The sequence below is a fragment of the Eleginops maclovinus genome, chromosome 3, assembly GCF_036324505.1.
Source record: "Eleginops maclovinus isolate JMC-PN-2008 ecotype Puerto Natales chromosome 3, JC_Emac_rtc_rv5, whole genome shotgun sequence".
NCBI classification, from domain to species: domain Eukaryota; kingdom Metazoa; phylum Chordata; class Actinopteri; order Perciformes; family Eleginopidae; genus Eleginops; species Eleginops maclovinus.
Window position 1 is genome coordinate 18,469,700 of NC_086351.1, and position 113,384 is coordinate 18,583,083.

General features: G+C 41.0%; 11 protein-coding genes, 1 non-coding gene and 1 pseudogene across 22 annotated transcripts; 8 read left to right on the forward strand and 5 right to left on the reverse strand.

The window, feature by feature from the left end:
* Window positions 1–8,770: 8,770 nt before the first annotated feature.
* On the forward strand, window positions 8,771–28,487 carry LOC134861657 (proline-rich protein 2-like). The gene is made up of 3 exons (XM_063879039.1): window positions 8,771–9,181; window positions 9,760–9,969; window positions 27,718–28,487. Exons 1-3 carry the CDS (start codon window positions 8,930–8,932, stop codon window positions 27,865–27,867), a joined length of 612 nt encoding a protein of 203 aa, XP_063735109.1. The 5' UTR covers window positions 8,771–8,929; the 3' UTR covers window positions 27,868–28,487.
* Window positions 24,100–26,835, forward strand: LOC134861656 (nicotinamide riboside kinase 2-like; annotated as a pseudogene).
* A 4,284-nt stretch (window positions 28,488–32,771) lies between the features above and the next one.
* sdha (succinate dehydrogenase complex, subunit A, flavoprotein (Fp)) lies at window positions 32,772–40,253 on the reverse strand. Its single transcript, XM_063878698.1, has 15 exons — window positions 40,133–40,253; window positions 39,388–39,471; window positions 38,993–39,154; window positions 38,635–38,778; window positions 38,315–38,479; window positions 38,076–38,224; window positions 37,821–37,945; window positions 36,755–36,923; window positions 35,403–35,598; window positions 35,152–35,323; window positions 34,392–34,510; window positions 34,164–34,275; window positions 33,951–34,081; window positions 33,676–33,789; window positions 32,772–33,560 (listed from the first exon to the last, which is right to left on the reverse strand). The coding sequence occupies exons 1-15, from the start codon at window positions 40,193–40,195 to the stop codon at window positions 33,474–33,476; spliced, it is 1,992 nt and encodes a 663-aa protein (XP_063734768.1). The 5' UTR covers window positions 40,196–40,253; the 3' UTR covers window positions 32,772–33,473.
* Window positions 40,254–40,258: 5 nt separating this feature from the next.
* Window positions 40,259–43,535, forward strand: LOC134861474 (coiled-coil domain-containing protein 127-like). 5 transcript variants are annotated; one of them, XM_063878703.1, is made up of 4 exons: window positions 40,259–40,279; window positions 40,933–41,070; window positions 41,658–41,902; window positions 41,992–43,535. In XM_063878703.1, exons 2-4 carry the CDS (start codon window positions 40,941–40,943, stop codon window positions 42,436–42,438), a joined length of 822 nt encoding a protein of 273 aa, XP_063734773.1. In that variant the 5' UTR covers window positions 40,259–40,279; window positions 40,933–40,940; the 3' UTR covers window positions 42,439–43,535. The 5 variants fall into 5 exon arrangements, with proteins under 5 accessions (XP_063734773.1, XP_063734771.1, XP_063734769.1 ...); XM_063878701.1 differs by lacking the exon at window positions 40,259–40,279 and adding an exon at window positions 40,367–40,538 and having other exon boundaries at window positions 40,936–41,070; XM_063878699.1 differs by lacking the exon at window positions 40,259–40,279 and adding an exon at window positions 40,369–40,538.
* A 355-nt stretch (window positions 43,536–43,890) lies between these two features.
* zmp:0000000930 (telethonin) lies at window positions 43,891–45,860 on the reverse strand. Its single transcript, XM_063878704.1, has 2 exons — window positions 45,565–45,860; window positions 43,891–44,604 (listed from the first exon to the last, which is right to left on the reverse strand). The coding sequence occupies exons 1-2, from the start codon at window positions 45,696–45,698 to the stop codon at window positions 44,265–44,267; spliced, it is 474 nt and encodes a 157-aa protein (XP_063734774.1). The 5' UTR covers window positions 45,699–45,860; the 3' UTR covers window positions 43,891–44,264.
* Window positions 45,861–47,411: 1,551 nt separating this feature from the next.
* On the reverse strand, window positions 47,412–49,252 carry mrpl32 (mitochondrial ribosomal protein L32). The gene is made up of 3 exons (XM_063879186.1): window positions 49,043–49,252; window positions 48,693–48,889; window positions 47,412–48,062 (listed from the first exon to the last, which is right to left on the reverse strand). Exons 1-3 carry the CDS (start codon window positions 49,137–49,139, stop codon window positions 47,811–47,813), a joined length of 546 nt encoding a protein of 181 aa, XP_063735256.1. The 5' UTR covers window positions 49,140–49,252; the 3' UTR covers window positions 47,412–47,810.
* Window positions 49,253–50,002: 750 nt separating this feature from the next.
* Window positions 50,003–54,253, forward strand: psma2a (proteasome 20S subunit alpha 2a). Its single transcript, XM_063879185.1, has 8 exons — window positions 50,003–50,119; window positions 50,659–50,735; window positions 51,285–51,417; window positions 51,832–51,954; window positions 52,071–52,152; window positions 52,297–52,370; window positions 53,115–53,172; window positions 53,261–54,253. The coding sequence occupies exons 1-8, from the start codon at window positions 50,079–50,081 to the stop codon at window positions 53,375–53,377; spliced, it is 705 nt and encodes a 234-aa protein (XP_063735255.1). The 5' UTR covers window positions 50,003–50,078; the 3' UTR covers window positions 53,378–54,253.
* Window positions 54,254–55,307: 1,054 nt separating this feature from the next.
* Window positions 55,308–73,918, forward strand: LOC134862165 (ATPase family AAA domain-containing protein 2-like). Of its 3 annotated transcripts, none has more exons than XM_063879909.1 (30): window positions 55,308–55,663; window positions 56,593–56,747; window positions 57,163–57,218; window positions 57,354–57,525; window positions 57,725–57,812; window positions 57,959–58,040; window positions 58,162–58,335; window positions 58,628–58,745; window positions 58,972–58,986; window positions 59,504–59,605; window positions 60,006–60,114; window positions 60,285–60,400; window positions 60,570–60,744; window positions 60,828–60,916; window positions 61,373–61,532; window positions 61,660–61,750; window positions 62,027–62,204; window positions 62,333–62,469; window positions 62,637–62,748; window positions 63,854–64,040; window positions 64,608–64,793; window positions 64,973–65,108; window positions 65,782–65,978; window positions 66,101–66,260; window positions 66,383–66,505; window positions 70,691–70,864; window positions 71,082–71,801; window positions 71,918–72,051; window positions 72,295–72,423; window positions 73,370–73,918. In XM_063879909.1, the coding sequence occupies exons 1-30, from the start codon at window positions 55,433–55,435 to the stop codon at window positions 73,400–73,402; spliced, it is 4,539 nt and encodes a 1,512-aa protein (XP_063735979.1). In that variant the 5' UTR covers window positions 55,308–55,432; the 3' UTR covers window positions 73,403–73,918. The 3 variants fall into 3 exon arrangements, with proteins under 3 accessions (XP_063735979.1, XP_063735978.1, XP_063735980.1); XM_063879908.1 differs by having other exon boundaries at window positions 55,309–55,663; window positions 57,956–58,040; XM_063879910.1 differs by lacking the exon at window positions 58,972–58,986 and having other exon boundaries at window positions 55,309–55,663; window positions 57,956–58,040.
* On the forward strand, window positions 64,091–64,225 carry LOC134862472 (small nucleolar RNA SNORA5). The gene has a single exon (XR_010165517.1). It is a non-coding gene; the product is annotated as a small nucleolar RNA SNORA5 (small nucleolar RNA).
* A 448-nt stretch (window positions 73,919–74,366) lies between the features above and the next one.
* On the forward strand, window positions 74,367–86,645 carry LOC134862028 (zinc fingers and homeoboxes protein 1-like). 4 transcript variants are annotated; one of them, XM_063879683.1, is made up of 8 exons: window positions 74,367–74,814; window positions 75,871–76,200; window positions 76,438–76,901; window positions 77,657–77,869; window positions 78,159–78,374; window positions 78,670–78,834; window positions 79,060–80,274; window positions 81,230–86,645. In XM_063879683.1, the coding sequence occupies exons 2-8, from the start codon at window positions 75,984–75,986 to the stop codon at window positions 81,506–81,508; spliced, it is 2,769 nt and encodes a 922-aa protein (XP_063735753.1). In that variant the 5' UTR covers window positions 74,367–74,814; window positions 75,871–75,983; the 3' UTR covers window positions 81,509–86,645. The 4 variants fall into 4 exon arrangements, with proteins under 4 accessions (XP_063735753.1, XP_063735755.1, XP_063735754.1 ...); XM_063879685.1 differs by having other exon boundaries at window positions 79,063–80,274; XM_063879684.1 differs by having other exon boundaries at window positions 74,367–74,737.
* A 1,188-nt stretch (window positions 86,646–87,833) lies between these two features.
* zgc:101716 (uncharacterized protein LOC492784 homolog) lies at window positions 87,834–93,955 on the forward strand. The gene is made up of 8 exons (XM_063880407.1): window positions 87,834–88,049; window positions 90,081–90,182; window positions 91,090–91,233; window positions 92,016–92,066; window positions 92,533–92,677; window positions 92,879–93,017; window positions 93,271–93,403; window positions 93,521–93,955. The coding sequence occupies exons 1-8, from the start codon at window positions 87,945–87,947 to the stop codon at window positions 93,692–93,694; spliced, it is 993 nt and encodes a 330-aa protein (XP_063736477.1). The 5' UTR covers window positions 87,834–87,944; the 3' UTR covers window positions 93,695–93,955.
* On the reverse strand, window positions 92,862–98,682 carry LOC134862458 (protein FAM83A-like). 2 transcript variants are annotated; one of them, XM_063880406.1, is made up of 6 exons: window positions 98,315–98,682; window positions 98,094–98,222; window positions 97,355–97,509; window positions 97,000–97,167; window positions 96,264–96,385; window positions 92,862–95,800 (listed from the first exon to the last, which is right to left on the reverse strand). In XM_063880406.1, the coding sequence occupies exons 1-6, from the start codon at window positions 98,643–98,645 to the stop codon at window positions 94,513–94,515; spliced, it is 2,193 nt and encodes a 730-aa protein (XP_063736476.1). In that variant the 5' UTR covers window positions 98,646–98,682; the 3' UTR covers window positions 92,862–94,512. The 2 variants fall into 2 exon arrangements, with proteins under 2 accessions (XP_063736476.1, XP_063736475.1); XM_063880405.1 differs by having other exon boundaries at window positions 96,264–96,388.
* Window positions 98,683–101,663: 2,981 nt separating this feature from the next.
* tbc1d31 (TBC1 domain family, member 31) lies at window positions 101,664–111,651 on the reverse strand. The gene is made up of 23 exons (XM_063878227.1): window positions 111,246–111,651; window positions 110,451–110,591; window positions 109,975–110,090; window positions 109,665–109,843; window positions 109,279–109,430; window positions 108,478–108,637; window positions 108,196–108,396; window positions 107,931–108,104; window positions 107,720–107,799; window positions 107,462–107,608; window positions 106,678–106,811; window positions 106,435–106,568; window positions 106,169–106,348; window positions 105,847–106,079; window positions 105,659–105,731; window positions 105,454–105,533; window positions 105,241–105,376; window positions 105,046–105,138; window positions 104,185–104,313; window positions 103,801–103,995; window positions 103,590–103,659; window positions 103,295–103,489; window positions 101,664–102,273 (listed from the first exon to the last, which is right to left on the reverse strand). Exons 1-23 carry the CDS (start codon window positions 111,314–111,316, stop codon window positions 102,119–102,121), a joined length of 3,228 nt encoding a protein of 1,075 aa, XP_063734297.1. The 5' UTR covers window positions 111,317–111,651; the 3' UTR covers window positions 101,664–102,118.
* Window positions 111,652–113,384: the final 1,733 nt, after the last annotated feature.

Genomic DNA, 113,384 nt, shown 5'->3' on the forward strand with positions numbered 1-113,384 from the left:
GTGTGCATCTGTGTGCGTAATGTGTGTGGCACGACATCCAATCAAATTAGATCCACGTTGTTTTGATCTGACAGCATCCAACCAATCAAAGTACTGGACAACCAATGAGGCGGAACAAACTATAAGGCGCCAAGTAGTCAAAAATGATACCACGGGTAGTTTCGTTTGGATGTAAAAACTTAGAGTTGGTCAACAAAAAAAGAACTGCTGTCTGTAAAACATGCGGGACGAAGATAACAGACGGAGACGCGACAACTTCCAACTTCGTTCAAAAAAGAACGGTAAGTTTTGAATGAAAGCCAACACTAGCTTATCGGCTAATTGCTAGCTAGCTACATATCAATGACACTGTAAACGTCACCTTGGCTTACGAACACGCTAAACGGTATCTCCTGTGGGTTCATTAATGGATAAGTTCACTATTTTGCACTTTGAGCCCCCTTTCTGGGTTGTGTTGGATGTTGACGATTGGTCTAGTCTTTAGCTTTTGGCTAATTTGGAATCACCCCCTGCTTCAGAATGGTTGGCTACAGGCATTCATAACGTTGTCCTTAAAACAACCCTAAACATTCGTTTTCAAGGATGAGCAACTCACCGAGTGCTAAGTGGTGTTTGTAGTTGTTTTAAAAAAATATATCGGCGAAATATTTGGTTCCATCCGTGTTATTTGCTATTGTGGAACTAGCTATGTTTTCAGATACCTCACTGAGTAGGCTATCAACTTCCGCTTGATATTTGGAATACAAAAGGGCAAATTAAACACGACAGAAACTGTATTTCGCTAAGACACTCATTTTGGAGCATCGCCACTAACCAGTGACCAGTCGCTGAATTGCACATCTTTGAAAACGAACGTTTAAGGTTGATTTAAGGACCGCTTTATGAATGCTTGTACATGAAGCATGGGGGACCAATCGTTAAAATGTCGGTGTCAAACACACTATTTCATCCTAGACAAACCAGAAATGGGGCTCAAAGTGCAAAATAGTGAACTTATCCATACTCATATTGTAAAAGGATAGTTTAGGATTTTTTGAAGCGAGATTGTATGTACTTAGCAGCTAGTCAGTAGATCATACACAGTAGACTGCTGCCAGCAGCAAAACTAAAGTAAGCCTAATCAAATCAAGGTCAGTTTAATGTACTTTATATTATAAATATGTGTACCATTTGAGCTTGCTGCCAGACGATTCCTTTTCCCATAGGAAAACTAAGTATATGTCACTCTCTCCAGCACACCAGATTCCATTGACAAAAGCAGCTATTTTACCTGCATCACACAGAAATTGCTAGTCTACTGCTGCCTCATTGAGGTCGTTTGTGCTTTAGGCAAATCACAACAAAGCTGAACTATCAACGAAGACATAGAATAGCACAATTAAACTTAATCATTGAGCCAGCAGTAGACCAGCAATTTCTGTGTGATGCAGGTAAAATTGCTGTTTTTGCCAATGGAATAAAGTGTGCTGGAGAGAGTGAATTAACAAGCATACTTCAGTTTCCTGTCGGAAAGGGCTGCTTGATGGCAAGGTAAAGCAGGAAAAACATAAATTAATATAGTAAGTGTACACTGAAAATGGAAATGTATTTTATCAATGTTATGTTAAAACAAACACAATCTTACGGTATACAATACAATTCATAATAATACAAAAATAAATATTAACACAATGTTAGCATTGCTATACGAGGAGATAGTTTCAAATTCAATTTCTGTGGCTATAAGGGACTTTCTGACATCTGTTTTATATGCTTACCTGTTACAGATTTGAAGAATACCAGATGAGTAGAAGCATCATAGATGAACCACAACAGCCTTCAATCTCACAATTCTTGGACAGTCCTGTAGCGCATTACAGCATGAGTCATCCACAGCAGAAGGCTATCACCAGCGCAATACTGTTCGATTTGATTATTGATTTCAACCTTCCCCTGTCCATTGTGGAACACAATAGTTTTCGGCACTTTCTGACAGTAAGTACAGCCCAGTGTGTCGCAGAACGTCGACATCAAAAACAGGGAGCCTCGCTGGGGAGAGACGTTCAAGATTAAAAACTCAATTGAGAAACACTGAGCATGTTTCAGTCACTGTGGACATTTGCTCTGACCAAAAGATGACGGGATTCCTTGGTGTCACTGTCCACTGGATAGAGAAAGAGACAGCTAAAGAGAGGATACAGCTAAATACAAATCTCTTGGCCTGCAATCGCTTCAAAGGCTCACACTCAGCTGAATGAATCTGTGGCCAATTTGAGTCAATATGCGATGAATACAACATCAAAGATAAATTGGACTACATTGTTAGTGACAGTGCTGCTAACATGCGAAAGGCATTCACTGTGTGCTTCCCCAGTGAACAACAGGATGATGACGGAGATCATCTTGATGACCCTGGACTCTGGTGTGACTTAACCCTGGAAGAACAGCAAACGGTAGATGCTGCTATGGCAAAGAAACAGCGCCTGCAGTGTTTTGCGCATACTCTTCAGCTGGTGGTGGGGGACAGTTTGAAAGAAACAAAAGTGGCATGTCCTTCTCTTTCCAAGTTATCAAAACTTAGCTCATTGCTGCACACAAGCACAACATTCAAAGATGTGTTTGATAGTGAATTTGGGGAACAGAAAGGCATCCCTGCTGCAGTCAACACAAGATGGAACTCAACACTGAGGCAAGTAAAGGCAGTTCTCCAGTGTGATCATCTAAAGCTCTGTGCCATTCTAGAAAAGGCTGGGCATAAGGAGTTGTAATTCACAACACGAGAGTGGAATCTGTTGAAGGAGTTGGTGGACATCTTGAAGCCGTTTGGAGAAGCAACTGATTTGACACAGGGAGAGAAGGTCGTCACAATCAGTGCAGTTGTTCCATCCGTCTTGTCCCTCAATCATCACCTTGAGAAGCTGAAGCCTCAAGTTTGTTTCCTGAGCGGCCTGGTCGGAAGTCTCCAGGCATCCCTGAACAAAAGATTTCTTGGGATCTTCATCAATGTGAAAATGGCTGGGACTCAAGATGGGAACACTGCCCCCTTTTCAGACCCAGTCCTCAAAGCAGCCACCTTGGATCCAGCCTTTTCTCTGCTGTGGGTGGAGCACCATGTACTGGTCAATCGTGACATCAAGGCAGAGGTGGCACAACAAGTTAAAGGTAAATATTATTGACTTCAATGCAACTTTTTTTCTCGTAGTCTGATCTTATTGACAGCATCAATAATAGCATTTTTCAGTCTTAACACTGCATCACCAACACCAATGGTAATAAGGGCTCTTTTGTTTCTGCTGTTAAATGTTTTTCCAGAATTGATCCTGCAAGATGCTGCAGAGACTGAGCAACCTGTGCCTCGGGTTGATGAAGAAGAGCAAGAGGACCTTGGACAAGGAGAAGGGCTGTTTGCTGCATACCATAAGAGGCAGAAGAAGGATGTTGGGACCACTCCAGCACTACAGCTAAGTCACTACCTCGACACAGCCGAAGGACAGAACGCCCTTTTGTTCTGGGCACTGAACATCAAGTCTCTTCCTTCACTCTTCCGAGTGGCCACCAGAGTCTTGGCAGTGCCTGAGTTTTCAGCCATGGTGGCATCATACTACGTCCCCATCGTGCACAAATGACTGACAGACTTTTGGCCAATTTGATCTTTTGCAAATGCAATGCAGCACAGGGCCCTGACATAGAAAAGCACAACTCTGTTAATTGTCATGTTCATCATGACACTTCACATCTAGTCCTCTTCCAGACACACACACACACACACACACGCACACACTTTTTGGTGAGTGAGGATATCTTGTATAAAGTGGTGACATGTTTATCGTGGTGGAGAGGTTTGTGTGCCCCGATGAACCTGGGGGCTGTGTTGTCTGGAACCTTGTGTTCCTGGTAGGGTCTCCCATGGCAAATTGGTCTCAGGTAAGGGGCCAGACTAAGATTGGTTCAAAAAACACTCCATGAATAACACACTTGGAAGCGAGGATACCCGGCCCGGAGGAAGCCCGGGGTCCCCTTCTGGAGCCAGGCCCAGAAGGAGGACTCGTCAGCGAGCGTCTGGTGGCCGGGCTTGCCACGGAGCCCGGCCGGGCACAGCCCAAAAAAACAACGTGGGCAACTCCTCCGCTTCTCCGTCCCGCGGGCCCACCACCTACGGGAAACAACGATGGGGTCGGGTGCGCTGCCAGAAGGGTGGCAGTGAAAGCAGAGGGTCTTGACGGACCAGACTCAGGCAACAGAAGCTGGCTTTGGGGACGTGGAACGTCGCCTTTCTGGGGGGGAAGGAGCCGGAGCTTGTGCGGGAGGTGGAGCGTTACCAGTTGGATCTGGTGGGGCTCACTTCTACACACAGCGTCGGCTCTGGAACCTTACTTCTGGATAGGGGTTGGACTCTATTCTTCTCCGGAGTTGCCCAAGGTGTGAGGCGCCGAGCGGGTGTGGGGATACTCACAAACCCCCGGTTGAGTGCTGCTTTGTTTGAGTTTACCCCAGTGGACGAGAGGGTCGCCTCCCTACGCCTGCGGGTCATGGGGGGGAAAACTCTGACTGTTATGTGTGCTTATGCACCAAACACGGTTCAGAGTATTCGGCCTTCTTGGAGACCTTGAAAGAAGTCCTGTATGGGGCTCCTGAAGGGGACTCCTTAGTCTTGCTGGGAGACTTCAACGCACACGTGGGCAATGATGGAGACACTTGGAGGGGCGTGATTGGGAGGAACGGCCCCCCCCTGATCTGAACCGGAGTGGTGGTTTGCTACTGGACTTCTGTGCTAGTGGATTGGCCATAACAAACACCATGTTCGAACATAAGGATGCTCATAAGTGTACGTGGTACCAGAGCACCCTAGGCAGAAGGTCCATGATCGATTTTGTTATCGTATCATCGGACCTGAGGCCGCATGTTTTTGACACTCGGGTGAAGAGAGGGGTGGAGTTGTCAACTGATCACCATCTGGTGGTGAGTTGGGTCGAGTGGCGAGGGAAGCCTCTGGACAGACCTGGTAAGCCCAAACGTGTAGTGCGGGTGAACTGGGAACGTCTGGAGGAATCCCAAATCCAGGAGGCCTTCAACTCACACCTCCGGCGGAGCTTTTCAGGCATCCCTGTGGAGGCTGGGGACATTGAACCAGAGTGGGCGGTGTTCCAAGCCTCTATTGCCGAAGCTGCGGTGGGGAGCTGTGGTCTCAAGGTCTTAGGTGCCTCAAGGGGCGGTAACCCTCGAACCTCGTGGTGGACACCGGTGGTCAGGGAAGCCGTCCGACTGAAGAAGGAGGCCTTCCAGGATATGTTATCCCTGGGTACCCCTGACGCAGTTGCAAGGTATTGACAAGCCCGAAGGGCAGCAGCCTCAGCCGTGGCCGAGGCAAAGCAGCGGGTGTGGGAGAAGTTCGGAGAATCCATGAAGAAGGACTTTCGGTCGGCACCAAAGTTGTTCTGGAAAACCGTCCGACACCTCAGGAGGAGGAAGCAGGGAACCATCCAAGCTGTGTACAGCAAGGATGGGACGCTGTTGACCTCAACTGATAGTGTGTTAGGGCGGTGGAAGGAACACTTTGAGGAACTCCTGAATCTGACAACTCCGCCCTCTATGTTAGAGGAGGAGCTGGAGTATGAAGGGGGATCAATTCCAATCTCACGGGGGGAAGTCACTGAGGTAGTTAAACAGCTCCACAGTGGCAAAGCCCCGGGGGTGGATGAGATCCGCCCAGAAATGCTGAAGGCTCTGGGTGTTGAGGGACTGTCATGGTTGACACGTCTCATCAACATTGCGTGGAAGTCGGAAACAGTACCGAAGGAGTGGCAGACCGGTGTGGTGGTTGCTCTTTTTAAAAAGGGGGATCAGAGGGTGTGTGCCAATTACAGAGGCATCACACTACTCAGCCTCCCCGGGAAAGTTTACTCTAAGGTGCTGGAAAGGAGGGTCCGGCCGATTGTCGAACCTCAGATTGAAGAGGAACAATGCGGTTTTCTTCCTGGTCGTGGAATGACAGACCAGCTTTTCACTCTAGCAAGGATCCTGGAGGGGGCCTGGGAGTACGCTCATCCGGTCTACATGTGCTTTGTGGATTTGGAGAAGGCGTATGACCGGGTTCCCAGGGAGGTACTGTGGGAGGTACTGCGGGAGTATGGGGTGAGGGGGTCTCTACTCAGGGCCATCCAATCTCTGTACTCTCAAAGCGAGAGCTGTGTCCGGGTCCTCGGCAGCACGTCGGACCGATTTCCGGTGAGGGTTGGCCTCCGCCAGGGCTGCGCTTTGTCACCAATCCTGTTTGTGATATTCATGGACAGGATTTCGAGGCGTAGTCGTGGGGGAGGGGGTCTGCAGTTCGGTCGGCTAAGGATTGCACCACTGCTTTTTGCAGATGATGTGGTCCTAATGGCTTCATCGGTCTGTGACCTTCAGCACGCACTGGATCGGTTCGCGGCCGAGTGTGAAGCGGCTGGGTTGAGGATCAGCACCTCCAAATCTGAGGCCATGGTTCTCAGCAGGAAACCGATGGACTGTCCCCTTCAGGTAGGGAATGAAGCCTTACCCCAAGTGAAGGAGTTCAAGTATCTCGGGGTCTTGTTCTCGAGTGAGGGAACAATGGAGCGTGAGATGGGCCGGAGAATCGGAGCAGCGGGAGCGGTACTGCAGTCGCTTTACCGCACCGTTGTGACGAAAAGAGAGCTGAGCCAGAAGGCAAAACTCTCTGTCTACCGGGCCATCTTCGTTCCTACCCTCACCTATGGTCATGAAGGATGGGTCATGACCGAAAGAACGAGATCGCGGATACAAGCGGCCGAAATGGGATTTCTCCGCAGGGTGGCTGGCATCTCCCTTAGGGATAAGGTGAGAAGTTCAGTCATCCGGGAGGGACTCGGAGTAGAACCGCTGCTCCTTCGCGTTGAAAGGAGCCAGTTGAAGTGGTTCGGGCACCTAGTGAGGATGCCACCTGGGCGCCTCCCTAGGGAGGTGTTCCGGGCACGTCCAGCTGGGAAGAGACTGAGGGGTAGACCTAGGACCAGGTGGAGGGATTATATCTCTTCGCTGGCCTGGGAGCGCCTTGGAATCCCCCAGTCAGAGCTGGTTGATGTGGCCAGGGAAAGGAAAGTTTGGGGCTCTCTGCTGGAGCTGTTACCTCCGCGACCCTGACGGAAAAGCGGGAGAAGATGGATGGATGGATGGATGTTTGAAAAGGTTAAGGTTACACTTAGGTTTTGAAATGAGTTAAAAAGACTGAAAATATTTTTTATAAAGTGGTAACACATTTGGAAAAGATACATTCAACTGTTTTTGTGATCCTCCAAATACCTGTTTGAGGGTGAAGACACGTTTTTTAGTTCAAGGCTAGATTTAAGGTGAAGCGTGTTTTGCAAAAATTAGGATCTTTTGAGACAGTCATAGTGCAATAAGCAATGGAAATACAATGTCAGCACTTTCTCTGGAAATTACATCTGCCTTTTTTTTATTTGAAATGTGTTTGAACAATGTTCTTGGTTTGATAAATATATACAGATCTTAAAAGCATACGTGATTTGTGTAAATATTATTTCTCCGTTGTTAAAACTCAAGGGGGGGGGGGCTGGATCCTGTTGGCCCCTTGTCGTCACATGGGTGTTTCCCGGTCTCTTCTATTGGCTGAAGTCGTCGGAGGCGGGTTGTCTTATGACGTAACCATCGCCAGCTGTTGACTTAGTCATGAAGCTTCCACCTACCATATTTTTATCGTAGGTGGAATTATTAGTAAATAATCATTAGTTTATGTTATACGGTCAGGAAATGCGCACTAATCGGTAATCTTGTGAGCGAGTAACAGTGGCGGGCAAGCGTCTTTAATGCTGTAAATCCTTTCCTTTCCCTTCATTCACTCGCGATCTTTACATCTCTGCGTCAAAATCAGTAGGCTAAGTTGTAATCATGGCAATGCCAGTGGTAAATATTGTAATTGTTTAAAGTGTTATTGGCGACAGTAGTTTGTTTATACACCAGCTACGTTGCGTACAATTCATGCAAAATACGTATCCATACGTTGCAAAAACGTTTGAATAATCGCACAGGTCTTTCAGCTTAATGCATGTTTTGCATTTACATTATATGAATAACGTAATACGGCACAACATATTTGTGAAAACTTTAAACTAACTTCACTTACATTTGAATGTGTACTGCCTGGATTCCGCCGTTTCAAATACACTGCGCAGCGTGAACGTAGAGGATTGTGGGTATACCTGCTCACTGAGGATCCATTGATGCATCCTTGAAAATTCTCAAAATTCTCAGAATTCTCAAAAACAGGGAGTTTTTGAGTGTTCTCGACATTGGAACAGTGCTTGGCGGCGCTCTATGATGTGCGTCCTTAAAAGGACGGCAGTTGAGCATGCTATCCTGCAATTCTTCTGAGGTTTATTAGTTATTAAACACGTGATAGTATTGTTGCAGCATCAATGAGTGAGAGAGGCAGGGGCGGTGTGTTAAGTATCTAACTCCAAGCGTCCTTCTCCCTCTACTCAATACTAGCTACATGCTGTCTGAGACTAAAACCAACATCCGGTTACAAAATAAAGTTTCAAAATAAAACGGTTTTCAAAATAAGACTGTTGTAGTTACACATAATATTTATTATATATTATAGTTTGTCCTAGAGAGAGAGATCCATGCTGAATTCATAAGGGTTGACCAATTTCACTTAATCTCAAATCTTCACTAATAAGCCTAATAATAACACATCTCGTCGACAGGGCTTTTATTTTGAAAGTAAATACCCAGATTCCTCTAGCATTCTGCGGGACTTCACCGTAAAGTTAACCCGTCCATCAAACCCCCCACTCTGGAACGATTGGTTTTGTAGTTGCAGGGGTGGAGTAAAGGAAACGAGACAGCAGTGAAAAGTTTCCCTTAAACTCTACAACGGAAAAAGTCCAGCGGTAAGACACCTTTCTGTACTGAGAGCCCAAGAGTTTCTATTATGGACCCCAGTAAGTCTGCCGGCGCGCCTCCAGCGGGATGGTCTGATGAGAAGTCCTCCATGGGCCATGCGCCTCCTCCGCCCTACCAGGACCAACCGTACCCGGGATACCCGCAACCCGGCCCAGGGTACCCGCAACCCGGCCCGGGGTACCCGCAACCCGGCCCAGGGTACCCGCAACCCGGCCCGGGACAGCCGCAACCCGGCCAGGGACACCCGCAACCCGGCCAGGGATACCCTCCACATCCGCAGGTATAGTCAGCCCAACACCGGGATAATTCCTAAGCCTGTTATACAAGGAATATATTTGTTGAAAACTTCAGTAAATGCTCTGTAGTTTCACATTTTTCAATTACCTTAATGTTAATCAGTTTTTCTTGATAAGTACTTGCTGTAAATACATGAATTACGTTTTAAATAAGAGTTTGATATAGTGAGGATACTATTTCAATGAAATGGATGATCAGTATGCCCTTTTTATTATTCTGTATATTGGGGATAGAAATATCTATGTGGAATTAACATAAAGTCTCGTTTTTTTTACACTTATAGAGAAATCAGCAGGAAAAGCTGATGGTAAACAGGATAAGACCACTAAAATATTTTTATATCAAGTCAAAGTTTTTAAAAAAAAATGTCATTGTAAAATGTCATGCGAGTATTTCATCATTGTAGGCTGTGATCCAGATCCTTTAGTTTCATTTATGGTGAAGCCTCCACCTTTTCTGTAAATGAGTTAGCCACTCCCAAACGTGTTTTCACTGTACTTAAAGTAAGTCTGAAGTGTATTTCTAGTGTGGTCTGAACTGTATTTCCTGTGTGGCCTGCAGGGCTACGGGTCCCCACCGCAGTATGGGGGTGCAGTTGGACAGCAGCCATACCCCATGGGTCAGCAGGCCACTGTCACTGTCCAGCCCACAGTGTATGTGACCCAGGTCCCGCTGGCGTACCCTATCAACGACTACTTGTGCTACTCCATCTTCACCATGCTGTGCTGCTGCCTGCCGCTTGGAATCGCTGCCCTCATCTACTCCATCTCAGTAAGTTGGATTCACTTTTATTATCTCATGGAATGTAGCAAAATGGCCCCAAACCAAATTCCTAATAATAAATTGCTCTGTTAAAACAAAGTCAAAGTCCACTTTATTGTCAAAGTTTCCACATATGTTATACATACATAACATTTAAATACCGTTTCTGGCAGTCCCACAGTGCAAATATAAACAAGAACATATAACATAAAAAGATAAGAGCGTAGAAAAAAAAAAGAAGAAAGGTGGGTGGGTAAAAAGGGGGTATACAAAAAAAACGAAGTAATATATATATATATATATATATATATATAGTAATATACATATAAACAATCCTGTTTCTGCAGCTATCCAAGGATTGTCTGTCTAATCATTTCACTGGGTCAAAATAAAATAATTTGAGGAGCAACCGGTCAACTAACAAGTGTTTACTTTGACATTTCCACAGATATTTTCTTTCTTCTAAGTGAAAGTAAAGAAAATGTGCACTTTTTGACAAGCAATACACGATACAGCAGTTTTTAGGTATGATCAAACTCAATTTACAACACCTGGCCATATCAAACTCATTGAAATGTGGGTTGGTGGATGTGTGAGCAGACAAACTAAGAAGTTTGGGGAAGTGAATGAGAGTTACTGGAAGGGGTAGTACTCTGTAAGGAAGAGAACAGTGGGAGTGAGTGAGAGACAGAACAGGAAGGATGTTGCCAACAACAGGCCTACAACAGAGAAGATGTTTTGTGGTCCTGAATTTTGTATTAGGTGAGCGAAGCACCCTGGCCTGGGTTACCAGTATATTTTGCTTAATCTCATTTTTCTCAACATTGTTTGACATCCTCTAAGGTTTGTCTGGCAATCATCAACGTATCAAGTTTACTTCCTAGTTACAGTTGATGGAAGTTGATTGTGTAACAGTGTATTGTGCAACTCGAGTCCAGATTAAATGAGCCTGCCTTCAATAAACCTGGAAAGTAGTTGAATACATGAGACATTTTGTAAAAAGTGAAACATCACCACACTTGGATAGATTCCCCAGTTTTGAGACTATCGTGACTTTTGAGTGTGTCACATTGAAGTGGTTATGCATGTGGAAGGCACATGTCTTTCTGAAGAAAGGTTTTGTGATAGTTTCCATATGGTCTGTGTTTAATCTTCCTCCAAAAAAGCAAAACAACTAGTGTCTAAGAAGTAGGCTATTTGGCCCCATAACATTGAAGTGCATTCACTGAGAGTTGACTTTTTGGCCATTTTCTTTATGTGCTGTCAAATGTCTCTTTTTTTAAATGCAATACAATTCTCATGTGGTTTGACATGTGATGATGGAATTTTAAATATTAGCCAGAGTTTAAGTATTTTACCAACTCATTTAATGTTGCCAGTTCAGTGTACTATACTGTGTTAAGCCTGCATTTGTGTTGTGCCAGGGTGAGTACTGGATGCCTGCAAACAACGGTGGCATACTTATCTAGTAGAAGTTGTTAAACTCTATTTTTTGAAAGCAACACACATTCTCCCATGTTGTTACTATGACTGTCTTTGGGTCAGTAATGCTTATTTGTTATTCCTTCATTCTTCATTTTTAATTGAGCAATCTGTGTTTATTATCCGCAGCACTAAATGTAGTTTCCTGTCATTATGGCCAGTAGGTCATTTGACTGGTACCACTTTGGCTTTAAGAGATGGACTACTGAGACTGTAATTCAGAGCATTACATGAGTCTTTCAGCCAGCAACCCTTAGTGGCCCCTGCTTTCAATACTATTCCAGTAATGATCAGATTGTGTGTGTGTCCTAAAGAGCAGAACTGAACTGACTATGAAGCAATGAAAGGTAAACCAAACACGGTAAACCCCTCTTTGTTTGTGCTCATGGATATTGTTAAAACACTTACAGTTTGACTGAATGAACACAGACTTTAACAAGTTCTTTATTTATTTTTGACTTGTATTTCAAGATTGTTCACGATATTGCAGGAAATGATCATTTTTGTTGAAGTATATTTAAATGATTTTAATTTTTTTCTCTTCTTGGTATTAACGTTGGTAATGGACTCTTCTTTCATGCATTACATAAAAACAACTTCAAATACCTCAACTGTGCTGAAGCCTTTTTAATCTTTATTCGCTGGCAAGATCAAGCATGATCCTGAAACGGTTAAAGAAACAGAACTCAAGTTTTGTTAATCATTCAGCTTAAGCTCACAAACCTCATGGAAACCCCCAGTATGACTTTGTGTGGCTGTGTGCCAGATTCTCAAACTGCTCTCCAATCCTGCAGAGTTTATGCTTTTACATTTATCAAAAACTGAATATTACAACCAACATTTGCTAAACATAGTCATGGCCTGAATCCAAAGTCTTGGTATAGTTTATTTTTTACAACAAAAACTTCAGATCCTAAAATGTATAAAATGATATATTCCTTTGCAAGGGTCCATCAGAGCAACCAATTTCCATTTGTGAACTGTGACAAGAACATCACCAATTCAAACTTTATCAATGTATCTGTTAAGAACACAGCTGCAACTGCTTGCAGCTTCCATGCGGCGTTCCACTCTTTATACAAGCGCTCCGGTTGATGAGACTTGTTAAATGTACCTGTTGTGTAAATCTACTTGAGGATTAACCCGGAAGGGTGTCGGTATAAGTGTTGAGTGCCCTTGTTCTTTGGGCCCAATAAAAAGGAGGATTAGTTCTTTGACTTTTTTTATTTGTTGTTTACATTTTACACCACATTTTTAAGATGGGGGCTAAACATTCAAATTCAACCGTTGTGTTGTAGCAATTTAGATGTTTGGAGAATGTGTTTATTTAGTATTACCAATTGTCCGCAGTATGTGGACACACCTTTACACAAATACATTGACTTGCATGATGATAATCTCAAGTAAAAGTGTTTATGATTGCAGTTTTACCACTGCAATTAGTTGTAAACAGAAGGACAATTTGGCAACCATTGGAATCATGTTGACTATCAGTACAGACTCGCATGTGACTTGAGTATAGGTTTTAAAGTAGTGTTTCCTTTTGGTAAGACTCTGCCTACTGTTTCTCTACGCTCTGTTGAGTTATCCTTTGTGTTTCTGCATCTGGCAAACAGACACTCACTCACTCTCTCTGATCAGAATGAGCTCACTGCTAGGTAAACACACATGGGCCATGCCATTAAGTGTTAGGGAACACTGCAAGAGCAGAAATGCCAACCTACTGCCACCTGAATGTTAGTTTGCCCCCTTTAGAAATAGCTACATGGTAACCTGTATTTGAGGAGGGAAGAATCACGCTTATGAAGTTAGTTGTGTTTCCCAAAAATGAAATGTTTTTCTGGTTTGTTATTCCTTAATGAAGTGGAGTAATATGTTCAGTTTACCCTCACAAATTTCTTAGTATGCGGGAATGCCTGAAAATATAAATACTAAGAGTTATAAAGTAACCATAGTAATGCCACATGATGGTGGTACCTCACTGTTATTGGCATCCTGAGGACATTTGAAAATGTGTTTAGGAAACAGTACACTCACTATCAACACAACCAGCGGATCACCCTATTTTGGGTGAAGAACTGGAATAAATACAGGGAAGTCTCAATGAACTTCCCTTGAAAATGTGACAAAGGGTAGGGTGAAGAAAACAGTTTCTCATTGAGATGGGGGGGGCGGGGTTGGCTGCTTCTCACCTCACATGATCTCTCTAAGTCCTCATTGAAGGAAGTTCAGTGACTTCTCAAACAAAACGGTTTGGCTTCATTTCAATTTCTTTTTAAAGATTTCCTGCTGAGATAAGTAATATTTGCACTGATTTCCTGCGTGTATTTTGTGTAGACTTAAATACTGTCAAGAAAATGAGTAACTTAGTACTGTTGAACTCAGACTTTAGTTCTTAACACAGCAGCTACTGGAATGTCCGGACAAGAGACTCTTTTGTAAGGATCCGACATCAGCATTTAGCGAGTCTAGCTCCAAGCCACTCTTCACATCTGTGACGGCATTACCAACATTCCTTTTTCCCAAGGGTGACCTTTCCCCTCACAGTTTAGCTTTTGACAGTGAATGAACATCCAGATTAAAAAAAAGCCATGGTCTGTAATCTGCAGTAAACCAGTTTAGCAAGTGCAACCATAGTGAAATCAAGTTTAGGAAAAGTGTTTATACATTTGATAATTTACATGCAAATAACATTACTGACATGAAAATATTCTTCTTCCATGTTATTGGATTATTACATCCATTTAAAAATAATCACTTATTAAACACATCCTGCATTATCTGTAGACCAAATAGAAATTATCTACCAAGTATGACACTTTCATTTCTAACAGATGTAGAAATAACTTGACATCCTTGGGTAAAAACATGTTGTTGCGCTGTGGCTGTATTTCAGTGGTCTGTAACCACATATTTGCAGCTTGAGATCATTTCCCCTATCCTCCTATAAACATCCTATTTCAGAAGAGGGTTTTTTTATCTCGACAACTCTCCGAATGAGTGTAAATATTATAATGCTTAGGAATGCAGTTCCTTTCTACAGCACTGCACTCTGTTATGCTGCCAGTTGTGGGGATTCAGGTCCCACTGTTAAACCACTGAGCTGCAGACAGTAACATGTAGACAAACGTTCATACCTGCTAGCCAAGATGGCTGAGGGCATTTGGGGCTCGGCAGGATGGCAGTTAGTGTGAGTGAGTAAAGTGTCTGCTAAAGAAAAGTCTCCTTACTGTTTTTTTTTAAAACTTTTTTTAAATTTATTTTTATTTCAACAATTACAGTTTCAGGGAACATTGTACATACATATTTAAACAATCCTTAAATCAGTGTTCTTATTGTTCAATGGCAATGGTGGTGTCCTTTTCTCGTCCTCTATAATCCGTCCATTTTTTGCATTTGTTCTCAAATTGTGCCTCTTGTAGTCTCAGTTTGTGTGTGATTTTCTCCATCTTCTTCCACGGTGCACATCCACTGCTCCTCAGTCGGTGGGTCTACTTTGTACCACATTCTTGTAATCATTTTCTTACTGGCTGATAGCAGCACTTTAACAAGATACTCATCCTCTCTTTGTATTATGTCTTGTGTCAAATTCCCCAAGTAGAGTACTTCACATGTTTTTGGTATCCCATATCCTATTATTTTTTGTAAATCCCTCCATAGTTTATCCAAGTATCCTTTTAACTTTTGGCAGGACCAGAATATGTGTGTATGGTCAGCATCCATGTGACCACATGCTCTCCAGCATGGTTGTTGAATTGACACCACTCCTTTCCTAATCTTTGGAGTTATAAAAATCTGACCATATTCTTCCAGTCAAATTCCCTCCAGATCCTGGAGCTAGTGGACGTGCACTGCGTTTTACAAATATTAAACCACTCTTCCTCAGTCATTTGTTCTTTCAATTCCTTTTCCCATTTTTCTTTGATATAAAGAGAGGAAGACTTTCTGCATGACATCAAACTTCTATATAGGACTGAGATTACTCTGCATTTTTTACCTTCATAAGCTCTCCGAAATACCTCAACAACTTCATTATCAGTGTCAGTTTTTATCTCCTTCTCAAAATAATCCTTTATTTGCAGGTAGCGATATTGTTCGTATTGATCTAATCCAAATCTACCCCTCAACTTCTCAAAACTCTGCAGCTTACCCCGTTCAACCATTGTACATATTGCTGTGATCCCTTTTCTCGCCCATTGTTTAAACCCTTTATCATTTATCCCGGGTATAAACCTATCATCAAACACAAACCAACTCAAAATCTTTATTTCTTTCTCCAGTTTATACTTTTCAACAACAGTATTCCATATTTCAAGTGTAGTTTTGGTTATGGCGTCTAATTGGTTACCTAATTTTCCCAGTAGGCCTTTATTTGATATCAAGTTTCGTACTTCGGCGTCCATCTGCCCTATTTCTATACTTTTCCATCTTGAGAAATACTCATTGTTGCACCAATATATCAAGGGTCTGATTTGTGCGGCATAGAAATACTCTTCGAGGCTTGGCAAAGCCAAACCTCCTTTGTCTTTAGGGAGCTGCAGAGTTTTGTACCTGGTCCTAGGTTTCTTTCCTCCCCATATAAACCTTGATATCCACCTATCCCATTCCATAAACTGCTTTGGTGGGATCGTTACTGGCAGAGACTAAAACAAGTATAAGAGTCTCGGTAGGACATTTATCTTAATTATCTCTATTCTCGAGCTGAAGTCCAAAATAATAGCTGACCATCTCTCCAAGTCTCTCCTAATTTCTTGATTTATTTTAGTGTAATTTGCATCATATAGCTTGTCTATTCCTTTCGTGATATTTACTCCCAAGTATTTTATTGATTTAGCATTCCAATTGAGTTTATATGTATCCTTTATCTCTTGGGACGGGGAGTAGATTATTGACAAGATCTGTGTTTTTGTGACATTAATTTTGTAACCCGAATATTTTCCATAATTCTCTAGTAACCTGATGAGGTTTGGGAAGCTTTCGTTGGGTTGCTTTAGAAATATCAATATATCGTCCGCGAATAATCCTATTTTATGTTCCTCCCCTCCCATTTTCACCCCTTGAACTCTTTCCTCCTGCCTAATCATTTGGGCTAATGGTCCGATAAATAACGAGAATAGACTTGGAGAGAGGCTGCACCCCTGTCTTGTCCCCCTTTCCAGACTGAAACGTTTTGTCAAGCTACCACTTATTTTGATCCTTGCCATAGGGTCCTGATATAAGGACTTAATGCAATTCACAGATTCCTCATTGAATCCAAATTTTTCCAATACCTTATGCAGAAATACCCAATTCACACTGTCGAAAGCCTTTTCGGCGTCTATGCTTACCAAAATTGCACTTTCCCCCTTGCTCTGTATATTTTCTAGAACATGTAAGCTCCTTCTTATATTATCTTGTGTTTGCCTCTCTTTAATAAAACCGGTCTGGTCTTCGTCAATCAAATCCTGCATAAATGTCTCTAATCTCTCAGCTATAATTGAGGTGTAAAGTTTATAATCCACATTTAAAAGCGATATGGGTCTGTAGTTGCAGCAGTATTCTTTGTCTTTACCTTCCTTTGGAATAATAGAGATAATGGCTTCTTTCCATGAGGGAGGGATCTTGCCTGACCTGAGACTATAATTAAATGAGTAAATGAATAGTGGGTATAATCCCGATCAAGTGGATGAAGTTCTCTCCATACATCCTGCACATCCAGTTCTAACATCATTGTATTCATATATCTATTATTTTGTTTTTTGTTTCTCTTCATACTTGTAGTGTCTAACCCGTAATTCAATACCACATTAAAATCCCGAACCGCACACTAATGTCCCTTCTGTTCCCAGATTTATAAGATCAAAAACGTTTTCATAAAATGCTTTTCCACTTTCCTGAGGTGCATACACATTGAGCAGTGTCACCAATTGGTTTTCTAGTTTCCCTTTTATCATGATATATCTTCCCTTCTTATCACCAACTTCTTTGATCAGTTCGAACTTTACTGTGTTAGAAATCGGTATCACCACACCCCTCTTGTGATTCTGCCCAAAGGAACTGGAAAATGAATTCCTGTAGCCCAGCTTTTTAAACTTTACATGCTCTTCCTGTGATAGGTGAGTTTGTTGAAGAAAAATAACCTGCATTTTCTCTCTTCTAAACTTAGATAAAGCTTTATTTCTTTGTTTGATATTGTTTAAGCCGTTGATGTTCAGCGACACCACCATTATGTCATCATGTTGCATTGTTTGTATCCCTTGAAATAATTCCTAGCCCCTCCACTGTAATGTTGTCAACCATGTTTTCCCCATGAACAAAATATGAACGAACACAAAAACTGAACTTCCCCGCAAAAAAGGGCCTCATTCCCCATAGGCCCTGTCTCCCTGTTGGTGGGAGTGGGGGATAACTTTTTCTGAACAAAAGGCCCCGTCTCCAGCCCTCTTTTCCGCATGTCCCGCGCTGCGTCTTCGGCGTTATTATAGATCTTGGGCCCATCTGACCAGTGGATCCTTATCCTACTCAGAGGTGTCTGAAAACGTATCCGTTTATCTTTTAGAACCTTTTTAATTTCGGAGTAGGATTTACGTTTCTTCATCACCTCGGTGGGGTAGTCGTGGTCAAAAAATATCTGTCTCCCTTCGACTGTTATTTTCTCTTTCCAGGCTTTAGCCAAAATGCTCTCTTTGGTCTCATACTTAAGAAAGTTGACCACAATTGACCTCGGAGATGCTCCCGGTGGCGGTTTCTTTCCGAGACTTCTGTGCGCGCGTTGGATATGGAGCTTGGTTCCCTCCGGTAACGCGAGCTCTCGGCGGAGGAGTTCCTCCACCAGTTCTATCACAGACTCATTGTCCCGTTCAACCACATTGTAAATTCTCAAATTACAGCGTCTCCCGTGTCCTTCCACTTCGGTCAGCTTCTCTTGAAGTTTGGTGTTTTAGTAGAGTGAGGATGGCTTCCTTCGCCTCGATGTTCCACTCCTCCAACTCCGCCACTCGCACCTGTGCCTCGGTTATATCCTTTCGCTGCTCTTGTATTTCCGCAACGTTTTGTGCCAATTTTCGGTTAGTTTCTTCCTTAAAGCCGGCAAACTCTCGCCTCACCTCCTCTTTAAATTCATCTTTGAATGTCGTGAGGTCCTGTTTCATCTCCTTTTTGAGGTCACGTATCTCTTTCGTAATGGCGGCCAGTCCCTCGAGTACCAACCGGGCCTGACTGGAGTCGTCGTTTTCCCCGCTTGCCGCCTCGTCTTCAAACTCGTGTTCTTCTTGGTCTTTGAACATCGTTTTTTTCTTTGAACTTCTCTGCCCTCGTCCCCTACTCATTGCGTGTCGGTTTGAAATTCGTGTTCTCGATATTTTCATAACTTGGGGGCATTCTTGTCTGATCGACTCAGGAGCTCTGCTTTATGCTGCCATCTTGCTCCGCGCCGTCCCGGAAGTCCGTCTCCTTACTATTTTAAAGATTAATTTTACTATTTAACATGTATTTCAAATATAAATCTATGAATTCTGTGTACATTATTTCATTGTAACACAGCCACTAAGTTCTTTAGATGTCCTATTGTGAGGCAGGAAACAACTAAAACAACTTATTTCATGACCACTTTGTTTTAGTCCATTCTAATTAATTAATCTAGCCATTGTTGGATGGTGATATAAGCTGTAACAGATCATTGACAAATAATTACATGTTGTGCACTGATAAATGTAAATCCTTTATTCAACATCAAATTAACTTATGAAACGTATATAATTCATTCGGACCTGGATATACAGCATACAGTTGGTTTTTCAGAGTTTTTAGGCAACAACCTGCTGTGCTTCGAAAGGAGAGGAGCTTCAGATTTGGGTGGTAAGTCTGTGTAATTTGATCCTCTGTTGGTATAAAAATATTGCGTACAGATTCAAATGGTAAAGGAGTAATCCTCTAATCCTAGTTGAATAACTGCGTTTGCCTTCCTTTCATGGAACCTTTTAAAATACATATATACACAGTGTTTCACCAATGCTGATTATGTCGTGTGGTGCATTTGTTTCTCTTGTCTGGGTCTCACCAGAGAACGAGACTTAATGAGGTTTTTAAAAGATCTCATTTAGGTTTGGGTTTTGAGGCTGAATTACAGGACCTTTTGAAGTTGAAAATCACACGTAGCTCACTTCAATGAGGCAGGCGTCATTGATACCAGCTGCAAGCCTGTTAAGCGCACTTGAGCAACAGTTGCCACATGATCTGAAAAAACACTGAGAACACGGAGGCTATGTCCCTGCATCTGTAACTGTGTTTAGTACAAAAAATAGGTACACGTGTGTAAACTGGAGCTGCAGAGATCAATGTCGCAGAGTGGAATGCGTTCCCCCTGTTGACTTGGCCATCAGCCAATCAGATGAAGGCTCATGGCTAAATTTGGGATTCTACTGAAGGTTTGGGGTGGGGGTTGTGTCATAAAATGTGGAAGACAAAAAAAACACAGAGCTGCATGTCAGAAATTCCACAATGTGGAATGTACATGCTTCTTCCATGGTGACATTGGTTTGATCTCTGTGTGGGAGAAAGGTTTTGCTGGCTTTGGTGTCTGTTCCATCCTCTCATTCATAAGCTTATTTCAGTTCTGCAATTTTCTCACAAATATCAGCCCCCTTCTCTTCCAATCCCGTCCTTCTTCACAGTGACTCGGATCTGCTCCCATGCAAAGAAATTCACAGACAGGAAGGCCCATTCATGCTGACAGCACATCCTGCAGGACTACTGCAGCTACAATATAACTCTTGTACTTGACATTTAAGGAGTTACTGTAATCTAGTTGTAAATGTAATGTAGGATGCAGTAGGCATTGTTTTTTATTTCTTAACTAGACATGTGGATAGAAGATGAATACCTCCTTTGTGTCTCCTCCGAAGCTGTTTATATGCTGTTTTGTGACTGCTAAGCTCTTTTTGGGGCCGTTCATATTCCTTTTTTGACTTGTTTTTCTCTCTGTTTTGTTGAAAAAACAAGCTCCATTTTGATGCTTTTGACTTTGTTGTGGCTACTTATTTACATGCAAAGAGCATGCAAATAACATGTCTCAATCATGTATGTGTAACATTAATGCAAACACAGATGTTTATATTGAAGATTAAATATGAATTGTGCCGTAAAAATATTCTCGCTCCGCCATATCTCCTCTTATGTCTGTGTTGCTAAAGCTGACCACCAGACCCATACACTCCGTTAGTTCAAAGACCTGCGTTTATTCTGCCGTGCTCTAATTCGATGACTATCTAGGGCGGTGGTGGTGAAGTCTATAGGGGCTTGGCCTGGGAACTGGAAGGTCACCAGTTCAAGTCCCCGAAAGACCAAGTGCCACCGTGGTGTCCCTGAGCAAGACACTGGTTACCTACACTGCTCCCCGGGCGCCGTACATAATGGCAGCCCACTGCTCCTAACACTAGGATGGGTCAAATGCAGAGACCTGTCCAGCAGTGGCTCAGTCAGTAGGGGCTTGGACTGGGAATCGTAGGGTCGCCGGTTCAAGTCCCCGAACAGACTTGGAAAGTGGACTGCTACTTGGAGAGGTCCCAGTTCACCTCCTAGGCCCTGCTGTGGTGCCCTTGAGCAAGGCACCGGACACCTCCAATCCCCCCTCCCCATTGCTCCCCGGGCGCTGCACAATAGCTGCCCACTGCTCCTAGTACTAGGATGGGTTAAATGCAGAGGACTAATTTCACTGTGTGTGCTCTGCTGTGTGCATGTATGTGACTAATAAAGAGGGTTTCATCCTCCGATTCTATCTCACATTCACACACATTACTTTTCTTGTCTTTACATCAGCTTACATTTAATATATGTTTTGGCCCCTCAAGTACTTTTAATATAATATACATCCACATTGACAATAACGCTGATTTCTCCTGGGAGGGCCTACATTCAGGAGGGGCTGGCCTGGCCACCCAGGATCTCGTCCTTGACGCCGGGGCTGCTGCTACAATGCAATCAAGTCTAATTTAGCTAATCAAATGATAACAGCCCACATCCTCTAGGCATAGGAAAAACGTTAGATTTATTAACAAAATGAATCTGATTTAATATTTGTTCGTTTAGTTTCTACACTTGTACCAGGAATCCTGTTCCGTGTTGTGTTCCCAAAACTTTGTTGAAAATGTTCTTTCTTTAGTGTAATTTTTGCACCTATGGGAAAACACCTTTTATTGATTTAAAATCAATTCTAGATTGAACATACTAGATATTGCAACAAATGAATCCTTTTTGTATGATTTTTTAAATTGACGTATATAACATATAATCAGTGGGAAGGAAGCTTTGATGGGTCCTAACAACATGTTGAAAGAATAATTTACCACAGTGTATACAAAACATGAGCATATATGTTTTATTACAATGATAAGTGGATAACCCATTACTTCAATAAACCCTATAGTGGTGTGGCACAACTGGGCATGTCTCCAAACAACAGCTTTCCTTGATTTAGGTTTTGGGAAGAAGTTGCTCTTGTTTGCACACATTGATTGAGCTTTCTGAAGTTGTTAAAACAGCTAAATGTATACTTTTACTTAACGGGAAGCAACAGGGACTCTAAGTAGATGGGCCTTCGATGATGAGATTACTAATAACAATGAACTTTTCTGAATTACAGTCATTTTAAAACAGTGTAACAGTTCTATACTATACTACTAAGTTAGAACAGAAAATCAAATTAGAATAAAACTTACTTTTTGTTTTTGTGAGCTTGACCTTTGGGGAAATGTGTGTGAAACTATACTATGAAGCTATAGACAGAAGACAGCTAGCTTAGCTGAGCATAGACACTTGAAGCAGAGGTGAACAGACAGTGTGGCAGTTGAGCATTAAAGTTGTTCATGTTGCCATAAAACATGTTTGATCGAGTTGTATGTTTATACAGTTACTGATGAAAAGATATAGAAATAAGGCAATGCAAACGTGACTAGAAACTTTTAGGTGGTCTTTCTACATTTTACTGCTCACACAGTCGCAATGTTAAACACAAAATCAAACACACTCGTGCGCTAAGACTAAGAGATTATCCTTTTTTTAAACGCTTTGCTCTGACAAATGTGTTGTGATCTTCGCTGGGTCTCACTTTGATATGGAAGTTTTGAAGCCTTTAGGCGGGGAGCTAGTGGTTTGGTTACCTTTTATGAAGAGAGCTACAACAGACTGCACTTCATCACCACAGGAGGTTTCTAGGGTGGGTGCCAAGTGGTATGAAGTCAGAAGTAAGAGACTGAACTTTGGCTTGCATTTGAAGGGCAAACATTTCAGATACTTTGCAGCACATGAACAAAATGGATTTAGATTTGAAAGACTCCAAATTTGCCATGGTCTAACTGGGTTTGACACAGTGCCCAGCTTTGTTTGTCTTGAGAAAACAACACCATGGGCATCCTGGAAGGTTATGGAACAGCTTTGCCTTGCTGACATTGTTTTGTGATTCACTGTCCTTACAGCTACATTGTAAAATATTATGCTTTCAGAAAATAAAGACAGGGCTTGGTCTTGTGACATATAATATAATAAGCTTGACCATGCATTGGCAATCAAAAAGAGTCACACAATCAGTTTTCTACATCATCCAGGCATACCACTTTGTCTGTGACCAAATTTGCAGCAACATGATGTCTATAACTTTTCATAACATGCAAACTTATGTTCCTAATACGTTGCTTTTAGTGCAAAATGCTAATTCAGCTGTTTCCCCCAGCAAAATGCAGACTTGGCTGTTTCCCACGGCTTCAATTCTTTATGCTAAAATAATCTAGTCATTTTATAACCAACAGTTACTTGACAAAAAAGAAAAAAGATTTCCCAAAATCTTAGCCTTTTTCTTGAACATTGAAGATGATATATGAGTTTCTTACACATCAGCAAGTAAAGCTTTATTATGTGATGTTTAGAACCAAACATGGTTCAGAAATTCAGAGCAATACATGGAACTTTTACTTGGCTTAACAACATAAAAACGATTTGATCTAACTTTTTTAAACTGGAAAGAACAGTGTTGGATTGTACATCCCGCTGTATATAAACTGTGCATGGCTGTGTGGACAGAGCCTCCGTTTTTGGAACAGGATAAACAGCAGTGTCTTAGAACCAAGCAGGACCAGCTTTACTGTAGCCAACACAGCCTTCTCACGACACCTACAAAACACACACACGCACACACTCTGGTATACACAACATCAGTGTGAGAGTGGGAGTTTTATTTGATCAAGACTCTGGGCTGGTCTCTTGTTAAAGGCACAGAGCTCCGTTATACTCAGACCTTTCTTTTAAAATGGAGACCAGCCCTTTTTGCATCATGTAATAATCCAAAAGCACATGTTTTAAATATATTTGACACCAGTGAAACCACCTTCTTTAATATTTCCTTTTTTAAAAGTCCCCTATTATGCTACTTTTCAGGTCCATATATGTATTTTGTTGCTCCACTATGACATGTTTTCATGCTTCAATGCTGAAAAAGTGCTTTATTTTCCTCACACTGCCTGTACATAAATGACCACTTTTCACTCCGTCTGAAAACGCTCTGAAGAGCCCATGCCCCCACCTTTGCAAAAGCTTACTAAACTTACTAACTATTTCTTATTGTGTATTCTATTTCTTAATGTGTATTCTATTTCTTAATGTGTATACTATTTTGTGTATATTGTTTCTATGTTTCTAATGCTGCTGGAACAAAATAATATCCCAAATTGGGATCAATAAAAGTCATATCTATCTATCTTACTCTGCTCTGATTGGTTAGCTGGCGACTCTGTTGTGATTGGTCAACCGCTTAGAGATTTGTCAAATGTCCCGCCCCTGAAAAAAACTGAAAAAATGTCATCGCTTGTTGCGCCGTACCGGTTTATTACAAATCAATAATGATAGATTATCAGTAATCATGTCAAAGTGACACAGAGACATCGGGTTAACCTTCAGGAGCGTTTGTATGACCTTGAACACAACTTTTGATCACAAACAGCAAAGACTGTTTATAGCTATGGGTCTGTAAATTGAAGCAGATTTCTTGCTCTTTCTTGGCTGCTAGTTGAGTGAGTTTTGTTCATACAGTGATGAGACTCATACCAATGGAATCCGTGGAATATCAGGCTTCATGTGATATGTGTTTGTGCAGATAGCATGAAGTAAAAAAATCGCCGTAGCTCACTCGGTGTTATGTAGCGTTAGCTCGTTTTAGTTCGGCGCTGATTTAGACGCTTGGTGTTGGAATTATGTTTCGTTTTGGTAAACATGGTTAATATGGTCCGGTAGCTGATTTTCTTCCCGTTAAGTGGGTATGCCACATTAATAGGTTGTTAAATGTTAACATGCCCTGAGACGCTGTTTCTTACAAGTTGCTGCGTCTGGGCTTAAGAGGTTAACGTGTTGTGATGAAAAACCATCCCCGTATTTCTGCACAGTTCGGGTAAAGTTAGTGTGCATACAGCCTAATAGCTTGGTAGCGTTTATAGCGTTAGCTTGCTGCTTTGCCGAGGCAAGCAGTGTGCTTGCGGCTCAACTCCCGCAACAGCTCCACAATTCATCTGCGTCTGAAGAGCAGGCCTGCTAGTCACCGGATTTCGTTCTGCCTGGTTCTGTCAAAAATGCTATGGGCGGTTACAAATTAAGTGGGCGGAGTCATGAATCATAATTAAGCTTGGCCACGTAACACTGACGGAGACTTCAGATTGGCCCATATCTTCTGCCTATTTTCTTTCATTGGCTATGAATACAGCATACAAGTTCCATAGTTTTCAAACCTCAAGAAGTCGCCGTAGATCTATTAGAGCTCGCAAAATGGAGAACATTGCCACCTGAAAGCGGTGTTAATTTCGTCAACGAAAACTATGACGAAAAATGTTCGTCAACGACCTTTTTTACATGACTAAGACGAGACGATGACGAGTTAAAAATAGATTTTTGATAATAAGAACTATGACGAAATCTATATTTTGTTTTCTTTGACGAGACGAGACTAAAATGTTAATGGTGGACTGTCGGACATTCAAAATACAGGATATTTTATTTCCCCTTCCGGCTTCGGGTTCAATAACCCACTTTGTCCAAATAAATGGACAGGCAATCTCTTCTTTTGGAGGCCGTTGTATTTATTAAAACCTGTTACACATATGCTTTTGTTGTTACTGTTCGGCTCACTTCTCCAGACACATACAAGCTTGCTCACTCTCGCTCGCTCTACCATGCACACGCATACGTGCAGCGCCACGCCCCTCTCTCTCTCTTAAAGGGATAGGCGCTCTGAATCTGTATGACCCTTATAGCAGAACACCAGATATGACACAAAGTGTTAAGAGAGTGAAATGTGCTCTAGGTGGAAGACCACGTCCGAGTGACAACCCCTTGTCTCCGCTCTAACTCACTTAACTCAAGTGCCATGGAGGAATTAAGTAGTTGACGTTTCCTGTTGTAACCTTCTCTTTTTTAAGCTTTCTTCCCGTCCGATCACTGCGATCTTCAATCGGTTTATTGACGTTTTGAACCCTTCTGTCTACAAGCTTTGACCATCCAAAAACCATGAAGTACATCATCGGCATCGGCGGCGTTACCAACGGAGGGAAACCCCCCTCACCAACCGACTGATCAAAACCCTGCCCAACTGTTGTGTGGTACACTAGGATGACTTCTTCATGCGCCAAGATCAGATTGAAGTTGGTGAAGATGGCTTTAAGCAGTATGATGTTATTACTGCCCTGGACATGAACGCCATGATGAGTGCGATGTATGCATGGCTGGACATCCCCGTCAAGTTTGAGAAGTCTAATGGCATCAGTAAGACCCTGGATACTGAGATCGTCCCAAAGGCTGACCACAAAGAGGATGAGGAGGAGACTCACATCCTCATTGTGGAAGGCTTTATGCTTTACACCTATAGATAACAATTCTTTATTTCCATCCCACATGAAGAATGCAAAAAGAGGAGGTGCTCTAGGAACTACGCGGTGCCAGACCCCCCCCCCCCCCCCCACGGCCTGTTCGAGGGCCACGTCTGGCCCATGTATTTGAAACACAAGAACATCATGGAGTCATCAGATGTTGATGTCTTGCAGCTAGATGGAACCAAGTCAAAGGAACAATTGTTCAACTTTGTCTATGGAGACATCCTGAAAAATATCCAGAACTCTTTGTAACTAACAAAGGTCTTACATTCGGCTAAAGGGGGCATTTACTCAGCCTGCAAGCAAAACACCGCCTTGCCTTAAGTTTCAACCTGGCAGCTCATTTAGCTGACTGTTACGATTTGTTTTGTAAATGTTTAACTGATGGCATGTTTTTATATCAACCACATGTATTGCTTTGTTACAACATTTACTCCCACAAGCCTATGGGTATGTTCAGAGGATGGTTGCACTTATGTCAATAAATGATCCTCCTGCCAAAAAAAAAAAAGAGTGAAATGTTGCTTTACGAATTTCAACACTTGATACTGACAACTTGATTCCAATTTCAGATACCTGTATTTGCCTAACTGAATTAGTTTATAGAGAGAAAAACATTTTGACTAAAAGTTGACTAAAATGTAATGATTTTTCATCGACTAAAACTGGACTAAAACTATGAAGGATAAAAAGGACTAAAATGTGACTAAAACTAATAACCATTTTCGTCCTAAGACTAAATCTAAAATAGCTGCCAAAATGAACACTGTCTGAAATGGCTGAGTTGGGTTCAGGATCATATCACCGCGTTTTCTTGCTTCATCTGCACTGTATTTTCATTATTCGCTGATCAATTTGTCATAATTGAATTCGGAGCATGTAAGAGATGATGTCTAAGATACATTTTACCCATGGACTCTACTCCTTTCAATCAGACTTCTATTAGGAGTGGGTGATATGTGAAAGAAAATCCAAAGAACCTGTTTCTAGTGTAATGAAAAAATAAACCTAACATGAGGGAAAAAAAGACGAAATAAACTTTGTATAAATGTCCGGAAACGCTAGCTTGTGTTTCTTCATATCTTTTTATGTCAAGTTACTAACTAATTAGCCATATGACCTTAAATGTTAAAAGAAGTGAAGTACTGAATTCATAAGGAAAAAACCTTTTTTATTGAATACCTTTCTAGGTTATATTGCTTCATCCCTACATGGTTTAGCATAACCAGTAGCTCTGGCTAATGTTAGCCATATGTGCTTCAATAATGTCGTGCAAATGTATGGTTGTCACTGATTCAGTACATCAATCTAACTTTATTAATAAAACAATTGCATGTGATTGTTTTTAAACCTCAGTTATAAATCATTGCAAAAATATATTTTTCACTTTCAGACCCGTGAAGCAAACCACGTTGGGAACCGGCAGGGGGCGGAGCGGAGCAGCAGGATTGCCAGGATCCTGAACCACGTGGGCCTGGGAATCGGCATCGGCCTCGTTGTCCTCTACATCGTATACGCTATGGTTTTGGCAAATACATTTTAAACCTGCTGCAACACCGTTCCCATATTTTCAGGCCCCATTCTCCTTCTACATCAGATTGTCAGAGCACACCAGTGACATAAGTACAGGTAGATTTTAGTTATTGACATTTATATGATGTTTTGATTCTAAAATATGTTTCAAATTTCAGCCATCGATTAATGTTGTACCAAGAATCAAGACTTCCACTCAAGTAGGTCCTATTATGCCAAGACTTATATTTTATGTTCAAATAGCAAAAGATTATCAAAACACTGTCGGATTTCATTTTGGGTTATTGTTTCCTAATTGAAATTGATTTGTCTGATTGTACGGTGGGCAAAATATTGATGCCCTTTCAACAAATTTGTTTGTTGTAAATGTGCACTAACACTTTTAAAAGTATGCTATAATAGAATGGCATTTATATTTTAAACATAAAAAGTAAAAAGTAAAAGATGAAATGATCAAAACATGGCAACAGTGGCCAATTGTTCCATCAGTGGTTCTTTTTTTAAATCATATAGCGTAAGGTTTGGTATTAATTTTCATGTAATGTTTTTGTTATCTTTTCTTAACCAAAGCCACATTATTTTGCTGTATACGAAATTTCTTTATAAATAAAGCATATTGAATGAAAGAAACATTTGTGCTGTCTGGTCTATGTAGAGGATTTATTTCTCAATGTAAACTCTGAAGTCAAATATTTGCTATGCACTCACATGAAAAAGCACCACATAAATTAATAAAGGTAACAAAAGGTATGTTTGCAGAAACCCTGTTATTGAAGAAGAATCCTTTTTTATAGTGAACACGAGTAGAGAAATATCAGCAAAGCCACATACAGCGGGTAAAATAAGTATTGAACACGTCACAATTTTTCTCAGTAAATATATTTCTAAGGTGCTATTGACAGGAAAGGTTTGTCAGATGTCGGTAGTGACCCATGCAATGCACACACGCAAAGAAATCAAACCATAGATGTCCATAAATTAAGTTATGTGTATTAAAATGGAATGACACAGGGAAAAAGTATTGAACACATGAAGTAAGGGAGGTGCAAAAAGGCATGGAAAGCCAAGACACCAGCTGAAATCTGTCAGTAATTAGAAAGCAATCCTGCCCCTTGTCAGTGCAAATTAATATCAGCTGGTTCAGTCCCAACTGATGGCCTATAAAAAGGTCTCTCATTACCAAGGTGTCACACAAGAAAGATTTCATGATGGGTAAAAGCAAAGAGCTCTCTCAAGACCTTCAAACCTTATTGTTGCAAAACATACTGATGGCATTACAGAAGGATTTCTAAACTTCTGAATGTTCCAGTGAGCACTGCCATAATCCAGAAGTGGAAAGAACATAATTTCACCATAAACCAGCCACGACCAGGTGCTCCTCCAAGATTTCTGACAGAGGAGTGAAAAGAATTATCGGAAGAGTTGTCCAAGAGCCAAGGACCACTTGTGGAGACCTTCAGAAAGACCTGGAATTAGTAGGTATAATTCTTTCAAAGAAAACAATAAGTAATGCACACTCACCACGCAAGACTCCATTGCTGAAGAAAAAGCATGTTGAAGATCGTTTAAAGTTTGCTGCACACCATGGTGGGGCTGTTTTTCAGCATACGGCACAGGAAGACTTCTTATAATTGAAGGAAGGATGAATGGAAAAATGTACAGAGACATTCTTGATAAAAATCTGCTGCCATCTACCAGCATGATGAAGATGAAACAAGGGGCGACATTTCAGCCAGACAATGATCCCAAACACACAGCCAAGGAAACTCTCAACTGGTTTCAGAAAAAGAAAATAAAGCTGCTATATATAGAATGGCCCAGCCAATCACCTGACTTGAATCCAATAGAAAATCTATGGAAAGAACTAAAGATCAGAGTTCATAGAAGAGGCCCAAAGAGCCTTCAAGACTTGAAGACTGTTTGTGTGGAAGAATGGGCCAAAATCACACTTGAGCAATGCGTGCCACTAGTTTCTCCATACATGAGGCGTCTTGAAGCTGCCATTACCAACAAAGGCGTTTATACGAAGTATTAAATAAATTTCAGTAAGCGTGTTCAATACTTTGTCCCTGTGTCATTCCATTTTAATACACATAACTTAAATCATGGACAGCTATGGTTTGATTTCTTTGCATGTGTGGATTGCATGGGTTGTTAAAGACATCTGATGAAAATGTCATGTCAATAGCACCTTTAGAAATATATTTACTGAGAAAAATGGTTATGTGTTCAATACTTATTTAGCTTGCTGTATTTGGGAGTCATAAGGTACTGAAACTATTCTCCTAGGCTGTTACAGTAAATGTTTTTCCTTGATTCCTGCCCGCCCAGCCCGCCCTCTCTTCCTGCTTTACTTTAATTTGCTTCCTTAATTATTATACATCCTGCAAAAACATTGAAGGGAAAATTGGATTGGTGTTGAAACGTTTCAGGGGAAATTATTCACATTAAACTCACAAAAAAAAAGAAAACAAATCAAAACTGGGTTTGTCTAGTGTTTTTTTGAAGGCATGTATTCAGGGTAAAATTGTGGATGGCATCTAATGACCGATTTCCTACTGCTTGTGTATTATTTTGCACTCTGTTTTCAAAAGCCCAAACATTGCCTATGAGTTTAGGCTATAAATGGACATGTTTCTTCTTCGTCTTCCTCCTCCTCAGTGCTTCAGTAAAGCACAGTTGTCCATGATTTAATAATTCTCGGCAGGCCTGGATCAGCTGCCCTGGGAGCCAACAATAACAACCAATGGGTGTCATTTACCTCTAACTCGACGTATGCGATGAGAACTGGTTCACCAAATTATCCATATTCCATTTGTCTTGGAAATAGGCCACCGGCATTTGTCAAGTAGTTTGTAACTTTTCTAGAACCGCTGTGGTTGCTTCACTACTCGAACCGCTGTGGTTGCTTCCCTACTCGAGGCTTGAGAGAAAAAGAGCCAAACCGGAAACAACAACGAACCCCACCATGCCTCGCAGAAATGTGCTTTTAGAAAGAAGGCTTTTAATATGAAAGTAACTGTTGCATAATCCATACTTTAAAGTAACTTTGCCGATTATGGATTAGCCTACACCTTATTTATTATAAAATTACAAAATTATTGCTTTGATGGTTGTTACTCCAAAAAGGGAAACTAATGAAAAGCTATCATTTATATCTAAAGTGTCTGATGATCAAAAAAGATTATGAAGACAACCGGTAAACTGAGTACCAACAGGACTGAATAAGAATACCTAAAAAGTATTTGTGTATAGCACTTTCACACAAGAAATGCAGCCCAAAGAAAGCCTACTTCACATTCAGGGAAAATAGACAGAATGGAAATAAAAACAAGGAAAGAATGCCTAATTAAAATAAAATAGTTTACATGAATATGTCATGCAAATGTTCTTATCTGTATATCAACAAAAAAACTGATATTGTTCCAAACAGTATACGGATGGTAGCAGCTGATTCAACACGGAGGATCAGCAAAGAGGTAGTAAACTGAGGATGCCTTTTCCTTTTTTTATAAGCCTTTTATTTGTGCTAATTTGGAGAGTGCCAAGCGCGCACATCTTGTTCAGCTCTGACCTTTCTGTGTTTGGGTTAAACGGCTGCTCAGGATATGGACCAGGCTTGGGTTACTTCCCTGTTTGTTTAGTGATTACTGACTTTCTTCAGCAGAATTTCCAATAAGATAGAGGCGATTCGCGGCAGGGGTGTGGCATCAAACAAAACCACCATATTACTTCACCAACACAATGTAAAACAAAACTATTGATGTTGAAAGTGATCTATTATAAGTTAGTAGCCATTCTGAACAAACAAATATACTGCTGTTCATAAACAGTTTAACGCTGCTGAAAACATTCCTTCAACAATGTGCAGTCTGCTGCCTCCTAGTGGCCATGGGCAAATACTGGACACCAAATAGATGACAGCAATTATACAGTAAATCAGTAAGTGTAGAGGACATAAACTACTAACATTCTGTTCTTTTTTTCTTATATTCTTAATCCAATGTATATGTTATTAACCCATTTGTGCTGAAAGTCTATATTTAGTATGCTAATGTTTGGTTTAGTTTATTTTGTATTTGTACAACTTCAAATACCTTTTAAAAAATGACATTACATTTTAATGAGCAATAACAACATTTCTATTAGTTTAGGTGAAATTAATTACACCTAAACTTTCTTTAATTTAATTACCAATTACTTGATTGTGCTACTTATAGTTTTTTGAGATACAACCATGGTATGATGAATTATATAGAAAAAGCAATAGTTCACTGGTCCCAAACTAAAAAGTGTTGAATTCAGAAAGAAAACCTAAATTCTCAGCCCAACAGTTTGAAAAGAGAACAATTGCATCAAAATAAATGACAGTTTGAGGCACAGATGGGCATGTAAATATGGAGGCGTCTGTGTTGTGTGAACGAACAAAACCCAAATGCTTTAGTTACTATGCAGTCTGAACTTTATTTAACATGTGAAAAATAAGTACAAATGGTAGTAAGAGAACAAAAAATGAACACATTTTTTTTTAAACTGGCAAATAAATTAAGTAATCCTTTTAATGATTCAGCACAAGAAGCAATGAGTGGGAATTTGTGTAGTATGTCAAGTGAGTACATCTTTCAAAGTCATTCTGGCATAGCATGAAATGTGAGGTTCTTTCAGAGCGTTTTGATTTAATGGAAACTACTCTCGCCACAAGCGCTCATGAGGCACTTGGAGCTGGCACCAGTGTTGGTGCTCAGTATTTAATTACATATCGGCAACTTAAAGCTTTGCACACAGCACTGACCCTTCCTGGAATTCATCCTCAGTTTTCAGAGGGCATACAGCAATCCGACAACATAGAAAGAAGCCATTGCTTCAACAGATACAATATTGTGGTTGAATACAAACACACATCAGGCAACTGGATTTGGTCAACCTTTTAATAACTAGATAACTGTAGCTCAATACAGACGGTCAGCTGTTGATCCTCATAGCATGAGATGTTGTTTATCATTTGAACCACACGCATGAAGTGTCACAAAACATCCAACACTAAAGGCCATAATGAGTGAGAAAATACTACCTCATACTCCACCAAGATAATACAGTATAACTCATATTTATTGTGCATCTATGCAATATTTACATACTTAAAACTTCCCTTTGCTGCTTGTCAGCAACATGTGCATTTCAAATTGTAATCATTTCAACAATCTCTTCTCTTCAGAAAGCAAAAGAAGAATAAACGTAATCAAAGAAAGCATTGCAAGGTTTAAATATGAGCGTATGGTGTCATCACAGAAAGCCAAGCCTAAGTGGTGCAACACATGTTAACTATTCTTAATGTTTTTTGTTGCCTGGTAATATATACAACACCAGCTCACACAGAGGTCACCATGTTGAAATCATATTCGCTGCATGCAGGTTAAATAAAGGCAAACACAGAGGAACAAGAAGGTGAGATGAAGGAAGGAGGTTTAAAGACGAGAATCATTTGTATTTTATGATTCGAGAAAGGATACACATGTGCACCAATGAGTGTTTGTCCCAAAATGTCATCTGTATTACAGGAAGAGTAAGCTGATAAATTGTAGGTAAAGAGAGAGTAGAATGGGCAAGGGAATCTTCTTAGTAGGAGCGGATGGCAGGAGGGACGTGGGCACAGTCCTGCTCATCCAGAGAGCTGTCGATGACAGGGCGGTACTCCAGGGTCACCTGTGATTACACAAAAACAAAGGTAAATCAAACAGTACTGAGTCTACTGGCCTATTAAGTGAAAACTGGTTACTAAAGAAGCCCAACTTCCTGCTGTAAGCTCCACTACACACACCTTTCCAGTCTTTACATCAACTGTGGACATAGTGTGTTTCCTCCAGTGCTGTTCGAAAGTTTTCTTCTCCTGTCCCTGCAGGGGCTTGGAGTAGTCATACTCATCGAGACGATCCTTGAATTATGTAAACACAATGTCAGAGGAAAGACCAGCAGCAATACACAGGGAGAATGTGTTAATGCAAAAACATAAATAAGAACCCTTGCAAGGAAAAAGGAAAAAACCCTGCAGGAACATGCGAAAGAAAGATTTAGATTTAGTATAGCAAATCCCACCTTGAAGTCCTCCCTGGCGTGGGCTCCCCTGCTCTCCTTCCTCTGCTCAGCAGAGTTGATGGTCTGGACGCCGTTCAGCATCAGATTCTGCAGCTCTAAACTTTCCACCAGGTCTGTGTTCCACACGATGCCTGGAGGAGAGAGAGAAGGAACTTGAGCAATTGCAGCATGTCCCAGACGCAAAGAGGACAGAATCAAGCAGTAATGCAGTACCTCTGTCAAAGGTCTTGATGTCAGCCAAGGTCTGGTAAACCGCATCCATCTTTTCGCATCCCTCCTTCAGAACGGAACCGGTACGGAACACGGCAGCATGGGCCTGCATGGTCTGGAAGGAAAAGAGGCTGCATTTTGGCTTGTTTCTTTAGGCAACACATTACAAATAATGTATCTAATGCATAATGTAAGTATATAATGTATGTATAAGTGGCTTTTTTTGTTTACCTTCTGCATGTTGAGCCTGATCTCTGAGGTTCTCAGGCTTCCGTTGGCATACCTCAGCTTGTCCAGGTTGGCCACAGACTCCTCTCCTGCACTTGGCGCCAGAGGGGACAGTTTCTCTCCTGAAGAGGAAACACACCAGTCAGAGGTGAAGCAAGCAGGTGATATGCACTGCAACACTAAATACAACCCTGCAACACTAAATACAAAATTAATCTGATTCCACAGACATTTGAACAGAACTTAAAAAGTAGATTTCTTTTGGGTCATGTTGCAAAAACTCCATTATCTTAAATCAAGCTCAGAGGAAACTAGACTTCTGCACCTCCTCTGTTCACTGGCTTTAGAGAATGCGGGAGACAGCCTTCCTACTGGCTGTTCTACACTTGCAGATGCACGTCCCTTCAAATGGTGAAAGATTAAACTGCTTAACAACCCAGAAAAAGCAAGACAGACTTATCAAAAAAGGGAGTCTAGAAGAAAGTGACGAACACAATAATACATATCTGCAGATATGTCATTTTAAAGAGCTTCACAGGCCAACAACCTTCCAAAAATAAAACATCAGGATCGTGATCACGTTACAGATGATGTAAATGATGAAAATTGATTCAGGTTCTGGTGGGAGGGGCTCAGGAACAAGCTGCAGGATGAGGGCTGCATTTAGAAATTCTATGGCTGTTTTAGCCTATTCCAGAAAACTGCCTTGCCTCACTTTAAGAAACTCATTATTATAATACAGGTTATGAGCAGCGGTGCTCACCAGGCTTGTCCTCCTCGGCGATGGTGAGGGCGCAGGCTCTTCCGAACACCACCAGATCCAGCAGGGAGTTAGCGCCCAGCCGGTTAGCACCATGGACACTAGCACACGCCGCCTCACCGCACGCATACAGGCCCGGAACCACCTTGTCGGCACCGCCAGTATAAGTGATCACCTGATGGGAAAAACCATTAATAAGGTGGGTCACTTTCTTGGTGTGTGTGGATGCATGCACTGGTGCACACATCACGTACCTGTCCCTTATAGTTGGTGGGCACTCCACCCATATTGTAATGGACGGTGGGCAGAACAGGGATGGGCTCTTTAGTGACGTCGACTCCAGCGAAGATCATGGCCGTCTCTGAGATACCAGGCAGCCGCGTGGCCAGCTGCTGGGGGGGCAGGTGGTGGAGTTGCAGGTACACGTGGTCCTTCTCTGGACCAACACCCCTGAAGGAACACACATAGGAGGAAAGAAATGATTTAAGTGTACAAATGCATTTACAACCCTTTTTTTTTCATGACAAACAAGACTATATCAACGTGTAATATGTATGACTAAAAGAACTGATGAAAAGTAGTTAAAGAAAAAGAAAGTTAGACCTGTAAAAAAAGGGGACTGAATATTATGGACTGTTTTTTTCTCTGTTTGCAAAACACATCAGGACTAGTGTGGAATCACAGATAGAGCTGTCAGGATTAAACAACAACAAAAAAAATAGGTCATATTTTTGCTAAAAGGAGACGGACTGAAATATTCAATATAATCCGACAACTTAAAAAAGACTAAATTGTCCACAAAGTTTTAATGACTAAAACTACAGTAGTAGGGTTGACCATAATGTCCAGACTTGATTTCTCTTTAACCTTGAGTAAAAGGATAGGGTAGTATAAATATGTTAATAACTAACAAGGCCACTTGAAACAGGACTAAGACTTAAAGGTCCCCCATTACGCAAAATGCACTTTTTGATGTCTTTTATACATAAAGATGTGTCCCCGGATTGTAAGGAGACTCACAAAGTGTCAGAAAATGCAACCCTCTCTTTTCCTCCTTACCCACATCTGTAAAAACGGGGGTACAAACGAGCTGATCCAGATTTGCTTTGGTTATGATGTCATATCTGAAATGTGGGCTGGCTTTACATTGAACTCCTGGCAACGTCCGGCCCACATGACACGTCCCAACCTATCATCTGCAATATACAGTCGCGAGCTGAATCGCCTCCGCAGCACCTCTGTGTGTCAGTGTGTTCAGCAGGATGTCTGCAGGAGGGACTTAGAGTTGTAGTATATATATAATACATATGATGTCACTTTCATAATGCTTGGTGTGGTTTGGAACATAATATGGCGTTTAATCATGGCAGCGTTTAGCTGAGTTACTCCGTTAGAAACTTCTCTCTTCAGACACAGAGCTGCATGCCGGGCATGGCCAGCTTCAGCTCAGTTCAAATTTAAAGTGACAGCCACAGAATGAGCACTTCAGGAACAGGCAAGTTTTGTATCGATATTGCTCTACAATATATTGTTCGAAGATAGCATAATAGGAGACCTTTGATGAAAAATAGCTGCACTACATCACACACTCATATGTTGTCCATACCTGCCCTCTCTGATTTCTATGGTCATGGAACGGGACACCACGTCTCTGGAGGCCAGGTCTTTGGCGTTGGGTGCGTAGCGCTCCATGAAGCGCTCTCCCTCACTGTTGATCAGGATGCCTCCTTCTCCACGGCAACCCTCTGTGATCAGACAACCGGCCCCGTAGATCCCTGGAAAGATTCACATGTTAGAAAGGACAAGTTTAAATATTCCTGATGATATACTGATATTAGGAGAGTAAATCGGCAGTGGCTCAGTCTTTGGTGTTGACCTCCTACATGCCACATCATAGGGGAGTCTGGTGTCAGATTCCCAGCAGGAACAAAAATAAAGAGGACCACTGGACTTTGACTAAATATGCTCTTTTATTGGATCAGCCTATCTGCACTATCCAAATACCTGCAATATTTTACTCTAACTTTATTTATTTATTTTTTGGTCTCATGTCGTTTTATAATATGCTGCATTGTTGAAGGAGCTTGGGACCTAAGATTTTCATTGCCATAACTACACTGTAGCTACTGTGCCTCTGACAATAACAACCATTGAACCTATAGAGCATTTGGGAGCCTAAATACATGTAAGAATAACTTCCTCATTAAAGTACTACAAGTGCAAATGAAACAGATTGCATATGAAGCAAAAAGGAAAAACTAAATGAAATAATGGTTATAAATAATCTATTTTCATTACCCCTCCCATAAACAGCAAGTTCTTTAAGCATTATACAGGGTCATTACAGCTTGCATCTCTCAGTACCTCATAATTAGTTCTTGGTAGAAATAAAAAAACTCAGAAACAGAAAAGGGCAACAACCGCAACACTGGACGAAAGACAATCAGGACAACTAGGCTGAGTCTGATCACACCTCTACAGAAAGACAATAACATATTGGACTTTGAATGTTTATCGAGACAATACTAGTGACTATCAAAAATGTAGACATATCTTTTAAGCATGCATTTAGCTGCTGTGGAGCATTAAATAGAGTGCTGTATAAAATAAGATACCGCTTTTCATAATAAAATTGCGCTTTTGTTAGTAAGAACATTTCAAATTTCTCTCACCAGTAGGATGGAACTGTACAAACTCCAAATCCTGGCAGGGTAGGCCAGCTCTGGTAACCATTGCATTTCCATCCCCGGTACTAGTGTGGGCAGATGTGCAGCTGAAATAGGTTCTTCCATAACCCCTGGAAGACACAATTACACTCATTTTATTAAACCTGTCTATCTCAAGTTTACTGCTAACTTTTAGATAGTCGATGTGAGACAAAATGTCAAATTTGTTCCTGTTTTTGTGACAGTGAGTGTGATACCTACCCAGTAGCAATGACAGTATTCTTGGCTCTGAAGCGGTGAATAGATCCGTCCTCCATGCAGAGAGCGATCACTCCTTTACACTCTCCATTTTCCATCAGCAGGTCCAGGGCAAAGTACTCAACAAAGTAACTGGTGTCGTAACGAAGGGACTGTACAGAAGAGGGATACATGAAATGTGGTTAAACTGTATTCCATGTTATAGAGTTAAAGAAAAGGACAGAGAACATGTGGGGACTTACCCGTCCATAAAGAGTATGCAGCAGTGAGTGTCCTGTCCTGTCTGCTACACAGCAGCAGCGATGGGCCTGGCCACCTTTTCCATACTTGAGACTCTGACCTCCAAAGGCCCTCTGGTAGATCTTGCCATCTTCAGTGCGGCTGAAGGGCATGCCAAAGTTCTCCAGCTGGAAAAGATGCACAACAACTTGATGACAATTGCTGCGAAGCAAAAGAAATTGGTGAGATGCAAAAATAAAAATATGTTCATTCAAAAACAATGTAAAATGAAGTAAGAACATATCCGCTTATGTGCATGTGTTGTGTGCGTGTGTCTCCTTACCTCGACTACAGCTGCAGGAGCCTGCTCTGTCATGTAATGGATAGCATCCTGGTCACCCAACCAATCAGATCCCTTCACTGTGTCATAGAAATGCCACCTCCAGTCATCCTCCTCCATGTTTCCCAGAGCTGCATTAATCCCGCCCTGTGAACAAGGTTAATATTTACATAATTAAACATTAAGAACTTTGAATTGAATGATTAAATCTTTATGAGGCTTAGAATTTGTCAAACAACACTGTATTGTGAGTTAGTTTTCCCACTCTTATTGATGCAAAAGTATTTGAGCCTATTATTCTGTAGAGAAACATTCAAAACAATTTAAGTCCTCAATGAATACATGAAATATGTTATCATACCTGTGCAGCAACAGTGTGAGACCTGGTGGGGAAGAGCTTGGTGACACAGGCTGTGTTGAAGCCAGCCTCAGACAGGCCGAAAGCTGCCCTAAGCCCAGCTCCTCCAGCTCCTACCACCACAGCATCAAACTCATGATCTACTACTGGGTACTGAGTAGAAATCTAAAAACAATAAAGGAGATATGACCGTTTAACTTACAATGAAGTTATGCAATGAAGCTAGCAAGTGGTGGAAATCCCTATAGTCAGGCAAGATATTACATTTAATATTCAAATTCAACATGATGCAGTGAACAAAAATGTGTGCAATACAAACTATTCTTTCACTTATCATGCATCCACACACATAACCCTATAAAGGCTGACCAACACTAAACAGCAAATATGTGACTTACATCATCGGATACTTTGGCACTTGTCTTCTTGCCATAGATGGAGAAGTGAAAGTCTCTGGATCCCTGAACGGCAGCAGCAGGGACCTGACAGAAAAGACAACAATTGATATTAGACGAGAAATAGCAGCTCCATTGCAACCTTACCTGGTAACTGATAGATGCTTGCCTGCATAAAGCATACTGTAATAATAGGCACTAATAAAACTTCCATAACAATCGATAATATAGCATTAATATTTGTAATCATTTATAGCTTATATTTTATATTGCCCTCTGTTCTTGATGGTCATTTTTGATTAACCGTGCTGTCTTTGTAAGCATCATGAAGTCTGCAGCGGCCTTTACATGTATTTGCAGTGTATGCATAACATAACATAACATTTTGCTAGCTAATGTTAGCTAAAACTGTTTTTCACAAGGGCAACTGAGTTAACGTTACCTAACAAACGCGTTCAAATCCCTAATAATGTTGACATTTGACTCAAAATAAATCTCTATGTATATAACGAAACATATTTTAGTATAGCTAAATAAGATTTTGTTGGACTAGCATAATAGCTTTCTTCCTGGTGTCACATTGAAACAGCCTCAGCTACATAACACAGGTTACGCAAGTCGGAATCTGACGGTTACGAAAGCAGAAAGTGCAGCAAAATGTTTCCTTTTAGCGTAGAAAAAAACAACAAACACAGAGAGAGCACATAGAGATATATGAAAGATTTAGTAACCAACTGCCAAAACTCACTGCATTTGTTTTAGATAATATCCTCTTGGAGAGGAGACGGGAGGCAGCGCGGACACTCGCCATGTTGTCAGTTCAAGGACCGATTCTGAGCCACCGCCGAGGATAAGATATTCCGTAGCAATGGACCAAACCATTCTGCTAAAACGGGTGACTAACTCGTTTTTCTCCAAACGGTTATCATTTTAACCCTACCCTAACGTGAACTCACTTTTAAACCAAACTTCAAGTACTTCGATACATCCTGATAAATGCAAACTGAGTTTTTCTTAACACTTAAAGTGATCTTTATACAAGTAACTTCCAACGAAACACCCCCAGTCGGTATAGATGGACTGCTAAAGCGTAAACTTGTGTAAGCAGGGTGTGCAGGAACAAATGTATAAGTGACCTAGACTTATCATTCAAGGTGAGACACACCACCATATATTTAACAGACGTGTGCCGATCTGTTGTCGGATTTATAAGACTGTTATGTCCCGAATGTGTTTGTATTAAATAATCTAGCTAGCATGAGCCTTCAAGCTAAACATTAGCCCGAATGTTAGCTTATAGCTAGCCATGTTTATGGTTAAGTGGGATATCAAACTTCCTAGTCATGCCAGTCTGGCTTTGACATTGCCGCTTGTAGACACAGATTCGCTAAATGCTAACAAGGTAATTAAAGCTAGTGGGTGATTACTGTTTTAAAAAGTACACTGCCCCCTCAGGGGCACCAATCTGTGATACAATATGTAAACATTCATTGTAATGCATATGCAGAGGAGTCTTATGGTGTTTGGGTCTTCTTTTCTGTGTGACAGCAGCCTCTATGAACAACCTGAATGACCCCCCCAGGTGGAACATTGAGCCAGACCCTAGAGGAAGAGGGGCGGGGGCCGGTGATGGCAACCAATGGAACTATGCCCTGCTGGTCCCAATGCTGGGACTGGCTGCATTTCGTAAGTTACATCACTAAAGTGTGTGGCTGTGTTTAGATTTCAGAAATAGCAAAACAACATTTAAAGGATATAATGTAGAGATATTGAATGTGCTCGTACAAAGCTGGTTGAGCTTTTGTAGGTCAACATGATCAAATGTCATCAGGTAGCAATTAAAATATATTCTCCTTCTTTGCCATGACAATTTACCAATCTGACTGAAAATAGGACAAACAGAACATGAGGATTGCTGCATATTATGCCTTTTAATACTGATTCTAAAAAAACAATTAACTTTAACTGAACACAAATGCATCAAGTTTACCAGAGACAATTTAATATCTCTTCTTTTAAAGCCAGTATGTTTTTTTGTTTGGGTGTACATTGTTGGGTCTAGATATGTTGAATTTACTTGCCTTGAAACCTTGAAACCTTGAAACCTTGAAACCTTCTCGAACCTTGTACAGGTTCACAAGCAGGTGTTAGAAGTGGGATCTGTCTGGGCTTCAGATAATTCCATTGGTTGACAATTGGTTGATTGCTTGAGTTTAAGATAAATGCAATATATCTTATTCAAATAATTTCTCAACTCCAACTGTGCCTTTTAGGTTGGATCTGGACACGGGAGTCTCAGAGGGAGATCCATGAGGTCAAAACTCAGTATAAAATAGATGTTTCAAAAGTAAAAAGTGATATGGAGGCAAAGTACCGCGAGACCCTAACAGAGAGGCGAAGGGCAGCAGCTACACTCGAGCTGGAGCTGGAAAAGGAGAGGCAGAGGGTGAAAGGCTACAAACAGGCCATGTTCTCACAGAGCCATCAGCTGATGGAAGAACGGAAACAGCTACATGAGGTAAAATCTGGTCTTGCGGTTAATTTCCACTACTGTGCTATTTCCCATTTGTCCTGCATGAAGCAAAACACTGTCTTCTTTCTTACTAGGAGCGTGAAGCCTTGGAGGAAGAGAAGCAGAGGCTGGTAAAGTCCGGCGCTGCAGGGGCGATACTGCATCACGCCCTGGAGCGAGAAGACAACTGGTACCAGCGATCCAATGCCACTCTGAAGAATCTGGAGGATCAGCTTCTGGAGCGCCAGAATGCCTACTGTTCACTCATCCAACCTCGGGACCAGCGGCTGGAGATGGAGAAGGACATGCTGCTTAAGGTCGTCAAAGACCCTAACCTGGCAGAACTGGACCTAGAGTCTGATCTTAAGGATATTTTTAAGAGAGATAAGCACTGTGCTGACTTGCTAAACATGGACAAGAGGAAGAACGGCAGCCTCATGTGGGTGTACCTCAAGTACTGGCAGCTGCAGGTTACTGTGCAGAAACACAAGAGAGCTGAAGGAGCCATCTTAGCAGGGAAAATCCAGTCTCACACAAAGTGACTAACACAAACTGGAGATTTTCATTTGACTTTTAAGAATGTTTTAAGGAGTGGTGGGTCAGGAATGGAAAATGCATGTATTTCTTTTGTTATCTTCTTTACTTGATAGGGTTCTTCCTTGATCTCAGCTATGAAACAGAACGATTATTTTGTCAGGTTTTGAGCACCTGGTTCAAAACATTATCATAATTTCAGAAGCCCAAATTAACTGTGTGCACATTTTTAATGATAAAAATGCACTAGGATAAAAAAAGATATCCATATTGGATGCACAATTAATGATCTGTACATAGAGATGTATTTTTTTTCCCACTTCAACATTTTATCACAACAATTGTGTCAATGTGTCACATTCTGAGTGCTATGAATTACTGCTAACAGGGATATATTGTACATCTGGACAACTCAGCTATGAATTAATTAGGATTCCCATTTACTGTTCCACGATGTGATGTAGCACATCTATGTGTTGCTGCAAGTGTCTTCAGGAAGAAAAATACAATAAATAATGACTGTGTTCAACACAACACAGAAAACAGGAACCATTATCATATTGAAAACATTTTTTTAACGGTATTTTGCTGGAAAGGTCCGAGAATGTGGTGTTGGCATGTTGATAGACTATCATCAGAGATATTTATCATGATATTTTTGGGACTTCATTTGTTTTTATTCCATCTAGAACATCTAATACCAAAAGCATAGTATGTCTGTTTATGATCACTAGTTTTACTTTATTTCTTTTTTTGTATTGCTGGTTTTTGGGAGCTTTTAACTATCAAGTTAACTATCAGGGACACTGAAGGTGCATGTGAATCTAAATAAGGGAATAGAGCTCAAAGTAGCGCTCAGTACTGCAACACTTTACCACCAAACTGCAACAAAACTAGTCAACAGCATCCTTTTACCTCACCCTGCTCCTCTGTGATGAAAGCATTAACTAAAGCTGTAGCTTTGCCAAATATCTCAATGCTGTTACATTTTTGTGTGGACCATAAATTTGTGATTTAGTGCTGGATATGATGCCATAAATGCAAATGTACTGACTATTAGAACTATGTGAAATCATCCTAATAAATTCCAGGTTTAAGGACTTCATTTCCAGAATGTTGTTATATGCTAAAAATCTCATAAGGGCTGCTGCATTACCATAGTATATACAGTATCAGCTCCCTGATACTTCCTTTATGATGTGTTGACTTACCATGGGGGGCTTCCACCGGATTTGCTTCCTGAAGAATGATCATTTAACAACAAAGCTCATGTTGCATACATTTAACCGGTTTTCAACAGGAATACATTGAAACGATTGGCACATGACTTAAGCCTCATCTCATGTAGAGTCCCGACCATAACGTATGTAAGGTTTGTTTGTTGTATTTTCTCTGAGAGGTCAGTTTATTAACTTCAAGGCCAGGTAAAAACAATAAGTAAAAATAGATTCCAGACACTGTTTCCAGAAGCTTTGCTACTTTGTTGGGAACAACTGACAAGACAATGTACAGTATGCATATATCTTAACATTTTTGGCAAAATAAAGCATCATCATTCCTGGATACATCAATCCGAAATGTATTTCTTAAATGTAATAATTTGCCTGAATTAGGAGATTACAATCCAGTTAAATCACTCTTTAAATCAGTCAACCCTCCTCACAAGAACAATACAAGAGTTGTAGTTTTTTGGAGTTTGAATGATACTTAACATAGAAGATGAGAAATCAATTCATCAACACTTTCATTTCATTTTCCCACTGAAAGTCCCAGTTAAGCTGAATACATTTAGAAGCACATTTTCTGAATTTTAAATGCCCTTCACATCCTCTCTTCACTCCCTCCTCGGCATCCGACTGGAGGTTTCCGTCGGCGAGGACATCAGGCTGGAGGCTCTGAAGTTCACTCTGATTGGCTTGCTGACGTCCTGAGTAATGGCAGTCACTTCCTGTTTGTCCTCCCCATTATTCACCTTCTCTTGTATGACTGCCTTTTGTTTTGTTGTGGTATGAAGTGAGCCGCTGGTGTTTGATAAGGGTAGCTGGTGCTCTGTCATGCCTGTGCTGCTGCCCAGCCTCAGAGTTTGGCTGGGATTCCTCTCCACCATGAAGTGGATCACCTGCTGCTGCTTATAACTCTCTCTACGGACGCTGTCTGTTTCTGAGAGAGTCAGCCTGGAACACATTCAAAACACCAGAAAAATGCTTTTTATAACTCCCTCTTATACACAAAAGACGTTATCATTATATTTCTTTCAAATGTATTTTAGGCAATATGGTTGAATCCAAACTGAATAACTAAACAAGACTGCTGCTTCACTTCTCTTGTATAGATAACACTTTAAAGCTACACTCTGTGATATATGATATCCAGAAGAAATACTGGGTTTATTTTAAAAATCATTGAAGGGTACCAATTTTTTTTAATTTTCCGGTTCATACTTGCATTTGGGGCTTTCTAATAGAACATGCTTACATCTTTTTTTGTTAAAAAGCTAATTGTTTTTCTCACAAACCACAAAATAGTCAATAATGTGATTTATTTCCGTATTAAACCGTGTCCATTGTATAGGATGACCGAAGAGATAGTGTTTAAAGGCATGATTTGAGCATTATAAAATATACTTTCTTTTTAAACTGTCATTATATGATGATTATTGGACGCAAATATAAAACAACCTTTAAAAACCTGCCTTGCTCTCTTCCACTCCTGACAGCTTAATGTCTGGCTCTACTTCAATAAATGTAACAAGTTATCCTTTGTTTCCTAAAGTTTTGAAAAAGTTTGAAAATGAGAGGAAGCACAAAGGATATGGTTTGAATTAGCCACCAGAGAGAGGTTTCAATCCAACAAGGCCGTGCAGCAGCCTTATGTAAGTGAATCAGTGCAGATTCAAGGTCAAAGCTCACCCATGTCGTGTGTTTACAGTGAAACAGAACACATGAGCTGCTGAACCTTTACCATTTTTCCTGCTGATTATCAAACACTCAGCACTGTATGGATCTACAAATACTCAACAGAGATCACATAAACATCACAGAGAAAATGCAGTAGAAAAAAACACAACCTGTATGGCAGTGATTCATACAAAATTGAAATGAGTAAAAGCTGAATTTAATGTGGAAACAACCTACTTGTATTGTGGTCTCGTTTCAAGGACGAGGCTCAGCCAGCATGCTTCGTAGCTCTCTTTCTTCCACTGATTCTCCTCCTGAAGATCACAGTAGGAGTTCACCAGGTAGCAGCTGCCTCTGCTCACACAGTGCATTGTGGGATTGTTTTGAGTGTTTGAATTGAACTTCTATGTAACAAGCCTTTTTCGTATCTCTTTTCTCTCCTGTCTGACTTAACCCGTATAAAACTCAATGGAGACAAACACAACAAGCGATCAAATCATGTGTCGTCGTCAACGTCTGTACCAAGCAGTCTGAGGTGTGAGTGTGTTTGGCAATGTCTTAAATATTCAGCCTTGTTTCTATTTTTACTCCTCTGCATCACTTTGTAGTGAATGTCCTCACTCCAGGCTTCCCGAAGGTTGGTTTTCATTTGAAAATGAGCACTAGCTCTTTCTGTAACATGAATCAACCCGATGAAACTCCAATGATTTCATGTATGGAAATTATTTCTATCATTTCAATAACCCAGTGTTGAAAGATATACTAAGATATTTACATTAAGTAGAAGTTTTAATAGTACAGTGTTAAAATATCCTATTACAGGTAAGAGTTCTGCTTTAAATTTTACGTTAGTAAAAGCACAAACGTTTTGGTGTCAATATGAACTCAAACGATCAAAACTAAAGCACTCATTATGCAGAATAGCCCATTCCAGAATAATTGTAGATTACTCGATTATAATACGTGATGCATTCATGTGTTCATCACCTTTAACTGCAGCTGGATTTACCTTATATCCTGCTGAGTTGCTTAATCTATATTAATGCATCATTTATTTGTTGATTTAAATTTGTATTCATAATTGAAATCTTCATAATAACTAAAGCTGTCATATAAATGTAGTAGAGTAAAATAATCAATATTTACATCCAAGACAGTATGGAGTATAAAGTTGTGGTGGAGCATAAAAATACAAATGCTGAAACCACCTACTTCAAAATGTACAGTATTTGAGTAAATGTACTTAGTAATGACCACAGCTGATCACAAAGTAAAGTCAGTTGAAAGTGTGCATGTGTTGACATAAATATAAAATGACTAGTCTGCTTTAATGACATCAATCCAGGGTTTATCCAATCAGATCAACGAAAATATCCTCCTACTCCTCGGATGTCTCTCACATACGTAGAGCGAATGTGGCAGGGAGGAAACAGCTGAGAGCAATCAGATCACTGGCTGACAGTCTTTATCCCACTCATTAATTAAAATATATGTCAGTTCCTTAGGATAGAATTGCTCATATGATCATATGTAATGAAAGGATTTTATTGTATGTAAATATCTAATATCCCATTCAATTTGACACCACTGAAATACTTTAAACCTTGAGTCCCTGTGCTCTCAGGAGAACGCTGGCAGTCCCACTTTCATCAGTTGGAGGGTGAAACTGTATCAGAGGGGGTTTGACGGTGTGACTGAGCCAGTGGAGGGTATGCTGGACTTCTCCCAGCACAAACAGTCTGTTCCCTCCCGCAACACAAGAGCCAGTATTACATGACTCCAGTTTGATGCTGAATCCTGACTAATAGAAACACAAACACCCATTCACAAACAAAAACAGGCATCTCTTCAAGATCAGGAGAAGCGGTGATCAGTTTTCCATCACAAGGAGGCCAAGAATGATGATACAAGATGTTCTACATTTCTTATGTATCACTTGCACACATTTCATATTAAATGTTTGAAATCTTAAGACATCAGATTCCACATGGTTCATAACCATATTAGCGTGGCCTATTTTCCAATTGGGTTTTTTCAGACGGTGGTAAAAAGTTGTATTCTTAATAAAAGCTTATAGCACACACTTATTCTCTGAAACTCTCTTTATTATGCCAAGGACTTTGGAGTACAATTATCAAACCTAATTGTATTTTCTGTGTCATCAAGTGGAAGAAGTTCAACACCTTGACCCAAAAGAAAGATTGAAATATACAATGGTAACTCTTTACATTGCATTTAAAAAAAGGCAAAATCAGTTCCTATGTCAAATAACGAATGCATTGTCAAACATTCACACATACAAGTTGAGAATATGACAAACAGTTGAAATAATAACAAATTAAATGAAACCGATAACTCCAAATGTGTAGCTGTGTGAGCCGTAAACCCACAAATAAATGATATGGTACGGTATCTTAGCAGAGTTAACTACATCAAGAATCAGCATTGTTCAAACTCAAGGTATGAATCACAAACAGCATATCTCAGAGGCTGAACCAGGCAGGCCTCTTCCTGGGCCTCTCCACAATCCTTTTGTCTTTGTCCAGCTCACTTGGTGTTTCTCCCTCATACAGGATGACGGTCTCTACTGCCGGCACCCTCCGCGGCCCCCCTTCCATCTCTTTCATCTGCTGCCGAATCTTAGATGTCTCCCTGCACACCTTGGCGTAACAGAAGCCGCAAAGGATGTGTTTCTGCTTCAAGTGGCCACACTCAGGACATGGCTCAATGTTGTTCTGAGAGAGAAAGAGAGAAACAGTGGGTGAAACGATGTTTCAAATAACTTTTGGAAAAACAATTTTCTTTACAGCAGTTTGTTGTTACTTATAATCCAACATATAAATGAATAATGATAGCACATGTGTTCAGCTAACAAGGAGCTACTATCAGATACATTTCAAATTAGGTACATCAGGCTTGTACACTGAAAGAAAGGTGCTGAAGTACTCAATATAAATTGAAATATATATTATAAATCACTTAGTCACATTAAAAACAAGGGGTCCTAAACATTAACAGTTGTTAGGTTCCATTAAGAATGTTTGTTATCATTGTTGACAGTGAATAATCCAGTCATATAGTAGTATTCATGCGATGAGAAGTCCGATTAGCTGTGTTACACTACAAAGTTTGCATTCTTCTTCCTAGCAAACATTTGATTAAATATGGAATGAGATGTTCCTTAAATGTCAATTTTAAAGTTTAACATACTGAAAACTGCTGCCATAGTGCTTTAAATGTACAATGATGAGTTACATCTGATAGACCCAATCATTAACACTAAGCACAAGAAAGCTCTATAAGTTAGACAGCAATGGAGAACAGTTGGGTTTTGGAGTGCAAGGATAATTTGAAAGGAAGAATACCTTGACTTGTAACATATTGATTTCAGATCTCCTCCTGGTGCGGTTGATCTCTATAGTGCGTCTCTTCTTGGGTACTGCCATCCACAGGATGTCATCTGTGAACCCAGGAGGCTGCTCCGGGCTCTGCTGCTCCTCCAGCTCATCCTCCCTGTCGACCTGAGGCAGGAAACTTGGGCCAGTCACTGCTAGCGCTGGAGCTGCAAAGGAAACACAATGTTACAGGTTTGCTTTCACAGCACCTCCACATGATCAATTCAGCATGAGCAGTGTGTTTACGACACAGGGCTTATGACGATGGTCAGCAGTAAGCTAACCTTAGCTGCCTACTAGACTTCAGTCAGCAAACTCACCAAGCTGTCTCTCTAGTCCGGCCGCCTGCAGAAGTCTTCTCTCAATGTTCAGCAAAGAGCATCTGAGGCTGTTCACTAAAGCGGCTAAATTCATCATTGCTTTTGTCAGCACGCTTGTTTCCGTTTAACATGTCAAACAGCTCACGGTCACAGAGATTCAATACATCGTCATCAAGCTGCGACAAACCACGATTCTTCCTCTAATTAAATTCGGGCAGGCAAGATTCATCTAAGTGACTTACTACCACCTAGCAGCAGCTTTCTGAACTTCACTCAACTTTGTTTAAACTTTAAATCAGTCGACGGTTCAGTCGACGGTTCAACAAAACAAAAAACACACACATCAAAATAAACAATTAGAAATAAATAAATATAATACTAAATGAAAAATAAAATAAAAATATATAAGACGCAATTGGTAAGTGTATCTTCAATTTACAGGCAATTACATATTCGCAGTTATTATGACCTTTCAGTAACACAAAATTGAAAATACAAATGCTGCGATTTTATTAGTAGCAAATTACTATATGTATATAGATTTAGGTTATAATAATAAATAGATATCTGAAATATACATGTTCCTTAATAATTATATCAAGAATTAAAGAAGTAAAGAATGTTAATATAAAATGTTCATAAAATAATTCCATTTGTTTGTAGATTCCATGATTGGATTACTGACAATACATACAAGATGGGACCCAATTTCAGGTTGAGCTGTGCATTAAGAACAATTAACATTTAAATCGTCCTTAAAGTGGTAAACGACTTTGCAGTATAAAACGTGTTTTAGATCAACATCTCTACATGTTATCTGTAATAAAGTATTTGTGAGTCAATGATCCAACTTCTCTGAAGAATATTTTATTGTATTTAAAATAAAAATAAACATTTCTTATTTATCCAAACAATGTTTGCTTTTTACAACAGAGTGGGTGTTCATGTGAGGTGTTTATTATAGGTGGCAGTGTGCACCCTAAAGTGGATGTACAAGTCTCCAGGCAACACGGAGTAGAAGAAGAAGAATAACAAGATGGCGGAACGAGGCTATAGTTTCTCCCTCACCACATTTAGGTAAACTTTTTAAAAATTACCTTTTAATCTCAAACTAGTATCTTAATTTTTGGCATGTAGAGGTTGTTGTTGGATGGCAGTTCGATAACGTATAGGAACGGTTTTGCATTTGGACTGTAAAACAAGTTTTTAGCCGCAGTTGTAGTTGATGCACTGTCATCGCCGGGCAGTGCAATGAATCGGCTAACGCAAACTGTTAGCTTGTAGGCTAGCGTGTGTTGAAATGAAACACTTTAAAAGTGACTTCTTCTCATATTGATGATAAATTAAAAAACCGGCCACACATGTTTATTTGTAAGTGTATCACTGAATAGCCCGAAACAGTTCAGTTTCACATGATAACGTGGACATGACTAGCTCAGCTAGCTACAATAGCTCAGAAGAGTCGGTTGTTTTACCTTTCGGTTTCGTCTTTGTTGACTATAATACATGAGCTCCTGTTTTGGAACTTTACCACAGAAGCTTAGAATTTAGTAGTTTTTTATTTTTTTTTATTTTTAACATAATAGTAATACAGCATCCTATGTTTCTATCTGAAGCCCCTCAGGTAAACTGGTCCAGATTGAGTATGCCCTGGCAGCTGTTGCAGCCGGAGCTCCCTCAGTGGGCATCAAAGGTAAGCACTCATGGAAATGTGCGGAGAAAATCAAACTATGTTTTTTAATTTATTTTTTAGCAAAAGTAGGTCCCATCCCTTTTTAATATGATGAATTATTGATCAAATATGTGCATGCTTTGAGTAAAAAAGTGATAGACTAAACCACATTTACTAGATGACTGTAGATTGTTATCAGAGGATGCAAAAAGACTCTGTCTTGAAAGGTGTGTAATCCTTGAGTGCGTTTATTGCTGAAGGGTTAATTACCATAGAAATACATGAGTTGGATGTGGACCATTTCTGATGTATTGCCACATTTTTCCTGAAAACTGCAAGTGCAGGGGGAAGTGGGACTTTGGGCAAAATATGGCAGTACTGCACAATTTGGATTTTACAAACTTACTAAAACAAAGGATCTGATATTTTTTCAGATGAGTCAATCGACACAATATGCCAACGTCACAGACGCTGGTGCTGAAACCTAATTAGCCACTAATATAATTGAAGCTGGCTAGAAAGTTAGGATTTTTGAAGATGCTAATTGTGATTTTTGTCTTTACCTTTAAGCTTCCAATGGAGTTGTCTTGGCAACAGAGAAGAAACAAAAGTCCATTCTGTATGATGAGCAGAGTGTCCATAAAGTGGAGCCCATCACTAAACACATAGGCATGGTCTACAGTGGCATGGGTCCTGACTACAGGTGGGGATTCTTTTTGCAGCAGAGATTGCTTTTGCTATCTTAAGACAAGAAGTATTGTTCTGTGTGATGTACTTTTAAAAGCACTATAGGGGAAGAAATGTAAAAATAGGCTGCGCTATTAAGTTATTATAAACGACTAAAGCAAACCCAGTCCTTTCAGAAGAAGCCTCCTCTCTCCTTGTATACTTCAGGTGTTGCATTGAAAGGAATGGGGAGATCCTCCATGATTGGGAAGTGGTCGGATTTCTGGGTCAACAGTTAGCATTAAGAATAGTTTCTTATATCTTGTAGGCCCAAGATTTAGAAATGCATGATTCAGGTATTTTGATGACTTTGAAATCTAGAAGATGTCACCAGAGTCTTGACTACTGAACCTAGCATTCGCAGATTAATTAATGAGTTGTGTCCTTGCAGGGTTTTGGTGAGACGAGCCCGGAAGTTGGCACAACAGTACTTCCTGGTTTACCAGGAGCCAATCCCTACAGGCCAGCTCGTCCAGAGAGTGGCCTCTGTAATGCAGGAGTACACACAGTCCGGGTGGGTACACAACAAGAATCACATATACAAACACTGAATATAGACACACATTACACAGGTAAGCTATATTCCGTCAGAATTTTTTTAATTTAAACCTGTATTTGTTTCTCATACAGTGGGGTGCGTCCGTTTGGTGTTTCATTGCTGATTGCTGGATGGGATGAAGACCAACCCTACCTGTTCCAGTCAGACCCCTCTGTATGTTGTATTTCTGACTTTCATATTGTTGTGAGCACATCTTGCTTGGTGTGCTCAACTTTTTCCATTTGTTTAATCTGCGGTCATTCTAACTCTTTTATAATAATCTGTCGCTTTTTTCTCACACTTGTTTCTTACTGGCAGGGTGCATATTTTGCATGGAAAGCCACAGCCATGGGCAAGAACTACGTTAATGGAAAAACATTCCTTGAAAAAAGGTAAGATGTTACAATAAAAGCAGTGTTTCCCACCGATTTGAAATATACTTGTGGGGTGCAGATGAACGGGCACGGGGTCAAAGCTGCTGCGTTACCTTTTAAGTGTCCGCGTCTACTGAGGTAATTCCATCGTCTTTTTCTCGTAAGGTCTCCCTTTCTGTTTTGTCGCTTGTTAGCAGACCCTACACACGATAGCAGAGCGAACAGGTACAGGACGCGTAGAGCGAGGAGATCATTGTCCACTAGTTAATCGATTGCGGATGACGTCGTGCTCGCGGACGTATTAAAAAAAAATATATACTTTGGCGTCGTTAATGTAACTGGGTGGCCTGCCAAAGTAAAGTCTATGTGTGGGAAACCTTGAAAAGGATTTTTTTGTTTAATGAGTAGAATAAATGGATGTTGCAGACAGAGAATGTATAGATGTGTGAGCTCTTACTTTTGTAATCAACATTTAGTGTCTCCCACAATTAGTTCTCTGTACTTTTATGATAGTTAGTTCAATGATCAACACAAGTGTAAAAATACTTATTTGTTGTGGTTTGTTTTTGGAGATATGATGTATTCAATGTCTTGTATATTAATGCCAAGTCTTTTGGTCAAAAGGGCAACATTCTTGCACCAAACAGTGTTTAGGACCTGAAACAGGAACTTTAAATGACATAGAATGCAGCATTACAAAGCATACTCAATTTGATGCACACTTCACAGATTGTTGGATAACCATTTGATTTTCCTCTCCAGGTATAACAACGATCTGGAGTTGGAGGATGCCATCCACACAGCCATCCTGACATTGAAGGTATGATATTTGTTATAAAAATTCCCAAGATATAGAACATGTTTTCTTTTTAGTATCCTTAATTTACAACTTGTATGTGTGTTTTCAGGAGAGTTTTGAGGGTCAGATGACAGAAGAAAACATTGAGGTGGGGATCTGCAACGAGGCCGGCTTCAAAAGACTCACCCCAGCGGAGGTGAAGGACTACCTGGCAGCCATTGCGTGAACACCCCCTCCCTGGTGACGGGGCTCTCTGGCCACATTTCATGACATAAAAGCACAGTAGCCAACTGTCTCATGACACATTATTTTAAACCACAGCTATTTGCATAGTTTGACCCCATTGAGGAATGACCAAACTGTTTCTTCCCTGAAAATATAAGACAACCGACGCTTAACTGCCCTATACACCAAACTAAAAATGTGAGTTGGCAGAATTAGGTAGCCTCTTTTGCATTATGCCCAGACCCTTTTTACTTTGTAACAGCACTTGTGTGTGCAGCTCTTCAGGCTATTCGCAACGGCATTGACTGAACATCAGTGACTCTGCGAAATGGCAAATTAATGTTATCACAGAACTAATTGGCGTTATGCCTATACTGGTACTGTGAAATGTGACAGTTGGCTCCTGTGTATATGAAAAGGAAAGTGGGCTCTGATGTGTGAAATCTCAAGTTTCCATTGAATTCTTACATTTTCTTATACTTATGTCATTACTGTTGCAAAGGCAATTCCATCAGTTTCAAATCAAGCAGTGTTTCTGTGTCATTGCTCAGAATTAAAATGTTTGTAACCATTGTGAAAAATGGTCTGTTGGTGAACAAAAAGGACAAATATGAAAATGATAACGAGGGCTGTTTATGAAATCTCATCTCGAGTTATTCCTTTTATTCACCGGACTGCACCTAATTAGAATCCCTGAAACACCAGAAACAAGGATCAGTAAAGGAGGAAGGGTGCAGATTTTACAGTTAGGATCTGGTTGCCTGTACAGCAGTTTTACACAATGATTTTTTTTCAGGCTAGAAACAATTCTAGAGTTTGTATTTTTTTCTTCTGGTATCTGTCGCTTATACAAATAAAAGACATTCGTTAATGTTTACTCTGTTTTGAATTATGTGATTTTTTTAGAAGTGGCAGTTTTTACAAATGTTAATGTTAAATATGTAAAACGTGAATGTTCTCTCAGTACATTTTGTGCACAATAAGTTGCGCGCGGTTGGAGAAATAGCCCGCTCTAAGATCAACCGGAACACCTTGTTATACACGCATCCCTCCGCCTATGTTGTGTTTTGAAAACGTACACAAGCCATCTTTGCCAACAGCAAGCTCCTTGGGCGAAGGAAGTGGCGTCATAGCCAGATGTTGGCGGACCATTTCTGGACACGGTTCATTCGTGACTACTTGCCTAACCTACAACCCAGAGGAAAGTGGCTGAGGGAAGTCCAGAATCTGGAAGTAGGGAAGACTGTTCTGATCCTTGACCCCCAACTGCCGCGGGCCTCTTGGCCAACAGGTCGAGTAACAGCTGTCATGGCCGGTAGAGACGGACGTGTTCGGTCCGTTGACGTCCAGGTCGGCCGTCAAACCTACACCAGACCAGTGTGTCGTCTGATGGTGCTTCCAGAGTTGGAAGAAGAGTGAGTCTTTCTTTCATGAGGAATTGATCCCAATTCCGGGGCGGCTATGAAAAGACTCCCTGGATTTTCGTCCTTTTTTTTCAGTTATCTTTCTAATATGGTGAATCTGCCAAACTGAATCCCACTCCACCTGCCAGCTAAGGGGCGGAGACTATAAATAGCCTGCTCACACAAAATAATCAAGACCAAAGGGGAAAATAAATACTGGTTCTTGCATTAAACCCTGCCTTCTCCTGGCCTCATTGCATCCTTGCCCTTTGGGTCTTCTGACCGAGACCCTGTCTGCTCGCCACACTCACTCTCCCCGAACCAAATCACCCCTACAGTTCCTTCAAAATGCGATGAATTTCATGATAAGTGGCCATTTAAAACGACTAAAGTGTTGATGTAAAATTGCTGAAAATTGAAACAAATTTTACAGCTTGACTTGACTTACGCTCATCCCAGAGATCTATTTTCCCTGGCGGAAGCTCTTTTTCGCTGTCCTCATTACCTCTGGTGACGTTTGTGGCGCCAGAAATCAAGGGTTTAGTGAGCAGTCTGTCAGATGGTGGATCTTAACCGTGAGCTCTGCCATGTTGTCGGCACTGTCAACGTAAACGAGATTTTAAGTCAGTATTGCGACTGGATACCCGTCGTCCATGCTGGATAAAGGTCGTTTTGGCGTCAAGATGGTGATATTACGCAGCAGCAGTGGTGGTGCCGGAGCCGAGCCGATAGCAACAACTCCGAACAGGAGATCGATGGAGTTGGAAACAAGCTCCGAGTTTCTGTCGCTGCTTCCCGCGTCGAACAGAAAGTCTGCCCGTCAGACTCGGTCCTCCCGGGCCCTGGATGACAGCTTCAGCAGCCCCGAAAACAACTTGGTGAATGTGAGTGCTAACAAACAGACAGCTGCTTAGATAACTATATAACCATGTATTTGTTGTAGCCATTGTCTGTTCACATAACTCTGCAGTATTCGTTTCGCTAGCCTGCTAAGCTAACTAGCCAGCTTGTCAATTAAAGCTAGTGACACAGTTTGCCAATGGGCACTCGTACCGGTAGTCCCTCATAACAACTACTTAAACTCTCATATCATGAGCTGATTTATGTGGTGCTTCTATCATGTTCAAACACTGTACAGTATAACTGATTGTTACTTGGGTTCAGTGTTGTCATGGCTTTAACAATTCAAATATTATTAGTACATCGTTTGATCACCTACATGTTGTATGTGTTATTGTGGAGGGATGAGTTGAGCCATATTTTCATTCATTCTTTTTTTATTTACTCAATGTTCAATTCTAAAACCCTATGATATATCTAGTTGCTACATATTTGAAGTCAAAAATACATATGTTGATCATAAAGTAGTTGATAAAGTATATTCTGAGAGTAGAAGTACTTACTTTTAGGTCTTCATTTCTAGGCCATTAACCACACAACATGTGAGACAACAAACAAGGGTGTAAACTATGTATCTGAAGAGAGGTTGCTCAGTTGAATATGGAAGATGGTGGTAACCCTTTAGTGAAAGAACAACACTAAATTAATGTGTCTTTTTCTGCTGTGAAAGTAGGTCTTTTAGGTATAAAGTCATGGGACTGTGGGTCTCTGCCACACAACAGTCAAGTCAGTATTCATTTATTTTTTACGGACCAAATTTAAATGAAAAAGCCACATGTATTTATCAGACCTTAAAGTGAATCAAATAATGTTCTTCCTCCCTGCCTATGATAATTAAAGTTGTTAAATAAAGAAACAGACATTTATCCTTCCTTGTACTTGTGCTGTAAACTCTGAACTCTTAATGTGGCAGGGACATGCTGACTCGAAGCATGACGAGGGAAGTGGACCCTATCACACTCCGAGGACCAGAGGGCAGAGGGTTAAACTAGAGGTCTCTTTTGCTGACATGGAGTCAAAGAGCAGCACCCCTGTGATTGAAGACAACTCTAGAGGAGGATCCCTCAGGTAATAAATGCCCACTCACTTCGATATTATCAAAGCTTTTTAACCCTCTAAGGTAAACAAATGTTGTCCTGGCAGTCAATGTTGTGAGATTTCCCCCTGCAAACAGGTCTCTGTTGTTATGACTAGTATGCCAAAACAACTACATTATTTGGGACCTGAATATTATTTATTGTATCAAATATTTTTAATGTTGGTTGCTTACCAACGGGCCTACTTTTTATACAGAAAAAACATTTTATTTCTGCAATAAATGATTAAAATATATGCTAGTCGTATAACATTTGATGTCAATTCTACACTAGGGGTATTCATTTGTGAAAACGACTAAAACATTAAAAAATGTGTACCCAAATAGGAGTACAAACCTTACATGAGGAATGTAGTTCTGAGTTGTATGTGTCTGTCTTCTGTTCAGGAAATCCTCTAGGCTGCAGAGAGAGGGGAGTGCATCCAGTGGCAAGCAGCAAGCAGGTATTTCTAAATTCTAGAATAAAGTATCCTGGAGCTCTTAAATTGTAACAGCACACACAACATTTTTAGCAGAATTACGTTTTTAATAGGGTCTCTCTACTAGTAATCTGATAAAAGCTGTTTTCATCGCCCCAGATGTTTCAGATGTGGTGGAGGGGTCATCCACTCCCAAGAGGAGCCGCTTTAATCTACAGAGCCAGGAGGGGGAGGAAGAGGAGGAGGGTTCAGTCCGACGTAGTTCCCGAATCACCAGATACAAACTGGATACCCATAAACAGTCCGTGCTCTACGACCGCCTCATCACCAAGTGAGTTCATTCACATTCACTCCCGCTTCTTTTTGCTTCCTAACTCACTGATTCATTTTGAATAGTTAACTTAAGTAGTTTCTAACACATGGGATAATGTACACACTGGACTGTGGGTGTGGATTTGGAGCTAATGAGTAGTAAGGTTAGAGATAAACTCAATAACCTCTGACAAGTTTCTTCTCTACTTGCCCCTTAGCACTGCTGAGGCTGTTCTCCAGAAGATGGACGACATGAAGAAGATGAGACGCAGACTGAGGAGCAGAGATAGAGTCCCTGAAGAAGAGGTAATAACCCACACCGGACATTTCACTCTTCTTCCGAAGCTTTGCATTGTGTATTATGTTGACAGCAGGTCAACTTCCCTTTCATGATGTTTAAACAAGCTTCTAAACTGTGAATTAATCAGCATTGACCTGCTTCCTCACAGCAGCTCGGCGTGTACACCAGGGGCAGAATGACAAGGTCTCTGAGGACAGATGTGGAGAGCACAGACGCCAAGGAGGCGAACGAAGGTGAGATGGATTACTTCAATAATAACCAGCTCAGGTGCATGGCCTGGGAATAGCAGACTGAGTTTCAAAAGCTGGATCGTTTGAAATAACAATTCTACCCTTTCTTCATAATTCACCGAAGGCGTTGAGGATGACCAGGAAGCAGAGGAGGGGGGAGACGAAGAGGATGATGAGGAGGAGGAGGAAGAGGAAGAAGATGAGGATGGCGAGGATGTGGATGAGGAAGAAGAAAACCAGAGGCGTTATGACTTTAGACAGCGGAAGACTGTGGTTCGCTACCAGGCCCCACAGGATGGTAATTTATGCCACAAATACATCAACATTCAAATTGCTTCATTGCAAATATACAAATAGCGGCTGGCACAGCAGAAAGGAAATGGACCATTCTTTTAGAATTCTTAATACTAAGTTATATACTGTAGTTCTTAAAACAACTGATGACTGTATATGTATATTCTTTTTGCCCAGGAGTAGAAGTGAAATGCTGTCCTCATGGTGGAGCCAACAGCTCCAGACTAAATATTGCACTTTTTTAACCCCTGTTAGCATTTGACGTGGTTTGATGAGGTCTGTTATTGTTTTCTTAGAACCCAGAGAGCCCAGGAAGCGCGGGAGGTACTTGGTGGAACACTCGTCTCCGACCAGACGCAGGTTCAGATTCAGCTCCACAGCGCCCAGGAGCCCCTACAACAGAAGAACCAGCAGGTTAGTATGACAGCTTTACCATCAGCCATTAACAAATAAACCATCTGCTGTCGATAACACCCGATAACCATAGAATTCAGAAAATAACTAGGTTGACTAATGACCTTTCCAAACCCTAGTCAGATATTGTACTGTCTCTAATACCCGTTAGGTTTTTTCATCGCATGTAAAATCGATCCCAAAATGTTATTCTCTTTTTTTCTGATCCTCCTCATCCCACCCTCAGGAGTAGTTCTGAGAGGTAAGACCCTCACTGCTTGTCCATTTTATTGTTTATTGTTGGTTTCTAGTTTGTTTTTCGTGGTGCTGTCTGTCTTTGCTAGCACTTTTATTGTCGGTAAGTGTGGCACATTTGGGTTATGGTATATTTGAAGTAAAAATTCACTAGAGTTTAATAATTGTCTGAGCAAAAAAGGCTCATTCTTCAAAACCTGATTTTTGTTGGTTGGTATTTTGTGTATTTTTTCCTTTATTGGAGAATGTCTTTTAATTTTTTATCACATTAAACCTCAAAGGAGAATTATGTAAGTGAAGTCCTCCTTGTTTGTTGTTCAGGCGACGTGTTAGACACGCATGGTGATGATGTCATTTAAAAAGTGGTTGAATAAGTCACTGTTTTTTATGCATAACCAAATAAAGAGTTAGTAACATTTAGTCGGTTAAAATAATAAAACAAACAAGTGTTGCACAAATGTGTTGGTGTCATAGTGCTGCTGATAGGCTGAGAGGTAATGTTGTGGCTTCTTTTGCATTCGCAGAAGGAGACACGCTATCCACAGTAGTGACTCCACTTCCTCATCTTCAGATGATGAGAAATTCCAGAGAAGGAGAAGTAAGAACAGGAGCAGGTCAGTCAACAGGTGAGAGCGTAACTCTGTGTCATCAAAACAACATTTTATCTTGTTGTATTCAAATCTCCATGTACTCCAAAAGAAACAATAAATAAAATAAAATATAAACTTCTCCGCCTTGACCCGCTGATCTAAGTTTCATAACTGTTTTCCAGTACTTTAGAGATGGGTTTTCTATCTCCAAATTTAGGTTAAGGTGGATAATTAGAAACCATTTTAACGTTTAAATTATGCTTGATTACTCTCGGGTCCCATTATCCTCTTAAAAAATACATATTTTATCTTAATGTGTCTAATATTATTTTTGTTAGAAAATACTTTTAAAAAAGTAGATAATATTTTTAAATAAAAAGAGCTGCCAATAAAAAGAACCTGAAGGTTGATTTATTATTTTGTTCTGTCCCTGCAGATGTCTGCCTATGAACCTTGTGAAAGACGACCTGCTGGGGATCCAGAAGGACAGGATGAAGATCGGAGCCAGCCTGGCTGATGTAGACCCCATGCAAATAGACAAGACGGTAAGATGCATCGGTAGTTTAAATGATTTAAAGAGAGATGCACAAAGTAGTCTTCTAAACAGGGACATGGCGTGTAAGCCTCCTCAACTCCTTGTGTTCCTGCTAATACAACACTGGTGAAAGGATGATTGGACAGCACCACTTACCACATCCCACTTTTTGTCCTCCAGGTGCGGTTTGATAGCATTGGAGGTTTGAGCCGACACATCTCATCGCTGAAGGAGATGGTGGTGTTCCCTCTCCTCTACCCAGAAGTCTTTGAGAGGTTCAAGATACAGCCTCCCAGGTAGTCAGTGTGTTTGTAGAGAAGATAACGTGATGATATGGTGAAGCATTCATTTTATATTCTGTGACTCAATATCCGACTTACTGTGTTCTTATAAGAAGCTTGTTTGGTTGGATTGTAATGGCAGCAAAAACATAATAACTTCCTCATTATTGCTTTGTGTCTTTAGGGGCTGTCTGTTTTACGGTCCTCCGGGCACAGGGAAAACCCTCGTAGCCAGAGCGCTGGCTAATGAGTGCAGTCAAGGGGATAAAAAGGTGTCTTTCTTCATGAGGAAAGGAGCTGACTGCCTCAGTAAGTGGGTGGGAGAATCTGAGAGACAGCTACGACTGCTTTTTGATCAGGTAATTTTGCATTTGGACATTATCAAGTGTTAGGACTAAAGATAATAGAATCTGCAACTGAGTTCTCATCCAATTGTTTCCAGGCGTACCAGATGCGTCCGTCCATCATCTTCTTTGATGAGATTGATGGTTTGGCTCCAGTCAGGTCCAGTCGTCAGGACCAGATCCACAGGTGAGCGGCACCCCTGTTACTATCTTGAACAGAAAATGTCTGTAAGTGAAAACAATAAAAATGATCTGTTGATCTTATGGTGGGTTGCCAGGTATGGCTGCCAAATTTAAATGAAGAAAAATGAATATATTCATCTTAATCAGCATTTGTTTATAGCTCGACTGTTGTCCATCAGAAAACAAGTTAATTGTTATGAATGCTTGGATATTTATTATAATTACTATGGTATAGTATGTTTAAATCCTTATTTTTCCATAAGAGATCTTCTATACATCAGGAAAAAGGGGTTACAGATCTTTAAAGGTACTTGGAAATGACCCAGGTTGCGAGCATGTAGTCGTGATAACAATCCAACACAATTCATCTGGATCATTTCACTGCGGTATTCTGTTTGTTAGCAGGAGACATTGCTGACTTTTTAGAAATGGTAATCTCTTTCTTTTTCTGTCTCTGCAGCTCCATTGTGTCTACCCTGTTGGCTCTAATGGACGGATTAGATGCTAGAGGAGAGGTTGTTGTGATCGGAGCTACAAACAGACTGGACTCCATCGACCCAGCACTGAGGAGACCAGGACGCTTCGACAGGGAGTTCCTCTTCGGCCTGCCAGACAGAGAGGTGAGGAAATTATGCTGATACCCTTTAACACTTGGCATATACAGTATATAAAAAAAACCCAGTCCTTTTAGATTTCCAAGATTTCATCGAAAACTTGAAAAATCCAGGATTTTGTTTTGTATGGCAGGCAAGGAAGGACATCCTGAAGATCCACACCAGACTTTGGACTCCGCCTCCCTGTGACACTTTTCTGGAAGAATTGGCCGATAAATGTGTTGGTAAGTTTATTGTATCATTGTATTGTGCAAAAACCATGGTCCAACAGCTTGAAGATACACATGCTAAATCTCCCAAGTAAAAAAACAGCATTGGTATAACTTGGTATCAAAATGAGTGAAATACATTTATACTCTTTCTGTGTAAGGTCTACTGAAAATGACACTAGTGTGAGGCCAGGACAAAACCTGTGTCTAGGAAGCAAGACTATCTTTTTTGATGATTAGGAAACACTAGCACACATTTGAACTCTCCTACGACTTCTCTCTTGGTGCCAGGTTATTGCGGTGCAGACATCAAGGCAGTGTGTTCAGAGTCCGTCCTGTGTGCACTGCGCCGGCGCTACCCACAAATCTACTCCTCATCGCAGAAACTTGTGCTTGATGTCAGCTCCATCGCCATCACAAGCAAAGACTTCTTGTCGGCCATGTCCAAGATGGTGCCTGCTGCCCAGAGGTAAAACCAAACTAACTTCATAGTTAAAACCCATTTGCAACATTTATCAACAATGTTCTTAATTTCCAGTGCCTAGTTCTTCATGTTTCTTTTTTTAAAATTTATATGATACTGATTGTGATTCTTAGGGCTGTGGTGTCCCCAGCCAAGGCCCTGATACCTGCCATCCGTCCTCTGCTGAGCGCCGCGCTGCAGAACATCCTCCACACCGTCAGCAGACTGTTCCCACACGCTGAGCAGGGCTTAACGAGGAAGAGAGAGCTAGGTGCAGTCTTGCTTTATCTTTTCCTATTCTGTTTCATCATTTCATTTGCCTTAACAATTGTTTTATTAAAGAGAATACACTTTTATTGATTGTTCATTTTACAACCCCCTACTGGGACATCAGGAGTAACTGCTAGGCTCTGTGTTTATGCATCTGTTTATTTCCAGATGCGGCCTGTGGTCTGTCTGAGGACGATCTGATGTACAGTGAGGATGAGAACGCAGAAATATGCTCTAGTGGACAGATGCCTGCTGTTAAGGGGCTCTTCAACCTCAACAGGTTTGTAAACAATTTATAGGAAGCAAAGTTAAGCAGGAATTATCTCCTCATCCTTCCAGAATGTTCTTTAATTCATACTCATTGTATAAACATATTCACACTTTTGTCCAGTTTTATCCTATCTTTCTATAGAGCCAGTACACAGAAAGAACACATGAGAAAAGAATAGATATATGGAGAATTGAATAAATAAAATAAGGGGGGCATCCAATAGAAAAAATAATCGATACACAATTTGCAAATCCAAATGAAAGTTTTTGGTAACAGTTGCTTTTACAATCCACTAGATGGTGCTGAGCTTTTTCCATGGGTAAAGTCAGTTGGATTGGCAGGAAATTAGTCAAAACAGAGATGGAGTCAGCGGAGAAAAGGAATGTGAAATGCGCCATATCGAAATATATCCTGTCGCAATACTATCGCATCGGGGCTTAAGTATCGCCATAGTATTGTAACGTGGGGACCCTGGTGATTCCCACCCCTAGCATCCATGTGTGTTCACGTGTGTGTGCAAATGTGCAGGCCACTGACTACACCTTGATGAGGAAGTTGAGACAATGGGATGGTTCCAAAGGTGTGAGGAAACCAGATTAAACTTACAGGTTCAGCACAGGCGCCATCTTTTAGAAAATATTCTGTCTGGATCCTGAGATAATGTTATTTGTTCCTTCGGATAGATTTCCCACATCTTCGTAACCCTTAAATTGTATGTTGCGGGGGGGGGGGGTCAGGTTTTAACCACTTAATTGTGACACATTTCACTGCAGTATTTGTAAAATACATCTTCTAGCTCTACCCTCAATGCCCCCTGATATCACAGCTAGCAGTGCCTCCTTTGTGACACTTTGCTGGCACACATTATTAAGGGCCGTTATCAGTGTCTTTGTAAATGCATTTGTTTTAAATTATTTCTTAATCAAGGTCTTTGTCATTAAAGCCAAAATACTGCTGATATTTCTCAGGCATTCACCCTGTTGTTATGGTTCTTGTAGTTATCTTTTTATCTTTGCTTTATTTCAAAAGTGCTGCAAGTCAAATCTTTCATCCAAAAAATAATGACATGTTCCCTATCACCCAACCCATCTCTGTGTCATCTCACCGTGCGTAGGAGTGTGCGGAGTCACCCGACCTCCTACCGGCCCAGGCTGCTGCTGATGGGCAGGCTGGGCTCAGGGCAGAGCTCCCACCTGGGTCCTGCCGTCCTCCACGCTCTGGAGAAGTTCACCGTGTACACACTGGACATGGCCGTGCTGTTCGGAGCCAGCGCAACTGCACCAGAAGAGACCTGTGCTCAGGTAAATGTGAAACAATGCAAAGTAAAACATTCAGGCATGCCCTTTATCTTTGCAGCTTTGTCAAATTCAGTGTGTTCTGTTCAGTGGACCTCACTGGCCAAAATGGCTGCAACAGTGACTGTAGTTCATGGGCCCCGCCTCCTTTACAAATGGGCTGTGGGGATAAATATGTACTACTCACAGATACTTGTATGAAAGAGCCATGTTGTTGGCTGTCACATTACCAGAAGAGCTGTCTGGGAGTTGCTCATTAAATATGACCCACGTTTTATAGTGAAATAAAGAGAGGCCGTTACCAGGACTGTTTTATTATTTTTACTTTCCTAAAATCACTTATTGCCTAAAAATAATATTAATTATAATTATTAAAATGGTGAACTGTTCTATTCTATATCCTCATGATACATTTTGATGTCTGAATTTAGCCTTTACCATCCTGTCATATTTGTCATGAATTTGCCACTGTTCTGTGTAAGTGCCAATGTTTTTGGACATCTGTTGTTTTATATCCAGTTTATGTAAATATAAATATCATCAATGAATCTTTGTTTGTCTATTTTCCTGCAGATCTTTGTAGAAGCAAAGCGGACATCTCCCAGCATCCTGTACATCCCTCACATCGGACAGTGGTGGGAAACTGTGAGCCCAGCTTTAAGAGCCACCTTCCTCAGCCTGCTCAGCTCCATCCCCGCCTTCGCTCCTATACTGCTCCTTGCTACGTGCAACCTGCAATATGACCAACTAAGTGTGGAGGTAAGAGGAGGGAAGCCCTGTAGACTGAGAGCACTGGAACAGGAGGAAACATTAAAGGAAATAGTTGTGGAGGGAAAACAAGATGTCAATGCGTATCATTTTCTCTCTACAGAAGATTTTTCTACCACTGACCACACTCATCCACACTTCTGCTGTTTTTCCTTCTGTTCTTGTCTCAGGTAAAGGAGTTGTTCCGGATGGAGTACGGGGAGATTTTCCATGTCCAGGTGCCCACCAGCAGAGAAAGGAGAAACTTCTTTAAGGAACTAATCCTCAATCAGGCGTGCAAGGCCCCGGCTTCAAAAAAGAAAGCTGGTGAGGAATACATTCGAGTTAAGTTATGAAAGACAGTTTATTTGATTCATTTTTAATTAATTTAATGGTTTTGCATAATCGAAAAATACACAACATAACGGAAAACAAATGATAGACCGTGCAGGAAGAGGCAAAGAACCTACTGGGCTTATTTAGAGTCTCTACCTAAATGTTAAAAACGACATAATATTTAAAAGCTGAATAAAATAACACACATGCAGCAATGCAGAGAGGTACAGTTGTGTTGTTGATTGGAGTGATCTGTAGTTAAAGTAAGTTTAAGTCCCAACCAAGCTGAGGACTAGAATAGCATTAATCAGGTTTTTGTTGTATTTAACATGAACTTTATGTCGTATTTTAATGATGATGTCATACACTTATTGGCTACACTACAGCCATCGCTGTGACTGATTTGCTTGTTTAGAAAAACACCTGAAAAATGTTCATTAAACCTTCCATGGATGGACAAATGTAAAGGTTGGCAAAACAAGGAAACAGGTGGGAGGTTTGAGAAAGAACATCCTGCCCAAATGGATCAGGATACAAGATGCTCAGGTGGAGGGTTGTTGGAGTGTAAACACAGAAGAAAGGAAGGCTGTCTGCAAACCAAAAGTTTTATGGTTAATAGTTAATTTCACTTGGTATTCCTCTGTCAACATTCCACTTTCTTCAGTGCTCAATGCTTTGGAGGTGCTCCCTGTCGCCCCTCCGCCTCCCCCACGTCAGCTGACAGAAGAGGAGACTCAGCGATTGGCAGAGCAGGACGAAGGGACCTTCAGGGAGCTCCGCCTCTTCCTGCGTGATGTCACCAACCGCCTGTCCCAAGACAAACGCTTCAAGGCTTTTACAAAGCCTGTGGATTTAGAAGAGGTAGCTCTTCCTTTATAATCCTTCATTACAATCGATGTTCCCATAATAAGCCTTATTATTCAGTGCTCAGTCCCATCCCGTTTCCCTACATCACTCACAGCAGCCTCTTTGTCGTGTTTTAGGTGCCGGATTATGCTGAGGTGATCAAGCAGCCTATGGACCTGTCGACAGTTCTCTCTAAGATCGACCGCCATCAGTATGAGACGGTGAAGGAGTTCCTCTACGACGTGGATCTCATCTGGCAGAATGCCCTTGAATATAACCCAGACAGAGACCCCTCAGGTACACATCGTGATCAGCAAAAACATCCTCACAAGAAAACAAATAAACGACTGTTATAATGCAGCTGTTTGAACATAAATGTTGCATTTTGCTCATTTGTGTCGTGCGTGTGTTTTGTCCAGACCGTCAGATCCGCCACAGAGCATGTGCTCTGAAGGACACCGTCCATGCTATCATCAAAGATGAACTGGATGAAGATTTCGAAAAGATTTGCGAGGAGAGCAAAGTGTCACGCAACGCAAGAGGTGAGTGCATGTATTTGAATATTTGTGCATACATACATACAGTGGGGAGAACACGTATTTGATACAATGCTGATTTTGCAGGTTTTCCCACTTACAAAGCATGTAGAAGTCTGTCATTTTTATCATAGGTACTCTTCAACTGTGAGAGACGGAATCTAAAACAAAAATCCAGAAAATCACATTGTATGATTTTTAAATAATTAATTTGCATTTTATTGCATGACATAAGTATTTGATCACCTACCAACCAGTAAGAATTCCGGCTCTCACAGACCTGTTAGTGTTTCTTTAAGAAGCCCTCCTGTTCTCCACTCATTACTTGTATTAACTGCACCTGTTTGAACTGCACCTGTTTGAACTCGTTACCTGTATAAAAGAGACCTGTCCACACACTCAATCAAACAGACTCCAACCTCTCCACAATGGCCAAGACCAGATAGCTGTGTAAGGACATCAGGGATAAAATTGTAGACCTGCACAAGGCTGGGATGGGCTACAGGACAATAGGCAAGCAGCTTGGTGAGAAGGCAACAACTGTTGGCGCAATTATTAGAAAATGGAAGAAGTTCAAGATGACAGTCAATCTCCCTCGGTCTGGGGCTCCATGCAAGATCTCACCTCGTGGGGCATCAATGATCATGAGGAAGGTGAGGGATCAGTTCCAGTCGATCGCGAGAAAATGTTGTGTGTAGGCTATCCTCCTACTCTTGTGTAAAATAGGCCTACATTAAAACTTCCAACTTAAAACATCTTAAATAGGCACAATGAACTGCTGATCGCCTGAAGCAGTGTGTAGATTTGTACAGCTATAGTAAGGTAGATCAGGCATAATCAAAGAAAAAGTCTCACGCGCTTCTTTCTATCTGCGTGCGCATGGTATGGTTGCTAGGTTCTAACTAACGACTCGGAAGGGCGCGAGAAGCTTGACTAGAGCGAGTGAAGCTAAAACATCTAAAACTTAACATTTTCAATCAGAGTGGGAGGAGGATTATTTTTTTGTGTATTCGAATGCCAAGTCCATCTGTCTTATCTGCAATGCAAATGTGGCTTTACCAAAGAAAGGGAATCTGGAGCGGCATTTCAAGACGGTCCACAAGAGCTACGATACAAACTTCCCAGCTAAATCACCACTTCGCGCCCGAAAAGTCAAGGAATTGAAAAGTCAGCTAGCAGCACAACAGTCCATTTTTACCAGGCCCAATACAACGAGTAAGGCTGCAACCATAGTTTCTTATCGTGTCTGTCGTGTTCTTGCAAAAGGAAAGAAATCTTTCAAGGATGGTGAGATTGTGAAAGACGCGTTCATGGAAGCTGCTGATGTGCTTTTTGCCGATTTTAAATATCGAAAGGAGATTGTGTCTGCTATTCAGGATGTGCAGCTATCAAGAAATTCTGTTACACGGCGACGCGAGGAAATGGCGGAGGATGTTGAACAGCAATTGAGGAATGATGTTGACACATGGGAGTGTTTTTCTCTGCAATTCGATGAATCCACTGATGTTGTGGATGTGGCTCAGCTATGTGTGTTCATTAGAATGGTTTTTGACAATATGAGTGTCAAAGAAGAGCTGCTGACTATTTTGCCTCTGAAAGGGCACACAACAGGCACAGATATTTTTCAGGTTTTTATGGAATTCGTTCGTAAGAGCAAGTTGAGCAAGTTGCCCCTCTTCAAACTCATCTCCATTACAACCGATGGGGCTCCAGCAATGATTGGACGTACTGCTGGGTTCATTGGATTGTGCAAACAGTCAGCATCTTTCCCGGATTTCCTGAATTACCACTGTATAATTCACCAGCAAGGGTTGTGCGGGAAGATTGTAAATATGAAAGACGTGATGGATGTGCCCAACAAGATTGCGTGTTCTGTTCGGGCCAGGAGTCTGCAGACGTGATTATTCCGTGCGCAACTGGAGGAGACCGGTGCAGAACACACAGATCTGCTGCTGCACACAGACGTAAGGTGGCTCAGCAGAGGTACATTTCTGGAACGGTTTTCTGAATTGTTGCCCGAAATTAAAGAATGTCTGAAATGTTCAAACCATATGCTGAATATGCACAGCTAGAAGACAGTCAGTGGCTCTTGGATTTAGCCTTTCTTACTGATCTGACTGACAAGCTCAATAACTTCAATCTAGAGCTGCAGGGTAAGAACAAACACATCATCAACATGATCAGCTCCGTGAACACCTTTTAAAAGCAAGTTACAGCTGCTATCAAGCAGGTTGCAACAGTGAGATCTGCGGAACTTTCCACACATGGACACAGAACTTAAGCCTCAGGGCAAAGACTGTGTGGAGCTTGAGAGTGCACGTTATGATGCTCAAGTGCAAAGCATGTTGTCAGAATTTGACAGGCGCTTTACTGACTTTGCATCCATTGAGCCTGTTGTCAGTTTTCCATTTGGGGAAAATATAGATGTGGATTGTATAACGTCCAAAGTGGCATCACTCTTCAACCTGGATAGCGGTGCTATTGAGAATGAGATCCTCAAACTAAATAATGACATTGAGCTCAAATCAAGAGCTACACCTGACACAAATGTCCAATTCTGGAATCTTATGCAGAAAGAGAAGTACCCCAACCTCAGACAAACTGCAAAGAATTTGACTTCACTTTTTGGATCAACATATTTGTGTGAGTCTGCCTTTTCACATATGAAAATCATTTAGTCAAAATACAGATCAACCAATACTGATAACCACCTTGCGGCCTGCTTACGGCTGGCACTCAGCTCCTACTGTCCGGCCTATGAGAGACTAGCTTCCTCCTCTGTGCCAGAAGTCCCACTAAGGTAGAGAACCACTTTTCCAACTTAAATTAGGCATTGTATTAATTGGGTTGTATGTTGTTGTGTTGTTACAGGCCAATCCTAGGCCAACGACGTACATTTACTTCAATAAATGTATTGTTATTGTTCAAACTTGATCTTTGTGTCAGAACATTGTGTTATTATATAGATGCACAATTAATTGTGGCTACGCTACGACTTTCGATATGGCTTAGTAGATCTCGACACACTATCAACTTTAAAAGAAGATCTTGGTTCAAAAAAGGTTGAGCACCCCTGATCTGGATGATCCAGAGGAGGAATGGGAGAAGGTCATGTGGTCTGATGAGACAAAAATAGAGCTTTTTGGTCTAAACTCCACTCGCCGTGTTTGGAGGAAGAACAAGGATGAGTACAACCCAAGAACACCATCCCAACTGTGAAGCATGGAGGTGGACACATCATTCTTTGGGGATGCTTTTCTGCAAAGGGGACAGGACGACTGCACCGTATTGAGGGGAGGATGGATGGGGCCATGTATCGCGAGATCTTGGCCAACAACCTCCTTCGCTCAGTAAGAGCATTGAAGATGGGTCGTGGCTGGGTCTTCCAGCATGACAACGACCCGAAACACACAGCCAGGGCAACTAAGGAGTGGCTCTGTAAGAAGCATCTCAAGGTCCTGGAGTGTCCTAGCCAGTCTCCAGACCTGAACCCAATAGAAAATCTTTGGAGGGAGCTGAAAGTCCGTATTGCCCAGCGACAGCCCCGAAACCTGAAGGATCTGGATGGAGGAGTGGGCCGAAATCCCTGCTGCAGGGTGTGCAAACTTGGTCAAGAACTACAGGAAACATCTGCTCTCTGTAATTGCAAACAAAGGTTTCTGTACCAAATATTAAGTTCTGTTTTTCTGATGTATCAAATACTTATGTCATGCAATAAAATGCAAATTAATTATTTAAAAATCATACAATGTGATTTTCTGGATTTTTGTTTTAGATTCTGTCACTCACAGTTGAAGAGTACCTATGATAAAAAATTACAGGCTTCTACATGCTTTGCAAGTGGGAAAACCTGCAAAATCGGCACTGTATCAAATACTTGTTCTCCCCACTGTACATACAAACATGTAGAGGGAAGCAAATGTAATATTGCCCTAGACCCTTTGATCACCCAGACATGTGTTTGTGTCCAGATTGAAAATATTAACCAGAACGATCATTTTAGTTACCCAAACACTTGACTGATTTACATTAAGTTACTTTCTCTGAAAACTGTCATGATGTATCCTGCTCTAAGCTCAAGTCTTTGAATTTAAACTTCTATGTTCCGTTTTTGGTCCCTTACTCATTTCAGAATGAATTTCCTTTCATTAAGGTGAAGAACGACATTAAAACATTGTGCTTATTTAACAGGTTGTGCCACGGTCCAGTTTGCTCCCTCTTTCTACCACGTTCTTCCCAAACTGTCCAAATCTCCTACCGATGCCAAAACCACTGAAAAGACACCACAAAGTGAACCGGCTCAATCCACAGCTGCTGCCTGTCTCAATACAAGTGCCTCCTCTGTTACAACCCCTAAGAACACAGGTAAAGAACACTGTAAAACACATCTAAATATGAATGAGATTGACTAGTATTGTAATTTGTAGGGAAAATATGCTACGGCTTGGAGAAATAAACTAAAGAAAGTTTAACGGTTTGAGTATTTTGCTTGAAAGAGGCGGGGTTATACAAAGCTTAGACATGATTTAATTTAAAGATCTATCAGAAAATCTTCACCCCCCCCCCCAAATTGTTTCCACAGCCCAGAAGAAGAGAAGGCGGAAAAGTCGCTGGTCCTCTGGCTTTCTGGCAAAGAAGAAGTCTTCCTGCTCCCCTCACACATCCAGAGATGATGCACACTTGGAGTCTGAGGAGGAAGATGGAGACGATGAAGAGGAGGAGGTTGAGAAGAGGGGATCAGCGGAGTGTGAGAAAGGGACTGAAGGAGACGAGGATCAGATGATGGTGGAGTCGGGGCCTGCACCAGCCCAGGAAGTGAGTTTTGGGCCTACTGAGAAAGAGGAGGACAGTCAGCAGGGAAGAGAGGAGAAGAGTCAGGCTGCTGAAGATAAGGTTTTCCTGTGTGGATCAGGGAAACCAGAAAATGAAGACCCGATTGAAAAAGAAACTGTGGATAAAGATCAACCCGACCAGTCTGAGGAAAACAAAGCGTTAAAGGGAGGAAATCAGACTAATGAAAGCACTTCCGTTGACACTAACAAGGACAGCCACACTGTGACAGAAGGAGACACCCAGGGGCAATCCAACACAGAGGAAAGGGCCGAAACTAACGGCCAAAAGCTGACCGAAACTATGACTGAAAATTGTCGAGCTGTAACAGAGACAGACTACAGTAACAAGGTAGTTACTGTAGAGGAGGCAGAGCAGAACAGCCCTGCTGAACCAATGGAGGCTGAAGCAGCAAATACCTCAACCACAGACGTCTCTGCAGCTCGCAGAGGAGAGGAGGACACAGACAAAGGTTTGATATTAGTGTATGTAGTGTTTCTAGAGATACTATAACAAGTGCAATATCAGGGTTTTAGCTTGGTTGTGTCAGCAGATTGCCATCTATTATATTGTTTGCATGTTTTTCAGAGCGGGGTGTAAGGCGAGTAACACGGGCTCTCAAGAACGGTGTGTTGCAGCAGCAGAAAGTCGATGTGGAGAAAGCACTGCAGATCCTTGAACAGGAAACTCCTCCTTTGGTGGTGGACAGAGACAGATTAAAGGTGTGTGAGATATTGCGGTTGGCAGAATGTTTTTTTTTCTTCAGTCTTTTTATAGTTTCTGGTCAGACAGGTTTTTTTCCATCATGACTTAACTGGAAACCTAAGAAACAGATGAGATAAAACTATCTTTCCCTCATCCTGTACTCTTAGGCCTTTTTTTCATAGGAGTTTTTGAAGTTTGACAATTAAAATGTAATCAGCATTTCATTGCCTTTTCTTTTGCTTTCCCACTCATTTTTTCAGGAGCTGTTGGAGAGAGTAGTGACCAAGACTGAAAGCTATGAGGTTTACAAGCTGGAGAAACTCTATGCTCTGCTCTGCCAAAGCATCTACAGACACAGACGCGACTACAACAAAACGTTACTAATACAGGTTAGTTTCGGACCATACTGATAACCAGTGATGGGCAAGTTGGTTCCAAAATGTAATACAGTACATATAACTTATTACTGTCTTTTTAAAGTAATAAGTTACATTACGTTATTACTGTCTCTGAAATGTAGTGCGTTACACTACTTTTGCGTTACTTTGAGTTAATTTCACCAAAAATAACTGCAAAAGTAGGGCTTTAAATGCTAAAATGTAGTTTATTGCAGCTAATTAATTAAAGCTATCTATGGCAGTATGCTGAAATCAAACGTATGCTCCGTTTACCTTGGCTAAATAATATTTGATACCGGTAACATTACGTCTCTGTGTGTTATCAATAACATGTCGGCGATTCCACAGAGGACAGAGGCTGCATATCTTCAACGAGTCTGAACTTCTCGGGGTTCAACCAGCATAGCAGACCGAGAGAGAAAGTTACCTTCTGTTGCTTTGGCCTGCACACACTGTGTTTTTCTTTTATCTGAGCCTGCAGCTCTCCATTCCGAGCCTGCAGTTCTGCATTGTGAGCCTGCAGCTCTCCATTCCGAGCCTGCAGCTCTCAATCGCGAATCTGTTTCTGCAGCCCTCTTAACCAATAGTAAACAGACGTACTGAGTAACTGTTCTACCCGCACAGTTGTTCCTCTGGTGTCGGAATGTCTTGCGATGTTTGTGTTTTCTTAAAAACAAAACACCACATCATTTCGGGTTAAAATATGTTGAACTGCGTTACTGAGAATTGTAACGGGTATTATATTACCCACATTCAGGCGCCTTTTGATACTCTAGTTATTTTTTATGAGTGCAAACACATTTACTTGTACCATCAACAGCTAACAATTTCACTAATATTTACATCATGCAAATACAGCAGGTATGTGTTTTATTTGCCTTAAGTACCTTTAATAGTTCTAATCCTTTTTCTTATCCTGCTTTCTCATTTTGATTAGGAGTTGGAACGAGAAATTGAAGACTTCTGCTGACTTTTCTACAGGAAGAATATTCATTTTTGTTTTAATAATCACACATCATCCTGTTAGCTATGTAAATATACATAGGTTATATTTTCATAGAATTATACAAGCACTTATATTTGTGCATTAGCCTAATCTTTGTACTAACTTTTTTGTTTATATTTAATTAAATGTTTTCTCAAGATGTTGTCTTTTTATGTGTTTGTCCCCAAAATCGTAATTCACATGGCCACTATGGTGTAGGGGAATATGATTTGCTTGCTTGAAATACCTCTCGAGTTGTCTTGTTTTGTGCACAGGGACCACACATTTTAACTTTTATAAGTGAATAGTCTTAAAAAAAGCTGGATTCTACTCTTCCCATAATGCAAATCATTAGCATATTTTGTTAAAGTCTAAAAAGTACAATACTAAATTGTTCCAGACCATTGTAAACCAAAAAAAAATCACTTTATTTTGTATATGATAGCTACTGAATTATAAACAAGGTGTGTATTTGTGTATAAATCCCAGTGTTGAATTCTTGTTTGACGGTTTTTTCTGTGTATCCTATTACATTTCTATGGTTGTTCAGCTGAAATTACACCCTAGGAAGGACAAGTTATCTTCTGCTTTTGGTCATCTTTGGTTTATAAACATGTTTTTAAAAAAAAACGTTTTAGATTTTGTTAAACCTACAAACCCGACCAGCAGCAATTGTATTTTATTTTTGCACAGGCTTTGGGTTGTTTTGAGAGGCTTGACAATGTCGGTGTCCTCAAGTAGCTTCTCGTGCTGCCCTGACGGGTCATGTGAGGACAGCCGTGTGGGGGAAACGAATTCGTTTACGGTCCTGCTTTAAATAGCGTTTCATCATTTTTCTGAAAAGTGTAAAGCTACATTCCCCTCGTAAATAGTATATAGTAGTGGTTAAATTCTATGTTTTTTGTCCTTGTTTCCGAAATTGTAATCTGCCAGAGTCGCCGAGGAATGACGTCAGGACGTATCACATTGAATGATGACGCCGTTTGATCATTAAAAAAATCTGCCGTTAAAAAATATCAGAGAATTAGGTCACCAAACTAACACAGTACCAGCGGCCACGCTCGGAGTGTGTCCCCGCCGTGTTTTTGATTATATAACTTTCCCCGAGGCGCGACCTGGGCACAATACAGACAGCCGAGGAGAGAGAGATGTCCGGTGTTTCCAGCATCTGCAGCCGTTAGACCGGTCCGCCTGTCTGCCTCCCACCGCTGGGGTTCGGAGACCCGCAATCCCAATAACGTTAACGCTAGCTACTGTAGTCCCGGCCAAACTGGGGCTGAATGGTTAGCCGCGGGAAGGAGACACACCACCGGACAGAAGGTACCTGCCACAACCCAGGAAACCACTCCTCGCCTCGTCAGCCTGGTATCAACACAGCGCACATTTCAGTAGTTGCAGTAAGTTTACGGCGAGACGTGATCAATAATAATGACTGCCCGAGCTAACACCGGCTAGTTGGCCCACCTCGTATGGATGCTAGATATTGTAGAGCTAAATTAGGTGTCCTCTTATGTTAATGTATTAACATTACTTTAATAATCTCGCATTAGCCAGCTCTCACCTCAAAAGTGTTTTTTACTGTGCTAACTGTTAATGCAAATGATGGCAGTGCAGCGTGGCACATTGTATTAGCGTTATTGTTAACACTACAATCTGTTCAACAGACTACCAGAAATAAATCATCTCCCAGGCATTTTGCTGCTGTGGAGTCTTAGAAGTGGACATTGCAAATATACCTTTGCAACACCTTTATCACATCGCCAAGACAAAAGAAAACCGAAATAAATTATTTACAGTAACTTGACAATGTTTGGAAATGTGTAGTTAAAAAAGCTAAATCCCATCCTGGTATTTTGTTATTATTGTGATGTTATAATTTAGGACCTGGTACTGTTGTATGACCAATAAACCGACTTTATTATGGGTTTAGCCTGTCATAATATAATTTGGTGGAAAAAGACATAAACGAATGAATGTTTTGGTGACAATTCAGTAATAATGTCTCATGTGGAATCATATTGTATTACAGACTGACTAGTTCAAAGGTAGCCAACCAATAAAGAGTTGCTAATGCATGGATTTCTGAACATGAAGTCATAATATATCAAGGTTGTAAGTAGGGTTGCAACAAACTCCTGCTGAATGTAATGGTTATTTTGTAAAGTAGTTGTTTAAATTGAAAAAAAGAATGGCAATTGTATTGACACAATGAGAGCTTCAAATTGCTTGATGTGCACTAAATCCTTAAAGTATTCAGTTTATATTGATAGGAAACAGAAAATACAAATCCTTCCTCACAGTTTTGAAGCTGCTTTGCTTTATTTAACTTGTACTTTGAAGGAGCCCAACAGGCAAAAGAAATATTTGCGATTTATTTAATTAATTGTAACATTTACTATTTTTGTGACAAATCCCTCAATGACATTTGCCATTTTGTATATTTCCTCTACTAGAAATACATCATTTAAGGACTCTAGCATGTGAAACCAGCACCCCAAGACATGTAAGCTTCAACCCTTCTGTCCAAGATCTTCGTTAGTAGAAGTTAACAGAGTTTGGTCTGACAATGTCGAGCCGCCGGAAATCGACCACACCTTGCATGGTGCTGCCTTCTGATGTGGTGGAGCAGGAAGAGGTGGAAGAGAAAACCGAAAGGGCAACAGAGGAAGAGACGGAGGAGGAGGAGGAGGACGAGGAGAAGGGGAAAGAGGGAGCAGAGGAGGGTCCGACTGCAGAAGAGCTGAGTCAGGCAGTAGTGGTTGTTCCCACACCTCCAACTACAGGTAGGAATCCCATTTTAGAAAACAATAGGCCTCATTCACCAATATCTTTCCACATTAATCATAAAGAAACCTATAGCAGATTCATAATGTGTTGAACAGAAGAATGTGCCATTATATTATTTTAATAATAATAACGGTTAACTGCTTATGTGGGTTTTAATAAGGCCCAATGACACTGTTAGCCTAAAGTAAACATTAACTTCATACATAAATGTTGTATTATTATAATTGTTATAGACGAGCCCAGTGTCCCTCCTGTAGAAGACAGTGAAGTCCTCGCTCCCTCACTGAAGCGCAGCGCTACAGACCCTCCTGAGGATCCGAGCAGTGAGCCGCCAACACAGGAAGAGCAGTGCGAGACACCCGAGGAGGGAGGGGCAGACCCCGCCACGGTTGCCGCCATTTCCCTCAGCAAGACCCCCATCATGAGGATGAAAAGCAAATCTGAACCCAAGAGGATCTCTGTGGCCCTGAAATCTACAGACGAGGCAGTGGAGGGTTTCGGCGGGGGCAACGGGGAGGTGAGAGGAGGAGACCAGGAGCCCATTGAAGCTCCCCTTGGGCCGATGACGCCTGTGGAGATGCTGCTGCACGACTCCATGAAGCTCGGGGGAGGCGGCTTGCTGGTCAGCCCGTACTCTGAGCAGCAGAGGAAATCAGCGACTTTAAACCCTGCAGTTCTGCCTGCAGGCCTGGCACAGGTAGTTCATGATTGTACAAGAGTATAAAAGACTCATAGCAGTAGCATGGGTGTAAGATTTCTCTTTATACCCCTTAGTGTGAAAGCTTGTACACCTTAAAACATTCATTAGACTTAAGCGAATGGGTGTCTGTAATAGGGCTGCACAATTAAGGACAATTATGTAGTTGCGATTATATTGACTGATATTGCAATCATGATATGATCTGCAAGATGAAAGAGTAATAATTTTTCAGAATACCTTTGTTCTTCAAAAAGGAGGGGAGATTTACATTTGTTACAGCAAGTAAAGAACCAATTAACCAATTATTAATTAACAAGCACGAATACAAATATTAAAGATAAAAGTTCATTTTAAATGTAGAAATGATTTACAAAACGCACATCCACTATCTGTCATAGTTTTGAGACATAGCAGCCAGGTGGGAGTATACAGTATATTGCGCAGTTATTTACAGTATATTCACATTTTTTAAATGTTATTCACATTACATCATTAAAATGAATTAATATAAATATAATATCCTATATTATATATACATAATATAATATAAAAACAATAATGGTGAAGCTATATTCTGTAACGGTAAATACCCTCAACAGAGAAGTTTTACTTAAGCTACAGAACAGCAGCCCTGCATCTGATATATTTACATTGTCTTGTTGAGAGACACGGTAGCAGTTTTGTCTAAGCTTTATGTAGCATTATCACTGCAGACCTTTTTTATACCCATCCCTGTCTTCCCTTTCTTGCAGGTGCTTTCTGCTTTCCAGGCCCAGCAGAGTGCAGCGGCGGCAGCAGCAGCTCAGCCTCAGCTGCTCATTCCCCTCAGCAGCATCCCCTCCTACAGTGCAGCTATGGACACCAACCCCCTGCTGGGCAGCATGTACAAGAAGTTTCCTTACCCCTGCACGGCCGAGATCAGCAGCCTGGCAGCGCAGACACAGTTCACAGAGGAGCAGATCAAGGTAGAGGAAACTTAGCTGTTGGTTGGATGTTGCTTTTTCATCCTTTTTCTGATATTGGTATTGCAAGTCTGTTAAAAGTCCTTTAAACCATGTTTTTCCATTAAACAGTCTTAAATAACATTTTAAATATATTAAAATGAATGTTATACTGTAGCGTTAACTGCAAATAATCAGCTATTGGAGTTATAAATGCATATCAAATGTGAAAACTAGCCTTGATCTCAACGGATAGTCTGATGGAAAGTTAAGTTAGAAGTTTATTAAATAAATCTTCTTTTATATCACCCAGGTTTGGTTCTCAGCCCAGCGTCTGAAGCATGGTGTGAGCTGGACTCCAGAGGAGGTGGAGGAGGCCAGGAGGAAACAGTTTAATGGCACGGTGCACACGGTGCCACAGACCATCACTGTAATACCTGCTCACCAGCTCTCAGCAGCTGCCAACGGCCTGCAGTCCATCTTACAGACCTGCCAGATAGTGGGCCAGTCTGGCCTGGTGTTCACACAGGTAGGTAAGGAAAGAAAAGACACCATATCTAACAGGACGCGGCCAACTACATTATTGTATTTATTTTTACCAGGTCATAAAATATTTCAGATCCACTTCATTCAATTTTCTCTCAAATTTACAATCAATGACATCGCAGCAGCGTTAGCCAATTGAAACAATTCCCCTAATATACTTAGCTCAGATATTTTAAAGAAGATTGAGAAGAGAGGAAATGTAATTGCAGTGCCACAAGAACATTTCAGGGCTGTTATTTAAGTGTTAGTGAGTGTCATTATTATCTGACTCTGTGTAGGTGGGCCCAGGGGGGCACCTTCCAGTGACCAGTCCCATAACTCTGACGGTGGCAGGGCTGCCCAGCCAGTCCCAGAGCGCCAGCAGAGTTTCCTGCCAGCCCACCCTGACAAACAGTGAGCTGAAACGAGCTACCACTGTCCAGCCTCCCTCTCTCTCTCCACAGGTGGGGACAGCTGTTGTGTTGTTTGCAAGTTTTATATTTTATGGCCTGAGTTAATGGAAATGATGTACAACAAGGTGTCCTCATCAGTCGTATGTATTGTATGTCTGATCTTTAGAAAAGTTGCACAGAGCAATCCGTAGCCTTTCTGCCTACTAGGTATTTGCTACCTCTGTGTGGCACTGTAGCAACCCTTATTTAATATATAAATCTCCCCTTCCCTCTAAGGAGAACTCGGCCCTCAGCGCAGACACATTCAGTTTGCGTCCCAAGAAGTCCAAAGAGCAGCTGGCAGAGCTGAAAGCCAGCTACCTGAAAAACCACTTTGTCACGGATGCGGAGATTTCCCGACTGATGAAGCTCACCAATCTCACAAAGGGAGAGATCAAGAAGTGGTTCAGTGACACCAGGTACAACCAGCGCAACTCCAAGAATAGCCATGTCATTGTTTTCCATGATGGAGGAGGCAGAGGGAGTGGCAGCTGTGGTAGCAGTGCCAGCACCGCCATCGTTATCGACTCAAGCGACGAGACCACCCCCACATCTCCCCATCCCCCACGAACTCCACCTGTGAAGGAGAAAGAGACGCGGCCCAAAACTTGGAACCCATTCCCGGATTTTACCCTGCAGAAATTTAAGGAGAAAACTCCAGAGCAGCTGGTGGTGCTGGGGGAAAGTTTTGAGAAAAGCAACACCCCATCAGATGAAGAACTGAGCCGCCTGAGGACAGAGACTAAACTGACGCGGAGGGAGATTGATGCCTGGTTCACCGAGAGAAGAAAAATACCGTCTGTTAGCACTTCCTCCCCGGATTCTTCAGAGGGAGGAAAGATGGAGGCTGGAGAAGGAGGAGCAGGAGCCAGTTCTTCTTCTCCGTCTGCCTCCTCGTCCCGTAGAGGTAGTCAAACTCCTCCCGGCGGTCGCAGTAAGCAGCTGCCCACCAGCAGCAACAGAGACATGAAAGATAAGAATAAAAAGACTCCAGAGCAGCTCCATATTCTGAAAAGTGCCTTTGTGCGGACCCAGTGGCCCACACCAGAGGAGTACGACCAGCTGGCGGAGGAGAGCGGCCTCGCTCGGTCCTACATCGTCAGTTGGTTCGGAGACTCTCGATACTCGTGGAAGAACAGCAACCTCAAATGGTTCTTCCAGTACCAAAGTGGCAACGCTGAAGGGCCAAACGGTGGAGGGAGCAATAAAATGGGAGGCGGCAGCGGCACAGGTCGGAAAAGACGTGGCCGAAACCGTGGTTGGGGCCGGTCCAGAACCAGAAAGCAGCCAAGAAGGTCCGCCTCCTGCAGTACAGATGTAGACAGATGTCTGCCCTCAAAGAAAATCAAGAGTGGGCGGGAGATTCTGAAGGAGTACTACATTAGGCACCACTTTCTCAATGAGCAGGACCTGGATGAGCTCGTCGGCAAGACCAACATGAGCTACGAACAGGTGTGTGTGTCTCAGTGTGTTTTTCCTGTAGAGAGATTTAAATGGATTTAATTGACCATTCAAATATATTTCCTGTAACTGTAATTTTTCTGCATTACCGTCATAAGGTAAGCCCATGTCAACGAGTACTACATTTTTATTCCAATGTTATTCCTATGTTTTTAATAGTATCAAAATGCTAAATCATTTATTATGTAATTGAAACCCAGCAGTTAACAGTCACTACAAGCTTATTCCACTCCTAAAAGTCTCATGGACTATATTCTCTGAAAGGTTTAAAGGTCACCTATTACGCAAAATCCACTTCTTCATGTCTTTTATAAATAAATATGAGTCCACTCTGTGTTCAGGTATTCAGAAAGTTTCAGGAAAAAAAATTCTTTCTGTTTTTGTCCTGATCCCTCTATATAAAACCCGTCTGAAAATGAGCTGATCAGATTTTGGCCACTTTGTGATGTCACAATGTTTTTGGGGTTGTGCAACCATTAGCCAATAACAAACCGAGGTAACACCCACCATCCTTATCCCCTGAATCTTCTCCTAGAGCACCATTGTGTTTTTTTAAACCTATCACTTCAAAGAGGGGCGTGGCCAGCAGCAGCTCATTAGCATTTAAAGCGACAGACACAGAATCAGCACTGTTGGAACAGGGCTGAAACAGAGGGGTTTACGGCATGCTACAATGCATGGTCTGTTTGGGATTTCCAGCCAAACACTTCAGAGACATGTTTTGTATAGCTGAGACCTATAATATATTGTTGAAAAAAACAGTGTAATAGGAGACCTTTTAAAGGAAATCAAAAATAGCTTTTGTTTTATTAACATCATTTTAGTCTTCAGCCTCTCATCAGTTAACATTTTTACTGAGGACACAGGGGACTTGACTCTGTGTCCTCAAAGGTGGTAACAGTCTGCTGTCCTCACCAAGTTAAAATGTTTCTCTCTCCATGAAAAGGTGAGGGAGTGGTTCGCCGAGGTCCAACGGCGCTTGGAGACGGGGGAGGATCCCTTCCTGGAGCAGGCTGCAGGAAGTACCGGAGGAGACGCAGCGGGGGAGGAGGTGGGGGCGCAGGGAGAGGCGTCAACAGCCGGCGAGGAGCAGACCGGCCCAGGGGAGGGGGAAGAGGATGAGGACGAAGGAGATGAGGAGGATGACGGGGATGATACGGACGACAGTGAGGTCTGGGAGCCGTCCCGCAGCGTCAGGAAGTCTTTGTCAGTCTCCGAAGACTGACACGTCACAGAATTTTCCCAGAGAAATAGTGGCCAACTCTGGAATAACACTAGTCCTTCTGACACTGATTTGCATTTGTACTCATTTGCAACATGAATTCACTGTATTTTAAAACGACTCCTGGTTTCATGACAGGCTAACAAGTGGACTATTAGCTTTAGCTCTCTCCCTGAATCTTACCTATAAGTGATGTGTAACAGTTTAGGAATCATGGTAAATAAGGAGATTTAGCAAACCCTGGTGCACAAAACTCTGATGAAGCCTACAAAGCAATATCTAGTCAAAAGTAGTACAACGAAGTGCGATCTTCAAGCTTAAAATGAAATAGTTACCCAAAAGAAAAGCTGTCCAGACACATCTTTACATTTAATTGCAAGTCATGAATACTGTAAATGAGAGATTTAAATGTTGCCCACGTCCCCTCGTTACATTTTACTGCTTGAATGAAGCAAGGGAGATAAATGTACTCCATCAGGCTGCTCTGACCTAAATTCTAACTTCGATCTACTGATATATGAATGTCCCAGACTCATTTGTGTGTTTACAAAAGTGCTTTAAAGCGTATCACAGCTAGATGTCACTGCTAAGCAATGTCCCCAATGAACCTAGCGTACGTCTATTTGTGGAACCGGTTGATATTACTTGTAAAAGCACCTTTTTTCCTAGCACCTATGAAGTCCAATGCAAGGGCCCGGATATGAATCAGCAGGTTGTTGGAGCCGAAATGGATTGATGATTGATCACAAAGACCTGCTGAATGAATGCCAATGCCACGGTGCTTTTAAACACAGGGTGTCTACCCAAGTCTTCCCTTTATAGCAGCTTGTTTTTTCATTAGTGTTAGAGATTTTTAACTGAACACATAGAAATCTGATGTATGTGTTTAGTATGCACTGTTAATAATGCTTTAAAACAAATGTCACCTTTTTATAGAACACATCCTGTGCTATTATGACCTTTTTAAAGGGGGATTCAGACAGTGTGAGGCGGTTGTCTCAGCGTTGAATGTGTTTTCTTCTGAGCAGTGAGCTACAGTTTACAGTTTGATGTGTGAACTGAATGATGGCCGCTGTGAGGCAGTCCACTGAAATGATTATAGAATTATTTCGCTGCAGTGTTTACGCTTAGAAATGACTCGGACGCTTTTGAATGGATGTACTACATTTAAATGTTGGGGGTGCATTGCAGATTAGCCAAGCAAATGTTAAACCACAATTTGTCCCCACAAATGTTTATAGGTCTGGGCTTTCCTGCTCCTTTCAAAAACAAAGCCACTGAATCATTTTTGGTCCTGACCTTGACTTTAAGAAACCCTGTTAAAACAGTATTTCAAATATTGAATTGACTCTAGTCTGCACTTAAGGCACAAACGTGAAGCACCTAAACTAAACTTGCAAAGATAAATGCACTTTGTCCACATGTATACAGTGGACTGAATCCTTATTTGGCACCTTATCTCTTATTAAACCATAAAATGGCTCTGAGAGACCAAATGTGTTTTGTATGACTAAAAACTAAACCAGTATTTTGCCTTCTTTTCTTAATCCTTGTGTGTTTTCAGTAGGGGGTGTCCATTTATCCACTGTTCTAATGATATGTGTTAAATGTTTGGATGTTTAAAAGGCTCAAAATCTAGTCGAACAATCACCCACCGCTTTCGTTTGCTAAATTGCACAATTTGAGCCCGATTTGTTTAGCCTTTTGAAAATGCACACGTGTAATATTTGTTATGTATTGTTGCTTTAAATCATGAGGATTTCCTCCCATCTCTCCTGATTCTTAACCCCTCTCCTCTATTCCTCTTTTGTGAATGAATGCCTATGCTCATGATGTGCACTTCCCAAGACATTTTTCTGTGAATTTGGTGTCCTGTTTACTATCTCTGCGTTAAATGTGTATAACAAAGGCAGACAGACTATAGGGACAACTTTTCAATAGACTGAAACTGTTCACAAAACAGACACTCTTGGAAAAGTGTTGTAATGCCTGAAGAAACAGCCCAGCATTGCCTCTGCGGCGGAAAAGTCAACCAAATATTGCTCCTCTTTCAAACTCTTCTCACGCTCTTTACCGTATGACATTGACAGGACATTAACAGTTGTTCACAAAAGAGGAGAGACTCTGATTCAGCTTTGCAGATAAACCTATGTGCCTACATGGCTCGTACGCTTGTTTGAACAGAATTCCCCCAACTCTCTACCGAAGATGATGATTTGTGAATGCTCTCGAAGTCACGTACTGTTGGGTGACTCCTAAAGAATGCTTGTTCAAACTAAGCTGTGATGCATGACTGAGCTCTGCTTTCTGCTGACGCTAAAAGATGCCTAAAGTTGAAATTTGAAACTTCTGTTGTAAGTACTTAAACAGATACCTTGGCAATTGAATCGTTTTTCCCCTCCGGCACTTTTTACATTACAAATACACAAGTTAATTCAAAAGCAGCCTGCTAGCCGCAAGCTATTTTTTAGATTTTATGGTGGGTGAAGGAGAGTGGAACCTTCAAAGCATTTTGTTGTAATGTGACGAGTGCCCATGAAAGAAAAATACATTCAAAATATCAAGGTATACCTTTTGTCTGATAATGCATGCAATAACCAAGATAACTGCTCATGATGTACATACAATATTTTGGGTTGGTATACTTGGCACAGTTCAAGCCTAATCTGGGATACTTTGTACCTTCTAATGATACCAGTCACTTTTCATCTATGGACCTGTTTAGTTTTTTTTCCAATTCATGGACCCATTTCAGTCCTTCGCTCGGAACTATGTTATCACCAAAATTGCAGCCATTGCACCGCAGCCATTTTGTGCCCTTTTTATTGAATTCTGGTATTTCACATGCTAATTTGTACACATGCTGCAAACTGGCTGTTTATTTTAAGACCACAGGTTAGGCTTCATCCTGCCCCCCCGGTATCCAGCCCAAAGTCTTTTACAGTGTGCTTTGTCTTTACTATAGTCGCTCTGTTTTAAATGGTTTTATATGTTTCTATCTATGAAAACCGTGTCTTTACAACTCTTTCCAGACAGCAGTGGATAGACAATGTACAATAGAGTAGTGTTTTTGAAATAGAGTCAGTTTTAGAGTTCAGCCAGTGTTTCCCCAGGTTGCTTTGAGGTTCTTATGTTGCTAATATAGAGTCAAAACTCATGAGAAAAGACATGCATTTAGTTAAAGGAACTGTCTAAAGAAATGTTTTGCTAATTATGTGTCTGAATATGAGAAATTTGGATCTGTTTGGGAAAGTGATATTACATAAAAGAAAAACTGAAAACATTTTTAAATAAAGTTTCCAACACAGTTTCTTAAAGGGGTACTTCACAGAATTTACACATGAAGTACGATCTTTGAAAATACAGGTGTAAAATGGCCAAGGAGGGAGCTTTCTGGAATGTACCAAATAGTTTGAAGATTCATACACATCATTGATATTATGTTTTATAAGCGTGAAACCAGTATTAAACCCAGTTGCAGATAAAGATCAGTCCACACTATGACTGTTGGCATGAAACTGCAAAGGAATGTTTCCAACTCGTGTGATCGAAACGCTTTAAGATACTTTTGAGTTCTTTTTTGGTGGAAAAATAAGAATAGTTTCCTAAATTCACAACAGATGTTTCAATGTGTCAATACATATTTGTTGGCGTTAAACCTTTTGAAAACATTTCCCTGCCATTAAAACAGTCCTGACACACACAAATTCATTAGAAAATCTCAATTGAAGTTTCCAACATCGAAATAAAACATTTGGTGTTTTGTTCAGCCCTAGATCTTTCTAAAGTTAAAAAAAAACTCATGTGAAAGTGATGTCTTTAGGGGGATTTCAGTTTTTAAATGGTATAGCAGTGAACTCGCACTTTAAATTTTGGGTGTGAAAAAGTTGGTATATAGAGGGTTTATATAAAGACACCAATCTGTTGCATTCAGGTCATTGGTCTTATTTTAATACATCTTTTATCAGTACCCCAACTTTCTTTATTCAAGGTACTAAATCACTGGAGTACCCCTTTAATGGTTTCCAGGCTTCTGACATAAATAGTAACACAACCAGCCTGTCTGATATATCTGTGTTCAATATTAATCATGTATTCAAATGGGCCCTGGTTGATGAGGTGCCATGTCTGCTCCCCTGAGTTTAGATTTTCTTCCCAACATGTATCGCAGTTAACTTTGTGCAGTAGAGCTAACATTGTGATTTGAGTAGTTTACCTGATGTCCTGTTGTGCACATGTCATATCTATGTCCTTTACTCCTGCTATACTCCTCACTCGTTGTCTGTATTTAGACAGTAGATGCTTGAATGTTTCTTACAGCAATCAGAGATTCAAATGTTTTTACTAAACAGCCGCAACTTATTTTAAATGTACAGTGGAGTTTTCACCCTCTGGTATTTCAGATCTCATTTTTATCTGTTTACAGTTTTTACCTAAAAAGTATTAACTCTTAACAGCTTGTTTTGCTTTTTATTTTTGTCTCAATACAACTTGTTTACTTTTGGACCCTTTTTACTGAATCATGACAGAGATCTCTTTGCTTCTGTGTTAGGTAACAGTCATTACCATAGACACGGATTACAATAATCTGTAAACTCCAAGGTAAATGAGTTTATGTTCCTTTAAAGACACCTTATTTTGAAATGTCACTCCTGAATTTAACAATCATTCGGTCTCCTACAGGTGGTTTTCTTTAAATACTAGCTATGATCTCAGTCTTGAACTTAAAACTTCTGTGCCATGGATGCAAAAATATCACTGTTGATGACCTAAAACTATTACAGTTAAAACGTGTTAATTGGTGTCTGTGGTACAGATATTACCATTTACATTAAATTATTCATACTCTGCCTGAGCTGTATTTCAGAACGGTGTTGAACCCGGAGGGTATCCGTCATAAACTTGGATTAAAAACTGTATGTTTGGGTGTCACCTTGCTTTAGAAAGACAACCATTCCTTTCTGCGAACCCTGCAACCATCAGCTCGTAACGACCAGCTGTAAAGCCAGCATTTTGTGCAATTTTAATTTAAAGTCCCGGCTTTAATAGAGGCTATGTCTTGATATCCAGCTTAATGTTGAAAACAAATATTTTATACTTGTTTGAAGAAAACCCCTAATAAATTTTGATTTAAATATGTGAGCTTTGTGAGAAACATTATTTTTGCTTTGAGTACATATGAAATAAGCTGTCTGAATTAAATGCAGCACCAGATCAATAAGTGCTGCTAATGTCCCTTTTAAACTATGACAGTCATCAAGTTTTAAGTTACCTGTTTTATCTCTGGAGAAACGTATCAGTAATAAATCTTCACTGTTATTTGTTGGAAATACATAGTTGTTATATATATATATATTTTAATGTAACGTGTAACTGATGATCAAATGTATTCAGCAGGAAAACTAACTGTGCTTTACGCAGGCCAGGGGGAATAGATAAGTATGTATTTGTGTGGCTTCCTGTTACAGCAAATATGAAGGAGATTTTTGCATGTGTTGGAACAACTCATTGTTGGTTGAGCAGAGAGAACATCACAGTCATGACAGATCTTAATATAAGTCTGGAGTTGATTTAACTATGGGAATAACAGCTGAGCAATGTTGCTTTTGTTTCATATATTTTGCCAGGCAGTTGTCAGGGACACGAGTACAGCTGTAGCTGGAAGAGGGCACGCATTATTTTAAACTTGTGGAGAGAGAAAAAGCCCAACAGAGTAAGAAAGGTTAGTCTCACCTACATTTGATCCTATATTTTTGCAATGTCAGAGTCATTACAATGTATTTTCACCCCCTTAGATATATGTTTTGCAATTTAAAGGAAATGTATGCTTTATTTCTTTATAGGACATTAAACTGAAGAGGCTATATTTTGTTATCCACAATAGAGATGCTATGGAGACTGTACTTCTCTCTAATTGGTAAGTAGCTCACTTAAATGCAAATTAACTAAACAAATATTATGCGATTAAAGCTCGGTTAACATATCCTAGTTATTCAAAAAAGTATAAATGTATTTCTATGCTAAATATGTGGTTCAGTTTGAAGCCATGAAGGCCAACATTGACTTTGTGTGGCTGAGCCATATTTTGTATTTTATTATTGAAACGGATCCTCGCTGCATTCGCCACATACTTATTTTTGGGTTCAGTTTTTAGGCTGGGCACCATGACGACTCACTTGCTTTTCACAAAATTAGTTTGGGGTATTTGAGGTTCAGTTTAATCAATCGTATGTTCATGTTTGCTGTGTGTAACCCATTTTCCTCCTCACTCAGAACCTTTCTGCCCGGAACTATTAATCCTGGACGTTGTATCCGTCGTGCACTTAAGAGTTAAGGACTGGGTAGCCATGAGGGTGTAAACAAACCTTTATGAGCATCAGAAAGACATTTATTTCTGTCACGTTAAATATTACTTTAAGGAGTTAGTCGTGTTTTTAGGATGGAGATATTTGGGAGCGCGTTCGACGACTCTGTGTTTCTGCAGGCGAAGGACCGAGTCACCGTGCCTCTGTCCCATTACAATGCCAAACGCTGTGAACCAGAAGTGAGTCTGTTCAATACAAACCATAAATATAAAGGTAACGTTACTGGCTAAACAAGCAGCTTCTGTTTATAGATTATGCTGGAGTCTGGACATGGATGAAGTGAGCCAGGTCTCGTTGCGGGAAAAGGCTATGAATAAAAGGAAGCTGCTATCTAGCTGTGGTCTACTCTTTAGTAAACAATATGGCTGTGTCTAAATAAGTCCACGAATATAGAGCCAGTGGTGGAAAGTAACTAAGTACATTTATTGAAGTACTGTGCTTTAATACACATTTGAGATACTTATACGTTACCCGAGTACTACTCTTCTAGAGGTTTGACACAAAACTAAAATATGATTATTTGGTATAGATTAAACCATTCAACATTATGTAAGTGACTAAAACCATGATTGGGTTAAACGTGAAGATTGGCTTCTTTGCTTTAAAACATTTAAATATTTTTGAGTTTTTTCTGCAATGGGTACTTTTACTTAAGTACCATTATTGAGGCAGTACTTCTACGTGAAATGTAGTATTTTTACATTGCGGTATTAGTACTTTTACTCAAGTAAAGAATCTGAATACTTTAACGCCACTGCATAGAGCTCACTCAGTACATTTACTCAAATTGAGTTACGACTTAAAAAACAAAAACAGGTATGCTCCTTGTACCTTAAATGACAGCTTTAGTTATTTTGCAGAACACACCCCTATGGTGTAGTGCAAATCATTTATCTCCACGTTACTAGAGTTTTTTAAAAGTGCTCCTTTTTTCTTTTGCCTAGGCCTTATTGTAAATAAACTGTTGAAACCCCCCTTGTATCAGTAAGAACGCGTAACATCACAAAGCTTAAAACAGGCGTTTTTTTTCTGGTAAACTTACAAAAGGTAACCTTTTGAATATACGTGGTCCTTACAAGAAATGGTATTGTACCAAATGTGATGCAATACTGTAGAGTAAAATATCAAGCAGTATATAAAAAAGTTAAAATAAGCATAACCTTAAACAACGACAGCAGTACTGCAGTAAATTCAATCTTGAAAAAATTGTATATAAGATGAAATCACAAACAGGGAACATTTGACAGCACAATGAGTCTTCAGCTTTGTACACTTTTAGTACATTTTGCTGATATTTACCAGCTTTTGAATGCAGGGATGTTACTTTTAGTGGAGTATTTGCAGTGCAGTAAAGGTAGTTTTACTTAAGTTAAGGATTTGAGTACTTGAGTCCACCACTCTACACTCTTCTAAATATTCACATACCAAGATGAAGTAAACAAAACAATAATTACACATTTAACAAGACATCCAAGACAAGCCAAACTATAAATAGTATGTGTGGTGGAAACTTCTGAAGCAATGAAGACGAAACAGAGAGATGCCGGAGAGCAGGAGCTTGATGGCAAAACACTGTTGGATTTATTCAGAGTTGCGGGGTGGAGAATTGACAAGACATTTGCGGTACGCAAGGGTTGCCACAGCGGTTGCCAAACCAATTCTGAAGATCTCGAAAATAGGAAGAGGTTTTAACTAGTTCCGAATGGGTAATCAACATTCTTCAAATGCCAGATTAAACAATCTAGGACAATACGTCTAATTTAAACTGTCATCTAGGTCACAAATAAGGTATTTACCGGAGCATCTGGGTCCAGATAAACTGGAGCTAGCTGTGCCTAAACAATAAAGCCAATCTTAGGTCAGCATGAGCTTGTACCCACTGTGGAAACAACAAGGCTTCGGAAGCCCAGGTTGCCACTCCTTAATGAAGATACCAGCACCTGAAAGGCCGATAGCCTATGCCAGAGGAGGACAGGGAGGAAGGACACAACTGGCTAACTTGAAAACAAGGAGTACACAAGCAGCTGTGAGGAGACCGATGGTCACGTGTGTGAAGAGGTCACAGGCCTGAGCGAAAGGTTTCAAGCTTACACAAAATATTCCCTAACAGTATGTAAAACAAACAGGGTGTTCTGCATTCAGACCAAGCTTAGAGAATGTGTAACTGAATAAATCATTATAATTTCTTCTTGTCTCGTTTCTTTCTGCAGTGGTTCTGTGAGAGTTCTGCTCTCAGTACAGATGATCCTTTGGAGAAGCAGAAGGTGTATAAGTATAGAGGAGACTTGGCTGTGAAACAGGGGAACTATCAGGTATTTAGACAGTTGATTATCTCTCATTTAAAATACTTCTCAATGAGCATTGGGAATTGTTATACTGACCGGTAAAGTTAAAGACAAGTTAAAGAAAATAAGTGGATACTCTCAGTACAATGCCTTTCTGCCGGTTCATGGGGACTGTTATGCAAAACAGTTGTCATGGGCCAGTACTTGCATGCTTCTGTAGAGCTGATGCTGGACAACATCCAGTACTTGTTTACATGACTTATTCCTGCAATGGACACAACAGAGCAAAAAGGAATATATTAACTGTATTCAGCCGTGTGCTACAGATGTTCAACATAAGAGGAAAAAGACTAGTAAACACACACAGAGCTACATCCCACCAAACCTCCTTTTGAAACCAGGTTAAGATGTTAAAAGTAAAACACAGCTGTAATCTGCTGTGTAAAGAACAAAGCAGTTCTGCTATTATGATATGTAATTAAACTCACTCTGGACTGTCTGGATATTTGAGTTATGTTATCAGTTATCGTCCTAATAGAAGCTTATTGAGGCAGCTTGACTGTGACATGCAGGGTTGCAAATGGTTGGTGCATTTAAGGACCTTTTTCCAAAGTTAGTTTAGTGAGTTTAGCTCAGGAATTATTTCATGAAGAAAGAAAAATAGTGAAAGTATTTTTACTACACTAGGTCTAATGGCATGTTTTGGCTAGATTGTTATCCTACCAAAACAAAGATGTTCAAAGATGTTTTTTATGTTGCAAAGAACATCTTTTTTATTTCAATTCATTTTTATGTCAAAATCAGAGCTTTTATTTAATTTAAAAGTTTCAATCTTTCAATTTTACTGTAATGTTCCAACCCTAGTCACATATGGATCATGTTATGTTATCCACTTTGAGGAATGTAAATGTTCCCTTGGTGCGGGGGGGTTTAGAAAGCCTTGGATGTATACAGCAGCTGCCTGGAGCTGAACCCTGCCAACAACCTGACCATCAGGAGAGATGTGCTGGAGGGAATGGCCCGATGCTGCACTGAACTGGGACAGAAAGACCGGGCGCTGCACTTGACGGACCTGCTGGTAATTCTCCAATAAGCGTTTCCTACTGTGACTGCAAGTCCTCTATCTATACCTTTTGGTGTTAAAAAAAAGTAGGGCTTCACAATCAATCAAAATAGCACTATTTAGTAGACACAACATATGTGAAAATACTAGTGCTGCACAAAATCCTGGCTTACAAACCGTACTCTACATACTAAATTCCTTGTTTTGTATCAATGCTTTAAAAAACTCATATTGTTAATGCAAGATTATGCAAAAATGAGTTATATTTTCCAAATTGTGCAGTCCTAAAATAAATGTTTGTTTATTATACTATCAAGAAATACTATAACACACTAAATAACACAATTGTTAGATAACTAGTCTAAATCCGCTAAGGAAAAAAACAACCATTCACCATTCGGGATATTTTGTCTCATGTAGGAAGCGGCTAGTAGGTCACATGGTAGTTTTAAATGTAAACAGTATACATAGGTATATTATATGATACCATAGACTTTGAATATAAGCAAATATTAAACGTTTATTTCTTACCTCCCAGGTAGCCATTGTTTTCCTTCACTCTGTTAGTTCTGTGCCTTCAATGGGATACTACTGTTAATGATGTATAAGTAAACCTGACAGTTTCACCGGGACAGCCTTAATATTGCCATTTCCTTCACATTTATGTGGCATTAAAGAGGAATGTGTTGGTGTTTTTATGTGCCCCAGCTTCTTGCATTTCCATACCTCTATTAAAATGAGATAAGAAATCAGTGTGAAGCTTTGCCTTAGAACTCATCTACACGATCTCTCTGCAGAGCAAAGACGCTTCCAACACCTGTCACCTGATCAGCCTCCTGCTGCTTAAGGTAAGCATGAGCAAGAACACATGCAAATCATTCTATAAAATTCCTCTCCCTGTGTGACCTTGAATCCTCGAAGAAAACATTGTGTTTTTTTTGCATGCCCCAACGGTCAAAGAGGAAAAAATTAACAAAACACCCGCATAGAAACTCATGCAGTGTAATCCAAGTCTCATTCATCAAGTCATATGCTCACTACTTCCCAGGAACATTTTAAGATAAAACTAATATTTAAACACTAATGTTGAAACAGCCTCCACCTGCGTACAAGCGTATTTATTTAGTTTAGCTGATGTTTAATGCAGCTCCCTTTAACATCAACTCATCAAGAATTTTACTCTTCTGAATTATTCCTTCACTGCGAAAGATAACGTTTTCTTCATGATTTCAAGGTTACATGTTGAGAATTGTATGCTAATGTTATCATTTGAGGGGAGTGTTCCTTTAATTAAAATGTAATCCTTCACTAAAGGTAAGGATCTACCAGCATTTCGGAGCCTTAGCATCGAGGATGTCCTCTCTGCAGCAGCTTTGCAGCGTGCTGCCCTTCAACCCCTGGCACTGGTACAACCTGGGACAGATGTGTCTGGAGCTGCTGGACAGCAAAAGAGCCACAGGTAGGATGGAGTTCATTTCTTCTCAGCTAGCACCCATATCATATATTAACTGTGAATTATGCAGGAGGCTTGTTGATGTTTGTTGTTTATTGATATGATGAATAACGCTTCTGCACTCGCTTAATAAACAACTCATGCGTACATGAAAAATAAAACAAATTGACTTTGGTTTCATTTGATCGGATGTATTTCCTTTATTAGGATCTTGTTCTTTACAGAGTGGTGAATCAGCGGAAGAACCGCAGGATGAGGGAGACATTAAGGAACAGGAGGAAGAGCAGGCAGATCTGGATGGGGACAGAATCTGGCTGAAAGCTTGCACCTGTTTCATCAGGACAAGGTAAAGTGTTTCTATTAACTCTAATACACAGCACAAAGTAGCCACCTTACTATAGAACTCAACACTTCACAGCAAGAAATATACAACTTATTATTCAAATCAGCTGTCCCACACATCTGAGGTTCATCCAGGTAATTGAATATTCAGAATTGGACCTCCCCACCAAGCTACACATTTATCTGTGATGACTCTGACAAAGCTCAACTCATGCAGAGTTTAATTGTACATTGTGGTGTCTGAATATCTCCCTCAGACTCCTGCTGAGGATCCTCCGGCAGCAGCAGTCCTCCTTTGTGTTGCAGCGCACTGAAAGCACCCTGCAGAAGACAGATGAGCTGCTAGAAAGGCTAAACCCCAAAAAAACAACCCTCCAGGCTCTCACTGAGGTGAGCACGGGCTTCTGGTTTTGTTTATAAATGCTGTGTCCAGGCATGAGGCTCATTTAAAGTCAGTGGACATTTCCCAGAAGCACACCTTCACCTTCTCACTGTGTGATCTCCCAGGTGGCGTCAGAGGACCTAATCCCAGAAAAAATGAGGGAGGACACCCAGGACGGGGAGAGTCTGTCCAGTGTGTCTGTGCAGAGCTTCAGGGAGCGCTGGTGGAATAAGATCTTACTCACTGGTGTGCTAGAAACAGACGGCCGCCATCAGACACAGACGACCACAGAGAACTGATGTCTGTTTGCTGACAGGAAGAGCCGGTCCCTGTGCAGATCCATCAGAGAGCAAAAGATATTGACTGGAGAATCCAAGTGATCAATCCACATATTTGATATCCTAACAAGACCCCATCACACAGTACATTTTAATGCTGACAAAATACCCCCCTAATAAAGAGAAATATTTAAACAGATTGAATCTAACTGGTACACTTTGACAGAATTGTGTTGATTTTATTCAGGTACAGTACAGTATTAAATAAAGCAGAAAAGACTATCCACTTTGTACTGTGATGTGAGTTATGACAAGGATTATTTTCTGGACCATCATCAACCTGAGTTATGATACAAATCTGTGTGTTCTGCCTAAATGTCATTTATACCTTAGCATTTTCATAAACTGCGCTCAACTCAGCATGAACATCCTGTCTCCAACAGTTCAGAGGCAAGAGCAGGCCAGAGTCGGAGGACCGCAGACCCCAAAGAAGGGGTGGAAAAGGTCCCTCAAGTACTGGGGTGCCAGGGCATGGAGAGACTTGTACGTGAGGAGGAGTGTTGTTTACTGGATCCAGGACTTGACTGAGAGCCAGTGAAGGGGGATGAGGGTGGGGGTGATGTGCTGCCTGGGCTTGGTGCGGGGGAGAACCTTGGCGGCAGGGTTCTGGACATAGTGGAGCCTGTCTTTGCAGGGAACCCCCGGACAGGACTCCATTGTAATAGTCCAGGCGGGAGGCGATAAAGGCGTGTGTTAGGGTTTCTGCAGAGAGTTTCAATTTCATGTGAATAAAGTATTTTAGATGACCTGTATGATTACACCAAAGCTGAGACTAATCTTCAAATCTTGGTTACATTTGGATGAGGGCCTCCTCTGTGTCTGTCAGTCAAGCTTTGGCTCCTTCCTAATGACGTCCTCGTGTCGCTGTTGAACGTCCTCCAGCCCACAGGTCTGTCTGTCCTGTAGGTGGTGTGGAAGGAGTTGTGGGGGGCCACAGGTCTGAGTCTGTCAATGCTGCTCTGGGGCACCCACTTCAGTCTGGGAGGGGACCTGGCTTGTTTAGAAGGGTGCAGATGTGTCCTCGGGGAGAACTGCTGGGAGTCCAGCAGAGGCTTGGCCTGAGGATGAGCTTTCATGGCTGACTTTTGAAGAGCCTCTGCTGTAGGGTGTGACTGGAGGGAAACTTGATGGTGTCTCTTGGTTTGATCTTGCCTCCTGTTTTCTAGAGAGAATACTTCAGTTTGCAGCCAAGATGTGTGTTCTCGCGTGCGTGTTAAAGGGAACCACGGGCCTGTCTTTGCTTGCGGTGATGTTGAAAGTGGCAGGACGTTGGGTTTATCCGATAGAAAGTCCATCTGTGGTTTAAAGTTGGGGGCGCAGTTCCATTGTTGTCTTTGTCTGTCTGGACCCGCGGCGATGCCCTCCAGAGGCATCAATTTCCCTTTCCTTTGCCGATAGACAAACCTGTCATTATGGTGATGTTGATTTGTCCTGAAAGACATATCGTTTGCAATCCTATGCTCTCTGTACACAGGAGAAGTGGCGTGTTGAGGGTTTGACCTTTCAGCACTCGCATTTTTTTCAGTTGTAGTGGTGATGGTGAGGCTGGTGAGCTGGGACTGAACATATGAGACGTGTGTTGGGCTGAGAGGACTTGAGTGACTCTGGATCTGTGTTTGATGCTTCCCAAGATTTGTCTTGTGCTCTCCCACTGGAGGCTTTAGTATTCCCTTATGTACACTCTGCAGCGCTCCAGGTTGAAGTGGTTTTGGGTACAGTTGCGTATGTTTTTTGAGCATTTGTGAACCATTGCTGCACTCCAAATCTGTGCTCTGTGGATCGCATGAAACCAGCGTTTTTACTTTTGTGTGAGGGCATTGTGATTGCCCTTTCGGAGCACTGTGGCATGCTGTTGTGGCCGTGCTAGATTTAAGCTCAACGTTTTTAGCTGCATGCAATCTTTTATAAGGAGGGGGGGAGAGGGGCACGCTGATAAAAGTGACAAAGCCAGGGATCGGTTTGGAGCTGGAATGTAGCCTGAGGAACTCCTGTTGGACAGGTATGACCGCGCTGCCCCTCACAAGAACAGCAAGAGTACGATGGACCTGCCAGGACAGCCAGGAGAAGCTAAGGAGAACAAAATGGTCCATTAAAAGTCATACAACAGCCATTAAAAACCTATAGTGTAAAAATAAATAGCAAATATGTAAGGAAATGGTGTGTCACACAACACTAAATATGAAACCGTTGGACTACATTATGCTTAACTCCTGTTAATTGTTCTATTGAACAACATATTGACATGTTAGAACATTGTTAGAAAATTGTCATATATAAAGTTAAACTATAGTATGCCATGAAGAGAAAATAACAAATCACAGTTTACCTATAATGTAATACAGAAATAATGGTATTGTATGTCACTAAGTCATAGTATACCATTTCACAACATTGTCATACTGTGGTATCTATTCACGTTTTATAATACCATTATAATTTAATAATATGATGTATTTAAAAATGTGTATCTCAATATAACTCTATAACATGTCATAAAAAGTCATAGCTTGCCAGTAATGTGTGTGTGTACCTGTAAGAGCCGGTCAGCACCTCGGTCCAGTCAGTGATGATGAAACTCTCAGCAACCTGTCCGGTCAGCTTCCTGCCTGTCCTAGCACAGTAGGTCTGTCCCTCCACACTGCGGACTGACAGCTTCTACACACACACACACACACACACACACACACACACACACACACACACACACACACACACATGAAATAAATATATTATGAATATTTGATAGAGATGATCAGAACTGAAGTTTGTTAAAATATGTTTTGTTTTTATATTGGGAAATAATAATGTATACTTTTTGTATGCCAATTTTTGTGAAGGAATTCTTTGTCCTTAAAGGATATCAGAGCAACTTTTTTGGCAGTGTGTGTGTGTGTGTGTGTTTGCACGTGTATGTACAGGAACAATTAGGACAACAACTTTTTCTATTTATTTCAACCTAGTGTCTCCACCCTCCAGCAGCAACCACATCAACTAGTTAAGGAAATAAAAACATTTGTTGTGTGACATTCAATGTAACAAATAAATGGTGTTTGTTTCCATACCTCTTGTTTTTAGGTCTTGGCACATGGCATCATAATAGTAAATGTATTTATTGTTCTTTAGAATGAAAACAAAACTGTTTACCTTGTTATTTATAATAATACATTTCAGAACATGCCAGCATGTAGCCTGTATTTGAGTATTTTTGTAATACCAAAATGGTATTCAATCAATTTAAATGGAAAGAATGATATAAAGAGACCCACAGGGAAGTTTCTGCTGTCCAGTTTGAGGTCCTGCCACATGCTGAGGAACAGGTTCAGGTTGCGATGATCGAGCAGAAGGTGGACGGACACATTCCTCTTCCTGCTTGCCTCCAGAAGATCACAGAGCAGCTCTACATCACTGAAGGTGTCCATCACTATGGCCAGGGCCTGCACACACAAACATGGTCACATTTTACTAAAGAGGTCAATAACAAAAACTTGTACTGACAGATATCACTCAGGCACTCAGGATTAATTCCTCACATGTGCAGGCATGCATGATATGGCATGTTCTTAAGGCACAGGAGGAAACACGCTAACTGCTCTCCTCAAACTCACACAGAAACACACACACCATTGCAGCCTTCCTGATGAACCCTCTGACCAGGTCCTTCATGCCAGCTGCTGTGCAGTCGGACTGGAAAAAAAGCTCAGCGAGGGGCACAGCGAGGGGCACAGCGAGGGGCACAGCGAGGGGCACAGCCAGGACTGAACGAGTCCACCTCACACCTGGAAGAGACATGAACATGACTGGAGAGCGCAGCGAAGGAGAAAAAGACAATGCTTTGACACATTCCTAAAACATTTCACATGAAGTTGTGACTTAAAATTTCAAAATCACATGTTTATCTTAAAATTGACATGGGATGAAGACATTTATTTACCTTAGATTTAAATTAAAACTTTGACTTGTCAAAAGTCAATCTCACACAAAATGAAATGAATCATGTGATGCTGTTCATCATATGTGAAACCAAATTTCACAAAATAAAAAAGATTTGTTCATCTTAAAATTCAGGTGCTAAAGGAACTGTTTGAAGCTTTGCAAGTCAAGCAGTGTTAACACCTTTATGATTGCTGACTTTTATATATAAAAATGATACATATTCACGTCGATTTGTTTTCACAAATAAAGAACATTATCAGAGTTGAATCATCAGAAAGATTGTATTAAAGTCATTGACTTCACTCCAATGACTCACCTCTGCATTTCCTTTCATAGTGCTTCATTATTTGTCTCTATCTCCACTTTTGCTGTAACAATGTAAATGTCCCCTATGTGGGACAAAAAAAGGTATTCTGATTTGTCACACCTTTGGGGCTCAGGTCCAGATTGGCCACAGTGGAATCGTCAGTGGACTCTGCAGAACATGGTGTAGGAGACTGGGAGCCAGCAGACAGGCCCTCCAACTCGTCTCCGTCATCACATACAGCAGGACCAGCTAGAAAAAGAAACAAAACCAGGAATGATTTTTTATTTTATGTTAAAAAATAACAGGCAGCAAAGAGCTTGTTAAAAACAAACATTAACAACCTGTGCGTCCATCCTTCCCATTTTCCAGGATGTAACTTTTCTCGAGCTCTGAGAGAAAGTCCACTTCTACCTCTGCATTCAGCATCTCGCGGTATCCCTCTAAACCCCGGCTGAGCAGAGAGTCCACCGCCAGCCGGGCGCTCTCGTTGTGGCTAAGGTCCAACGCGGGTCTGAAGTCATTGCACGAAGAGGAGGGGATGCGGAGGTCCTGAACCCGGCTCCTCACCTTCCCCAGGGGCTTTGACCTCCTGTACCACAGCACTGACATGCTGCTAGCATCCATGTGTGATGGACTTACTGTCGTTAAGTTTAGGAGGTAAAATATTCTCATCAGACAATTATTCGACCAGAAGCAGGCGGTGCGTGATCCTGGGTGACTCTGACATATCAATGAAAGAACTACTGGTTTAACTATATATAGAAGTAAGGAGAAAAATGTAGACCCGCCCTAGCTGAGGGCAATATGTTTACACGTGATGAAAGGTGGGAGCAACAGTTATGCAATGAGATGTAAGGAAAAGGCAGAGAATTCACAAGGAAATGTGTAGCAAATATTTATTCATAGGTACGCTTATTTGTGAAATTCTGCTTTAACACATACCTCTATGAGGCACCGTGTGTATATTTCTGGTAACACATTCACATAAAATGAACACATTTTTTTTAAACTGTTTTGCTTCAAGGGCCTGAGAGCGATCTAGAGCAGGTGAAGACTGATAAATGATGGGTGCAGGGAGAGAAAGGATTGAGTGACAGGAATGGGGATGGCTGTCGTTACGGCTCATGTCAAACAGCACCTGGATGTTTATGGGAGCAAAGAAAAATACAGATAGTTCCAGGCACACCCATCGAGGAGCAAAGACACACAGATGTGCCTACTCAGCTGTCTGACAACACTGTTGGTTGGGGCAAAGTCCAACCTGATCTGCGTCTGGTTTATGAAAGGAGACAGATTGTTTTTGATTGTCATAAGCACACCGAGCATGAATACAAAACTACAAACAACGAAACAAACATCCCTAATTTATAGTCATGTCTAAAGTAGGAACTGGATTTGCATTTAGCATGTTCTCTCTTTGTAATACACTCTTAGAGGTGTAGATGCTTGTGTATTTCACTATTCAATTAAAAAATATGTTGCAGAAGTTCTCTCTTTATGAGCAGGATTATTTAATCAGAATATTTAATGTATAAAGTCAGTTTCACAAGTACATAAAGGAATCTCTGAATTTCCTTTTGCGGAAAAATCCCCAATGATCTTAGATCCAATAACTGGCTGGACTTAAATATACCAAGTGCGTTTTAGCCCTTGGTCTTTGCATGACCTGCAGGATGGCCTTGTGGTGTATTAGATCTGTTCAGATGTACAGGTAGTTAAATCGGTTCATATACAGTTAGGCACTCTCGGAGGTCATAGAGAGTGCAGAGAAGAGGTTGTTTAGAAAGTCCCATCTGGGGTGACCATAGGAGATTGCATAACAACATCTTGAATACGCCAGAGGGCTCCATGGATGAGTAAGAAAAGGACAAACGTATATCTCCTTATGTGGGTACACATTCTTATAGAACATCTCCTTTGGTCACACACACACACACACACACATTTTTTCCTATATATTGCATGCACAAAGACATTTCGGGGGGACTTCCACAATTGGCTCTGGGAACCTCGTATTGCCCGTGTTGGTGTATGATACTATGCTGTTGTAATAAACCTTATTATATACAAGCTGGTTCTCCGGAGACTTCTTCATCATCTTCACAAACATCGCTACAGAATGTACATCAGACTCAAAAACTACAACACAAAGACCTTGTCATGTCCGTTGTCTGTTTGTATGTATCAAAACTCTTTAATGATGCTTGCATATTTATTTTTATTTCATACCTTTTGCACTTTATTGCATGTATTGACCGGTGCAAGGCAAATGACTTTGTTGGCTTTCCTGGTCAGATTGCTGTTGTCAAATATGTTTTATCTCGGTTGGTTATATCTGTTTAAATAAAGGTCAAATTAATAAATAAAGTTATACCAGCTGATTGCATTTGTGTAAACACACAGGGCAAACCTACTTTAAGTGTTATTTAAAATATTTGGAAGGCTAATGCTAGCTTCTTATTTATTCCTCAGAAACTTGCTATTTAAAAAATAAAACGTTACGCAGATTAATGTAAGACCTGGTATTTGTTGTTGTTTTTAACAATGCACAACCAACACATCTTTTACTTGCTGTGTAAAAATACTGTCCATCAGTAGCATTAAAACAAACATTTAGAATCCTAGAAGAAGCAAATCTTACTTCTGACGAGGTAAGATTTGCCCCCACCCCCAAGCCTCCCATTACATAATTCCTGCATGGGTGATTATGTTTCAGCTGGCAACAACTTATTTAACCCTAACTGATGCAGTAAGTAGCTTCTCATTTGTTAAACAGTCATGTCGAAAGACATATCCTGTGGTCGTGAAAAATATGTTAATCTGTTTCAGAAGGGTCAAATTATTGGCATGCATCAAGCAGAGAAAACATCTAAGGAGATTGCTGAAACTACTCAAATCGTCCAACGGATTATTAAAAACTGGATGGACAGTGGGGAAACATCATCTTCCAGGAAGGAATGTGGTCGGAAAAACATCTTGAATGATGGTGATCGGCGATAACGTCTGAAAAAAACGGCTTCAATTTGCTAGGGAGCATAAACATTGGACTCTGGAGCAATGGAAGAAGGTCATGTGGTCTGATGAGTCCAGATTCACCCTGTTCCAGAGTGATGGCGCATCAGGGTATGAAGAGAGGCGGCTGAAGTGATTCACCCATCATGCCTAGTTCCTACTGTACAAGCCTGTGGGGGCAGTGCTATGATCTGGGGTTGCTGCAGTTGATCTGGTCTAGGTTCAGCAACGTTATGTGCCCAAAGAATGAGGTCAGCTGACTACCTGAATACTGAATGACCAGGTTATTCCATCAATGGATTTGTTCTTCCCTGATGGCACGGGCATGTTCCAAGATGACAATGCCAGGATCCATCGGGCTCAAATTGTGAAAGAGTGGTTTAGGGAGCATGAGACATCATTTTCAGACCTGAACCTGATTGAGAATCTTTGGGATGTGCTGGAGAAGACTTTGCGCAGTGGTCCGAATCTCCCGTCATCAATACAAGATCTTGGCGAAAAGTTAATGCAAGACAGAAATAAATGTTGTGACATTGCAGAAGCTTGTGGAAACGATGCCACAGTGAATGCGTGCCGTAATCAAAGCTAAAGGCGGTCCAACAAATATTAGAGTGTGTGACCTTTTTTTTGGACAGGCAGTGTACATTCTTTAAAAGCAAAATGAGACAAAAGGTGGAATTAGGAGTTAAAAAAAGATTTTATCCAAACCAGATCATAAATAAGACAAATCGAAGAAAATTCCTTGAAATAAAAATTCAAAATGGAGAACCAGCAAGAATATTTACATAACTGACAACTATGAGTAGAAAGTGTACAAATGAACATTAAATTGGGACGAACAATAACACATTTTGCATCACTTTGTCACGCAGGGGAATGTTCAGTGGCTGCAGACGGCGTGCGATCATAAAGTTCCTAGCTCTGTTTTGGCCAGCAACTGTGGTGGCTATTAGGGTTATGACCAGGGAACAGTCAGAGGAGTGAATGGACACAGAACGAGGAAGTGATTTTTAGAGGATGCTTCAGGAGCACTCTGAAAATGACAGGCAGCAGCTCGCTGTACCTTCATCTGTTTCTGTTGATGTAGCCTGAGATAGGAATATGTTTCTGTGATAAAGACAGAGATCACTTTGTCACTGGGAGACAGAGGACAGAGTGTAGACAGACGGTGAGGAGGCTGAGCTGCCCTCTCTGGCTCTGGCAGCCAGCTTCTGTCTCAGTTCTCTGATTTCCTTCATCAGATTTCTCTCGCTGCTGTCCAGATGGGCCCGACCTCGGTCCAAGGAAACTGTCAGGAATCGAAGAAAGACGAACATTAATCATACAGAAAACTGAAGAGAAGGCTGGCCATGATATTTAGATCTGCAATAACTAATGGCTTCCCAAATGGTAGGATGTGATGCCTTTTACCTTATATTAAGGATAAACATAAACATCTTGAGTGCAATTTGACATAGTCTCTTCTTTTTTTTGCTCTTACTGCTAACAACTAATGGATTGGTTGATAAAAATAACAGCAAATTAATTTTTAACAAACAACGTTAGATGCAGCTCTAATATTTAGCAAGTTCTCAAACATTTTGTTACCCAATTGAACCACTCTCCAGCTAGATGAGGAACAAGTAAATATTTGCAAAACCTGCGACCACGTACCCACACTTTCATAAATTCTCCCACTCTCTGTGTTACTGTATCCCCGAAAACGTTAGCCAGCCATCAGTTTTATTAGTAATAGAAAAAGCCCACGCTATGCCTCTCATTCAAACACAACTGATGGCATGAATTAAATGATTTAAAAAATGTATTATAATTAACTATTGATCGCATTTATATATAAAAAGAGGCTGTGGCGCAGTGGGATAATGCGCTGATTTTTGGATCAGGAGAGAGCTTGTTCTAGTCTCACTGTAGTCAGCATGTCATTGTGTCCCTGGGCAAGACATTTCAACCAAAATTGCTCCTGTGGGGATTGTCCACCGTACTAGATGCATGCAAGTTGCTTTGGATAAAAGCATCTAACAAGTATTATGTAATGTAAAAAGAACAAGCTCTGTAAATAGATAATGATGAAATTGTATTAAATATAACCAACCGCTCTGAGGCACACTACAATCATCTTGTTATCTCTGCAACTGATCATTGTTTTTGGTGGTGGTTAACACAAGTCTGCTGCTGCTGTGCGGATTTGCATTTCTGACTCTTCACCAGAGAGTCATCTGAAGTGTAGCAGTCTGTTTCTTCACCTTATGAACATAACATACCTGTTGGTTAAGCCTTAAGAAAACAGGAGAATCTCTACAATGACTTACAGACGGTGGAGGTGCTCTCTGAAGGGGATCGGCTGTTCAGACACACCATGTTGGTTCCTGCCTGATTCAGGTAGGAGGCTGAAAATGCTGGACCTGCAGCGCTGGTTCCAACACTAACAGAAGTGGCGGGTAGGGGTCGGTGAGGAGGACCTCTGGTGGAACACGGCGATATTACCCTCATCTGTGTTCGGACGTCTGAGACAAAGCACACACTGGTACATTAGATACACGTCTGGATGAATTACACAGGTCAGCTTAAAGGCCAAATCAGATGAGCGTGTGTGTGGAGTAGTACCTGTTTCTGCTGAAGACAGGGGATGAAGCTGCTCCTGTAACTGAGCTCTGGAACTCATTACCTCATCCCACTGCAATTGAGCAAGTATCAATTTCTTAAGAGCCACTTAAATATTAATTGAAAGGTAATAGCAAAGCCTGTGCTATTAGTTTTAGAAGTTGTACATTAACAATACTTGATGTCTTGGCAAACATCCTCGTATTGTTCTCACCTTCCTTCCTGCAACATCCCTCATGGTGTCAGCCAGTCTCTCCTCCTCTGCCAGGGTTCGTCTGTGACTCTCTGCCAGTCTCTCCCTCTTGCTCTGCTGCTCGGCGTCGACCTGCTGCAGGCGCTCCGCCACCTCTCTCTGCCAGTCTGACTCCAAGCCCAGCTGGCATGCCTCCGCCAGGGACTCCTCCAGGGCCTGCATGCGTGTTGAGAGAGAGTTAACAGATACGAGGGGAGCTCCCCCGTACCAGGGCCAAAACCAGATTTTCCATGCCAGCGTGGCTTTGATAGTTTCTCGTGAAGTCAGATGAATTCTCAAGTGTATGAAAATACTGACATATGTTGATAATATCACACTGGCTGCACATTGGGAAGTCCTACTAACCTGCATGTTCGTCTCTGTGTGGTGTAACAGCTCTGTGTAGTTCTCCTCCTCTCTTTGTGCCTTCCTCATCTTCATCTCCACCTCCTCCTCAACCTCCCGTCCAATGCGCTCCTGCTCCTTAAACAGGTGCTGAAGGATGGAAACACACAATTATTACAATGATGACAAAGCTAAACACGGATTGTATTACCTGCTGGAAGTTAATCGGTAATTCCGTCAGCTAAATATTAAGCTTGACAGACCTTTATGTTTGGCTACATCACTGGGAAATCTTATATTAGGTACGACTTATACCCTCATTAAAAAAAAAAAAATGTTGTGTGTTGTGTGTTGTGTGTTGAGTGGAGTGAACTGGGGACACCTGGCCAGTACCCCAGGACCTACTTAAACACAGCTGCCCGGAGTCACAGTCGCTCCATGGCTCTCTCCCTGACTCTCACTCGGATACTCCCTCCTTGATCCCCTCCCCCTCGCCCAGCCTGGGTAATTTTAGGTTAACCAAGTGTTGATCGAACTCCACTGCAGTGACGTTTGGGATTAATGTTAATAAATGTGAGGTTGTTTTCGCGATACCCATTGTGCATCTACCTTTTGTTGTGGCCTGTGAGCCGGTCATAACAGTGAGAAAAAAAACTTAGAGGCTGACCTGGGATTAGTGTCAAACATGTGCTACTAAATGTCCCATGAGAAAGCATAACATATGCTTTTAGTATTTTTAACTCCAACATGGGTACTGGCTTCAGAGGAGACATCACTGGGGAATCAATGCTCACACAGATAGAGGAGGGAGGGAGGATTTACAAAAGACAAGGCGTGAGAGTAAAAATACGTTTCATTTCAAGTCTTTTGAATCTTTGTCACCTGTTCGAGTCGTTTCCGCTGGGCCTCCAGCTCCATCTGTCGGACTTCTAGATCCTGGACTGCTGTAGCCGTTTCTCGCTCCCGGAGATCCATCTGTAGCACAACATTTGGGTGTTGGTTGGGTAAATGATCAAAATGACACTTCATTTAAATAAATAGAGACAATCCCATCCCAAATGCATCTCCTCAGGTTACCTTTTTACTGATCTCCTGGTCCAGTCTTTGAACCTGCGAGGCTCTGAGTTCCTGTTGGTGTTTCAGGAACCGTCTTTTGGTTGCATCCAGCAGCTGTAGCTCCTTCACCTTCAGCTCTCTTTTCATGGCTGCCAACCTGGAGAGAATGGAGCCGTGTCAGAAGCCTATCCTGCTAAATCACATCACTCTTTTTCTCTCTTCTTGTGCCCGTACTTTGCCCTCTGCTGAGTGAGTTTTTCCTCTTCTTGTGCCAGGATGCTTCTGCGCTGTTCCTCTGCCTTCTGCAACAGCTCCTGTGTTCATATGAAGAAGTAATCAAATAATTAGCTCACTATAATTCTATTCCAGGATTGTTTTCATATGCAGATACGAGAAACAAATGATGTGGTTATCATGGATTTATAATAAGAATATCTACCTGTTGTGCATAATAAGCTTCCTCTTCAGCCTGGCGACGCACAAAATCTGTGCGCAGTGCCGACACCTCCTGCCTGATGAGTTAAACATCTGTTACAGCTTGAAATGTTTTATACAACAATCACATAGCTAGTTAATATGCAAGTGCGCCTTTCTTATTAAGAATTTCAATACTAGCTATACGCTCACCTCTCGCGGAGATACTCCATCTCTTGCAGTCGTATCTTCTCCCTCTCACGGCTCTGGTATTGCACTATGAATTCTGGGTAGTGGTTGAACACGGGGTACTGGCCATGTGTCAGTGGTGTAAAGTCGGAGAGCAAAGTCCTTGGATGGATGTCAGCCGGTGTGCTGCCCATGAGCTGGTAAGCCTCCTTTATCATGGCTCCCAGATCCAGGTTGTTACGGTGGTGGAAGAAATACTGAGAGGAAAAGAAACAGGAGGGATGGAGGATAGTTAGATAGGGGAGGACTCAAAGTTACTGACTAGGGGCGGACTTTATCTATTTACCTCAAAGTCTTCTTTCTGGGAGCAGAGCAGAAGAGGCTCACGGCAGCAGGTGACGTAGGCCACACAGGCCAGGAGCAGGAAGGATGGATGGTTGGAGAAGACGTTGTCAAAGAGCCTGAGCCACTCATCACGAGTAAGAACTTCTGAGAACAAGGTCTCCAGCAGGGGCCACACGTAGAGCTGGGACAGAGATCATAATAAGGCTTAGCATCACATAGGTGTGTCATGTTTAGGGTCAGCCCGCTTGTCCCGCGCACTGCTGTTACCTGTGAGGTGACGCCGCAGTCCACCAGGTGCTGCAGCAGCTCCTTGTCATGATGAGCCAGAACGTTCTCCGCCATGCTCAGGATGTTCAGAGGGGGGTTGGGAAAGTACTCGAACCAGTGCTGACCCCAATTCACTGGGCAAAGAAATTAAAAAGATACTGGACTCACAAGCACATGCCAAAAACACTTATAGGCTTTCAAATGTCTGTTGCTAGGAAAATGATAAATACAAACACCCAGTACCTATGACAGTGGCCACCACCTCAAAGCAGAGCATTGGGTTGTTCTGGAAGAGTTTGACGAAAGGAAAGGCTACCAGGGGGAGGTACTCCGCCTCTCCAAAGATGGCTGCCCAGTGAGCTAAGGCAGACAGAACCCTGTGGAGTGGAGGAGAAAGATCAGTAACAGGGTCAGGCAATAGGGGAGAAGATTTAATGTTGAGAATTAAGATTAAGATTAATGTTGACAATTAAGATTAAATGTTGAGAATTAAGATTAAATGTTGAGAATTAGCCGTACAGCAGAGAATACATTTCAAATCTCAGTCAAGACCCAAAGGCTTTGATATAAAATTAAACAGAATAAAATAGTGCAGATAATGTTGCAAGACCAATATGCAAGTAATATATAAAAGATATACAAGAACAGAATGTTCATTTAAATATTGTACAGTGAAATCAAATTAAAAAGTACAGTCAAGGGGGCGAGAATATGGTTGGATTTTAAGTATGTGCTCGGCATGAAAACAAATGAACCAAAACATTTGATTTTTTTTGTATTTTAAGAATAGAGTTAATATGTCGATAATAAATCTAACTTTTAGTGTTATCAAATATATTGAAACCCTAACCCTAATTTTAATATAAAAAATGTTCCCCATTCAGGCCTGGCCTTAATACTCTTCTCTAAAAAAAAATTAAGTGAAAAAAAGGATAAAAAGAAAAATGACAAGAAGCAGAAACAAGAAAACACTGCAACAAGTGGCAATAGTGTGTGTGTGAGAGTGTGTGTGTGTGTGCGCAAGTACCTCTGTAGCCCCCTCTGTAATTTGTGGCTTTTGATGGGGTATTTATCCTGCAGAGTGAGGTAGGCTGAGTGCAGGCCTTTGTCAGTCAGACTGCTGTACGCCGCATGGTTCTCCGGGAGACACAGTAGAGACCGCCACACGAACATCCTGCCACACAGAAATGCAAATGAATCATGTAAATCTATCATGAAGTGTAACAAATTTGGCATGGTAGTCATCAGGTAGGTGCTTGAATCCTCATCCTGTGGTGATCTTCACCTGTATTTAGCCGGATACTCTCCAAAGCCCTTGAGCAGAGCAACCAATCTCTTCTTATTCAGACCAGCAGGCAGTTCATTCTGTTCAAAGACAACAGTAGCTCCTTGTAGCTCGTCAAAGAGAGAACAAATATTTTGCAGTGAAAACTTCTATGATTTGAACAAATGAAGACAATACAATATATTACAGAACTGATGAGTGTTGCTCCTACCTCTTTCTCCTCAGCTGTAAAGCCAGCAGGGGGTCTCAGTATCTTCACCTGCGTCCGCCTGCCTGAGCTCTTGGCTGGTCTCTGAACGACCTCTGACCTGACCTTGACCTTTAAGTTAGACAAGTCCTGATCAGCTCCACCACCAGAGACTACTGCTACTTTGGAGGGAGGAGGCTGGGTAAGGGACACACACACACAGAATAACATCTTACATCACTTTTGGTTCTCGTACATTGATGTTCTATCTATCACAACTCACTGCCACCTTGTTTAGTTCCTGAGTGAGACTCTGAACACTGTAGATATTGATGCTGCCATTATCCATGATGGCTACGACGTGTCTGCCATTCGGGCTGACCGCTGCTGTGGTGATGGCGTCGTCGTGGGAACCCATGTGGAACAGTAGCTTACAGGTGTGAATGTTGATAAAACGCATCACACCGTCCTGGCTCAATACACCCAGCGTCTACATAAACAAAAAGAAATGCTCAAAGCAACAGACATGTTTGCTGTGGAGAAATGTAATGATGTTGAACATTTAGCACACCTGGCTGGCTCCTCCGTCAAAGCTGTCCGGCAGGAAATCCATCTGTCGGACCGTTCGAACCTGCGAGGGCATCTGAATCACCCTGATCAGCTGTTTGCTGTCCAGACACCACAGGTGCAGCAGGTTGGAACGCCCACCAGCAGCAAGGCTCTTCCCATCACTGCAGACACAGTGAGCAGAGTGGGAAATATAATCATGAAAAACTACTTTGGAAAGCTACATAATCACTGAGGTAGTTAGCTGTAATGGAACATTCTGGAGCAATGGATAAGAAACTCAGAGAGACAGGGGGAGCGCTGGAACTTTGATGGCAAACACTGAAGGTTTATTATGAAGTTAATGGCCGGAGAATTGACAAAACATCTGCTGCAGCCACGAGTTGACAAAGCGGTTGCCCGACCAATTCTCAAGATCTCTACTGCAGTCCGAGGTTTTAACCAGTAGAGTGTATCATCAACATTAATTATTAGCGAGACTAAACAAATATGGATCCTAAATCTAACCAAAGCTGTCGTACATGGGAAAAGAATGTACGTCAGGGAACCAACGTTCCAGATAAGAAGGGCTTCTAGATGTCCCTAAACAATAAACTATCTCATGTCACCTTGTGCTCAGTCATAGACTTACAACAACAAAGCACCCAAGCTGCCCTCCTTGAGGGGGATTACAGCAACCCGAAGGCCAAAGAACTATGCCATGGGAATAAAGACAGAGGAAGGAGAAAATGATGAACTAGGTCAAAGGTTAAACACCTAAGCAAAATATTCCCTAACATTAGTGGTTGTGATGCTAAAGACCCACCGCGTGACAGCAAAGGCCTTGTAGGAGACTTTGGGTCCGCAGTCGGGGACAGGGAGCTGGTATTTGCAGGACAGCGTGTCGCTCTCCCAAGCAAATATGGAGTCATCGCTGAAGCAGCTGAGGATGGTGTTACTGAGAGGAAGGAAAAACACCTGCAACACATACAACAGTCTGCTGTCTCCAGGAATACTTGCGTTTGCATACCATACTGATGGCAAAATGTGGTTGTAACGATATTCAACAATGTTATATGGCATTATTTTCCCCTTATTGTGCAGCCCACTCCATAAAACCCAAATCACTATTTGGATTTAATGCTAACATTCACGATGAGATCAAACTGCAACCTGTGAATGCTGATTTTGCATTTAGTTATGCATGTTTACCCTCTGAATGCCAACAGACTGTCGGATATTGAGCTTCCTCTTCCTCTCAAAGGTGTCCATGTCCCAGAGCTGAGCTGTGTCTGAAGAAGTGCTGATGGCGTAGCGACCGGAGCTGTGGACAGAGATCGAACAAACTGCTCCCTCGTGACCCCGCATCCAACTGACCAGCTGCTTTGTGTCTGCAATGAAACAAATAGATAGTCATCGATGAGACATGTGAAAAAGGTCTTTAAAACCAAAAAACAGACTTTACACGTATGAAAATAACTATTTGAAGAACGAAACAAAGTGGGGACAAGTCGTATTCTACCTTTGTCAAAGCACTTGATGGTGTAGTCAGCCAAGGCCACTAGGAACTCTGTGGTCCTGCGGAGGCTGAATGCCAGAGCAGTGCAGGCTTGCCCCGTCTTCTGCACCAGACGGAATCTGCCCCATTAAAGAGGAAATGCAAAACACATGCTCAGATAAATGTGAAAGCACGTTGAGTCTAAGGAGTAAGGGCTGATCACTTCAAGGCAATTGTATTTTGCTCTAAATCAGAAGGGGAAATAAAGGTATGTCCTTTTTATTATGTGCTTGGATATTAAAAAGAAAATTGGGAAAAATAAAAGGTTTGAGAGTGTATTCCTCACTCCTTTATTGCTACTATTAGAATTGTCAGTATTAAATACGTTATAATTTAGCATTGATAAGACAAGTGTGCAGAGTAATTCCAGTTAGTGGACCATTATATTCAAGAAGGTCTTAAACACAACTATTTTGGGGTGTTTGAGCACATTCATTCACCTGTTTCTACTGATGTCAAAGATGTAGATGTTGCCATGGTGATCTCCAGCAAGGAAGGAGTCCCCTGTGGTGTCAAAGGTCACATGGAGGAAACGCACAATCTTGGCCTGCTGAGCAGTGCGGACCACCGTCACCAACACTCTGAAGAGGATAAACAAACCAACCATCTGTATTACACTGTTAATGTCTGGTGTGATAAACCAATGGTTCTTTATTATAGTCCTAATTGCAAACTATAACGGCATGCTGAATTTGAATTGTATAATTAAAAACACACACATTACAAAGGAGAAATACAAACTCAACGACACTTTTCAGTGAACCATGGATATGCAGAGATGGAAGAACTACTCTGATTATTTACTGAAGTAAAAGAAGCATTACTACGGTGTAAAAAATAATAAGTCAAAGTACTGCAATCAATACAAAATATATTAGCATCAACATATAGTTTAAGTACCATAGGTAGGTTAGTATGTCATTTTTTATTTTTGTATTAAAATTATTGGTGCAATTATTTATTCATCACTTCAGTGTTGTACTTGGTAAAGGTTTATTTGAATGACTTTATACACTACTGGATAGGTTATCCTATAATAAAGTACATGTCAATTTATATTTTGTATTTACCTAGATCTGCAAAGTAACTAAATAAATGTATTGGAGTAAAATTATAAAGGAACATCATTTGGAAATGCTCAAGTAAATAACATGTACCCCAATGTTTTAATCAAGTAAATGTACTGAGTTACATTACACCACTAACCAGGTGCATCCTTTGGATATCTCACCTACCCTTTGCCTGGTGTTGGTTTTCGATGCCAGACTTTCCCCTCTTCTTTGTTTCCGATATCCGTCACCTCCATTTTAAAGACGTCTGTCTAATCTCAAAGCATAAACATACACAACAGAATATGCTCTTTGACTTAGTTAATGTTCTTTCCGCGTTTTACAGCAACATGGCTAGCTAACAGGCTGATCTCTCTTTAAAGGCGGATCAAACAGCGCGAACTTTGAATGCGCTTAATTTGGTAACATTATATTTAGTTTAAAGTTACGGCAATAAAAGCCGTAAAGCGCGGTACCATTTGGTGTAAATCAAAGTTCAACAGTCCCCTCAAAGGTTATCAGCCTCTACGCTTAGTAAGAGTTTTCTTTAACTTCAGCTTCAGGAGAGGTTTTGCTTGTTTAGAGAACGGTTATTTAGGCGCCCAAAGATGACGTCAAAGGGCGGGGCAATATGGGAGTTGTAGTTCAAAACTATACTCATGGCCTATAGAAATAGCGTCTAATAAACTGTGTGACAGTCAAGTGTGCAATATTAAACTGTAAGAATATGTATTTTGTGATTTGTATAGGCTTGTTATATTCTTATTAGTGAAAAGGGGGGAAAACAATAAATCAGTCTATGCATCACAGCATTCAGTTTCCTATGTGTTCTATTTCTTTTTGTATATTTTTTGTTTAATTAATTGTCTTTATTCTTATTATTTATATAGTTTCATACATATTTTTCTGTTATATTTTCTTTTTATAATCGTTCTATTTTTTATATTCTCTTGCAACTTACTGCCTTTACTATAAACACAACATTATGTTTGCACCACCGTACACCAAAGCAAATTCCTTAGGTGTAAACGTACGGCAATTAACTCGTTTATGATCAGTTCTGATCCTTACCTAGTCAGTAGGCCTATGTACCCCTTAGAATATTGAATTAGCTGAACAATTATTATCAAAACCCTGAAAACATTTACGTAACATCCGAGTTATAAAGTGAAGTAAGAACATGATTCAGTTGATAGTTTTTATCAGTATTGATTCTCACTGGGCTTATTTTTAGTTTTATTTACAAGTTTCACATTCTCTGCTTCATTGGCTCGACCCCTCCACAGGTGTTTGCCGTAGGATAAGTAAACTGTCGCGTGGGGAACGCCTGTTTATGTTGGTGTGAGATAAAACCAGGACATCCGGTTTTGAAATGTGTCTTTCAAACTAATTGCCGGAAACGAACCAAGGGTTTTATTATCATATGCACAGTAGCTACAGTGTATTTATGTCAATGGAAATCTTAGGTCCCGAGCTCCTCCAACAATGCAACATATTATATCGGACATAAGACAAAAAATAGTGCAAAAATGAACGGAGTAGGATAAATTAGAATAACATATTGCAGGTTATGTGACAATACCAGTCTACAAGTAGTGCAAATGAAGTTAACCATATACATTTCAGAAAAATATATAGATACAATAAGCTAAATGAGGCAGAGAATTTTGAAAGTGACCAAGTAAATGGATCGGTCTATGTGCATGTAAATAGAATAAAAATATATACAACAGAATGTAAGGTAAATATTATACAGTGACATCAATAATCGTATCAATTACTTAATAATTATAAAAGAACATAAACCAACAACTTAAAATAAAAATAAATGGTATATATAACATTTATTTTGTTAAGAGAAGCAAAAAAATAAATATGACTTCATCAGTGGTACTTGTGAGGATTGCCAAGTTAGTGTCTATTTTAACAACCCTACAGTATGAACAACACAATGATTATTATAACCAATGTAAGCCAATCTGATAATAATAATAAGGTAAAAAGATAGAGAAAACTGCCAATTAACTCTAGATTTTGTTATTCTCAAACAATTACATTTGAAAGAATATTCAAGTTTACTGTGAGCAATTCTACATCTCATGAAAAAAAGTGTATTTCTCTAAAATTATCAAGGCTGGGTTGTATCACATCATAAAAGTATTCTCACCAGCACACCTAAATGCCATTAATGTTGTCACAGTACTGAAGTAGTGTACTTAAAAAAGTAAAGTAAAATATTGAAGTACTTGTTATTGACTCCACTACATTTATTTATTTAGTTACTAGTTGCTTTGCAAATGAAGGTTAATACAAAACAAAAATGGA

Excerpts from the sequence above, each read along its gene's own strand:
- LOC134861474 (XM_063878703.1), top strand. The coding sequence starts at position 40,941 with ATGAACAACCTGAATGACCCCCCCAGGTGGAACATTGAGCCAGACCCT. Across the intron at positions 41,071-41,657 it reads GCTGGGACTGGCTGCATTTC|GTTGGATCTGGACACGGGAG; the intron begins GTAAGTTACATC and ends TGTGCCTTTTAG. Across the intron at positions 41,903-41,991 it reads AACGGAAACAGCTACATGAG|GAGCGTGAAGCCTTGGAGGA; the intron begins GTAAAATCTGGT and ends CTTTCTTACTAG.
- LOC134862458 (XM_063880405.1), bottom strand. The coding sequence starts at position 98,645 with ATGAGAATATTTTACCTCCTAAACTTAACGACAGTAAGTCCATCACAC. Across the intron at positions 97,510-98,093 it reads TCTGGACCTGAGCCCCAAAG|GTGTGAGGTGGACTCGTTCA; the intron begins GTGTGACAAATC and ends TGTCTCTTCCAG. Across the intron at positions 96,389-96,999 it reads TGGACAGCAGAAACTTCCCT|AAGCTGTCAGTCCGCAGTGT; the intron begins GTGGGTCTCTTT and ends GTGTGTGTGTAG.
- sdha (XM_063878698.1), bottom strand. The coding sequence starts at position 40,195 with ATGGCGAGTGTCCGCGCTGCCTCCCGTCTCCTCTCCAAGAGGATATTA. Across the intron at positions 39,155-39,387 it reads GTGCCAAAGTATCCGATGAT|ATTTCTACTCAGTACCCAGT; the intron begins GTAAGTCACATA and ends TATTGTTTTTAG. Across the intron at positions 36,924-37,820 it reads TGTACAGTTCCATCCTACTG|GGATCTACGGGGCCGGTTGT; the intron begins GTGAGAGAAATT and ends GAATCTTTCCAG.
- zgc:101716 (XM_063880407.1), top strand. The coding sequence starts at position 87,945 with ATGGAGATATTTGGGAGCGCGTTCGACGACTCTGTGTTTCTGCAGGCG. Across the intron at positions 92,678-92,878 it reads GGACAGCAAAAGAGCCACAG|GATCTTGTTCTTTACAGAGT; the intron begins GTAGGATGGAGT and ends TTCCTTTATTAG. Across the intron at positions 93,404-93,520 it reads CCCTCCAGGCTCTCACTGAG|GTGGCGTCAGAGGACCTAAT; the intron begins GTGAGCACGGGC and ends GTGATCTCCCAG.
- mrpl32 (XM_063879186.1), bottom strand. The coding sequence starts at position 49,139 with ATGATGAATTTAGCCGCTTTAGTGAACAGCCTCAGATGCTCTTTGCTG. Across the intron at positions 48,890-49,042 it reads CGGACTAGAGAGACAGCTTG|CTCCAGCGCTAGCAGTGACT; the intron begins GTGAGTTTGCTG and ends TTTCCTTTGCAG. Across the intron at positions 48,063-48,692 it reads TCAATATGTTACAAGTCAAG|AACAACATTGAGCCATGTCC; the intron begins GTATTCTTCCTT and ends TTTCTCTCTCAG.
- tbc1d31 (XM_063878227.1), bottom strand. The coding sequence starts at position 111,316 with ATGGAGGTGACGGATATCGGAAACAAAGAAGAGGGGAAAGTCTGGCAT. Across the intron at positions 109,431-109,664 it reads AGTCTGTTGGCATTCAGAGG|GTGTTTTTCCTTCCTCTCAG; the intron begins GTAAACATGCAT and ends TATGTGTTGCAG. Across the intron at positions 106,812-107,461 it reads TTACAGAGGGGGCTACAGAG|GGTTCTGTCTGCCTTAGCTC; the intron begins GTACTTGCGCAC and ends TCCACTCCACAG.
- LOC134862028 (XM_063879683.1), top strand. The coding sequence starts at position 75,984 with ATGTCGAGCCGCCGGAAATCGACCACACCTTGCATGGTGCTGCCTTCT. Across the intron at positions 77,870-78,158 it reads TCACAGAGGAGCAGATCAAG|GTTTGGTTCTCAGCCCAGCG; the intron begins GTAGAGGAAACT and ends TATATCACCCAG. Across the intron at positions 80,275-81,229 it reads CCAACATGAGCTACGAACAG|GTGAGGGAGTGGTTCGCCGA; the intron begins GTGTGTGTGTCT and ends CTCCATGAAAAG.
- LOC134862165 (XM_063879908.1), top strand. The coding sequence starts at position 55,433 with ATGCTGGATAAAGGTCGTTTTGGCGTCAAGATGGTGATATTACGCAGC. Across the intron at positions 65,979-66,100 it reads AGCCTGTGGATTTAGAAGAG|GTGCCGGATTATGCTGAGGT; the intron begins GTAGCTCTTCCT and ends GTCGTGTTTTAG. Across the intron at positions 72,424-73,369 it reads ACAAAACGTTACTAATACAG|GAGTTGGAACGAGAAATTGA; the intron begins GTTAGTTTCGGA and ends CATTTTGATTAG.
- psma2a (XM_063879185.1), top strand. The coding sequence starts at position 50,079 with ATGGCGGAACGAGGCTATAGTTTCTCCCTCACCACATTTAG. Across the intron at positions 51,955-52,070 it reads CAGGAGTACACACAGTCCGG|TGGGGTGCGTCCGTTTGGTG; the intron begins GTGGGTACACAA and ends TTTCTCATACAG. Across the intron at positions 52,153-52,296 it reads TGTTCCAGTCAGACCCCTCT|GGTGCATATTTTGCATGGAA; the intron begins GTATGTTGTATT and ends TCTTACTGGCAG.
- zmp:0000000930 (XM_063878704.1), bottom strand. The coding sequence starts at position 45,698 with ATGCACTGTGTGAGCAGAGGCAGCTGCTACCTGGTGAACTCCTACTGT. Across the intron at positions 44,605-45,564 it reads GAAACGAGACCACAATACAA|GCTGACTCTCTCAGAAACAG; the intron begins GTAGGTTGTTTC and ends AATGTGTTCCAG.
- LOC134861657 (XM_063879039.1), top strand. The coding sequence starts at position 8,930 with ATGGACCCCAGTAAGTCTGCCGGCGCGCCTCCAGCGGGATGGTCTGAT. Across the intron at positions 9,182-9,759 it reads GATACCCTCCACATCCGCAG|GGCTACGGGTCCCCACCGCA; the intron begins GTATAGTCAGCC and ends TGTGGCCTGCAG. Across the intron at positions 9,970-27,717 it reads CCCTCATCTACTCCATCTCA|ACCCGTGAAGCAAACCACGT; the intron begins GTAAGTTGGATT and ends TTTCACTTTCAG.